Source organism: Dasypus novemcinctus, chromosome 12 (assembly GCF_030445035.2).
Source record: "Dasypus novemcinctus isolate mDasNov1 chromosome 12, mDasNov1.1.hap2, whole genome shotgun sequence".
NCBI classification, from domain to species: Eukaryota; Metazoa; Chordata; class Mammalia; order Cingulata; family Dasypodidae; genus Dasypus; species Dasypus novemcinctus.
This window is the reverse complement of record NC_080684.1, coordinates 7,441,677-7,581,808: the sequence shown is the minus strand read 5'-3', so window position 1 is coordinate 7,581,808 and position 140,132 is coordinate 7,441,677. Positions and strand designations below refer to the sequence as shown.

General features: G+C 37.3%; 1 protein-coding gene and 1 non-coding gene across 2 annotated transcripts; both read left to right on the top strand.

Moving 5' to 3' along the window:
* Positions 1-47,060: 47,060 nt before the first annotated feature.
* Positions 47,061-122,287, top strand: ABCD2 (ATP binding cassette subfamily D member 2). The gene is made up of 10 exons (XM_004471254.4): positions 47,061-48,187; positions 49,729-49,909; positions 58,119-58,240; positions 61,683-61,851; positions 62,549-62,643; positions 66,093-66,238; positions 89,132-89,277; positions 100,881-100,965; positions 114,162-114,287; positions 118,729-122,287. The coding sequence occupies exons 1-10, from the start codon at positions 47,255-47,257 to the stop codon at positions 118,946-118,948; spliced, it is 2,223 nt and encodes a 740-aa protein (XP_004471311.2). The 5' UTR covers positions 47,061-47,254; the 3' UTR covers positions 118,949-122,287.
* LOC111767294 (U6 spliceosomal RNA) lies at positions 73,928-74,034 on the top strand. Its single transcript, XR_002799147.1, has one exon. It is a non-coding gene; the product is annotated as a U6 spliceosomal RNA (small nuclear RNA).
* Positions 122,288-140,132: the final 17,845 nt, after the last annotated feature.

The window sequence follows — 140,132 nt, the reverse complement described above, 5'->3', positions numbered from 1 at the left end:
GCAATGTAAAATGATGCAACCACTTTGTTAAAGAGTATGGTGCTTCCTCAAAAAGTTAATCATAGAACTACTACATGACCTAGCAATCCCATTTCTAGTATATATCCAAAAGAACTGAAAGCAGGGACTCAGAAGATATTTGTACACCAATGTTTACTGCAGCAATATTCACAATAACTGAAATATTGAAGCAACTGAAATATCCATCACACGAATGGGTAAAAAAATATGGGATATACATACAAGGGAATATTACACAGCTTTAAAAAGAAGTGAAATTGGGATACATACTATCACATGGAAGAACCTTGAAGATGTCATGTTGAGTGTAAGCCAGACAGAAATGGATAGATATTGTACGATTCCATTAATATATTATAGCTAGACAATGGAAATTCAGAGATACAGAAAGTAAGAGTACAGGTTACTAGGGCCTAGGGAAAGGGGAATGGCGAGTTAATGCATAATGGATACAGAGTTTCTACCTGGGGTGATAGGATAGTTCTAGTAATGGATGGTAATGATAGGAAGTGTAATAACGGGAAGGTGGTAAGTCCCACTGAATGGTATGTTTGAGAGTGGTTGAGATGGGAAAGTTTATGTTGCATATGTTTTCACAACTTAAAAAAAAAAAGAGCTACTAAAAAGACAATGGTGGGAAGTGGACTTGGCCCAATGGATAGGCATCCGCCTACCACATGGGAGGTCCACGGTTCAAACCCCAGGCCTCTCTGACCCGTGTGCAGCTGGCCCACGCGCAGTGCTGATGTGCGCAAGGAGTGCCGTGCCACGCAGGAGTGTCCCCCGCATAGGGGAGCCTCACGCACAAGGAGTGCGCCCTGTAAGGAGAGCCACCCAGCACAAAAGAAAGTGCAGCCTGCCCAAGAATGGCACTGCACACACAGAGAGCTGACACAACAAAATGATGCAACAAAAAGAAACACAGACTCCCAGTGCCGCTGATAAGGATAGAAGTGGTCACAGAAGAACACACAGCGAATGGACAGAGAGAGCAGACAACTGGCGGGGAGGGGGGAGAAGGGGAGAGAAAGAAATGAAAAATAAATCTTAAAAAAAAAAAAAAAGACAATGGCATTTAAATGCAGTACATGATCCTGATAATGTTGATAATGGAGGACAAAAGGCCCAAAAGGACATTACTAGAAAACATGAAAAAATTGGAATATAGACTGTAAACTTTACATCAATGTTAAATGTTTTAAACTTGAAATTCTACTTAAGGTGTTCTTGATAACTCTACATAAATCAGTATCCTTGTTCTTAAAAAGTATATATAGAAATATTAAGTGTTTAAGGAGCATGATATATACATCCTACTCTCAAAGGTTTAGAAAATAAGTAAATAGAAAGACAAACAAGCAGATAAGTAAATGGATGGATGGGTAGGTGGATGGGTGAAGGAAATGATATGGCAAATGTGGCAAAATGTTAAAAAGTTGGTAGACGGGGGAATCTGGGTAGTGTGGTATGTTGGAGTTCTCTGTATGGGTTTCACATTATATTTGTACCTGCCTGTAAGTCTGAACTTACTTCAAAACAAAAAGCTTTAGATAAATAGATAAGATAGATAAAAATTTTAAAAGTCCTATGTGATAAGAAAAAATAAGCAATGTGAGAACTAATTTGCAACTAAAATAGCTTGTCTACATAGCCAAAATAATTTACTTTGTTATCCCTCCATGACACCTAGATGCTTGTTTGGTTTTTTTTAAGACAGACCTTCACATAATTATCATTTGTCACTCAATATTTTCTTCCTGGCTATGTGAACTTTAAATTATTTTTCCTTATCAAATTATATAATTTACCAAGTTCAAAGGCATTTGTTACTTAGCAACACTATGTACTAGACTCTACCCCAAGTTGTAAAAACATCTTCGCTTCATAATACAATGCCATAAGTGCAATTATAAAAGGTGCCAGGGAAGTGGATTTGGCCCAGTGGATATGGCATCAGTCTACCACATGGGAGGTCCAAGGTTCAAACCCAGGACCTCTTGACCCATGTGATGAGCTGGCCGGCACTCAAGGAGTGCCATGCCATGCAGCGGTGTCCGCCGCGTAGGGGAACCCCATGCGCAAGAAGCGCGCCCTATAAGGAGAGCCGCCCAGTGTGAAAAAAGTGCAGCCTGCCCAGGAATGGCACCACACACACACAGAGCGGATGCAGCAAGATGACGCAATAAAACGAGACACAGATTCCGGGTGCCGCTGACAAGAATACAAGCAGACACAGAAGATCACACAATGAATGGACACAGAAAGCAGACAAGTCGGGGGGGGGGGGGCGGGTTGGGAAGAGAAATAAATAAAAAATTAAAAATTAAAAATTAAAAAAGTGAGGTACCAAAGGTGAGAAAAGCCCAAAAAGGCAAAAAATTTAATGCAATAGGAAGTATCACATTCTACGACTCTAAAGCTTTCACATTAACATTTCAGTATACTGTATAATTGATTTTTAAGACTATTAAAACTGTACGAGACTGTAAGAGATTTGCTATCTATCAAGCAAAAAAGTAAATATCTTGTTCTTATGCAAAATTAGCCAAAGAGGGAAGTGGCTGTGGTTCAATCAGCTGGACTCCAATCTTCCATATGGGAGACCCTGGGTTTGTGTCCCAGGGTCTCCTTGTGAAGTCAGGCTTGCCCGCAAGCACTGTGGAGTGTGTCCTGGCCCACAAGTGCCACAGAGAACCAGCTCAGCAAGGTGACGCAACAAAAAGAGAGACAAGCAAAAACACAGAAGAGCGAGCAGCGAATGGACACAGAGAGCAGACTGCAAGCAAGCTGCAAGGGGGGAGGGTAAATAAATAAATAGCCAAAGATAAAAAACATCCTTTTTTTCAAATTTAGTTGAGTGACTTGTAAACCAAAATTGAACTAAAAATGTCTTGTAAATGATCACACTATCACAATAAAATAATAGGAGCCCCAGGTTGTAAAATTTTCCAATTGAAAAATGATTAAGTCAGTGGTGGATTTTATAATTGATGGTGTCTTGGAATTAAGAAAATGTAATTTTTTAGGGCATGGTACTGTGTGATAAACACCACGATTTATAAGACCATAGTGTAGTAGACAATGACAGAAATAATTAAAACTAAATGTGACAGGATTCTCACAAAAGGTCCTTAAGCTATGTAGAGGAGGGAGGACAGGGAGAACAGGGGAGATTTCTCAGAAAATGATTTCTAAGACAGCTGGATGAGTCACAGAGTTAGCCAAAGAGTGTAGAAATATAAAGTTCCAGGAATAAGGAAGAACAAGTATAAAAACCATCTGCAAAGGGAGTAAGCTTTTATTCTAGGGGACACAGCTGAAGAGGTTTGTCCCTCATATTCTAGCCACAACAGCCCTATTCTTTTTCCTAGAAAGAACAAATATATGAGACTAACTGATTTTCCTGTCAAGACAGGGATTAGTTTTTCGGTTCAGGCTCATATAGTAAAAATAACTAGAAGATAACTCAAAACTTGCAAAAAATAATCAAATTTTAACTTGAATACAGCCCAGTTAAGAAGGAGCAGTCAGAGAGAGAGAAATAAAATCTGGAGAACATGTCAAGGAGAGCAAGGGAAGAATTTAAGATGAAAGGAATGGCAAACTATGTTGTAGATGATGATAAATCTAAGTAAGTTGGATTGAAAAATGTCCTTTGAATTCATCAAACTGAAGTTCATAGTTGACATAGCAAGAGCTACAGACCAAACTAGACTGAGAAGTAAATGGAAAAGGATTCAAAAAGGGCTTTTTTAAAATTATTTTTTAATAGGAGAGACTTGAGTATGTTTGAATATCAAGGGAGAATGTAGAGCCTCCAGTAGTAGATAGGCAGTGCTTGAATACACAAGAGAAGAAGTAAGTGATACAGTGAGTCCCTGAGAAAGCAGAAGTAGACTGAATCTAAATCACACAGAAAGAGACCTTCCTTTGACAGAAAGAGGAAACTACTTTCATTGTTACAGAAGGGAAAGAAAAGATGAACAACTCAGATGATTTACAGAATTGGTGGCAGGAACCTGAGATAATTCTCAGCTGGGGGCTTCTGTATTCTCTGAAATAAGAGACAAGATCACCCTTGTGCGTATGAAGGGTATAGAGAATAGGGTTTGCGAGATAGAGTTAGGGAGACAAGGGAACATATGAAATAGTCTCTTCAAAGGGTAGGAAAGAGGCATGACTAGGATCAGTACTCTGGGGAAGGGCGATGTTGATCTTCCCCTTTCTTGTAAATAGTCAAAAGAATAATCCAAACAGAGTTAAAGAGAAACAGTATGGGAACAGATGACATTCATAACTTCTAAAAATATTCATTATTGAGTGCTTATGTTATTAATAGATACATTTCGAGAATTGGGAGAGTGGGGATAAACAAATTAACAACAACAACAAAAATACCAGATTTTGAAAAGATTAATGAATAAAAGCTGGAGGGTGGGAAGTTATTCAGATTCAGGGATAAGAGAATACAAATCGAGGAAGAGATACTTAATTTGAGACCCAAACATTAATAAATAAGTTATGCAAATATCTTGAGGGAATACAGCAAATAAAAGGAATAAGAGTGGGAGAAAGGTCAGTGTGGCTAAAATACAATGAACAATAGAGTGAATAGTAAGAAATAAGGTCAGAGAAGCTGGAGAGGGCAGATCCTTCAGGTCCTTGCAGGCTATGGTTAAATCAAAGTTTATTCTAAAAGCAATGGACAGCAATTAAGGCTTTTAAGCAGGGGAAGATAAGCTCTATTCCTTTTAAAAGATCATACCAGCTGCTGTGTGAAGAACAGACTACAAGGGAGCACAAATTCTGAGGATATAATGAGACAAAGAACCCAAATGAAACATGGAAAAGATAGTTAGAAAAGCACATCACTGAAATAGACACTTGAATGAAGACAGTCAGCAATGAGTCGTCATTTCACTGAATTAACAATTACCCTGTCTTTCATAATAATCATTCCCCTGCTTTTTTTTATAATTTTACTCATTTGAACATATCCTTAAGCAGTGTGCCCTAGGTATTTTTTCTATTTTGGAATTTTTGATAAATAGACTCTTACTGCTCAGGCCCTTGTGAATTGCTCCCTTTAACATATTTTTGAGACAACCACATTACATGTAGTTGATACATTTTTACTGCTATGCCATTATTTGGATATTCCACAGTTTGTTTAACCATTCTACTGCTAATGGAATTTGGACGCTCCTTTGTTGCCTCTCCTTTCTTTTTCCTTCCCTTCTCTTCTGTTTGCTGTTTACTAACAAAAATGACCCAATCTTATACATATCTCAAAGTGCACATATACAGGAGTTTCTCTAAGATATGTACTGAGCAGCTGAAAGGTATATACATGCTCAATTTTACTATGTGATGCAATAAATATAAGAACAAGCTCAAAAAAAAAAGGAAGTCAGAAATCTACTTACGGAACCATTACAGCGGTCTAGTCAAAAGATTTGAATTAGGATGCTAATAGTACAGGTGATGAGAAATGGTTGAATGTGGAATATATTTTGGAAGTAGAAAAACAGCAAGAATCAACAATGCCTCAAATCTCTGCCTGAACAAATGGGTGGGTAATCAAGCTACTACAAAGACAGAGAAGATGAAAGGAAGGCAGTCTGTGTGGTTTCACATAAATTTATTACTCTTAGAAAAAAATCCTTCAGTAGATAATTGTTCTCATAGGTTAGTAAAACTATCTTTACCTTTTGTTTTTTCTTTTCCTGCTTGATTAGAACCCTGGACCTGAAAAAGGAAGCATGATTAAAAATTATAATGATTAAAGAAATGGTCTCTAAAACAGGTGACATTTTAGCTAAATTGAAGACTTGGAATCAAAATCTAAAAGTGCAGTAATCCTGTGGTTTTCACCAGAATGGCAAAAGGGTCCGTGGAATAAAAAAGGTGAGGAAACCCATGTCCTTTTTTGTCATTTGTTTGTTTAAGTCTTTTGGCCATTTTTGGACTGGGTTATATGTCTTTTGGTTGTTGAGATGAAGAAGTATTTTTGTGTATTCTGGATATTAAACCCTTATTAGATAAAAAAGAAAAGAAAAGTGCTGTAATCATTGTAAAGTTTTCTGAACACTGGCATGGAAATGTTCTCAAAGTATTCATAACATGTTTAACAAAATTTTCTCAGGAAATCTAAGATCTAATAAAATATTCTATATCTTTGATAAATAATTAAGCATAAAATAAATTTGAATTACAAAGTTGAGAGGTAAAGCAAAATTAATGCATTTGGAAAGGTTGTATCACTGAAACATTCTTGTCCTGACAGTAAAATTCTTGGCCAACACTTCTATTTTCTTTGCCTTTCCTTGTATTCCAACATTCTACTGAAAATAACAGGGATTAGGAAGAAAGAAAAAATCTCCTTAGGATTTCAGGAAATGTCAAGTTTATAATTAGAGTAACTACAGTTATATTACTATATCAGCTATATGTGCTTGAAATCTTTTATCTTTTTTTAAAGAACATGGTCATTATGGTTGTCCTTTCATAGCTAAGATCCTTGTGCCAAACACAGCATTGAATCCCAATGATATGCAGTATTTAACGGTTACAAAATATGTGCTCTATTAATATTAGTGGACTGCTATTAAACATTCATGACAATATAAGAAGATATGTACAATATAGCTTTTAAATATGGATGAAATTATGGTCTCAAATTAAAGATTTGTCCAAGAATAAAACTGACAAAATATATCTTAGCTATATGAGATTATGTAGTAACAGTATAAAAATAATAGTCACTAATAATGCCTACCATATACTTTGTACCCATTCTAGATAATTTAGATACTTCACATGCATGAACTTGTTTAATCTACATAGCAACTCTGTAAGGTAGGTTTTGTTTTCATACCATTTTAATGATGAAGAAACTAAGGCACAGAGAGGTTATATAACTGCCTGTCACACTGCTAGTAAGTGGCAGAGCCAGGATTCAAATCTGGGAAGTCTGGTTTTAAGAGTTTTTAACCACTGTGTTATATTGCCTCTCAAATACTGCAACTCAAAGTACACAAGACCATTCATTTTTACCAATATCATAAACCACATGAACAGCTATTATTGAATATCCTCAGACTTTGCCACTTATTGAAGTTGTTCAATTGATATTTCCCAATGGGTATGTCTTAATGGACCACTTTGAGTTCATTAAAGAACCCCATCTATTCTGCTCCATGCAGTATCAAAAGTGAACCTCTGGGGGATGTGGGGAATGGGATATATGAGAACCTCCTATATTTTTTAACATAACATTTTGTGTGATCTATGTATCTCCCCACCCCCCTTCCTGTCCTCCTGTCCTGCTCCTTTTGGTGTCTGCGTTGTTTTCTCTTCTCATTTTCTCTCCTCCAGGATTCACCAGTTTCATTCCTGGAAACCTCTGATTGGAAGAGAGGTTCCCTGTCAATTGCACCACCTCAGTTCCTAGTTTCCATGGTGCTTCACCTTGACTCTCCCCTTGTCTCTCTTTTGATGCATCATCATCTTGCTGTGTGACTCACTTGCGCGGGGCACTGGCTCACCACACAGGGATTTGCGCGGGCACTCATGTAGGCACTGGCTCACCATGCAGGCACTCGTGTGAGCACTGGCTTGCTGTGCGGGCATGCTTTCTCTTCTTCTTTTTCACCAGGAGGCTCCAGGGATAGAACTAAGTCTCCTATATGGTAGGCGGAAGCTCTATCAGCTGAGCCACATCTGTTTCCCCTATGTATCTTTTAAAAGTATATTAAAAAAATATATTTTTTGAAAAGTGAACTGCTGGCATTTAAACTTCACAAAAGATCAGAGTTCATAGACTCATAAAAGAATAATCCTGGAGAGGACCTTAGAGATTATTCTCCATCATTTTAAAAAATATCAAAACAAGACACAAAAAGCAAAGTGATTTTCCAAAGTTCAAAAATATAAGGGCTCTGGCATAGCCAGTAATACCATCAAGCAAGGCAGATTATAACAGAATGACAGGAAGAAATATCAATTCTATAAGTAGTTCCTACCTTATAGAGGTCAGAAGAATTAGAGACAAGTCAAAGTCTAAATACAGTCCCTGCATATGTGTAAATGAAAGGATTTTATTCCAGGCTGATTGTCCATTACTCAGGACACTCTAATGGCTCTCATCAAATCCTACACACTACATGATCCCTTTCCTACATGTCTGAGAAAAGGTTAATAAGGAATTCAATACCAGTATCTAGATCAGCCTACTAATAACTAGGTATCAGCGGAAGTGAAAAAGGATTCTGATTATGTCAAAGATTTTTTCTTTAACAGAACATTTTAGATTATCAAAGCCATTAATGCTACTGAACAGTACTGTACATCCATACAATCTAAATGTATTGCCAAATATAGGTACTCTCAATTACCTACACTAAAAAGGAGATAGTATCAATCAGAATTCTTAATTGCAAACAATGAAAAGCATCTTTGGCTGATTTAAGCAGAAAATAAATTTCTTAAAAGGAAACTGGGTAGCCAACAGAGCTGCTGAGAAAGCAGGCTTGGCAATCAATTTGCAGGAACAAAGAAGTCTAGGCAGCAGAGGGATGACAGCCAAGTCATGCCAGTACCATTCTCAAGAGGAAACCACTGTGACACTCCTGGTCAGTGAACACCACGCTGGCACTCCTGGCATGACTGTCTCTGAGAATTCAACCCTGAAGCGCCCCATAACTAGAATAGATGGTCTTCAGTCCCTGTTTCTTGGAGTCATTAGTTCCTGACTCAGAATCCACCGCATGTGCTTCAAAGTATCTGAGTTTGGATACAGACTGGGTAGCAAGCATCTGATATTTTCAGCTTCTATAGAGAGAGGTGGTCTGTACTTATCACCAAAATTCATAAGGTGGGAAATACCCCCCACATATGGAGCACTGATGCTGGGCTGTCAAAGAATACAAATATCCACAAAGAGATGTTATATAATAAAATTAAAACAGTTGATGATCCAAAAGTTATTTTAATTTGGTTATGTCAGATATTAATTTTCCTAATAGTTCTGATGGTTTGCTTAGCCAATATTAAAAATAAGACAGTAAGCAAATATAGGACTGTACAACAGAGTAAACCCTGTTGTAAAAGAAGGACTATAGTTAATAGTACAATTATAAAAATGTTTTTTCATGGGTTATAGCAAATGTACCGAACTCATGTAAGGTACTAATAATTGGTAATAGACGTTATTGGAAACTATATTTTATGCATGATTTTCCTGTAAACCTACAACTTCTCTAATGAAAAATAAATAAAATATAAGACAGCAATGATGAAGAACAAAGCTCCCAAAATAGTGAAACTAGCTAGGATTTTATATCGACCAAAAAAAACTATAAAAAGAAATACCTGCATGTAATTAAAAGGCTTGCTTATCCAAATGCAAATCCCCAGAAGCCATTTGTTAAAAGCATTCTACATTAACTACGGCAATAATAAATACGTAACCAATTACTATGATTATATTTTAAAGTTATTCTTGATTTTATGCACATATACTCCAATGCATTTTACTACATGGATAGACAAGCTAAAACACAGCTCTGGTGATTATTCAGGGACATGCTCAAAATTCTCCAAAAAATTCCTAATACTACCAAATAAAAAAACAATATTTGGCCTCACATTCAACAACTTCCATAGCCTAGCCCCAACTTAGTTTTCAGTCTTGTTTTACATTCCTTGACTTTATGTACTCTAACACCCCAACCAAACTGAAGTGTATATTCTTCTATATATTATGTGCACTTCTCCCACCATAGTTTCATCTTCATAATTTTCAATACCTTCAAGATCCATTCCTCCTGAAATTTATATGCACTTTATAAAAAATAACCTTTAGAGATTTAAATTACCAGAGGATTGCTGTGGTGGGTAGGAGGCCATCATCATTTTAATATTCATTTGTTATTCTGTAAAATTGTTTTTTAAAGGTTAATAAAAAAAGATCATTTGTCAATGAAAGTTTGAATATTAGTTGTGAATAATAGATACATACTTAAAATCAATAGGTTGCAATCTCTTCCTAGAAAACTCTACTACTATTAATTCTAGGTACTGGAATATAGATATTTGCCACATTATTCTCCTTAAGAAAGAAAGAATGATGAAAAGGGGAGAGCAAAGAAAGGGAAGGGAAGGAAAGAAGGAAATGGAGGAAGTGAGGGAGGGAGGAGAGAGAGTATACCATGCTGAAAATAAAAGTGTATCAGGATATTTCTGCTTCTTGCTATTCTTTCTAATAAGGGACGATTTAAAGAAAAAATGATAAAGAAATACTTCCTTAAAAATAAAATTTCATAGGGGCAGTAAATCTCAGTTGAAACATTTAAAACAACAATTGCATTAACTTTTCACATGTGGTATACAGGAGATATTGAAATTATATTAGGGATTAAATATAATGTATGTCATATAAATGCCTTACATAGAAATTTTTCTCAAATTGCTCTTTTTTGCTTCTTAGTTCTGTTTTCTTAGCAGTTTGTAAATTAATTTACTTTCTTAGTGGCATGGTACCATGCAAAACAAACTGTTTACGAATGTTAAGCTTCTATAATATCTTAACTGTTATTAAAAGTAGAGAATGTAAAGGAAAACTAATAGAACAACCAACAAGTAAAAAACAATATTTTATGGATTGTATTACAATGAAATTGGCATTATGCTAAAACATCATAATCTAACATTGTTAGCTAACAAACTTATTAAGATTCAGGAGAGTAATTAGCCTAGAAAAAGTACTTACATTGGCTTTCCACAAAACAAAAGCAGGTCGATCTGATGTGTTTGGAATAGCAATGATATATATAGGAGTTTTATGCCTTTTAAAATAAATTCTTTCTTATAATAAAAGAAAAGAATTTTTAGAGTTGAGGAAAAATTTCTTGAGGAAAAAAAAAAGTTCAAACCAATAAAGCAGAAATCCATTTTATACTCAGAAAAACAAGTTGAAATAAATTCTGCTCAGAAACTGAATTGTTACAGCATTTTCACACAGAAAAAATTTCTCCACAGCTATAAGTTATACTCATAAATATGAACAGTCATTTCTTAAGTCACACTGTGGAGATTTTAGAGTATGAATGACACCCCAACATAGATGTACATTTCAGGCTATTCACATTATCATGAATTTAGGAAGAAAAATATATATTTAGTAATAGAACTGTGAGTACCATTTCTAAAATTTAGAAATACTCTTGAAACCTTTAACCTAATTCCATCAATTTATTGAACTAATATATGGGTGCAATTTGGCAACTAATTTTTCAGATAAAAACTTGGTAATTTTTCCACAAAAATTCCTGGTAGTCTTACGTTGCTTGATATAGATTTTTAAATTATCAAGCAACATTATAGTAGTCTTTCAAAATCCCTAAATTCCTAAATACTTCTTTATTTTAAAAATTTATTATTCACAAATAGAAAAAGGGTAAGCAATGAACTGAGACCATCATAAACCTCCGAGTTACGTTTCAGTATATAAATAACAGGTCTTTGTATTTTGTTCCTTTTTAAATGCTATGTACTCTCAGGATAATGGTAATAATGACAGTTATCATCATCATCCTGAAAAGTTTCAAGAGTGTTTTTAAATTTTAGCAACAATACTATGAAGATAATAGTTTTAGCAGCTAACATTTACCGAGCCAGGGACTGGTCAAAGAACATTAAGTCTTCATCATCAAAACTTCACTTGGAAGGTTCCTAAATTTCCATTCAACCATCTAGGTTAACCTTAGTACTGATTACCCATCACTATTTAAAAATAATAGGGAAGCGGCTGTGGCTCAATCAACTGGGCTCCTGTCTCCCATATGGGAGGCCCTGGGGTGGTGTCCCAGGGCCTCCTTGTGAAGGCAGGCTCGCCAGCAAGCACGCAGAGTGCTGACTCAGCAAGGCAATGCCACAAAAAGGGAGGCAAAGCAAAAACACAGAAGAGTGAGCAGCGAATGGACACAGAGAGCAGACAACAAGCAAGTTGCAAAGGGGTGGAATAAATAAAAATAAAGAGAGACACAGAAGAGTGCACAGCGAACGGACACAGAGAGTAGACAGCAAGCAAAAAGCTGCAAGGGGGAGAAATTTAAAATAACAATAATAATAATAACATTTATTGAATGCTTGTTATGTAGCCATAAAAACCAGCGATTTTTCATTTCTTGTCCAAGTAGGACATTTTTCTCTTTTTTGGGGAAAAAAAGAAACATTTTTGAGAAAAAAGGTACCTAAAAATTTATACACACATAATGATTAATAATAATTATGATGATCATAATTAGATAATTGGTAATTAATTAAATTAGTAATATATTTAATAGTTATGGTCCAAAATGTTTTATTATATTATCAGATCTCTATAATAGACTATTCTAAAGCTACTTTAAAATTATTTTTAAGAAATTAAAATTATATATCCAGGAACATTAAGCAAAAAAAAAAATGTCTTTATAGCAAGTTTTGAAAGGCTTTTAAAAAAAGTACAAGCAGAAAGTTATTCATGGCACAGCATATATGTATACAAATACTAAAGCTACATCTGTCTCTAATACTGGGCCACTGATATTTTCAGAGGAAAGTATTTTTTCAAAGTCTCATCATTTTTAACTTTTATTCATAAAATTGTCAGCAACTACAGCATTACTCACGATAGTCAAAGGGTGGAAACAATACAAATGTCTGTCAGTAGATAAATGGATAAATAAAATTTGGTACATCCACAAAATGGCACTCAGCCATAAAAAAACAAATGAAGTTCTGATGAATGGATGAACCTTGAAAATCTTATGCTAAATGAAATAAGTCAGGCATAAAAGGACTTAAATGAAATATCTAGAAAAAGGAAAGAAGATTTGAGGCAGAAAGAAGATTTGAGGTTACCAAGGGCTAGGGGAGGGAGGTCAGAGAGTTAGTACTGAAAAGGGTAAAGGGTTTCTGTTTGGGTGATAACAAAGTTTTAGTAATGGAAAGCTGCAATGGTAACACAGCAATGTAAAAGTAATTAATGCCACTGATGTACATTTTTAAATGGTTAAAATGGCGAATGTTATGGTATATATATATATGGTACCACAATTTTTAAAATTGCTATCAATCTCTAAATCATATTTGGCTACTAAATTTAAACTTGTTGAACTCTTAATCAACACTTCTCCATAAAATATATTATTCTTAATTGAGCAAATACTCTTTCTACAAAGATGTTAAGGTACCTGGTAAGCTTAAGCAATTTCTGCTATATTTAGGGTACTGCCAGTTCACTTTATTGTTAATCCAAATATTTTCACAAATACTGTCTTTGTTACTCCATTCAGAGTACCTTTCTTATTTTTCACAAGAGTTTATTAAACAAATAAGTAGTCTCTGATTCTTTTTACTGTCTCTCCAAATTAAATGCTGGAAAACTGTTAGGTTTCTTCAATTTCATTCAAACATAGTATAAAATATAAAATTAACCAACTGAAAAAGTCACTCTATCAAAAGGTTCTTCCCATCAATAGTAATATTCTAATATAGAATTTGAATATCAAAAATATTTCTCCAACTGAATCTTGTACAGAATTAAATCTTGAAAACTTCGTTTTCAATCATTATAACTCAGTAAAATATTTAAATGCTGAAAAATTTTTATCACTCCATTCATAGAACATGTTGAATATAGATTTGCTAATAAAATGCCATCAAAATTTAGAATGTTTACAAAAATATTCAATAACGTAGGACCCATAGATTTACAATGTAATCTTTCAAAGACTCAAGGTTTCTGAAATCAAATTAATGAAAGGCAGCAAAGAGAGAAAGCTTACAAGAACATGTCAAAGTATCCTTTCATATTCAACACCAGCTCCATCTCAAAAATATTATAGCTCAGTTCATAGTTTAAACATAAAATTATCTGAATATTTTGATTGGTGTATTAGTCAGCCAAAGGGGTGCTGATGCAAAAATATGGGGAGATCTGATTGGAAAAGGGCATGAGGGAAGGGTGATAGAAACATTCTCTGTCTTGATGGGGCTTATTAGGTTATATAGTATATATACATTTGTCAAAGTCATTGAATTATATACTAAATAAATATGCATTTGGTACGTAAGTTTTACCTTAATAATTTCCTAACACCCTGGCTAGCATATACATAATAATATAGAAAATGTACAAAATATCATATGAAATAGAGGGATATAAATTACAAGATACTTTATGAAAATAGCTATACAAAAAATCAAGATAACAACCAACTTCTGTGTACCATCAAGACTGGGAAGAGGTTAATCCAAGATTTTTAACAGTGTTTGTATATAGGTAATCAGATAACAGATTTTTTCTTCCTTTTACTTACCTATATTTTCTACTTAAAAAAAAAGAGCATGTAATTATATTTTAATGAAATTGTTTCAAGTGCTGTTATGGACTTATTTTCATCATTTCATTTCTTGTGTCATTAGAAAAAGGATTTGAAGAAGCAGGGAAGCTAAACTTGATAGTGTTTGGTAGGTAAGCCATTTTGAGGGCAGCGAGAGCTTCTTTGTCTTTTTGTCTTTTTATATAGACTTCTCAAAACACTCTTTTTTTTCTTTTTTACCATTTTGTTCAAATCTGCTTTTTGAAAAAAGAAACCTGCCAAGACAAACTTCCATGGGAATATCTACTGATTATAACAACAAATATGCATAGTTAAACTAATCCATAACTGCTAAAATCCCTCACCCATGGATAAAGAAAAGTTGTCTCCATAGAGGTGGATTGATTTTCATTTTTTAAATGATGGTAAGGATCAGTACTACCAGGAAACTAGAGTTCTACTCTTGTCAAGACAGATAAAACTTATGTGAATATGAAAATGCAAATAAAAACCATGATGAGATACTACTATATATGCATTGGAATAGCTAAAATGAAAATCACTGGTATTACCAAGTTTGGCAAGGATGCAGAGCAATTGGTACTCCCTTACCAGCTGATAGGAGTAAAGTGTTACAACCACAGCCACTGTGGAGGACTGTTGGGCAGTTCCTAAGGAAGTTGAATACAGACTGGCTGTGGGACCCAGGAATGCCATTGCCAGGTATATACCCAGAAGAACTGAAAACAGTGACACGAATAGATATCTGCACACTGATGTTTATAGCAGTGTTATTCATGAGAGCCAAAAGCTGGTAACAACCAGGCGTCCATCAACTGATGAACAGATAAACAAACTGTGGAGTATATACAAGACGGAATATTATGCAGTGGTAAGAAGAAATAAATAAGCTCTTTTTAAATGATAACTATATGTTATATTCTTATAAAAAAAGGTTAACTCTAAGTCTAATTAAGCTTTCAGTAAAAATTTCCAGTTTAGACTAAATATGGGGGATTGAGGAACAAGGTAAAGAATTCCATGAGGAAGCAATCAGACATACCTAGAATGGGAATCACTTTCCAGGGAAAGGAAGCTGATTTCTTCAACAAGTAAATGGCATAAAAATAGGGGTGGGGAAAAAAAAAGGAGAGACTCTATAGTTGAAAAGAATTAAGAGATACCACAACCAAATGCAATGTGTGAAAATTGTTTAGATCTTGATTTGAACAAAAAACCATAAAGAGATGTTTTTTGAGACAATCAGGGAAACTTTGAATATGAACTAGATATTGTATGAATTTAAAGATCCATTATTAATTTTATTAGGTATGATTGTGGTATCTTATTAGGTAAGAATTATTATGTCTCATATTCCAGAGATGTATACCAATGTATTTAGGGATAAAATGTCTTAATGTCTGGGACTTAATGAAAATACTTCAGAAATAAAAAAAGAATAGATAAATCAAATGTGGAAAAAGTCAGAACTGTGGAATCAATGTGATGGGATTATGGGATTTGTTTTGGTCTGCCAAAGGGGTGCTAATGCAAAATACCAGAAATGGGTTGGTTTTTATAAAGGGTATTTATATGGGGTAGGAGCTTACAGATACCAGCCCATTAAGCATAAGTTACTTCCCTCACCAAAGTCTATTTCCACGTGTTAGAGCAAGATGGCTGCCAACGTCTGTGAGGGTTCAGGCTTCCTGGGTTCCTCTGGACTCAGCTCCTCTGTTTTCTCCACAAGGTCAGCTGCAGACTATGAGGCTCTCTAGGCTTTGCTTCTCTCCACAAGGTCCATTGTAAACTATCAGGTAAACAGCTCTGTCTCTCTCCCTGGGGCTCCAGCTTCACCATCAAACTCCACCATCAAAACTCCAACATTAAAAGCCCTCAACTCTGTCCTTTGCTATCCCTTTTATCTGTGAGTCCCCAACCACCAAAGGGTGGGGACTCAACACCCTAATGATGTGCCCCAATCAAAGCCGCAATCATAACTCAATCACACCCAGGTACAGACCAGATTACAAACACAATCCAATATCTGTTTTTGGAATTCATAACCATATAGAACTGCAACAATTGGTAAAAAGCAACTATGAAATATGTGTATACAAAACCAACTCCAAATATATTTTCATACACAGGTTTCATAATTTAACAAAAACCATGGTTTACCCATGGCTGTACTCTATCAGATTTGTATTTATATTGCCACTGCAGAAATAATTTTATGTTAAATATACTTAATTGACTTTATAATTGCATTCATAATGTTTCACCATTCACAGAATGAAGTTGCAAGAACTTTACTATGATCCCATGAATTACATGAAGAACTATAAAAAATATTATTTCAATTAACTGATTTTCTACTTGTAGTACCTAATGATACTGAAATAAAACTGACATCATTTCACTGTTTATGAAGTTCTGCTAAAAAAGAGTACACACTTGCAGCTATCACTTTTTCTTTTTTCTTTTATTAGTTTTTTTTTTTTTTATTTAGAGAGGTTGTAGGTTGACAGAAAAATTATGTAAAAAATACAGCATTCCCATACAACTCCCTCATTACTAACACTTTATATCAGTTTGGTACCATTGCAATAATTAATGAAAGAATATTATAATTGTACTATTAGTAATAGTCCATAGTTTACATTAGGATATACATTTTATCCACATACCTGCCCCTAATAGTAACACACTGCATAGTCTGGTACATTTGCTATAATTCATGGAAGAACATTTTTATAATTGTACCCTTACTTGTAGTCCATCATTTACAGTAGGATTCACTGTGCCATAGAGTCCTATGTTTTATCTTTCAATTTTTATTCTAGTAACATACACAATCTAAAATTTCCCTCTTTTGACCACTCTCACTTGTATAATACAGTGCTACTACCTGTACTCAAAATATTGTGCTACAATTACCACCATCCATTTCCAAAACTTTACAATCAACACAAATAGAAATTTTGTACAAATTAAACAATAACTCCCATTTCCTATCTCAACCCAGTCCCTGGTAACCTATTTTCTAGATTCTAACTCTGAGTTTACTTAGGCTACGTATTTCATAGCAATAACATCATACAACAGTTTTCCTTTTGTGTCTGGTTTATTTCATTCGACATAATGCCTACAAGGTTCATCCACATTGTCATACAACAACATTCCTTTTTAAACTTCATTCCTTTTTAATGCTGAATAACATTCCATTGTATGTAATCACCACATCTTGTTTATCTAGTCATCGTTTGATGGGACACTTGAGTTACTTCCATATTTTGGCAAATGTGAATAATGCTGCTATGACCATCAGTGTGCAAAAATCTGCTTGAGTAGTTGCTTTCAACACTATTGGGTATATATCTAGAAGGTGCTGGATCATATGGCAATTCTATACTAAGCTTACAAAGGAACTGCTAACTGCATCATTTTATATTCCTACAAGCAATGAATAAATGTTCGTATTTCACCACATCCTCTTCATCACTTGTAATTTTTTTTTCTTAATAGTAGACATTCTAGTGGGTATGAAATGGTATCTCACTGTGGTTTTGATCTGCATTCCCTATTAGCTAATGATATTGAGCATTTTCTCATATTCTTTTTAGCAATTTGTATATCTGCTTTGAAGAAGTGTCTATTCAAGTCTTTTGCCCAATTTTTAATTGGGTTATCTTTTTATTGTTGAGTTGTAAGATTTCTTTAATAATCTGGATATTAAACCCTTGTCATATATGTGGTTTCCAAATACCGTCTCTCCACTGGATAGGCTGTCTTTTCATTTTCCTGAAAAAGTCCTTTGATGCACAAAAGTTTTTCATATTCATGAGTACCACTTATCTTCTATTTTTTCTTTTGTTGCTTGTGCTTTGGCTATAAAGTCTAAGAAATCATTGCCTACCACAAGATCTTGAAGATGCTTCCCTATATTTTCTTCTAGGAGTTTATAGTCCTAGTTCTTAAATTTAGGTCTTTTAATTAAATTTAACTCCATTGAGTTAATTGTTTTATAGGTATGAGCTAAGGGTCCTCTTTCTTTCTTGTACATATGGATATACAGTTCTCCCAATACCATTTGTTGAAGAGACTATTTTTTCCCAATGGAGTGAACAGGGCAGGCTTGTCAAAAATCATTAGGCTATAGATGTGAGGGTCTATTTCTGAGCTCTCAATTAGATTCCACCAGGCTATATAGCTTTCCTTGAGCCAGTATCATGTTGCTTTGACCACTATACCTTTGTAATAAGCTTTAATGTCAGGAAGTGTGAGTCCTTCAACTCCATTCTTCTTTTTCAAGATGATTTTCACTAGTCAAGGTCGATTACACTGCCAAATAATTTGGTAATTGACTTTTTCACTTTTGCAAAGATGTTTTGTTGCAATTTTGATTGAGAAAGCCCTGAATCTGCAAATCAATTTGCTTAATTCATTTATTAGCTATAGTAGTTCTATTGTACATTTTTCAGAACTTTATCTATTTAGGATCATGTCATCTGCTATATAACCAAAGTTTTATGCCTTTCTTTCCAATTACAATTATTTTTAATTCTTGCCTAACCGCTCTGGCTAGAAGTGACAATGGGCATCTTGTCTTGTTCCAGATCTTAGAGGGAAATACTCCAGTGTTTCACTGTTGTGTACAATGTTAGTTCTTTTTTGTTACTATTTGCTTGGAATATCTTTTTCCATCCTTTTACTTTCAACCTGTTTGTGTCTTTGGGTTAAGGTGAATCACTTGCAACATGTTTTTTAATCCATTCTCCCAACTTGTGTGTTTTGGTTGGTGAGTTTAATCCGTTAACAGTCAGTGTTATTACTGTAAAGGCAGTACTTACCTCAATCATTTTTTCTTTTGGCTTTTAAATGTCATATTTTTTTTTAATCTCTCTCTTTCCCTTTTTTGAAACCTCCTTTTCCATATAGAAAAGATCAGCTATATGGAAAAGGAGGTTTCAAAAAAAAGTCCATTTTGCATTTAGGTGGTTCAGCAAACAGAGCCTGGATTGAGTGTTACATAACTCTTGCCAACATTTCTGCCATGAACTTTCTTTTTGTTTTTTGCCCCGGGTTCCTTTTTGTATGAGGCACTCCTTAGTGACCTGTGTTCACACCAGGTCTCTGTGTACTTGGATCCCTGTGTCTGGACATGCGGGGGATTCCACCTTGCTGCTATGAGTGGAGCCACTGTCTGCCTCCACAGCAGGAGGGAACTAGGCCTTGTTGCCTGTGATTCCCGAGCTGTGTGGGATTGAATGAGGGGGGAGAGGTCCAGACCGCTGTGTCTGGGATGGAAATTCCTACCTGATCTTAGAGTCTTTCTCTTTTCCTTTGGTTCAGCATTTGTGGAATCCTTCTCCAATCTCTATCATCCTTCAGAAAACCAAGCAAGTAGGATTTGTCCTTTTTTTAATTGATTCTGAGGGGAGACTTTTCCAAGGGACATCTTATGTAGCCATGTTGATGATGTCATCCTTGCTTTTTCAATGTGCAAAAAAAATTTTGAAGTTAAAATAAGTGTAATTAATTTAGAAGTCATTTGATCAAAATGAAAAATCATATTTCATAGAGCGTCATGTAAATGCCTCTACTGTAGTTACATGTGTTAAACTGTTGTCTACAAGCATAATCTAACTACTAAATTTGGAAGTAAAATGTGACACTTTTTCAGTAGATTTGTATCTTCAGATTTTCATGGATTCAATGATATAACCATGGGTGATGCTAAATGCTGGCAAACATTTTTCAAACAAGTTGTAGTTTCATCATTAACTTTCTTAAAAAATTAAAAATTTGTACTTAATTTTTTACTAAACATTAATTTTTGTTTTATTTATGCTCCCTGCTGCCAAAAATATTACATAAGCATTATTGAACAATATGGAAAAAAAAATAATTGTTGAGTATTTTAGTTTGCTAAATGTTGCTGGGAGCAATACACCAGAAATGGGTTGGCTTTTATAATGGGAATTTATTAGGTTGAAAACTTACAGTTCTGAGGCTGTCAAATGTCCAAATCAAGGTATCATCAGAGATGCTGTCTCACCAAATTTTGACTGTGGGTTAACAGGCACATGGCAAGATCATTTGAAGATGCTTCTTCTCCAAGCTCAGTTGGAGATCCAAGATCAGGCACATGGCAGGGTATAATGGCGATGCCAACTCATCTCTCCTGGTCTCTGTGGCTTTTTCTCTGTGTTTCTGTGGGGTTTTAGTCCTCATTTTATAAAGGATTCTAATAAGAGGATTAAAACATACCTTGGGTCCCGCAATCTAATCAAAGGCCCTTAACTGGAGCAGCCTAATAAAAGGTCCCACCTACAATGAATTTATAGGCACAAGACTGAGTTCACTTTCAAGACAGGATTTTCTGGGGTCCACAAAAGACTCTAACCAGCAGTGACCAAACTCCTATAGCAACAACATTCATGCCATTCTTTGTGTGCTCTCTCATGGGTTGGATTGGTCTCTAATTTTAAATTCTTCATACTTCATAGTTGATCCCATTTGTGGCATGGTAGTTAGGGAAATCTCTCAGAATTTAGCATGCAATGGTAATCTAGCTGATATAGTTAGTGTCCAGCAGGACCAGAAGCGTTCATTACTTCTCCCATCCCACCAATTAAGTTATTTGTCCCTAGCTGCTAATGTCCCAGCACACTTCCTTTTATCGTCAAGCACCCTTCGTGATGTCTTTAACAGGGGGTATTATTCACTTTCCATCTGGAAAGGGTTGGGAAAGAAAGTGAGTTCTCACTGGATATCTTTCATATAAACCACATGATAAAGTGAGAACTTCCTTCACTGCACATGTGGCTCACACACTGCTAGAGACTATATCAGAAGATATAAATGGATGTTCACTGAATTTATCTGCATTTTAATGGACCTATTAACCAGACAAACTGAGATACTGTTCAGTGTACACTTAAGTATTAACCCCACTTAGCAGCTGAAGAAATAGATGCATTGAGACAGAAGCCAATTGACTGTACAGCTAACAAAGCTTAAAGTTCAGGGCCTCTCACAGGTTCTATATTTAATTTTGTATTACAATATTATATTCTTTTACCACAAAGAGAGTCACCCCACATTTGGATCTATACTACTAAATGATTGCTGGGGAAGTCATGGATATGCTCAGCAGGCATCCCCAGGCCCTCATTTACCCTCCTCCTTTACCTCTCTTTGTGTGTATATGCATGCAGATGTTTCTATATGCTTCCATTTTGTAGCCTGGGAGAGATGAAAGGTCTAATGGAATGATCTGACCATACCTTGATTCTGAAACTGGGAACAACAGCCTTAGATGCTTGCCAGGGAAGGGACTATGCACTAAAATTGCTTAATATATGCTTTCTGCTCAGTGGCAGGGCCCACTAACCACGGAGCACATAAAAATGCAGCCCTTGGGTAGCAGAGTCCCTTAGAGGACAGGAAACGGGGTACATGGAGCCGCTATTCAATGACTAACTAGAGCAGCTGGCATCCCTGGTAGATTGGCCCGACGGGACCTTTTCTCTTGCTTTTTGAACCTTTGTATTGTGTAGTAATAATGTGGTCATTTGTTGAGCAGCTCTGTTGTGTCTGAGCCTGTGTTCCCATGACATACCATACAACAAATCTCTCCAAAGAGTAAAATTGACACAGTTTATGAAACTGACAAAATTGAGTTAGGACTGCTGTAGATTAGATTTGGAAAATATATACTCATACCAGAAACTGGGGTAAAAAAATAGTGTTAAAATTTTTATCAGCAGAATCCTAACTGGTACTTCTATTTTGGAGTCTTTCACCTCTATATTCCAAACTACATATACCACTAACACCACAAATTAATAGTCATAAAACACCACCGTCACTGTGTTACTTTTGGATATAAATGGAACTTCAATGCCTAACAGATCAAATTTCAACTATTCTAGCTTTCAAGGCACTTGTTCTTCCAAACTCACCATCAGATAGACACATACATTTTAAATATTTAAATAGAGAACCTTATCTCTAATTACTTTTGTAATGTTATTTTCTTCTTGTTTTTCTCCAGTTGAAGCTTCCTTTGTCCTTGTTTTGAGTAGTCAAACTTCTTGCAAAAACTATTCTATGTTCATTTCTGTTTGGGGTGATGGAAAAGTTTTGGTAATGAATGGTAGCAATGGTAGCACACCAAAATGAATATAATTAACCCCAATGAATAATATATTTTAATGTGGTCAATAGGGGAAATTTTAGCTTATATATATATAACTGGAATAAAAATGTTATAAAAAATCATAGGTCTAGGGAAGTGGATGTGGCTCAAGCATTTGGGTACCCACCTATCACATGGGAGGTCCCGGGTTCATTCCTGGGCCTCCTAGAAAAGACAAGCAAGATAGCAAGCTGACGCAACAAGGAGACACAATGAGACACACAACAAAGCAGGGAGTGGAGGTGGCTCAAGCAATTGAACACCTCTCTCCCACATGAGAGGTCCCGGGTTCAGTTCCCAGTGCTGCCTAAAAAGAAGACAGGCAGACACAGAGAACACACAAGGAATGGACACAGAAAGCAGACAGCAAGCACAAATGAGAGCAGAGGAAGAAATAAAATCTTAAAAAAAAAATTGTAAGACTATACAAAACAGTGAGCCCCAATGTAAGCTATGGACTATACTTAATAGTATAATTATAACAATATTCTTTCAGCAATTGTAACAAAGGTACCACATTAATGCAAAGTGTTAATAATAAGGAAAAGTACATGTGGGAGGGGTATATATGGAAACTCTGTATTTTCTGCATGAATTTTCTGTAAACCCACAACTTCCCTAATAAAAAATTATTTTAAATTCCATGCTCTACCTTTGTTCACAGTAGTTATTTTTTTAAATCATATATTTTGGCCCTTGGTCTTAAATGCTTTCAAACTTAATGCCTTATCATATTTTTCTACCCCATTGGATTATATAAACCTCTTAGAATAAAAACAAATCTCAATTACTTTTTTACCCCCCCCCAACACAATGTTTGGCACATAGCGCTTGTGGCAGTTTGATGTTATTTATAAATTCCAAAAAGAGATATTATGTTTGTAAATTGGTCTGTTTCTCTGGGCATAATACCCTTTGATTGTATTAGACTCAGCTGAGTCATCTGATTAAATTATGCTATGATTAGGGCTTTGATTCAACCACATCATAGAGTGTGACTCAGCGTTGAAACACAGCTCCCTTGGGCTGATAAAACAGACTCTCACACAAATGTAGACACACAGGAGAAGAACAGGGAGGTATAGAGACAGCTCAATAGACAAAGAAGAGGCCCTGGGAAGAGAGATGAGCCTTATAGTCTACAGCTGACCTTGTAAAGAAACCAGAGTGCTGAGCCTGGAAAGAAATGAGCCCCTGGGAGAGGGATGGGCCTTGTGCCAGCCTACAGCTAAGATCAGAAGAAGCTGGGACCACAGAGCCTTAAGAAAGAGCGTTGAACTCTCACAGATGCGGCTGCGATCTTGCTTCAACACGCGGCAACAAAGTTCAGAAAGGAAGTAACCTCGAGTTGGATTCTTTAGGGCCTTGTGATTGTAAGTGTCTACCCTAAATAAATACCCTTTATAAAAGCCAATAGATTTCTGATACTTTGCATCAGCACCCCTTTGGTTGACTAATACAGCACTCAATAAATACCTGCTCTGGTGAACATTCTGACTTAAATTTACAAATGCTAACCTCTCCATCACCTAAAACTAACAGTACTTTACTTGTGCCTTTCTCATGCCACTGGCTATATTTTCCAATTTGAATTATAAAAATAAACTTCCATCCAACAAGGGGACTTTGTTCAACCAAGATGGCTGTGTTCCCCACAGAATCTTTGAATAACCAGTAAAAAACTGGCAAAGTCATCTTCATCAAAACTCCAGAAAACAGTTAAAGGGTTACTGTAGTTTAGTGAGGATCAAATCAAGAAAACAAAGCTTTAAAAATGCAGAAGAGAGGGAAACGGACTTTGGCCCAGCGGTTAGGGCGTCCGTCTACCATATTGGAGGTCCGCGGTTCAAACCCCGGGCCTCCTTGACCCGTGTGGAGCTGGCCATGCGCAGTGCTGATGCGCGCAAGGAGTGCCTTGCCACGCAAGGGTGTCCCCCGCGTGGGGGAGCCCCACGCGCAAGGAGTGCGCCCGTGAGGAAAGCCGCCCAGCGTGAAAAGAAAGTGCAGCCTGCCCAGGAATGGCGCCGCCCACACTTCCTGTGCCGCTGACGACAACAGAAGCGGACAAAGAAACAAAAGCAGACAAAGAAACAAGACGCAACAAATAGACACCAAGAACAGACAACCAGGGGAGGGGGGGGAATTAAATAAATAAATAAATCTTAAAAAAAATAAAAAATAAAAAAAATAAAAATGCAGAAGAGAAAGGATTGTAGGAAAGTGGCAGAGGAGAAAGCTCCAGGAAGCAGTCCTCCACCGTAATTAACTACTAAAGTAGCAGGAAAGGTCTGAATGAACTATTTTGGAACGGTGGCATCTAGTGGAGCACCATGTAGCATCTAGAGTAGAATTGTAGAAAGAGGCTGGTAAACTACAGCAAATCTTGGTGAATTTCACCCTCCATGAAGCAGCTACCATCCTCCACCCTCCAAATGCATGGAAAGCAGCAGTGGGGACTGGAGTCCGTGTTCCTGATGCAGCTTGTCAGGGCCAAGATGGGATATAAGAACCTAGTCCTTTTAAACCCAGGGGATGTGGGGACTGACAGCTCATCACAGCTTCAGATTGCTGGAGAGCCAACTCTGAAGGTAACCATTCCTCCAAATCCACTCAGAGAACAGTGGCAGAGGACTCTTTAAAAGACAGTACTTATTTTTTTCTCCTTCATTTCCTGGTTAGGAGCAAAATCAGCTCAGAAAAATCATAAATGGATAGATCCAATCTTCAAAAACAACAACAAAAAAACACAACTAGCAATCCCAGAGGAGTAGAACTAGATTTCCACAGTTATAACAACACTCAGAATATCCAATGCTCAACAAAAAATTATGCAACACACAGAAACAAGAAAGCATGGCTCATTCACAGGAAAAAAAATAATTTCTAGAAACTGTCCCTAAGGAAGTGCATACATTACAATTATTAGTCAAGGACTTTTCATAAATATGTACAATGAGCTAAAGGAATCCATATACAAAAATCTAAAAAAACACAAAAACTAGGGAAACATCTGAACAAAATAAACAGATGGAAATTACAAAAAAAAAAAAAAGAATAGAAAATAACTTTTGGAGGCACAAAGTACAATAACTGGAAGGAAAAACTCATTAGATGGATTCAACAGCAGATGTGAACAGGCAGAAGAAAAGATCAGAGAATCTGAAGAAAAGACATTGAAGTAATCCAGGGTGAAAAGCAGAAAGAAAAAATGATGAAGAGAAAGGAACAGAGCCTGAGGGACTTATGGGACAACATCAAGCATGGCAATATATGCATCATTGGCATTCCAGAAGGACTAAAGAGAAAGGGGCACAAAATGTATTTGCAGAACTAATGACCAAATAATTTCCAAATCTTAAGAATGACATGAATATAAACACCCAGGAAGCTCAATGAACTCCAAACAAGATACTCCAAAAGACTGACACCAAGACACATTATAGAGGAAATGTCAAAAAACAGGATTTTGAAAGCAGCAAGAGAGAAGAAACACATACAAAGGATTTCTAATAAGATTGTGACAGTTTGGGGCTTTTTGTGGATCCTAGCAAGAATCATGTTCTTGGAGTTAATCCATTTCTGTGGGTGTGGGATCCTTTGAGTGGATTAGATTCAATTGGGGGTGTCTTTGATTGGATTGCTTCAGTGAAGCATGACCCAGGGTGGGTCTTAGCCCTCTTGCTGGAGTCCCCTATAAATGGAGGACTGAAAGCAGACATACACAGGAAAAAAGTGGCAGAGACTCTGAAATAAGGCCACCAACTATCTGCAGGGCAGAGGCATAGAAAGAGGCCCCAAGAGCCTATGCCCTCAGAGTAGTTTGAGGCTAAAGAGGTGAGGCCCAGAGAAGAGGGAGAGACAAGCAGATGAGTGTGGCACCCTGCCTGTACCTGACTGCCTACAGTGGACCTAATGATGCCTTGATTTGGACAGTTTCACAGTCTCAAAACTGTAAGCTTTATTCTAATAAATTCCCAATATAAAAGCCAATGCATTTCTGGTATATTGCATTGGCAGCCTTTAGCAAACTAAAACAAAGACTAACAGTGATTTCTCATCAGATATCATAGAGGCCAGAAGACAGTGGGCTGACATATTTAAAGGTTTTCAAGAATAAAATTGTCAACCAAGAACTCTATATCCAAAAAAAAAAAAAAAACCCTTCGAAAATGAAGGAAAAATTAAGACATTTACAGATAAGCGTAAGTTCACTATCAGAAGGCATGCCCTAAGAAACAATAGAGGGAGACCTATAGGCTGAAATAAAAGGATAGATTATAACTTGGAGGCATAAGAAGAAACACAAACAAACCAAAAATTAAAAAATTAAATATAAAAATAAAAGAAGAAAAAAGAACATTGGTAAAGGTAACTATACAGATAAATATAAAAACTGGAATTGTTACATTTTAGGTTTGTTAACTGCTTGTCCCCCAATATGACAACAGACAAATGTATAAAAAATAAAGTCTATGTTAATGGGCATATGCTATATAAAGATTTTATCTGGTACAATAACAATACAAAGTGGAGGGTTGAGATTTCTAGGAGTAGAGAATTAGTATGCTCCTGAAACTAAATTGGTACTAGTCAAACAAGTTGTTTGTTTGTTTTTTAAGTTGTTAATAGTGATAATGAAGGTAGCCACCAAGAAAACGAACTAAAAATACAGCAAAATAGAAAGGAAACAAGGGGTACGCTACCAAAAAAAAAAAAAAAAAAACTATGAAATACAAAACAAAAGGCAGTAATGGAATTACAAAAGAACAAAAAACATATCAGACATACAGAAAACAATAGCTAAATGGAGGAAGTAAATCCTTCCTTCTCAGATACCACTTTAAATGTCAATGAATTAAATTCTTCTAAAAGGCAGAGATCGATCAATTGCATGAAAAAAGCATGATACATCTATAAGCTTTCTTGTTAACTCACTTTAAGTACCAAGACACAAAGAGGCTGAAAGTAAGAGTGGAAAAAATATCCCATGCAAACAGTAATCAACAGAGTCCGAGTGCCTCAATTATTTTGAGACAAAATAGGCTTTAAGGCAGGAGCTCTTAACAAGGGGTCCGTGGGCTTGAACTGAAATTAAAAAAAAAAACACAAAACATTAATCTTCTGGGGACATCTTGGTGTGGGTGTGATATATTTATTAAATAATACGCACTATAGTGTGGACTTAGTAAGGGGTCTGAAGTTTTCACAAGACTGGGAAGGGGGTCCATGGAACAAAAAGGTTAAGAACCCCTGCTTTAAGTCAAAAAAAGATGAGAGAAGACGAAGAAGGATATCATATATTGATAAATGGTTCAATCCAAAAAAAGATATGATGATTATAAACATAGATGCACCTCACAACAGAGCTCCAAACTGTATGAAGGACAAAATTGAAGGGAAAGACAGTGCTACAATAATAGTGGAAGAATACAGTACACCACTGTAGCAGTTTGATATGGTTATGAATTCCAAAAATAGATCCTGGATTATGTTTGTAATCTGGTCAGTACCTAGGCTGATTAAGCTATGATTAGGGCTTTAATTGGGCCACACCATTAGGGCATTGAGTCCCCACCCACCAAGGGGTGATAACAGACATGGCAAAGGACAGAGTTGAGGGTTTTTGATTTTGGGGTTTTGATGTTGGAGTTTCATGCTGAAACCTTAAGCTGGAGGGGTAAGGACTCACAGATAAAAGGCCTGGCAAAGGAAAGAGTTGAGGGTTTTTTTGATGTTGGAGTTTGATGCTGAAGCCTTAAGCTGGAGCCCCAGAAAGCAAGCTCACAGAGAGAAGAGAAGTAAGCCTCAGGAAGAAAGAAACCCTGAGCCCAGGAAGAAGCAAGCCTTGGAAAGAAAGGAACCCTGAACTCAGAGAGAAGCAAGACCCTGGAAGGGAGGAACCCAAGAAGCCTGAACCCTTGCAGATGTTGGCAGCCATCTTGCTCCAACACATGAAAATAGACTTTGGTGAGGGAAGTAACTTATGCTTTATGGCCTGGTATCTGTAAGCTCCTACCCAAATAAATACCCTTTATAAAAACCAACCCATTTCTGGGATTTTGTATCAGCACTCCTTTGGCTGGCTAATACAACAACTTTCAATAACTGACAGAATATGCAAATAGAAGATCAACAGCACTTTCAGCAATGGATAGAACATGCAAACAGATGATCAGTAAAGAATAGATAACTTGAATAACACTATTCACCAGTTAAACCTAATGGACTTATATATAACACTTAACTCCAAAAAGCAGAATACAGATTCTTCTCAAGTGCACATAGAACAAGATAGGCCACAAACCAAATCTTAATAAATTTAAAAATACTAAAATCATACAAAATATCTTACTGGACCACAAATGTAATAAAGTTAGAAATAACAGAAGCAAACTGGAAAATATACAAATACTGGAAATTAAATTATACACAATTAAACCAATGGGTCAAAGAAGAAATCACAAGTGAAATTAGGGAATATCTTGAGATAAGTAAAAATGAAAACAACATATTAAAACATATGAATGCAGTCAAGACAAGTGTTAGCAAGGAAAATCCACACAAAATGCCTGTATTAAAAAAGATCACGAAATCAATAACCTAACTTTACACCTAAGGAAACCACAATAATATGCACAAACTAAGCCCAAAGTTAGTAGAAGGTAGGAAATAGTGAATGTTAGAGCTGAGGTAAATGAATTAAAGAACAGAAAAACAGCAGAGAAAATTAATACAACTAAAAGTTGGTTTTTTTAAAGATTAATAAAATAAAAAGTCAGCTACATTGATAAAGACAAAGAGAGAGCACAAGTAACTAAAATCAGAAAGTGGGAACACTACTACTGACCTTGCAAAAATAAAAAGGATTGTAAGAAGATACTTTGAGTGCTCACTTTGGCAGCGTGTATATTCAAAAAAGAGGATACTTTGAACAACTGCACACTAACAAATTAGAAAACCTAGATGAAATGGGCAAATTCTTGGCAACATACATACAAATTGCCCAATTCGAAGCAAGTAAAAATAGGATATTTCAACATAAAAATAGATATTTCTATAAAAAGAAACTGAATCAGTAATCAAAAACCTCTTGTTTTAGTTTCCTAGGCTGATTAAGCAGATATCAGGAAATGGCACAGCTTAAAAAATGAGACTTACAGTTTTGAGACTATGAAAATGAGCAAATCATCAAGGCAAAGCTTTCCTCCCAAAGACAAGTTGCCAAAAATCCTTGACTCCTCTGTAACTGGCAGCAAGGAGGTGAAATACTTGTACATTGAATACTATAGAACATTGAAAGAAACTGAAAGAAGGCAAATAAATGGAAAAACCTTCCATATTCACAGACTGGAAGACTTAATATTAAGATATCAATAATATCTAAAGTAAAATAAATACAAAACCTATCAAAATTTGATCAGCCTTTTTTCAAAAACTTATCCTCAAATTCTTATGGAATCTAAAGGGGTCCTGAATAGGCAAAAAAATCTTGAAAGAATCATGAACTGGAGGACTCACACTTCATGACTACAAAACTTACTGCAAAGGTACAGTAATTAAAACACTGTGGTACAGGCAAAAGACAGACATATTGAGCAAAAGAATAAAACTGAGAGTCTGGAGATAAATACACATATCTATGGCCAGCTGATTTTCAACAAGGGTGCCAAGGCATTTAATGAGGATGTAATAGTCTCTTCTACAAAAGATGCTGAGACAACTAGAAATCCACAAGCAAAAGAATGTATGTGGAACCCAACCTCTCATCAGATACAAAAATTAACTTAAAATGGATAAAGTACCTAAATTTAAGAGCAAGTACTATAAAACTCTCACAAGAAAACATATTCTGGACCTAATAGTAGGCAATGAATTTTCAGATATTACACCAAAAGTACAAGCAACAAAAACAGAAAATAGATAAAACAGACTTCATCTAAATTAAATTTTTTGGAGAAGTGGATGTGGCTCAAGTGATAGGGCTTCCACCTACCATATGGGAGGACCTGGGTTCAATCTCTGGGTCCTCCTGGTAAAAAAAGAAAAAGAGAAACCATGCCTGCATGGTGAGCCAGTGCCCAAATGGCAAGCTGAGTGCCTGCATAGCAAGCCGAGTGCCCGTGAGTGCCCATGCAGCGAGCCAAGTGCCCGCATGGTGAGGTGAGTGCCCGCATGGTGAGCCAAGCACCCACACAGTAAGCCAAGTGCCCACGTGAGTGCATGCATGGCAAGCCAGTGCCTGCAAAGCAAGTCAGTGCCCGCACAAGTGAGTCATGCAGCAAGGTGATAAAGCAACAAAAGAGAGACGATGGGGAGAGTCAAGGTGAAGCACAGTAGAGACCAGGAACTGAGGTAGCGTAATTGACAGGGAACCTCTCTTCACATCAGAGGTCCCCAGGATTGAATCCATCCTAGAGGGGGAAAAAATGAGAAGAGAAGACAAAAAGAGAAAAAGATAGAGAAGATCACACAGCAAATGGACACAGACAGAAAAAATAGCAGCATGAGGGTAGGGGGAGTGTGGCCATTCCATTCCTAGGAATATACCACAAAGAACTGAAAGCAGGGAAGCACATACTGGGTGGCTGTATGTCACTGCCAATTTATTGGCTGGCATCCTGAGAAACTGAACTGGGAAACTCATTTTGGGCTTGCCCTCCCAGAACTTAACCTCAATAAAATGCAACTTGCCTGACAGCCAGAGTAGTTTAAGAAACAAATCGCAGCAGCCAGGGGAAAAGGAATACAAGTTCTAAATCATAAAATAGAGCATCTAAGAAGGAGTGAGTCTATTTCATAGGCAGTAAAGGGGACATGACAATTCCTGAAAATGGGGGAATTCCTAAAGCCATGAACAGCATGGTCCAGGGCAAAACACTGGCTCAGCAAAGGAGGAGGGGACCCTATATTTCACTTTCGCCTAGGGTGATCTTCTTGATAGGCATGCTCAACTCTAAAGAAAAGTAACATCCAACATAGAGCCAATTTACAGAGACTGTAAAAGGTATTTATTGAGTTTGTTTATCAGTTTTGTTGTTGTTGTTGTTTTAGCTTCCAGCACTCAAGATGATCTGTTTGCCAAGAAAATGATACTTTGTACATACCAGATAAAGACTTTAAAAAATGATCTTCAAGATGCTCAGAAGGTAATGGAAAACACTGAGAAACAACTAAAGTACATCAAGAAAATGGTGAATAATCAATAAGAGAATCTCAATAAAAACATAAGAAAAAATTTTTTTTCACATAGAAAACTTTTAAAGAAACATAACAGAAATACAGGAGTTGAGAATACAATAACTGAAATGAAAAATCTGCTATAGGAATTCAACAGCAGATTGCAGCCAGCAGAAGAAAAAGAAATCAACGAATTCAACAACAAAACAACTGAAGTGATTCAGGCTGAGAAACAGAAGGAAAAAAGAAGAAAAAAATTAAACAGGCCTAAGAAACTATGGGACTCGATCATACCAATATATACATTATGGGAATCCTGTAGGTAAAAGAAAAGAGAGAATGGGACAGAGAAATTCTCACAGATATAAGAGCAGAGAACTTGCCAATTTTAATGAAAGACAGGAATAAACTGTTCAAAAAGCCCAACGAACCCCAAACAGAAAAAACTCAAAGAAAACCATATCCAGCAACATTATAATCAAACTGAAAAATGCCAAAGTCAAAGGGAGACTTCTGAATGCTCCAAGAAAAAACAAATATATTATGTACAAGGGAGGTACAATAAGATCTAGTGCCAATTTCTGATAAGAAACCATGGAGGCAGAAAGGACGAAATGTTTAAAGTGCTGAAAGAAAACAACTGCCAACCAAGAATCTTATACTGAGAAATGAAGGTAAGATTAAGAAAGTCCCAGATAAGACTTGAGGGAATTCTTGAACAGTACACCTGCCCTACAAGCAATACTATAGGGAATCTTCAGATCTGAAAAAGGTAAAGCAAATGATCATAAAAAAAATAAAGAGCTCTGATAAATTTGACCATATGGGTAATTATTAATGCCAGTATTATTGTATTATATTTTTTGGTATGTAAACTCTATTTTTTTTTCTTTTACTTCTTACAGGTTCTAAAATGCAAATGTGTAAACAGTAATCTATAGTCTTAGACATATAATGTATAAAGATATCAAACAAAATAAGTAGAACAAAAACATAGAGGAACAGAAAGATAATTGTAAATGCTATTAAAGTTAAGTTGGAATCCAATCAAATGTGATTGTTACAGATTTAGGATGTTAAATTTAAGCCCCATGGTAAAAAAGAAAATATAGAAAAACATACACACAAAATGAGAAGGGACTCAAAATGGTAAAATACCAAAAATAAAATAAATATGAACAAAAGCATTAAGAGGAGAACTGAACTTGAAAAATGTATGACTTACAAGGACTAAAGAGCAAAATGGCAGAAGATAGTCCTGCATTATCAGTAGCTAGCTTAAAAGTGAATAAATTAAAACTCTCCAGTCAAAAGGCAGATTTTGGCAGCATGGATTAAAAAATAAAATATGAACCACTATACTATATGGTGTTTAAGAGAGACTCACCTTAAATTCAAAAGACATAAGTAGGTTCCAAGTGAAAGAATGGAAGAAAATATAGCATGCAAATAGTAACAAAAAGAAAGTGGTGGTAGCTATACAAATAGCAGATAAAACAGACTATAAGTCAAAAACTATTATAAGGAATGAAGAAGGACATGATACACTAAAAAGGGTGATCAATTCAACAAGAAGACAAAGCAATTACAAATATATTTGTACCTAATTACAGAACCTCAAAATATATTGAGCAAATATGAAAGATTTGAAAGATTTGAAGGGAAAAATAGACAATTCTACAGTAATAGTAGAGACTTCAATATACCATTTTCAATGAATGAATGAACATCTAGCCAAAAGATTATTTGGAAAATAAAAGAGTTAAACTATACTATAAACCAACTAGACCTAATAGAAATACATAAAACACTTCGCCCACAATAGCAGAACACACATTCTTCTCTAATGCATATGGGTCATTATCTACGATACATCACATGACAGCCACAAAACAAATCTCAATATATTAAAAAAAATTGAAATCACACAATGTATCTTCTCTCACCTCAGTGGAATGGAGCTAGAAATCAGTAACAGAGGAAGAAATGGAAAATTCACAGACCTGTGGAAAATAAACACAATCAATGGGTCAAAGAAGAAATCACAAGGGAAATTAAGAAACATCTTGAAGTGAATGAAATGAAAACACAACATACCAGAACTTATGAGATGAAGCAAAGGGAGTGCGGATAGGGAAATTTATAGCTATAAATGCATATATTAAATAAGAAAAAGATCTCAATCAGAGACCCAAACTCACAACTGGAGGAGTTAGGGAAAAAGCAAAATAAACCCAAAGCAAGAGAAGGAAGGAAATAAAGATTACAGTGGAAATAAATTTTATAGAGAATAAAAAAAGATAAAAATTTTAAAAAATCAAAAGGTGGTTCTTTGAAAAGATTTATTAAATTGACAAACCTTTATCTAGACTTACAGAGGAAATAAAAAAAAGAGAGGACACAAATAATGAAAATCAGAAATGAAAGCAGAAAACTAGATAATCCAGATGAAGTAGATAAATTCTTAGAAACATGCAAACTATCTATATTGCCTCAAGAAGAAAGAAAGAGAACTCAAAATGGTAACATACAATAACAAGTAAAGAGAAGGAATCAGTAATCAAAGCAACCAAAAGAGAAAAGTCCAGACCAGAAGGTTTACACTGGTAAGTTTTGCAAACCTTTAAAGGAGAATTAACACCAATTCTGCTCAAACTCTTTCAAAAAACTGAAGAGTCAAGAACATTTCCTAACTCATTTTATGAGGCCAACATCACACTAATACCAAAGCCAGGTAATGAAACCACAAGAAGATTATAGATAAATATCCCTTATGATTGTAGATGCAAAAATCCTCAGCAAAATACTAGCAAACCAAATCCAACAGCACAATAAGATAATTATATACCATGATCAATTGGGATTTATCCCAGGTATGCAAAGGTGCTTCAACATAAGGATATCAATTAATGTAATATATAATATTAATAGAACAAAGGCAGAAAAAACATATGATCACCTCAATTGATACACAAAAGGCACTTGACAAAATCCAACATTCCTTCTTGCAAAAAAAAAAAAAAACAACTTAGAAAACTAGGAGTAGACACTTCCTCAATATAACAGTAGGCATATATAAAAACTTTACCAATAACATCATACTTGATGGAGAAAGCTGAAATTTTTCCATCTAAGAGCAAGAACAAGACAAGAATGCCCAATATCACTACTGTTATTTAACATTATACTGAAGTTCTAGCCAGAGCAATTAGGCAAGAAAAAGAAAGAAAAGGCATCCAAACTGGAATTCGTAATATCTCTAATTGCAGATGAAATAGTCCTATATAGAGAAAATATTGAAAAATACACAATAGAGTTACCTAAGCTAATAAACAAATTCAACGAAGTTGCAGGGTACATGATCAATATGCAAAAATCAATAGTACTTCTATATACTATTTATGAACAATCTGAAGAGAAAATAAAGAAAAAAATTCATTTACAGTGACAAATATAAAACCAACTATCTAGGAATAAATTTAACCAAAGATATGAAGACTTGTACATACAAAATGACAAAACATTGCTAAAAGAAATCAAAGAAAATCTAAATAAATGGAAAGACATTCCATGTTCATGGATTGGAAGACTAAATTTTAAGATGTCAATTTTACCCAAAGCAATTTTCACAGTCAATGAAATTCCAATCAAAATTCCAACAGCCTTTTTTGCAAAATTGTTAAAGCCAGGGATTACATTTATATGGAAGGGAAAATTTAAAACCTTTGTGCATCAAAGGACTATATCACAAAAGTAAGAAAGCAACCTACACAATAGGAGAAAATATCTAAAAACACATAACCAATAACGGCTTAATATTCAGAATATATAAAAAACACTTACAACTCTACAACATAATGATAAAAACCCAGTTAAAATATGATAAAAGACTTGAACAGACACTTCTCCAAAGAAGATATACAAGTAGCCAAAAGATACATGAAAAGACACTCAATAACATTAGCAATCAGGAAAATACAAATCAAAATGACACAATTTCACATACACTAGAATGGCTTCTATTTAAATATATATACACACATAAACATATATAAAACAACAAGTGTTGGAGGGTGTATTAGTCAGCCAAAGGGGTGCTAATGCAAAATACCAGAAATTGGTTCATTTTTATAAATATTTATTTGGGGTGGGAGCTTACAGATACAAGGCCATAAAGCATAAGTTACTTCCCTCACTGAAGTCTATTTGGAGCAAGATGGCTGCCGACATCTACGAGGGTTCAGGTTTCCTGGGTTCATACGTTCCTGGGGTTTGTTTTTCTCTGGGCTCAAGGTTCCTTTCTTCCTGGGGCTGGCTTCTCTTTCCTCTGTGTGCTGACTTCCCAGAGCTCCAGCTTAAGTCCTCAGCATCAAACTCCAACATCAAAACTTCAACATCAGAAATGCTCAACTCAGTTCTTCGTCATGTCTTTTGTCTGTGAGTCACCACCAACCTAGGGGTGGGGACCCAACACCCTAATCATAACTCAAACGTGGCCAGGTACAGATCAGATTGCAAGCATAATCCAATATTTCTTTTTGGAATTCATCAATTATATCAAACTGCTACAGAGGGGATGTGGAAAAATAAGTCACTCATTCACTGTTGGAGAGAATATAAAATGCTGCAGGCACTGTGGAAGACAATTTAGCAGTTCCTTAGAAAAATGAAGTATAGAATTACCATATGGCCCTACGATCCAGCCTTTAGGTATATACCCAAAAGAACTGAAAACAGGGACTCAAACAGATACTTGCACACCAATGTACATAGCAATATTATTTACAACTTGCCAAAATATAGAAGCAACCCAAGCATCCATCAACCAATGAATGGCTAAACAAAATGTGATACATACATACAATGTAATTTATCATTTAGCCTTAAAAAGGAATGAACTTCTGATATATGTGACAACATGGATGAACCTTGAAGAAATCCTGTTGAGTGAAATAAGTCAGACATCAAAGGACAAATAGTGGCAGCGGACTTGGCCCAGTGGTTAGGGCATCCATCTATTACATGGGAGGTCCGCGGTTCAAACCCTGGACCTCCTTGACCTGTGTGGAGCTGGCCCATGCGCACTGCTGATGCGCACAAGGAGTGCCCTGCCACGCAGGGGTGCCCCCCGCGTAGCGGAGCTCCACGTGCAAGGACTGTGCCCCGGAAGGAGAGCCGCCCAGCCCGAAAGAAAGTACACCCTGCCCAGGAATGGTGCCGCACATACGGAGAGCTGACACAGCAGGATGACGCAACAAAAAGAAACACAGATTCCCGTGCCGCTGACAACAGCAGAAGCGGACAAAGAAGACGCAGCAAATAGACACAGAGAACAGACAACTGGGGTGGGGTGGGGAAGGGGAGAAAAATAAATAATTTTTTTAAAAAAGACAAATAGTGTATGATCTCACTGATATGAGATAATTAGAATATGAAAATGCAGAGTCAGAAAGTAAAATACAGGTTACCAGGGACTAGAGTGTGCATAAGGAATGGGGAGTTAATGATTAATTGTTAGAGTTTCCATTTGAGGTAATGGAATAGTTTTGGTAATGCATGGTGGTGATGGCAGCATGATATTGTGAATGTAATTAATACCACTGAATTATATATTTGAATGTGAGTGAAAGGGGAAATGTTAGGATTTATGTATATATATATTACTAGAATAAATATTTTTAAAAAACAAACGGCACAACACAGTGAACCCAAATATAAACTATGGATCTTAGTAGTATATTTATAATAATATCATTTCTTCAATTACAACAAAGCTACCACACTAATACAAGTGTTACTAATAGAGAAAACTGAGTATGTGAAGAGAGGTATATGGTAATCCTGTATTACCTGCATAATTTTCCTGTAAATCTATAACATCTCTACTAAAAATACATAAATAAATACTCCCCAAAATCCCATAACAAAATATTAGGAAATAAAATTTAGCAACATATAAAAAATGATAATACTACATCACTAAAGGATTTTATTCTAATAGTGCATGGTTGGTTTAATATTCAAACATCAGTCTGTGTAATTCACCATATTAACCAAATAAAGAAAAAAACTTTTTAAAAAGTCTCCCCTAGTTTAAAAAAAAATCTTTTTATATTTCCTGTATAGTGCTGTATTTATAGATATATAGTCAATATGCTTCTGAACAACACATTGTGTACAAATGAGTGATCACATCTTTGCATCTTCCTTCTCTTCTCTACTACTTCTGCTGTGGGCTATGGGTGGGAGGCTCTTAGTCTCTTCAGAGATAACCTAAAGTATCTGTGACTTGTGGGTGTGAGATGGTAAGAGGCTGCAGTCCTGCCCTTGGTGACCATGGCAAGGACTCTAGTCCCAGGAAACAGTTTAACAATGCAAGGTCTATAAACTTTAAGTATTCAGGGGAATTGCAAACTAAATATGTTAAAAGCTTATCTAGAATGCCTGAGGTCCATGCTAAAAGCTTACCTAAGATGTGGAAGATATATATGCTAATTCAAGCCTATTGAGAACTGAAACAAAAGGACCATTTGGCCTTTCCTCTCTGTATAAAAGGGACTCAAAAATCTTGTTCTGGGCTCGGGATTGAAACAGAAAGCTCCCCAGTCGGGCTGGCTGTCAATAAACCATTTTTCCTTCTCAAAATCATTCCTGAGTCCTGGCCTCTCTATACGCAAATAATTGAACCTCTCTCAAATTCTACAACACTTCAAAACTGAGGTATCTATGAATTTGGTGAAAATAGTTATTGATCAAGAAAAATACGAGAATCTTTTCCAAACTAAAAGCAAGCAAACAAACAAAAATAATGCTTATACCTGCCACTTGTCAAGTGTGTACATCACTTTGACTAGGAAAATAGGGGATATCAGTAGTTGTGACTTCTACCATAAGTACAAAATAAAAATGAGGATTGTTTAAGTCAGTGACTCCCAGAGCACTAGAAAAAGAAAAAAATTAATTGGTGGGACTGACAGAGGACTGGTAATTTTGTCAGAGAATGACTTGAAAAGGAGAATGCTTTAATATTAAGATAAGTAAGAATGTAATCTCAGAAAAAAAGAGAACAGTGCTTTGAATCGAAGAACATCACATTATCACTGATGTGTAAATTTCAGGGACAACAGCTTGGGAACCTCTCTTACAGCTATGTAAATTAGTTCCTGGCTCTGGGCAAATCTCTTAATCCTAAATAAGACATTGGCTTGTAACTAAATGTTATGATTTCTTGCAAAAATGTCTGAAACACCAACCAAAGTAAAACTAAGTAAGCAATTGAACAAAGAAAACACCGGAAGCTTCCTTCTTCCCCAGCCACTAGTTTTTTCCCTCACAAAAAGAAGTTGTAATGCTGCACCCACCAAATGATTCTATAGTTAAATTTAGTATACCAGTTTCCTGGAATAAATGACAAGAATACTTTGTTTCAATTTGGTGTACATATCAGGTTGCTACTATCAGAACATAAATTTGCTATAGCTTACTTCATTCACTTAATAGACACTTATAAATGTTTTGGTACCTTAACATAGACCCACCTACTATCTGCCAAATAATCCTTTCAAATTCTATACTTACCCTCCCTAACAATTTGATCAATTCTTTATCTCATTTCCTCACTGATTCTTTTTGGCACTTTGCTCTGTACATTATTGCTTAGTGCAATCTCCCCGTTTCTTGCTTCTCTAAATTTCCCTATATTTGTAACACTTTTACAACACTTGTCTTTCTACATAATGTAGCATAATGGTTCAGCACACATGGGCTGTGGAGTCAGGCTACTGGGTTCAAATTCCAACTCTGCCATTTACCAGCTGGGTGATTTTAGGCAACTCAAACTAATTAACCTCAGTTTCCCTATCTGTAAAATGGATAAAATATCTGTACCTTCTTCATAAGGTTCTCATTAGGAGTAAATGAGGGGAATGGATGTGGCTCAAGTAGTTGAGCACCTGCTTCCCACATAGGAGGTCCCAGGTTTGGTTCCTGGTACCTCCTAAAATCAAAGACAAACAAGCAAACGAGTGAAAAAGCCAACTCATGGGAGCCAATATGGCTCAGTGGCTGAGCACTGGCTTTCCACTTATGAGGTCCTGGGTTCAAGTCCCAGCCAAGGTACCTCAAAAAAAAAAAAAAAAGTGAGTTGACATATAAAAAGCATTTACAATAGCACTTCCTGCATATTAAGTGTTACTATTATTATTATCTGTTATTATAGCACTTTACCTAATTCTAATCTTTCTGCCTCTTTTTGTGAACCAGAATTCTACCATTTTCATTTCTGAATCCTCCTATATAGTTAACAGTGCCTTAAATGGGTAAGCATACAAACTATGCATTTGTTGAACTAGTTAATGTTTAATACCCTGGAGTTGTTCTGACAGAGCTTTGTAATTGTTCTCCGGAAACTTCACTTGTCTCTATTTTAGGCCGTAACAGTTCTTTAAATCAAAGAAATAGATTCCTTCCCCTAATCTCTGAGATTCTCCAGGGAAGGGTACCATGTTTATCCTGCGGTTTCTTAAAACCCTTGGTACCTAATATCTCCAGGTGCAGCAGTACCTCATTTTGAGAAGCACAATTCTAGACTAGTTTTTTCTAGTTTCCTAGGGTATATCACTTTTGCATCCTACTAAAAGCAACTAAAGTAATATTCGCTGAATAGCCAGAAGAGTTTGATATGTGATACAAAAATGGCACCTACATTTTAAGTGGTTAAACATTTGTAAAATAATTTCATATAAATAATCTCAACATTCACATTTTAAAGAATGTCAAATGCATAAGCATCAAAATATATCATGTAAATCCTGCTGATCTGTAAATGAATTTTCACTTTTCTCCAATGCACAAGCAAGTTTCTACAGAATTAACCCAAAATGATCGCCATAAATTTCTAAAACCCAATGCTAACATATTCTTCAGCAGGTTAAGTGCTCCTGCTACAATTATCGAGCACACTTACCACACCTGGTGAAACAAAAGCCACATTTCCTTTTTAAAAATTCTTTACAACTTACATGTGTTATATTCTAACCAAATCATCGTCCTTGGGTCTACTTGTGACAAAAATTGTATAAAACGCTTAGTATTTCAATCAAAACTATCTACTCAAGGATTTTTTATCTAAACGAAATCCGAGGTTCACATAATTTCCATCTTGGTGAACTTTAACTTCAATATCAATGAATAGGTTATAAAAACGAAAAATGACCAATCTAGCACCCTATATGATATAAATTGTAAATTCTCTTTAATTTATTAAAGGGGGGAAAACGCTCAATTTACCTCCCTTTAAAAAATACTATAATTTAGACTTCGGTGATACTGCTATCCTTCCATGGATTTAAGTGCAGCCCAGACTGGGCTCTTCGACAACACCCTCAATATTCATGCAGACTGTATGCTGACCCCGAAGAGCCCACCCCCATCAAGGCACAGACGAGAAGTAATTTGGTGTTTAGGTGTTTGAGGTCTCATTAGCAGAGGAGGAGGACAATAAAGGAGGGTTCAGGCGTCCTGAGGTCGACGCGAGGGGTGCGCGGTACGGAACCTCCCAACCAGCAGACCCCACAAGCGAGGTCTTCCGAAGGGCTGGGGGGAAGACACCGCGTGGCCTTCGTTCTATTAACAAAGAAAACTGGTACTAAGGTCTCGACCCTGACTCGGAGAAGCATTACGAGGCCCACGTCTACCAAGTCCTTTCCATCGAAGGCCGTGCCCTCCCCGCCAGGGCCACACGGCGCCATTGCGGGACTGAACGTCCGGCCACTCGAGGGCTAGCCTCAGGCCCCAGCAGCGCAACTCACCGGGCCCCCCCGACCCAGTTCATCGCCTCAAAACTCCGATCGACAAAAAAGCGAGGCCCCACGGCTGGGGCGTGGAGTCCCCAGAGCTCTGCGCAGGAGGTACTACCAGCCTCCCAGCAGCCTCCGCGGCCTCGCCAGTGCCTCGCAGGCCGCGCTCTTCCGGCCGGGGCCTACGAGGCGTAGATCCTTCCGCGCCAGGGCCTCCGCGAGCAGAACCTCGGCGGCCCAGCGACCCACCTCCCGACAGCCTCTACGGCTTTGGCGGCCTCCTTCCAGCCTATGGCGCAGACTCGCCCCAGCTAGGGCCTCCGCGGCAGCATCCTGGGCTGCCCGGCGACCCGCCTCCCGACAGCCCCTGCGGGCTTCGGCAGCCACCTTCCGGGCCAAGGGCCGGCTCTGCTGGGGCGGAGGGCCCGGAGGCGGGAAAGCGACGTGGTGGGAAGGCTGTCAGCCCGACTAGAGGAGGAACGCAGCAGTTTAACCGCTTCAGGCAAGACTACCAGTTAACTTTCAAACCAACTCCAGCGTCATTTGATCCAGTTCTGTATTCGTCTCTGGAATCTTTTCAGGCCAAAGACCAGATTTGGGGGCGAGAAAAAAAGGCCAGGACAAGATTACAGATACCAACCCGAAATATGATCTTTCCATTCTCATTTGTTACTCTGTATCACACTTCTTTAAATATCTTTCATTTACACTTTTAATATTCAGTAAGCAGTCGTTTGTACGAAATCATACACTGCAGTGATACACTACCTTTTACTTTTTATGAATTTCTGGGAGAGCTTGAAAAAAACTTGATTTCATTGTAAAGACCCAAAAGACTGAAGTTCTCGCACATACGCACAAATCTTAAAACAAAAACTGTGTTTTACAGTTCACTTCTGTACTGTGTATATCCACACAAAACATTTATCGAACAATCTAGTCTATGATATTTTAGTTAGAAACTAGAAATCTTGTCCAAATAAATGTAAAAAATACATTTTATTATTCAATTGCCATGGATTTTTCCCCCCAGAACTTAACCTGGGGAAGATCTCATTCAATAATATACATTTTCTATTAAGGTGTTGGGAAATTGCACCTAAAATAGAATTTTGTCCCAGGGCATCTTGTTTTACGGTATAAATCCTTATTTTTTTTTTTTAAGATTTATTTATTTATTTTATTTCTCTCTCCTTCCCCGCCCCCACCCCGGTTGTCTGTTCTCTGTGTCTATTTGCTGCATCTTCTTTGTCTACTTCTGCTGTTGCCAGCAGCACGAGAATCTGTGTCTCTTTTTGTTGCGTCATTTTGTTGTGTTAGCTCTCTGTGTGTGCAGCACCATTCCTGGGCAGCTGCACTTTTTTTGCACTGGACGGCTCTCCTTATGGGGCGCACTCCTTGCCCATGGGGCTCCCCTATGCGGGGACACCCCTGCGTGGCACGGCACTCCTTGCACATATCAGCACTGCGCATGGGCCAGCTCCACACGAGTCAAGGAGGCCCTGGGTTTGACCCGCGGACCTCCCATGTGGTAGACGGACGCCCTAACCACTGGGCCAAGTCTGCTTCCCAAATCCTGAATTTTATGACAGAAATTCACCAAAGAATATCTGTCATTGGTTTGAATTAGACTAGTTTAATTCAGCAGTTCACAGCAATTACCCTTCTACGTGGAGTGGCTGGAGGATTTTCTGTAATTAAACTATAGTCAAGGCAGGAGCAAAGACCAGAAGCAAATGGCCCTGTATATCAGCCTTTCCTACTTTCCAGTTTTAAAACATATACAAATTATCTAGAAGGGAAAAAGAATTTGCTGAAGGACTGAATGAAGAATCTGTGTGGCAGATGGGAGGCAGGAACATTCTTTGGCCTTTCTGTGTGTGAAGAAATGTAAGGAGAGGGTGGCCAATTTGTTGAGAAGAGTCGAGCTAGGAAGTGTGTAGAACCATCTCTTCTCCCTGATTAGAGCCCTTGCTTTCCTACCAGTCACAGAGAGGAGTGGTGATTTGGGCTATGGAAAGATTAGTTTTTGAAAAATATGTTCAGACAGGCTATTTACTGGTTTCTTCCTTCACAGCAAAAGATGTTTCCCTGTGAACTAGTTAATGAGTAATTATTTGTAACAGCTCTCATCTTCAATGGTGTTTATGCCTTGCATGAATAAAGCTAGCATAACTGATAAATAATAGAAGTCAAATACTGTGCTGTTTTAGGGCCAGTAGGGCAATAAGGTAGTCTCATGGGGCAGGAAAGAGTGTAAGAAACGAATAGCACACAGATAAAATACTGGTTAGCATTGGTTGAGAAAGAAATCCATCCAAAATTTTAAACCTTAGACAACTTTATTACTAAAAATTATGTACTTTTTGTTGATTTTATGTATGTGTATATATAGGTAGTTGTCTTCATTACAAAAATACTTCTTGCTGCTTTACATTTTATGAAGCATATAAATGTATGTGTTCTCTAACATATATGTAAATATATATATTTTCCAGTATATATAAAATCTAATTAACCCCACTCTTCCATGGATATTGGTAGTGTCCATGAGAGTATCACACTTAAGAGCAAAGTGATTTGAGTGTTATTGCTTATTTTTCATTTTATTTCATTTTCAAGTTCTTTTTTCTAAGACTATTTCCTCTTCTTTAAAAACAATAATATTTTCCCATATAAACGTATGTAAAGTTGAGAACCTTGAGTGGAAAATAGGCTGAATTATGTTTACTAATGCAACAGGTGATTTTTTTCATCTTTTTTTCTTTCCTCATTTGGAATGCAAACTAAGTTAAAATTCTTTTTGCTTTAATTGAATACTGCATATATATATATATATATATATGCACACATTAAAAAAAGGAAGTACCTGACATTAGTAATTCCTTACTAGATAGCATATGTTTTTTACTCTAACTGCCTATCTGATTTTCTCTCTCTTGAATTCTTCCTCTGCCTTACCTGAAGCCTCGAGCCTACTTTCAGATGCTGGTAAAAACCTTGCTTGGGAGCAGGGGACGTGGTGCGGGTGGGGGTGAAATTTAAATGGTTATGGTTAGGTTAGTACTTAGGTGGCTCTATATCAAATCAAATCTCACCTTGATCTTTTCCTCAGTTCCTCAGTTCTAGTAACTGGCCTAAAACCTTCCTTGTACCACAATTCTGGTAACAAAACTTCTATCTTGACCATTTTCCTCATACTCAATTCCCCATTAATACCCAGTTCCTCATTATCAGAAGTCCCTTGCCCCAGACATTAAAAGCTTGGTCCTATACCTTAGCTCCACTGTCAGTTGGTAAACTCACGTACCAACAAGCAAAGTACTTATTTGGATCTCTAAGGTTCTTTGCTTCTGGACCTCTCATCGCCTAGCTCCTCCCTTGATTTGGCTGCCTCTAGTTGCATGCAGTGATGTAAGCTTCTTGTTTTGACTGCCAGCTGGTGTCTGATTCATGCATCCCTCTATGTACCACATTCTACCCACCTGAAAGTCCTCCCATCATCTCCAGTAAGGTATAGCCTGGCTCTCCACCTGTCCTATCACAGTTAACCTTTCTGTGTTTAGGAGTCAGGAGATCTGACAGATTATCAAATTTGTAAATATAAGGAAACCCTTTTTTGCACACACCAAAAGCATGAGTTTAGGAATAAAGCATTTCTATGACATTACTATCTCTATACACAGATGCCAGATTTGCTGCTAATGGTGCCAGCTATCAAAGAGACTTCCATAAATTTGGCACTCACCTGTTAGTAAATCTGCTGAATTGGATGCAAACAGGCAAAGAGATGTGATGATCTGTGGAATTAATATAAGTACATGGAGAAGGAGGAGTTTTGAAAATTGAAGACTATTATGACTTATAGAAATGGGAATAGTTCTTTATTCATGGTAAACTCTGAATAATGAAGATCATTCAACACTGAGACACATTTTATATTCTAGCACAGAGGCTGGCAAACTTTTTCTGTAAAGGACCAGATAGTAAGTATTTGAAGCTCTGTTAGAACCACTCAACTCTGCTGCTGTGGCTTGAAAGCAGCCTTAGACAATAGGTAAGTGAATGGATATGGCTGTGTTTCAGTTAAAACTATTTATGGACACTAAAATAAGAATTTCAAATAATTTTCACAATCATTAAATATTCTTTTTTGATGTATGGTCAGTCAGTTGTTTTAAAATGTAAAAATCATTCTTAGTCATGGGCCATACAAAACTAGGTAATGGGCCAGATTTGGCTCATGGGTTGTAATTTGCCAACCTCTATTCTAGCTTTAATTCATAACTTTCCAGACGTCCAGTTAATTAGAAATATGTATGTTTATTGTGGGGAGTGAGGTGGGGTGAGCAAAAATGGTTTTCACATTTTCCAGTATGTACTCAGACTTGCCTAAGAAATACCCTTCACACATCTAAAAATACTCAGAATTTTGCTTGACTGTTGAGCAGTATAAGTCCTGAATTAGGGATGTAAAGGATTTTTGTAAGGCTCTTGATTTTTATCAAATAGCCAAAATGTAACTAGGAAGTAGCCAGGAGGTGATCTATAAGCCAAAACAAAAACAAAGAAACCTTGAAAAAGACAAGGTACTCTTAAAAATGAAGTAAGGTCCTGGAGAAGCTATCTCTACTATCTAATTCCAGCTGGCTTCCCAAATGGTTAAATTTTGTTTATGGATCAACATACTCAATGTGAAACCTACCTAAAGGACACAAGGGGATGGGAGAAGTGAAACACTGCTCTCATTTACTTAATAGTCACCTTGTGTATAAATAGGAGTGCATTAGCTCTCCGTTGCTAAAAATAACAGTTATGGGGCTGGAAATTTCTCTTATTATAAGTGCGTCTAAACCTAGAGATAGGATGGGGAAAAGGGAGGAGGGGTGGGGGTATAGCAAAGAATTATTTCCTATAGTACAGAAGACCCCTCTCCTATTTGCTTACAAGGAGTATCCTCAGTTAACATGTGTGATAAGTTCCTGGACTTTATGTGAAGTCACAGGCAATAGTATATATATACTATAAATAGTACAGGACGGAAGGACAGCTCCAAGTATCTGCCACCGCTTCCCCAGTGTCCTTCCTGCCCAGCGCCCCTTCCCTGACCCCTTTCCGATTCATTCCCCACCCTGTCTTATTTACGCCCATCTCGTGCCCCCTCCCTCCTCCCTGCAGCTCCTGGAGATCTCGCTCTCCGCCGGCTCTTCCGCGCGAGCTGTCTGCTGAGAGAGGCGATGCCTGTGCCGAAACTTCTGCGGGGGCTCGGCGACGCCGAGCATGCTCGGTAGCGGGGCCGCTGCCCTCGTTCGACCTCTCCGGAAATAGACCTTTAGCGCTCCGAACTCGTGTTTGAGGGTCTCGCCCGGCTTCCTCTCCGGTGGTTTTGCAGGGTCGAGCGGCGGCGAGGCGGCCCGCAGGTCCCCGGCCCCGGCCAATGAGGGCCGGGCGGGGAGGGGCCTGGGCCGCGCGGCGCGGCCTCCCGGGAGCATCGCCCGCGGCCGAGCCCGAGCCTGCCGCAGCCGTCACGGAGCGGGCCAGCACCGGCGGGGCGCGCTGCGGCGAGGGCCCGCGGGACCTGCCGGGACCTGCCGGGACCTGCCGGGACCTGCCGAGCCCTGCCGGGGCGCGGGGCGTGCGCCCCTGAAACCAGCGCCTCGGGAAGCCGGGGTGGGCGACGCGCGATGACACACCTGCTGGCTGCCGCCGCGGGCCGTGGGACGTGGACCCGGTCGAGCGCCGCCAGGAGGGCTGCGTGCCTGGCGGCCGCCGCGTACGCCCTCAGGACCCTCTACCCGGCCGTCGGCAGGCGGTTCCGGCGGGCTGGCCCGAGGCGAGAGGGCGCCTCCCCGGCTGCGGAGAGCCGAGGCGCGCTGCACTGCGCCGAGACCCCTCGCCGAAAGCCCTCGCCCGCAGTGAATGCGGCATTTTTCCAACAGCTCCGGCAACTTCGGAAAATTCTCTTCCCGAAACTTGTGACCACTGAAACGGGGTGGCTGTGCCTGCACTCCGTAGCTCTCATCTCAAGAACCTTTCTGTCTATCTATGTGGCCGGTCTGGATGGGAAAATTGTGAAAAGCATTGTAGAAAAGAAGCCTTGGTCTTTCATCATCAAGTTAGTCAAGTGGCTCATGATCGCCATCCCTGCCACTTTTGTCAACAGTGCGATCAGGTACCTGGAAGGCAAACTGGCTTTGGCCTTCAGGACTCGCCTGGTCGACCACGCTTATGAAACCTACTTCACCAACCAGACTTACTACAAAGTGATCAATATGGACGGGAGGCTGGCAAACCCAGACCAGTCCCTTACCGAGGATATTATGATGTTCTCCCAGTCTGTGGCTCACCTGTACTCCAACCTGACCAAGCCTATTTTAGATGTGATCCTGACCTCCTACACCCTCATCCAGACTGCCACGTCCAGAGGAGCCAGCCCCATCGGGCCCACCCTGCTGGCAGGGCTGGTGGTGTACGCTACCGCCAAGGTGTTGAAAGGCTGCTCTCCCAAATTCGGTAAACTGGTGGCCGAAGAGGCGCATAGGAGAGGCTATTTGCGGTATGTGCACTCCAGGATTATAGCCAATGTGGAAGAAATCGCCTTTTACAGAGGACATAAGGTAAGATCAAAATTAAGGCGATGGGTGAAATGTGAGACTGTTGGAGCTGCCACTGCAGTGCTAAGATGCCATCTGTTGGACTGTCGATGGGCTCCCTTCGTGAGCATTGTAGACTCCTAAGCCTGTGTTTAAAATACATGCTCCATTACCCTTTTAGACCACAAACTGTTAAAGAATCATAGAACACAAACTTTTTTTAAAGTTTCATAGGAATAGCATTTTCATCACCCTAAAAACACAGTCTCCTTTGCCTCAGTTACCCAGTTATCTCAGAATTATTTCCAAAGCCGTTTCTTAAAATGTAAACCTTAGCTTAGTAAGCGGTTCTAGAACATTAGAAGAAAATACATATTTGGGAACTAATATCCATTGAGATGGAAAATCCGGTATAGTATTTGTTTTTATTCCCTTGTTTTCCAAAAGGAGGAAAAGAAGGTGTTTTCATATGGAAGACAGTTTTGACAATGTTGCCTGTTTAGTCAGTCACAGAGGGTCTTCAGTCCTGAGAAGTGCAGAAGTCTCACGAAATGGCATTTCCTTTACTCTTCCTTCATGTTCAGCACCATAGAGTGACACAAGTAAAAGTGGCAGTGAAGTATTTTGTCTGGCTTTGAGGGAAAAGCTGAGGTTAGGGAGGAAATGAAGAGGAGGAAAAAGAGTTCAAGGTGTCATTTTTAAAATATAAAAGATTTTCAACATTAAGCAGGTTCCTGAAATAATTAACCTAATTACCTAAAATCACTGTCTACGAAAGTAACTTCAGAATATTAAATATGACAGAAATTTAAAGGCAGTGCATTTAAAATCTTAATACAAATGACTTGGCACATGAAACCTTAAGGTATTCTAAAGTTGAAGATGGTGTTCTAATCACCAAATAAAATTATTTAATTTTTGAAGCAGCAGTAGTTCCCAAACTTTTTTATAACAACAATACCAACTTGAAGAAGAAAAATCTAAGCAGATATAGAGCTTCTACACCCACTTGAATATTGGCCTCGGATGTTGTATTGTCCCATGTTGTATTATTATATTAATTTACCACTCTTCTTGAGTCTTTGATCTCAGTGGTGTAAATTATAGTATGTTGTAGGCTTCTTGCATAAAAGACAAAAATCCAGTAAACTGAGTCAGTTCAAAAGTGGTGTCTAATTATGCATATATGTATCGTGTTTATTTTCAGATATTTTTGCTGTAATCAAGAAGGTTCTAATATCATTTATGCATACTTTGAGGAATATATTTTAATTTTTATAACATAAATATCATTTTAAATTCATAATTATAAATCACCTATATGTTTCTATATGTTTTTTCTATAGTTGACAGTATATTCACTGAGTGGCAAAAGTCTAACCAGGCATGACCAAAACTAAATAGTACAGACTAGTTCTGATAGTAATCTGTATTTATTGATTGTTGGAATCATAAATAATACTCTACTAAGTAAAACGAAACTATCCTTAAAGAAAACTCTCAGATATTCACAATACTTATTTTTATACTTCATGCTGGATTTATATCTGTTTTCCCCTCTGTAGATAGAAATGAAGCAACTCCAGAAAAGTTACAGAGCTTTAGCGGATCAGATGAACCTCATCTTATCGAAACGTTTGTGGTACATCATGATTGAGCAGTTCCTGATGAAGTATGTTTGGAGCAGCAGTGGACTAATTATGGTGGCTGTGCCCATAATCACTGCAACAGGCTTTGCAGATGGCGGTAATGATGGTTATGCGCAACCTCAAATAGAAGTTTAAGATGATTTCTCCTGAAGGTGTTGTTGCTGGTTTTGTGTGAGTGGAACTGTGTATGTAGCCATTGTTTTGTAGTTGTTAATGATGGGAAGCAATGACAGGCTTCACAAAGTCCAGCCAGTAAGTCCCACAGTATACAGGAAGGAAACCTTTCCAGCTCTAAGATACTTGAGATGTCCGATGCATGTTTCTGGGAGTTGAACTTGAGCAATTTTAATTATATTGCCTCACATAGACTGATCCTCTAGTTTGCATTTAAACTCAAAACAAATTAATGCCTTCAAGAAGAGTACAGCACAAGTTCTTCCCATGTATCGTAGACAACCAAGCACTTCAGTTCTGCACATCCCAGGCATTTAGTATGTAAATATTATATAACTAAATTTTTCCTGCTTCTTACAAAAACATTTATCAAATTTGAATCATTTTTAACCTTGGATTGTTAATTTTAGTAAATTAATGTTTGTCAATCCTTCCTTATGGTAAGTGCTATATATACCAAATGTACTCTATACCTCAACTGTCAAATAGACAGTGTATTTAGACCACTGGGAAAATTTATTTTTATCTGCTTTATATTTTAATATTTACTAAATGAAAGTATCGTTTTAAAAGTTTACATTAAGAAAAGCATTGTTAGTAATATCTTTTTTTGGCCTAATCCTTTCAGAATGAAATAAAATAAATGACTTTTTCAATAGACTATTAGAACAAAAAAAGACACTTTAAAACCTGTGGTCTTAAGATTGCTTTTATCAAGAAATTTGGCAGCATTATCAGATATTCATAATGCATTTCTCTAAGCATATGGATATTTTAAAGCTTTCATTTATAGCATATATTAGAGACAACCCAACTGACAAGTTCTGTTAGTGCTTTGAAGAAAACCCTGGAGTATTCAATATAGAACAAAGAAAATGCAGCTATTAATGGTGACAAATTAACCCACAGGGACCAGTAAGAAGTAAACAGTGTATGCAGAGAATCTAATAAGCTTACTTCTGTAACTGAAGTAATAAAATATTTTAAAATAAACCCTACAAATCCTGAAAAATACCATATTAAATTAAATAAACAACATTAAAACTTTAAATCCTAATAATTTTGTTGATGCAAGTGAAACAAAGTATTTCTTAAAAATGTCTTTTCAAAAGCAAATTTTGTTACAGAGAAAAAACCATGTAAGAATCTCATAAAATCAAATACGAATTCAGATGACATTATTATGAAAGGTGATTCAATAGCTTCTGTAATTTCTAAAGTTGTTATTGAATGTATTTATTAAATATATATGACCTACAATGACTTAACACATGAAAATGCTGAGTTATCGTTTTACTCAGATAAAATTACTTCATTTTAATTACCAGTTAATGATATATCTTTGAAGCTTTAGGTTTTGGGATTACATGTCATATATTCTAATCTAGTCTTTATTCTTAATTTACATTTGCGCCTGGAGTTGTTCCTTATGTTAGAGATGAATTAAGAGTGTGCTACTATACCGTTTTAACGCAAAGAAAGAAAAAAAAAAGGGTAAAAGAGAGGAGGGGCAAATAGAAATGGAGAAGATGGGACAGGTGAAAGGAAGAGAATAAAGAAAGATGCAAGCCACTGTTCAAATCTTGGTTTTACTATTGGGAACGTTATGTAAACTGTATATGTGCCTTAGTTCCCCTATCTCAGTTATAAGGATAACAATATATGTCTTTCAGAGTTGTTATGAAATTAGATATTGAGTACTTTTTTTTTTCTTTATTAGAGAAGTTGCAGGCTTACAGAACAACTAAGCATAAAATACAGGATTCCTATATACTCTGCTTTTATATAGTACGGGACTAGTAAGAACTCAGGTAGAAGCAGTTGTTGATATTTATTATACTCATACCTGTGGCCACTGGAGTCAGATTGTTGGGTTCAAATGCTGACTCTTCTCCCTTCTGGTTTATGACCTTGGGAAAATGATGTAACTTTCTCGTGCCTCAATTTCCTCATCTCCAAAATGGGGAGAGTCATAGCAGGGTTGTTACGAGGATTAGAGCACCTCACATGTGTAAAGTGCTTAGACCAGTGCCTACTCGTGGCTAGCATGATTATTATTATTGTTAAAGGAGCAAGGCTTTTGTAAGTGAAAATGCAAATAAGAGGAAGAAGCTGTATAGATTTTGTTTTGGAGTAGAAAAACAATAGTTCAGTAGTAGTTTTGCTATTCCATCTACCTCCAAATTTAATTGAAATCTTATGGTAAGGACAGGGCTATGTTTATACTCAGGTTCACATTTAAAGACTGCATATGGAATCACACCATTTTCACATCAGAAGAGATGCTTACAAGTCATCTAGTCTCCTTGTGAAGGCCCGGGGAGGTCTAAGCTTTGCCTCAGGCCAGCAGATGGTAGTGGGAGCGCTAAAAATGGAAGACTCATTATGTACCTCCTATGCAGCACTTTTCCTGGTGTACCATGCTGCCTTCATGTTTCCTGTATTGAAACTGATTTTATAAGGGACTTCAGTCTGAGACAAAATAATCATGGGACCAAATGGTTGGAAAAGAGACATTGAAATAGTTAATTATATATAATTTCTAATATAGTATTATTATTTTTTAAAGATTTATTTTATTTATCCCCCCTCCCCTTTGTTTGTGCTCACTGTCTGCTCTCTGTCTGGTCATTGTGTGCTCTCTGTGTCTGCTTGTCTTCTTTTTAGGAGGCACAGGTAACCAAACCTAGGACCTCCCATGCCGAAGGGAGGCACCCAAGTGCTTGAGCCACTTCCGCTCCCTACTTACTGTATCTCTCATTGTGTTTCCTCGTTGTGTCTCTTTGTGTCATCTTGTGTCATCTTGTTGCGTCAGTTCCCTCTCTACTTCATCTTCTTTAGGAGACACCAGGAACTGAGCCTGGGGCATCCCATGTGGTAAGTGGACACTCAGCTGCTTGAGCTACATCCACTTCCCTATTTTTTAAAAGATATGATCTCTCTTTGCTTTTTATTGAGAACAACTAAAAATATGTGAACAAAAGTGACCTGAGAGCTATTATCTCAAGTTTTTAAGCATTTTCTTTCTTTTTTTTTTTGAAAGGAAGTACTGGGGATTTAACTCAGGACCTCATACATGGGAAGCAGGTGCTCAACCACTGGACTACATCTGCTCCCTTATCTCAACTTTCTAATGTTAGTAGGCTACCTTTTTTCTCTTTATGGCAGGAGCAGTTCTACACAAGCCCAAGCAAAGCTACGTATATCTCGCTCCTGCCACACCTTATCACAGCCATCTAGAAGGCAAGGAAGGGAGCAACTAAGCCACTGGCATTGCCGCTAGTGTCTGCATGTCAGTGCGCTATGAGTGTGAGGTGGTGTTTTAGTTTCCTCGCTGCTAAAACAAGTAACCATACAATAGGTTGACCTAAACGATGAAAAAAAATTTTTAATGATATCTGACTTTTTTTTCATTTTCACATTTTAATTTTATTATCTCTTTTTTTTTTTAAAGATACATGGATCAACAAAATGTTACATTAAAAAACATAAGAGGTTCCCATATACCCCACTCTCCACACCCCCCACTCCTCACATCAACAATTTCTTTCACTGGTATGGTACATTGATTGCATTTGATGAGTACATTTTGGAGCACTGCTACACAGCATGGATTTAGTTTATGTTGTAGTTCACACTCTCTCCCAGTCCACTCAGTGGGTTATGGCAGGATATATAATGTCCTGCATCTGTCCCTGCAATATCAGTCAGGACAACTCCAAGTCCCGAAAATGCGCCAATAAAATGATGGGAATTTATTGGCTCAAGGTTTTGAGGCTAGGAGAAGGGTAAAATCAGGCTTCAGCAAGGCTGTGCTTTTACCCAGAAGACTGTCATTCTGGGCCTGGCTGCCAGCTCTCCTTGGTCCTCGGCTTTTGTTTCACATGGCAAGGCACATGGCAGTGTCTGCTCCTTTCTCTTAAGGGTTCTGTGCACTTCCAGCTCCAGGCTGCTTCCAGTGACTTGCCTCTGTCTGACTTGTTTGTAAAGAACTCCGGTAGTCTGGATTAAAACCCAACCTGATTCACTTAGGCCATACCTTAGCTGAAGTAAAATCTTGAAGAGATCTTATTCACAATGGATCCACACCCACCAGCCTGCAGACTAATCTTGGGGTATGCAGTTCAGTCCACAGCAGGTGGCATATGAGAAATAGCAACTGAAAAACGTTGCTGGTGGAATGGAATTAAACCCTGCCTGCACCCTGGTAAAATGAAATTATATCATAGCTCTGGCCACATAATCATTTCTTATATTCCAATGCCAAATTATTGAAATTTCCTATTACATTGTAGTTCAATTTGGATATAATTTCCCTTCTGTTGGCCAATTAACCTAGCAACTATTAACAACGCATATGAATAGCTATACTTTTAAAAAATATAGCATACATGCCAACAAAAAAACAATCATTAGTGTACCACCCAATGAATTGTCCTAAAGTGAAAACATCCACGTAATCACCACTCAGAAACAGAGCCTTACTAGCACCCCAGAAGCTTCCATATCTAGAACTTCTAGATCGTAGTATATGCATATGTTCAGCCTTAGTAGATACTGCAAAACAGCTTTCCTAAGAAGTTCTACCAATTAACATTTCCACCAGTACTATATGAGGGTTCTAATTTGCTCCACTTCCTTATCAGCATTTGGTATTGTCAGTCTTTTTCATAACAGCCATCCTCATGTGTATTGTAGCACTTCATTTTGGTTTTAATTTGTACTTATCTGATGACTAATGTAAATAAGCACTTTTCATTTGTTTGGTGGCCATTTGGTCATCTTTTCTTGTGAAGTGCCTTTAAGTTTTTTGCTCGTCTTTAAATTGGCTTATCTGTTGTTTTTTTTCTTATTGATTTGTAAAAGTTCTTACATAGTCCAGATTCTCACGGGTGTCTCGTAGTACTTCATTATGGTTTTAATTTGCACTTATCTTGAATACATTCATCTTGAATCTTTTGTCATCTATATATGAAGATGACAAAAATATTTTCCAACTCTGTGTCTTGCCTATTCATTCCATAACAATGTCTAAGAGAAGTTTATAATTTTAACTTAGTTCAATTTATCAATCTCTTTCTTTGTGGTTAGTGGTTTTATGTCCTGTTTAAGTAATACTTGCCTAAAGCATCATAAAGATATTCTCCAATTTTATCTTCTAGAAACTTTATTGGATTTTCATTTCACATTCAGGTCTTCATTCCATTTAAAACTGATTTTTCCATTTCATGTGAGGTAGGTTAAGACCATATATTTTTGACGGGATTTGCCAATGTGACACATACAAAAAATAAAGGAAGGGAAATAGACTTGCATTATAATGCCAAAGGGAGAAAAAGTGCAAAGGAATAACCTTAGTTTTTAAATCCTTTATTACCTTTCAGTGAAGTAGCAATGGATATGATTATGTTTCGTTATATACTTATTACTATTTGAGTTCACATGTAGCAGTAAAATAAGCAGGTATAATGTTAAAGATTAAATCCTTAAATAAGGAATATTTGAAAAAATATGCTTTAAAAATTTGGTTAAGAAAATAAATTTGTTGACCCAGAATAAAAGTAGATGAATATTTTAGGTCATGGATTTATATCTCTGACACCAAGGAATCTGGCCTTGTCATGGAGGTCAGGCAGTTGGCTATTTGTATGCATAACAAAATAGTACTGACACTGCTCTCACAGTACCTGCTAAACAACAGCCAGTAGAATAAAAGTCACATGAAATCTGTGGGGAGCTATTTGTTATTTTATTGCTAAACACATGAAGAAAACCCAAAAGGCATTAATCTGCCAAAGCAACATGGAAATTACTATGCCGTATCTAACAACAGTCTATCTGCACTAGTAGTGTTTTCTTCCTCTTAACATAGGCTGTCAATGAAAGCTGCTCTCCAAACCCCTCTTAACCCTAATTTGTAAAATCCCATGTTTATTTTAGATCATCAGCCAGATTCTTTATGAACCAAAACTATTCTTAGTGCTTTAACTGATCTAGCCGTTCGCTATTTTGGTAGCTTGCTGAGAATTCATTCTTTGGTACATTTTTTTGGTAGATATCTAAATTTTATCATGTATTTAAAATATGTCTAAGAATATCTACATTCTATTCCCATTCTGTCTTTCACTCCCTACTTATTCCAGTGCACATCAGCCTTTTTTCCCCTTCTTTAATGCATACTCCCTAGAAGTAGTTTCCTAAAGCAGTGATTATCGATAGGGCTAGGAGACTAGAGGCCATACTATAGTATTGTAAAAGATCATGGTGATTCTGATTCTCAGTGAAATCAGTACCTGACACCAACCCATACTCTAGCCTGATCAGACTATTGTCATTCCATCAGAATTGCTTGACATTTCCTTCTTTGTGCCACTGTTTATGTTGTACTTATGACTTACAAAAATTGTATCTGCTCTTCAAGGTCTCCCTCAAAGTCTGCTCCTCCATGAAACATTTCCTGTCCCTTGCATCAAGAAATAATTTTTGCCTCCTTCAAATACCTCACTTTAGCCTTCACCATAGGCTGTTCTGTATAGTTGTTTTGGAACTTATCTTCTCTCTCCTACCAGACTGTAAGCTCCCTAAGGGAAGAATCTGTATCACATTTGTACTTATATGTCCCATAGCCCCTTGCCTAATTTCTTGCATACCTAAGTGTTCAGTAAATCTTTGCTGGGTAAATTTTACCTTATGTCATGTGCAGAGATCTTTAAAAATCAGCTATGAGTAAGTAAAGCTAAAAATATCTGGATGTCATAGCAGGGCAGAAGTTGTAGTTGTATATTTACATTGTCATAAAAGCAAAACCAATTTTTATGCCAATTTATTCACTAATCAATAGCATCTAATTTTAAACTTTGGAGATAATCTACAGAAGGACCAGTTAGAGAATCAAATTTATGGAAAGATTAAAGTAATAGACTGGAGAAGGTAATTTTGGGAATAAGACTAAAATTGAGTAGTTATGTGATAATAGTAATAATAACTAGAGAGAAAAAATAACTAACATTTAGAGTACTTAAAATGGACCATATATCAGGCTAATACGTCATTGAAACTCCACAATTACCCTTTGAGATAGGGTTGTTTAAGGCTGTACTATTATTTCCCTCATCTCACAGATGAGAAGAGGGGATTGGATAGGAGAAATGGCTCTCCCTTGGTCATAAAACCAGTAAAGTAGTAGAGCTTGCATATAAACCTACTCTGACTCCTGACTCTTAACCACAGTTCTACCTTGACAGTTATTTAGGATGTTCATCCTTCTGTCCATTCATCCATCCGCTCCACAGTAAGGAGGACTCCATAGTAGACAGTTATTTAGGATATCCATCCATTCATCCATCCATCCATCAGCTCCACAGTAAGAAGGACTTTATAGTAGACAGGTATGAAGGATGTCTATCCATCCATCATCCATCCATCCATCTATCCATCCATCTGCTCCATAGTAAAGAGGACTCTATAGTAGGCACTCTGCTCAATAAGGAATAAAGACTAATAAATACCATTTTGATCATCAAGGAACTTTATAGTCTTTTAGAAGAGATAAGTGTTTTCAGGAAAAGCTATGCTATAGAGTTAATTCTTAAAGGAGAAAGAGGTAGGCAATAAAAGTGAGGGACAGATACTAAAGTCGGAGGAACTCACATAAGCAAACCACAGAGGACTTATGAAGTGTGGCATGTTTGGGGTGTTGGAACATAGAGTAAAAGTGGGTTGAGACAGGTAGACGGGCTAGATTATGAGGGTCAGCTATTTCCCATTTCTATTAAAGAAACCACACCAAAAATATTTGCTTTTGTTCAAGTTAGTGGTATTTTATTTCCAGAGCAGCTGTGATAAGGGCAGAGAGTTAGACATGGAAAGAGTTGAAAAAATGCAAAATGAAAATAGTTTCAGTTCATACATTGAATTGTTCTAACTCTTCTCCTAGAAAAACATAATAAAACAAATGGGAGGTTTAAACAAGATCTGAGATAAACACGGTATTTTCAAAAATTTATTATATTTTAGGAAATTTTTGATTCTAATGAAAAATTAATGTGGTTGTTTTAGCCACAACTTACTTTGTATAAAATAAAACATTTAGTTACTTGGAAAAATTCAATAGTTTTGTAACTTGCTTTTAGATTTAGAGGATGGCCAGAAACAAGCTATGGTTAGCGAACGGACAGAAGCCTTTACCACTGCTCGAAATTTATTGGCCTCTGGAGCTGATGCTATTGAAAGGATTATGTCTTCATACAAAGAGGTATTGGCATTTTGTATTCTCAATTTGATTAAAATAAAATATATGGAAATGAAGAAAAAATGTAAATTACCAGATACACTTAGTATTTTGGAAGCATATCTTTATCAAAAATTGCTTAAAAGCATAATCAGGTAAATTAAGAACAGCAACTTCCAAGAATGTTGCTATTAATACTATGTTTAAGTTTTATACCAACAATTATTATTCCTTTTTTTGTCTATAGTATGACATTTGTTTTTAACTAAACTTCCTTTAGTTATAGACTCTGGAACCAAAGTGCCTAGATTTCAATTTTTGCCCTAATATTTACTTCTTTTTTTTTTTCCCTTGGTCAAGTTCCTTAACCCTGTCTGGTTCCTCATCTATAAAATGACTTTGTATAACTGACTTAGTAAGACTTTAAAGAGTTAATATATGTTTAATACTTAAAACAAGACTTAGTAAGCACTCAATAAATAATAGCTAACATTACTTACATACCTTGCAAACTTTCACTCATCATTCATGACAGTTCAAGCCTCACCAACTGCGTAGGAAACCTTTTTGCTATTCTACTTCCTCTCTGCCTTCTCTGCAGAGTTCTCTGTGGCACAGGCCATCTCTTGTTTTCCACATTATGATTGTCTGTCTCCTCCACCAGACCCTGAGCGCCTTGCGAGGATATTGCATTACCAATATCAATTTTAATGCTTGTAATATAGTACATGCCCAATAAATATTCATTGAAAGAATGGTATTAAGACTTGCAAATAGGGAAATGGACTTTGGCCCAGTGGTTAGGGCGTCCGTCTACTACATGGGAGGTCCGCGGTTCAAGCCCCGGGCCTCCTTGACCCGTGTGGAGCTGGCCATGCGCAGTGCTGATGCGCACAAGGAGTGCCCTGCCACGCAAGGGTGTCCCCCGCGTGGGGGAGCCCCACGCGCAAGGAGTGCGCCCGTGAGGAAAGCCGCCCAGCGTGAAAAGAAAGAGCAGCCTGCCCAGGAATGGCGCCGCCCACACTTCCCGTGCCGCTGACGACAACAGAAGCGGACAAAGAAACAAGACGCAGCAAATAGACACAGAGAACAGACAACCAGGGGAGGGGGGGAATTAAATAAATAAATAAATCTTTAAAAAAAAAAAAAAAGACTTGCAAATAGTACAGGGTTAAGACTGAAAACTACCGTATTTAATTCAGATGTTAATATTTACATGGATAGTAATTCTCACCTATATTAATTACTCTTGTGACTTTCATATCAATATAAATAACTATAGCACCATAATAAATTTTAGCTCTCTATTAAATCAGCCTTGAATCAACCACAAAAAAAGAGCTAAAAATTTTGTGATTTGCTGACAGAACTTTTCAATATAACAGTTTATTTATTCAATCAAGTTTTAAAAAATAAATAAATAAATAAAGGAAAGCGGACTTGGCCCAGTGGTTAGGGCGTCCGTCTACCACATGGGAGGTCCATGGTTCAAACCCCGGGCCTCCTTGACCCGTGTGGAGCTGGCCCATGCGCAGTGCAAGAAGTGCCGTGTCACCCAGGGGTGTCCCCGTGTAGGGGAGCCCCACGCACAAGGAGTGCGCCCCATAAGAAGAGCCACCCAGCACAAAAGAAAGTGCAGCCTGCCCAGGAATGGTGCCGTACACACGGAGAGCTGACACAGCAAGATGATGCAAGAAAAGAAACACATTCCCATGCCACTGATAAAGATAGAAGTGGTCACAGAAGAACAGACAGCAAATGGACACAGAGAGCAGACAACTGGCGGGGGTGGGGGCGGTGGGGAAGGGGAGAGAAATGAAAAATAAGTCTTAAAAAAAAAATAAAACCAATTGTTTAGGACCATGTAGTCAAAACAATTCAATTTTTAAAAAAAAAATTTCAAACAGTAGTTTTCACATTCTGGAAACACTGTCTTTGGGATAGGTTTTTAAAATATAATAAAATGTTTATTATATTAAGTGACAAGTCAAGATTTTGCTCATATTAAAACACTTTTCTAAGTCACAGAAATGATATGAATTAGTTTTCTAGGTGTTCTTCATTCAGCAAATAATTGCATTTTGCTTTATTTCGCCTGAATGTGCTTTGAATCGTAGAAAGTTCACTTCTAAGGAATTTTCTGTGGCAGCACAGGAAAGCACCATAACAGTCACCGCCTGCTCTGAAGGGACCAAGGTTCCTTTTCAAAGTGAGGAACCTAGAGCAAATCCCCTGCCTGGATTCTTCAAGTCATTTACCCACAGGCATGTTCTCAGCCTTTTTCAGGCGCTTCCTGCCTTCCCCACCCCCATCCCATTCTACCAACACATTGCCTCCTGCCTTTATTTATTTGGCCCCTACTTTTGGTTTTGGAATATATGAGGGATTTTTTCCTTTTCATATATATTTGTATTTACTCAGGTTTCGTTGAATCTGTATTTTATGAATTATTAGCTCTGTTTTCCTCTTGTTGGGAATTCAAGAAGCTCTTTTAGATAATGTTTTAGAAATTAACCTTCAAATAGCTATAACATTAAAATATAGAAATTGAATATTACTGTAATTACAGACCTTTCACTCAGTACAACTTGTGAGAGAGGGCTTTTTACTATAATACCTTCTCATTTTCTGTTACGTTTTGCATGCACAAAAACATCTTATGCAAATGTCATCATTGTTGTATTTTTATTAATTGTTTTGAGAGGCATACCTTGCTTATTGGTACCAGCGTCCTAGTATACATTTCTCTAAGGGAGTGGTCTTTGCGCTTTTCTTTTCACTTAGAAGGATGGTTTTGGAAGAAGTCGCCTCTCACGACCCCTTGATAACAGGTTGTTCTCTTAGTAGCGAAGCAGCAGGAGGCTCAGCTCAATTTGGCTTGAAAATAAGCTGGATTGTGTTATTTGGACTGAAAAGAGCTAGTGCTTTTCACCAAGCTCACTCTCAGTATTGGTATCTACTAGCAGAAGTTTTTTCTCTGGCCAAACACAGGAATTTTGGCAGTCAGTTTGGCCCCAGAACACTCATTTCATAATAACATATAAATACATTTTTAGAAAATAGAAAAAAGATGCCAAAGATAAAGGATCATTGTTTCACTAAACGAACTTAAGCTTTTCACAAAATTTTTATTTTCTGGAAATGAAATTTCTCATGTCAATGGATTAAATCAGAAATTTGACTCAGTAATATCTCAGGTCTTTCCATTTCATTTTGAACCCTGACTCTAGTGAATAAATTTTAAATCTATTTTTATAATTTCAATCAGACTTACATTGATGTGCTGCTGTATTGGTCCCTTTGTAAGTTTTATTACCATCCCTACTTTGTATCAGATATATTACGTTTTCCTCATGTTTAATAAAATAGAATCCTTGAGGTTAAATTGAGAAGCTTATATGATTACATATTTGTTTAATAATCTGTCTTCGATATTTAACCCTGTTGATCTCTTTGTTGGTTTTAGATCACTGAATTAGCAGGCTACACTGCTCGAGTGTACAATATGTTTTGGGTTTTTGATGAAGTGAAAAGAGGCATTTATAAAAGAACAACTGTTGTTCAAGAGACCGAAAGCCATAACAAGAATGAAGCTAAAATAGAATTACCCCTCAGTGACACCTTGGCAATCAAAGGTATTAAACACAAGTGTTCATATATTTTCCTCTATTTAATTGTTCATTTTATCAACAGAACCAATACTTATCATAAGTTAACTTTTAACAGTTATAAGGGAGCAACATTTAGTTACTTAAATAGTTATTCCTACAGTTAATATTACAATATGAGGGTTTATGAGTAATATCACCAAAATAAAAACATTGTTATGCTACCTTTATTTAGGAAAAATGTCCAGCATTATTATTGCTTTTAAAATTCAACTAATAAATAAAATTAGAACTAATATATTGTTCTTCATTATTGTATATTTTTAAGTTAAGTTTGGTTATCATAATTTTTAAAATTATATTATTCTAGATTTTAATTCCCTTTTTGCAGCACTGTGTTTTTCTGTAGTAAAAGTTAATTTAGGGAAATAAAGTAGTTATAAGGAGTATCCCTGGGTTGTGTAAGGTTGTTCTTGTTATGTTATTGACATTTGATTATTATAAAATAATATTTCTGAGAAAGATTTTGCAAATAGATGTCAGAATGTCCAAATTTACATAAAGCTTTGTTTTCCATAGAGTTATCTATGTTTATATTTGGTTCTGTGACTTACTACTGTGAAATTATCTGTGTAATGAATTCATCTCTTATGCCGCGTTGCATTTTAAGTTGTTTAATGATCAGTAGCATGTGATAACTTTGTCACTATTCCTTACCTTGTAGGGAAAGTTATTGATGTGGATCACGGAATTATTTGTGAAAATGTTCCCATAATTACACCAACGGGAGAGGTGGTGGCTTCCAGGCTGAACTTCAAAGTAAGATGATATTCAAGAATCTTCTGGTTGTTGACATCACACTAATACAAAACAACTCAGAATTCATGTACCTTATATTAAATACTTGGAGCAACATATGCAAAGGAGGGGAAAGCAAGAAAGGTAGGCACAGTGGCTCAATTATAGAAGCAGTTACCACCCCAGAGAGCAGAGAGAAAGAAAAACTTGATTTCTACAGCTTTATTGTCAGGTTGAAAATCAAACTTACAGTGCACTGAGAGCTAATACAAGGTAACTTTTGGTAACAGTTGTAAAGTTCCGTGGCAATTATTATCTGGAATAAAATTTAATATTTTTTCCTTTTAGGAATTATTTTAAAATACTTTTATTTTAATTTATTTATTAAAATATAGGGGTAGAGGTTATTAGCAAATTTAATTCTGTTAAGGCACACTAAACTTAATATCTATTTTAAATAATTGCATCTAATTTTAGGAAACATAATCAGAAGATTTAGCTTATAGCTCTGTTGAGAGTAAGAGTCATTCATTATTATCCTAATCTTATCCCTACAAAAACTAAGATGTGAAACTCTCTAGTAAACCTAAACCCTGGTTTAAAATATTGCAAAATTCAAACATACATTTTGGAATTCAAATACAAAATAATTTGCTGACCAGCATTACTGACTGTAGTGAAGACAATTGAGGTTAGTTCAAGGACATGACTGGACTTGGTAACTGAAATACAAACATGACAACACGCGTGCTAATACCTTTAGCATAGTCCTCAGTTTAGGCTTAATAGGTGCAGTTCCAAACGTCTAAGGGTGCTGGAAGTTAAAAGGACTAAATGAGGTGCACTGAAAAGGGGAAAATGCTGTGTCAGTAAATTTAAGAGAAATTGTATTTTAACTTTGGTCAGGCCTTATTTTTTCATTCATAGATATTTAGAGCCAATCTATAGGCCTTAAATGGTGATTTGATTATCAGGGTCTGAACATGAGTGCTAACAGATATTAGTGATTTACTATGTCTTGAATGGATTAAAAAAATGATTTGAAGGGGCATATATGAAAATTCAATTATTTATTAATAGTTTAGCAATTTGTAATTTATGGATTTTTGCATAATGTTTTGATCAGGCTAGTTTTACAAAATTAATTCTTGTTTTTCCATTAATTAAATAGCATAAGAATCTTGAATTCTGCTACCTGCTAGCTCTGTTTTGTGGCTACATCAGACCCTTTCTTTAGAAGAATTCTTTCCCATTCAGAGCTCAGTTTATATTTTTATAAAATGAATAAAATAATCTAGTAAAATGGTCTTATAAATTTTGAAGTTCTATAATATACATCTATAATAATGTTTTTTGATAATTATTTTTTTTTCTAACTAGGCAAGTTGCATTTAAATTCTCAGTTCCCCAAAAGATAATTGGAAGTTGTTTTCTCGCCGTGGATTGAAAAATAAATAGGTTCCTAGAGGAAAATGTTCTCATCTTTTTATAGAAATTTAAAAGCCATTTGGAAAGTATATATGCTTCTACAAAAGAAAATTCCTTTAATCCTCTGTCTAGTAAAAGGGCACAAGCAAGTCACAAAATCATTTCTTTCTAGGTTCTCCCCAGGATTTTCTCTGAACTTTAATCTATCAAAATAGCATTTCAGGTGGGGTGGGTGTAGCTCAGTGTTTGGGCATGCACATCACATGTATGAGATCCAGGGTCAATCCCCAGTACCTCCTAAAAAAAAGTACCATTTCAGTTTGCCTACATTTAGGAAGAAAAAAATATCTGTGGTCAGAGTTCACAGACTCGGGCTTGCTCCTGACTTACGTCCTTTGTTAGCTGCCCACCACCGCCTGGATGCTCTTGCCGCACATTTGACTGGCTGCTGCTTGACACCCAGCCTAACTGAAATGTGACCTCCACTAAGAGGACTTTCCTGACCGCCCAATCCATGAGGCCCCCAAGCTTCACCAACTTTCTCTGACACATCTCCCTGTTCTGCTGTCACAAAAGCATTTTTCAATAGCTGATTTTTTATTGCGTGTTCTTTGCTCTCTCTCTCCACCATTGGAAGCTAAACTCCTTGAGAACAGGGTCCATGTCTTTCTTGGATAGCCCTATATCCCTCTGCCTGAAAGAGTTTCGGGCACATGGCAGGTATTCAACCAGCGTTTGCTGACCAAGGATCTAGTTATGTAGGTATACTGTGAGTCTGTATCATACTCTGGTGTTACGTGTTCTTATTACCTCCATCCCCAGTTCCTTTATCTGACCTCCATCCTGACCAGGCTTTCTTCCTTCACTCTTCCTTCCCTTCCCCTTTCTTCCTCCCTCTCTACCTTCCTACCACAAAAGGATTTGAGCTCATTTATACATAGCCCAAGAGTCATCAAGGAGAGACAGCAAGTGGTCCTTGCCGTGATACAATGCTGATAATACAGTGCTCTTTCATCCTTGTATTTTCAGTATGATGTTTTCTCTCATTGATCCTTAGATGTTTGTCTCCATATATACAGAGCTCTCTCTACAGAAATCCTATAGATTCATGCCTTCCTTTCTTTCATATTATATTAATTTTTATGTCACTTATCATATCATTTTCCTTAGTAAGAGTAGATCAAATTTTTCTAATGGTGTTCTTTTTCCTTGTTCTTCACAATCCCTTGGAAATACCCTAATAAAACAGCTTCTCAGTCCTGTTAGGTAGAAGGGGAACTCATGAAATTTAACTGTTTAGATTTAAAAGATAAATAAACTAGAAGATTCTAAAGGGAAACACCTAACAGATAATGGGTAAATAGTTTGCTTTATTAATGAATATTATAAACATACCTTTTAATTTAGTCATTAGACATAAGACTAAACTACAATCCTCTTGCTTTCTTCTGTCTTGTTTGGTAAATGTATTCTCTCCATTCATAAATAAAGCAGAATTAGAATCATCTTCTTCCTGATTATGGGCTTTTATGATTTCTGTAACATATCAGACTGCTGAATTTCAAAGGTAACAAACCTAACTGGCTTTTAGGATTCCTGTGCCTTGTAGGTAGTGAATAACTACAACTGACTTTCTATTGTATTTCAATTCAATATAAATTTCATCAAATATTGATATAAATGACATTTTAATATATTTTAATTTAAAATTTTATGGTTTGTCTCATTTCCCATGTGGTTATATTTTTCTTATGCCTACAGTAGCTGATAACAACACCTCACTTAAATTTTGATAAGCCAGTGCTCATTCCTAGAAGATTTGTTTTCTTTGGAATTGAATTATTTTATGGTGCTGTTAGCTTCAGAGCATAGTCAAAAGTCACATTTGATGTTCTTAGCCTTGATATATTTTCCTTTGATTCCTTGCCCATCCTAGGTTATCATGTATTTGAAAGTTTTTTTTTTTAACAAATCACTTTAAATTGCTGCCAAATGAAGTCATTTTTTAATACTGCAGCTTGTAATTTTATACCTTACTCTAGGTACAAGAAGGAATGCATCTACTGATCACTGGTCCCAATGGTTGTGGGAAAAGTTCTCTCTTCAGAATTTTAAGTGGGCTGTGGCCTGTGTATGAAGGAGTCCTCTATAAACCACCTCCCCAACATATGTTCTATATTCCACAAAGGTAGGTAACTTCTGTATGTACCACAGGAAGCAGTTTCCTCTTGTTATTGAATTTTCCAGATTCCTTTGGCTCTTCACTTTGTACTTTTTAAAGGACTTTTTTCCATGAGAGAATCTATTAAGAAATAGAAATTCTGTCATCTAAAAAAGTTTCATTACTCCTCTAAATATAACAGCCTCCAGGACAGGAGCACTTCTTTTCATTTTCATCCCTTTCTGGAGGTAATGAATACTCAAAGACTGCAGGTGTTGGTCTCAAGAAATAGCAAACTGTTCTGAAGAATAATTAGATTGCCTTAGATGTCAGATTCTCTCTTCTCACAGAAAAAAATAGTACTTGGAAAGTTTACCTTTTTGTCAGTTGTATCGCATGATTCATAATTTCTGAAATTATTTGTTTAAGAGCTTCTACAAAATAGCCTTTATTAATGTTGTACTTTGTGATTAATCAGGGATTTGAAATTATCTTAATTAGGGTGGTTTCACTCTCAGAATGAGTGTAAAATCAGCATGAAAATATTTTAAAAGAACATTGTTCCTTCAGAAGTCTTTAGCCATCTCTCCTCATAACAGTTTAGAAACACAAATCTGTACTCTTGAGAATTTGGAATATTTGTTGTGGAAGACAGAAAATGAAGTCTGAAGAAAAGATGTGCCCCCACTCATCTGGCCGAGTCCTCCTCTTGGCAGGGCTCTGCTTGAAGTAAACAGCGTGGAGCTCTCCCCTGTGAGACCCAGGCAGAGGAGGCTCTGTGGATTTTTATAAGACCCTTTGTCGTAGTAGAAAACTACCTGGAACCTAAAAGGATAAAGAACCACATCAGCAGTTTAAGAAAATATCAGGCATGAGCAGTGTCACAGATATTTGTGTTTAACACAAAATAGATAACAACTTATGATACCAGAAACACTTTCTCTTTCTGTCTGTGCTTAAAAGTCTTTTGAGAAAGCTCTGATTCTGAAAGTTTGTTTCAGAACATTAACTAATCAAGCAGAACTTGATTTTAATTTTTATTTAGATTATAAGGCATGAACTCATGAGGAAAATATTCAGTGTTCTATTAAATTTTACTGTCCTAATGTAAATAAAAGTACATACATTTTATGCTGTTAGCTACTTTAGATTTTAAATATAATATGAAAGATGTAATTCTTGAATATGACTATGATCTGAGCAATAAAAGAACTTTCAACTTTCTAGGGCACTGAAAAAAAGTGCATCAATTCCAGTTTTTGTTCCTCAGAGAGACCTATGTTATTTTGCAACAAACAAATTACTGCAAAATTTTCTTCGTTATGAAATTTACTGTTGCTTGAGCAAGAATGTCAGCTACAACCTAGTTTAAGGAAAAAATGAAAATAAGTTATTTTCTTTTGACACTAAAAATGCTTTCAATAATTACTGTTAAAAATCATTTTACCATAATTATATGCAGTCTAGAAACACAAGCATTTATATTTCTGTTTAAATTTTTCTAGGACTGTTTTTTTTTTTAATAAAAAGCATCAAATTTATTTAAATGTACATATAAACTAAATGTAGTATTTATTTCTTTTATTCTAAAATCTGCTAACCAGATAGAAAACAATCTTATAAGTACTCATGATTTGAAAGAAATCTGCTATACAACCTGTTTCAAAACATATGACATTAGGTAATCTTAAGCATTTCTTCTTATGGTATTCTCATCAATGACTTTGTAATGTCATATTTAATTACTAATATATAAGAATAGAATTTAGGTTAACTTCTAGTTTGGCAAGAAAAGCTGAAAGTCCAGTATAGAATTGAAACTTACATAGTTATTTATTATTATTATTATTGTGTGAATTCCATAAGTCACAAGCAGACTTTTACAAAAATCTCCCTGTATTCTCTCTTCATGATTGAACGACTTTTTTTTTTTTTTTTTTTAAAGATTTATTTATTTATTTAATTTCCCCCCCTCCCCTGGTTGTCTGTTCTTGGTGTCTATTTGCTGCGTCTTGTTTCTTTGTCCGCTTCTGTTGTCGTCATCTTGCTGCATCAGCAGCATGTGTGCGGTGCCGTTCCTGGGCAGGCTGCACTTTCTTTTGTGCTGGGCGGCTCTCCTTATGGGGTGCACTCCTTGCGCGTGGGGCTCCCCTATGTGGGGACACCCCTTCGTGTCATGGCACTCCTTGCGTGTATCAGCACTGGGAATGGGCCAGATGCACACAGATCAAGGAGGCGTGGGGTTTGAACCGCGGACCTCCCATGTGGTCGATGGATGCCCCAACCACTGGGCCAAGTCCACTTCCCTCTTTAGTCAATTTTTGATACAGATTCTCTATCTTCCCAACTACCTAAAGGTAGATTTGTGATCCCCTGTGCTTGTTTTCACTAACCTACTAATCTCTGGCCCATTAGTCACTTACTGATCCCTTTCTGAGTTTCTGTCTTTAACCATTAAAGCTCCCCAAACCATGCTTTTTATTTAGTTAATCTACTAATAAAAGCAAATGTTACAATATGCTAACATTCACCAAAAATGAGAAACTCAAACACTTGGTAGAATTGAGAGAACAGAGAAGGAGGAAAAGAGGGATAGAGGAAAAAGGAAGAAAAGAAAAGAAGAAGTAAAGGAAGGAGGGAGCAATAGATGGTCAGGAAGACAGAGGTAATAGGTGTCAAAAGACAAAATGCAGTAAAATGTTGGGTCTCTTCACACTAATTTTTTTTCCCTCCAGAGCATTATTTGTATAAGTCTAATTAACTCTCTCCTCAGCAACAGTCTCCAGCTGGGGACCAACGCACCGTGGGTTTCTGTTCCCCTGGCTCCTCTTCTCGCTACCTTTCCTTGGTAAAAGTACCTTGGGACAGGATGTAAAGGTGGTCTTCTTACTCCTCAGACCTAGGCGCCCAAATACTTAGGCTAACACTTTCCCTTGTCCAATAGAGCCAGACTTCCCCCTGGTACAGATTTCTGTCTGTGACTTTGGAGTCTGAGAAATGAAAGGCTAAATATTCGATGGAAATTCTGGAAAGATAGAGGTTTAGAGAGATATAAGACTCACCTCTCTCCTAGAAGAATAGCTACAGGGTAGGCAGAAACAGCCTGGAAAAAATGCACTAGGGCTTAGGACACCAGGGGAAGGCTCGACACCACCCAGAAGCAGGAGGAGCAAAGAAAAGGAAAAGGACCTCAATGGTACAACTCAGGAAAAGCTGCAGCTGCAGCTGCCGGCACCCAGACCCCCAGCCTGAGCACTTTAAATTCTCCAGCCTCCAGCTGCCAGTTACAGAGTGGGGTCACAGTGGTCCACCTCCCCAGGAAAGGGGGGGAGAGAAAGAGGCAGCCTAAGGCTGATTCAGCTTCTGGCCAACAAATGTGGTCTGCTGTGTCCCACAAGTGCTTCCAGCCAAGCGGGGCTGTACCACGTTTGTCGTGAGAGCCGGCGGGGAACTAAAGAGATCCGACCCGCTGACACACCCTCCCTACTGCCCCAGACTGGTTGTCGACCTCACACAGATGAGTGGAATTATTCCTTACCCGGGAAAAGTGAAGGGGCTGCCAGCAGAATAAGGAGAGCAGGAACTGAGAACGTTTGATTTGTGAGGCTCTTAATAGCCCTGAGGAAGGATCCCTTGCCACATTGTTCTGGTCAGGGTTACAGCAAACACATTTCAACCAGGGTTTGAGCTGAGAGGTGTGCTCAAGTGTGCCATTTGCTGGCAGACCAAAGAAGTACAGGCAAGGAAAATAGAAGTAAATAAAGGAGACTTTTTCAGGCCTTTATAGCCTCTTAGTGCAAGGCCCTTGGAAGCTGCTTTGCAGTCCATTACTAGGACCATGGCCTGGATTTGAGCAACTAAATGGGGACAATCCTGAAGAGCTAGACTAGATTGAACCAAGAATCAAAGAACAGCAGTAACACACAGCCTCCTGTCACTAAATCCCTATGCAGGAGAGAGAAATTGAACATCAGAGTAAACTCACCATCATTATCAGATGACTACACACCAACAAAAAAAATTACAAGCCATACTAAGAAAAAGGAAGATAAGGCTCAAGAAAAAGAATATATCAAAGCACCATATTAGACACAGGATTTGGGACAACAAATCATCAACATTCATTAAATCTCCTAAATCACATCAAAGAGTTGAAAGACAATATGGCCAAAGAGATAAAGAACATCAGGAAGACACTGGGCAAGCACAAAAAAGAATTTGAAAACCTAAATAGAAAAATAACAGTGCTTAGGGGGATTAAAGATAAAATAGGTGAGATTAAAAAGCCATTAGAGGCATGTAACAGACTCAAAATCATAGAAAGATGTTCTAAAGACAGAACAGCTGAAATTGAAGAGAATAGAGAGAAGAAGGAATGGAAGAATTGGACAAGGGCTCAAGGGGTTGAATAACGTGAAGTGCAACAACATACGTGTCATGCAGGTTCCAGAAGAAGAGAAAGGAAAAGGGGCAGAAAGAGGATTTGAGGAATTAATGGCTAAAAATTTCACAATGAAAGGAATGATTTTACATGTCCAAGAAGTACATCATACCCCAATCGGAATAAACTTGAATAGATCTACTCCAAGACACATACTACTCAGAATACAAAACATCAAAGACAGGAGAAAATTGTGACACAGCAAGGAAGAAGCAAACCATCACATACAAGGGACACCCAGTTAGACATAGTGCAGATTTCTCATCAGTAACCATGTAGGCAAGAAGATGGTGTATATATAATTAGAATACAGAAAGAGAAAAATTGCCAGGCAAGAATTCTTTATCAAGCAAAACTCCCCTTCAAATATGAAGGTGATATAAAAATATTCACAAATAAACAAACTAAGAGAGCTCATAAAAAAGAATCCCTCTTTGCAAGAAGTACTAAAGGAAGCCCTACAGCCCAGAGGCTTGGAGGAGAGTAGAGAATGGAAGGCTATCAGAAAGAATAACCAAAAGGGTTAAATGACAGATGAAAATAAGATATGACATACGAAAGTTAAAGGATAAAATTGTGAAAGTAAATAATGCATTTACAATAATATCGTTGAATATGAATGGATTAAACTACCCCATAGAAAGAGGCTGACAGCATAGATAAAAAGACATGAGCCATCCATATGCTATCTACAAGAGATTCACCTTAGATCCAGGGAAACAAACCAGCTGAAAGTGAAACGTTGGGGGAAAAATGTCTATACAAACAGTAATCAAAAAAGAGCAGGGATAGCTTTGCTAATATCAGACAAAATGGACTTTATATGCAAAAAATTTATAAGAGACACATAAGGCCATTATATATTAATAAAAGGGACAAACCACCAGGAAGAAATAACAGTCATAAATATCTATGCATCTAACCCGGGTGCCCCAAAATACACAAAGTAAGCTCTGACAAAACTGAAGGAAGAAATAGTCATCTCTACAATAGTAGTTGGAGACTTCAACACACCACTCACATCAATAGATTGAACAACTAAACAGAAGATCAACAAGGAAACAGAGAACTTGAACAATGTGATAAACGAGCTAGACCTAACAGCCATATACAGAACGTTGCATCCGAAATCAGTGGCTTATACATTCTTCTCAAGTGCTCATGGATGTTTCTCCATATTGACCACATGTTGAGTCACAAAGCAGGTCTCAATACATATAAAAAGATTAAAATTATACAGAGTACCTTCTCAGATCATAATGGAATGAAGCTGGAAATCAATAATAGATGGGAAAAGGGAAAGTTTGCAAGTGTCTGGAGTCTAAACTCCTAAAAAATCAGTGGGTCAAAGAAGAAATTATAAGAAATTAATAAATATCTCGAGATGAATGAAAATGAGGACACAACTTATCAAAACTTGTGGGATTCAGTGAAAACAATGCTTAAGGATAATTTATAGCCCTAAACACCTGTATTTAAAAAGAAGAGAGAGCTAAATTCAAAGACTAACTGAACATCTGGAGGATTTAGAAAAAGAACAGCAAACCAATCCCAAAGCAAGCAGCAGGAAAGACATAATAAATTAGAGCAGAAGTAAATGAAATTGAGAACAGAAAAACAATAGAATCAACAAAACCAAAATCTGGTTTCTTTGAGAAGAGCAATGAAATTGACAATCCCTTAACTAGACTGACAAAGTAAAAAAAGAAGTGGCAAAATCAGAAATGAAAGGGGAAGTATTACGACTGACCCCACGGAAATAAAAAGGAACTTAAGAGGATATTATGAGAAACTCTGTGCCAGCAATTAGACAACCTAGATGAAATGGAAAAATTTCTAGAAATGCACAACCTACTTTGACTCTACAAGAAATATAGGAACTCGATAAACCAATCACATTTTAAAGAGATTAAATCAGTCATCAAATATCTCTGAACAGAGAAAAGTCCAGGGCAAGATGGCTTCACAGGTGAACTCTACCAAGCATTTAGAGAATAATTAGTACCAATCGTATTTAAACTCTTCGAAAAAATTGAAAAGGAGGAAAAATTACCCAACACTTTCTATCACCCTAATACCAAAGCCAGTTAAAAATATATTAAGGAAAGGATATTGCAGACCAATCTCTTTAATGAACATAAATGTAAAAATTCTAAACAAGATACTTAACAAATAGAATCCAATAGCATTTTAAAAGAATTATACATCATAATCAAGTGGAATTTATGCCTGGTTTGCAAGAGTGGTTCAATGCCAGAAAATCAGTTAGCATAATACACCATATTAACAACTTGAAGGAAAAAAAATCCACATGATTATCTCAAATGATGCAGAAAAGGCATTTGACAAAACCCAGCATCCTTTCTTGATAAAAACGCTTCACAAGTTAGGAATAGAAGGAAAATTTCTCAATATGATAAAGTGTATGAATGAAAAACCCACAGCCAACTTTGTACTCAATAGGGAAAGGTTGAAAGCTTTCCAAGATCGGGAAGACAAAGATGCCCACTGTCACCAATGTTATTCTACATTGTGCTAAAGTTCTAGCTGGAGCAATTAGACAATAAAATAAAATGCATCCAAATAGAAGAACTGTCACTATTAACAGATTACATGATCCTATAGTTAGAAAATTCCAAAATGTCTATGACAAAGCTCCTTGAGCTAATAAATCAGTTCAGCAAAGTGGCAAGATACAAGATCAACATGCAAAAATCAGTAATGTTTCTGTACACTGGAACTGAACAATCTGAGAAAGAAATCAGGAAAAGAATTTTATTTACAACAGCAAAAAACAAAAATAAGAAACAAAAAGACCTAGGAATCAATTTTTTTTTTTTTTTTTTAGGAATCAATTTAAACAAAGATGTAAAGGAATGTAGTTTTCAGAAAACTACAAACACTGATGAAAGAAAATCAAAGAAGACCTAAACAAATGGAAAGACATTCTTTTTCATGGATTAGAAGGCTAAATATCATGATTATGTAAATCCTTTCCCAAACTGATTTATTGATTTAATGCAATACCACTCAAAATTCCAACAGTCAACTTTTAGAAAAATAGAAAAGTCTACTTTGTTATATTTATAAGTTATAAATTCTGAATTTATAAATTCTGATTTATAAATAACATTTTATTTACCAGCTTAATATTTATTTACTGAGTACTTCATTCACAGGATATTATCTTCAAGCACCATGTTGCTTAATTTCCTAGACTATAAATACCGTTTAATAAACTAGCTATGAATCACATTTAAGAATTAAGTATGACAGTGCTCACTTTGGCAGGACATATGCAAAAGTTTGGACAATACAGAAAAGATTAACATGGCCACTGTGCTAGAATGACATACCCATTCGTGAAGCATTTCTTGTTTTTCTGTATTTTATGCATGCTTCTTCTGTAAAGCTATAATTTCTCTAATAAAAATAAATACAGCAATGTGGATTATGGTAGTGGCGGCACAGCATTAAGAATATAATTAACACCACTGAAATGTATATCTGAAGGTGAGTAAAATGGGAAATTTTAGGTTGTATGTGTGTTACCAGAGTAATGTTCTTTAAAAAAAATCTGGAATTTGGTTGTAAGGAAGAGTGATAGTGTTACTAATTAGATTTGCAGCAAATTAAATATAGATAACTTTATCTTCTTGTCTGTGTTATGCTTTGCATAAACTATGCTAAACAGATTACTTAAAATAATTTAATTGGAGTTAAAGGATTAGAGGCTTTATTTAGCATTATACAGCATTTCAGGGCCTGGGTTAGAATTCACTAAGTCTTTGGGGACAGGCCATTTATATTCACAGTCTCTCATTTTTAGATTATTAATGATTAATGAAATCATCATATTATAAACACTGCCTGGTGATAGGGGGAAAAAATGTGTTTGACCTTAAATATTTTCTTGGATAATCATAAAAATAAAAACTTCTAGCATTCTTCCAACTTTCTGTGAAATAACAAAATATCATTCTTTATAATTTGCATGTACCTTTTAAAATTTTCTATATTCTTCAATTATTTTTCATAATAAAAACCTTTGTCATGAAATTCCAGCTTTTTGGAAGAGGCAGTATGTGTTCCATAGTTTTTTATGGTATTTCTGCCCGTCCTTTATTGATAGAGCCTATGTGTTTTGTAAAATGAAGTAAATAAAAGTAGCTTTTATTCCAAAAATGTTATGACCTCTTAAGATACCAGGGCATCTTGAATAAGGGCTGAGCATCTCTGGCCTACAATTTTTTAAAAATTTACAATATGTCAACAGTTACTGTGTGCTAGTCTTGTTTTTTCTTTATGACAACATGTAAGGTTGGTGTTTTTATCACTATTTTATAGATGAGGAAACTTAGGTTGAAGTCACAGACTGATAAATGTTGTCGCCAGCATTTTACTCAGGTGTGTCAGACTCTAAAGTCATTTTGTTTTGGTTATTGCTTGCAGCTGGTGAAAGCTCTCTGAACAGTTACTACTCCCTTGCATGGCCTTGCAAATAAGTCTTGGTAGGTAAGGTTATTTGCTTGGTGTGCTGAATCTGTACTTATATCAAGCTATTTGAAAGTCAAGTAGGAATATCCAAGCCAATTTAAAATTCAAATTTTTTCACAGGTTCTTGGCTATCATTCACATAAGTTAAAGTAAAATATATTCTTGTATAAAAGGGAAATTCCTTGAAGTTTTCAATTGTGTTCAGTCACTTTCGATTTAAATTGCTCCCTACTCGTTCCCATTTTTCTAAAAATAAATTGAGTATTCCCTTAATTTAAAATCAAACTTGTTTGCAGAGGTATAGAATAAGCAAATCTTAATTTTCAGGCTGCATTATGGCATTAAAAAAAGTCAGTGTTTACTCTTTTTGTAATCAGAAGAGATTGTCTCTTGCAATAGAGCAAAGACTGTATTTTGTCATAGGAACTTCAGCACAATGGGCAGAACATTTCTAAAATGCCACTAACACCAGCAATGGCACTGCACCTTCAGATAGAGGCCAAATGAATTTTGTGGCTATTTTAAAATCTGAACTTCCTTTTGGATTGTATTTGTATGAATGCCTTTCATATCCCAGGATCTCCTCTTTGGAGGGATAGGGGAACTCTATGTTAATAACAATACTGTTGATTCCACATATATAAAACCTGATAATGACAAAGAACCAGGAAGCACATGAGACCAGGAGGGAGGTGAGAAGGCTTAATTTCCTCTTTTCTCCATGGAAGGACAGAAGGGTGCTGTTATGATCGGTAAACTATTTTCAGTGAGATCCGTACTTTTCTTCTTCATGCCTCAGATCTCAGATTAAAGATTGAGGATGTGGCATGGAAAAGAATCCAAGTAAGAATCTGCTGTTTGTTTGCTTTTCTGGGTCTCTAGCTTTTAGACCTTTTTGATTTTTTTTTTTAAGATTTATTTTTTATTTATTTATCTGCCGCCGCCCCCCCCCCCACCTTGCTTGCTCTCTGCTCTCTGTGTCTATTCACTACGCATTCTTCTGTGTCTGCTTGTCTTCCTTTGTTGCGTCATCTCGCTGTACCAGCTCTCCATGGGTGCAGGCTGTCAGCTCTCCGTGGGTGCGGGCCAGCTTTGCCTTCACAAGGAGACCCTAGAAAGCAAACCCAGGGCCTCCCATATGGTAGACGGGAGCCCAATCTATTGAGCCACATCTGCTTCCCTGGACCTTTTGATTTTTAATAAGCCTCTAGATGGCAAAACGTGGAAACTATTGAGGACAAGTAGTGTGTTCATTTAAGTAAAGGGCAGGTTCACTAGGCCATGCCTGCTTGGAGTGTGGATTTGGAAGGGACCCTAGAACATCACTGGAATGAAGGAGGATCATAATGCCACTTAGCCCAGACCTCCTCACAGATCTCCATACCTAAGAGATCATGTGTGTGCTGGCCTGCCAGATACCTGAGCCTGTGAAGGGAGGAGGTGATAAAACAGACTTTGCCCACGCTTGGTCATCAATGCTGGCATTCCCAGTACATCTATAGAGTGCCTATTGGCATGTTGTAATTGTTCAGTAAATGTCTAACAGGTAATTGAACAAGTAAGTAAGTGACTTGGTTTCTACTACCAAATCAATCTGGTCTCTTACTCATACTAATATGAGCAATCTGACTACTTATTTTGTTGCTTACACTATGTATTACATATCTCCTTCTGATGTGGTTAAATATCTGTCATTTAGATGTCTTTTTTAAGGAAATTAGTTTGTCCATGAAGAAAGTTCAGTAGCATTGATGTATCTAATTACCTTATTGCCCTCTTTTTTTGTTTCTCTCTACCCCTTCTGACTATTAGACTAAAAACAAGTGAACATTGCATAAATATCTTTGAGCAATTGACTGACAGAATTGTTAATTGTATATTTTGGTAACTCCTGAATATTGATTGATACAGTTTGATTTTTTTTAAAAAGACCTCCTTTTAGTTTGAAGAGATCTACAACTTCATTTTTTTTTATACCTTCCTATTGCTTGGAAAAATATTAAAAATACTTTTATCATATTCAACTCTTCTATGGACTACTTTATAAAAATAACAATGGGAAAAACCCTCCTTTTTATTTAAAGGTTTTCCATGTGTTATGGGTCAATTACAATTACAAGACTAAATCATGAAATTGCCTTTTTTGTGGGTACGAAAGTCAAATACTAGGAATTTCATATAGCAACCTGATGTAATGATAAATACTCAACAAAGTTGACTTTTAGGGAAGTCTCCATTCTTACCAGCTTTGCAATACTTTGAGTCTTTCACTAGCATTATTCTTTTTACCTAGAAGTAAACACAGTCCCTGCTCTCAAGAGGCTGTGCTTATCTTTGTTTTGGCACCTAGAAATATATAATCCTAAAAATATAATTTTGGTAATAGTAAATATCTCTTTTCAATGGAATATTTCTTATTTTTCATGCATATTTATTTTAACAATATTAGGACTGACATGCATTTAGAACCCAAATTCATTTCTTGGAATGCATGAAAAAACTGGTGGCATGATTATTCTCAACATATGCATTTATATGAATTATTAATAGCTATATATTATGGCTTTCAAATTGTTAACTTATTATATAACAGCACAGCAGTACCTAGTTGTACATTATTCTTAACACATCTCATGCCTTAAACACATTTAAGATTGCTGTGAAATTTTTATCAATATTGTACCCAATTAAATTCTAGATTACTAAGAAAAAACATGTCATTTTCTCTGCATGTACACCTGTCATGTTATATTTTCTCTTAGGGTTTGAATTTTCTCATTTATTCTCCGTGATCATTCAGAGACTCCAAGCACAGAGACAGAGCTAACACTTTGCAATGTTTCTCTTCTTCCGTCTACCTTTGTTTCTATTAAAGAAAAGAATATAGTATAACAGAGAAGTATAAGATTATAAAGTTTTATAAAAGCCAATAACATTTATAAAAACAAACAAATTGACATATACGTAAATGTTAATACAAAAGTCGGGAATACTATAAAAATTATAAAAGTGCCCTTAGATATTTGAAACATAATACAACTATAAAAAACCAAAACTTTAGAATGGATTTAATCTTGATCACAAAAAATTTTACTCTAATTTCAATATTATAATTGACCATTTTTAAGATAGATGCATTTAAAAGAATTCCAGATTCCAAAGAAAAAAATTATAGTAATAAGCTAGTGATAATTATTTAAATTTTACTATGATAGCTGTAGATCTATCCCAGTACCTTTTCTGCAACATATAGAACTACTTCTAGGTTTTATTCAGAGGAAGTAAATTAAAATTAATTAGTGTTTATTTTTTGAAAGCTACAAACTGTGAGCAGTCCTATCATTTCTTTTGTTGCCTGTCCTCGACATGTTGCATGATCCCTTTCTGATGAGCCACAGCAAGTAATCTAATAACTTTCTGACATGGTAATTGATCTACCTGAAATATTTAGAAGATAATCCGAATAGGTCTATATATCTGGAAAGGAAAGTTTAGTAAAGCGTACTCTAAGTGCTTATCAATTATGTATAACTTTGGTAGGGCAACAGAAACTTGAGCTAGCTTAAAATGTCAAATTCCAGACCTTTGAGCTGGAAAGAGAGTCATATGCAAAAAATTATATCCATATTGGATATAGGGTCCCGCATTTCCTCTCAAATTGATTCAGCACCATCCAGACTTTTCTTAACATAGCCTTTCTAGAGACTTCAGTGGTACATCTAACTTTAAAATAACATTTAGAAGTTATTATATTAGTAAATCTAATTAAAAGCCCTTAGTTGCTATGTATCTTATTAAATGCATATTAAATATGTTATTTTTAACATTGAACGTGACCATAAAACAATAATTGAGAGAAAACTGAACTTTAATACAGCCATAATTAATGAATTCATCCTAATGAATATATAATTTTATGAAATAAATTTTTATATTTCCATCAACATTCCCATTCAGTTAATACACTTTGAGTAACAATAGCTCAAATAACATATTAAATGGGGACATTTGCAGTTCTTTTAGCATTAGAAGGTTTAAAATTTAGCATTTAATTTAAATATTCTCAATAAGTAGCTAAAAATCCTGTTTTCTTTTTTGTTTTGTTTTGTTTTACTTCAGGAGTACATAATCAAAACATTCTTGGATTTAATAGATTCAATAAGAAATTAAGCATTGTAAAAAATAATGTAATTATTTTGCTTTGCTTTATAATTAAGAACTCTTAGGAGATAAAGTTCCATATCTGTTCATTATAGACGTGTGGCAGATTTCAAAAGAAGTCTAAAAAACATAAATAACATCAAATTAATCTTTTAAAGACATCACTAAGTTTTGCTCCTCCAAATTCTTCTTATAAAGTTCTATGCATTTTGACACCTTTGAGGGCCCATAAATTGATCCAGTGAACTAAGTGGTGCTCCAGTTACTAAAAGAACTACTTCTAGATAAGCTTGAGGTACTTTCTTGAATGCTTAATACACTCTATTTAACTAGGTACTTTTTATTTATTAATCATGTTGAGAATAACAAAAATTTACTATGTGACTCTCTCAGCTAAGTAGAAAATCTTTTGCCTCTATTCTTTTTAAGATGTTGCTTTTCACCTATGTAGAGAACTTATGTATAACTGATCTTTTAGTTTCAATAACAATCATTTACTGAGTGCCTACTTTATGCATGTACATACATCTAGTGCCTACCATATGCTCTGATGAAATTACTTCATTTAGCATCATAAAATCCACTGGTTCATTTAGTCCTCATAACAAATGCAATAAAGTAAGTAACTTTACAAATCATGTACCTCTAGCTAAGAATTAGTGTCACATTACTTGTAAATGGGGAGATGAAGATTCCAGCTCAGATTCATCTATCCAAAGCCTGTTACCACAGCCATGCCTCTATACCATTCCGTGAAATATAAACTTATAATTTATATAAACATATAAATATTGCCAGTGAATCAATATTGCCAGCATGGTAGAAATGCTTCAAAAACACTTATGAAATGAATGGTCAGCTGTATTTTAATCATTGTATTCTCAGTTGTATAATATGTCATGGTTTTTTGGTGGATTTAGTTATGTCTTTTTTTAATGCTAAGATGGTAGCATCTGTTCCTGATTTACCTTAATTTGGAGTTGGCACCACTTTGGAAGGTAGAAAAAAATACTGTCTCCTGAGGTTTCCATCAATTTCCTCTTCTGAGTGGTTGCAAAGTACCTTTTGAAAAACTGCTCGTTGGTCCAGATGGCCAATTTCCGTTTTACTTTATTATTATTACTAGGCACTAATTTGAGATACTGTAACATTATATAAATGCTTAAGACAGTGTATATAAATGTATAACAATGTGCTATAAATCTATTTTTTTTTTAATATGTTAGACTGGAGAGAGAAAGATAAAGAGCAAAAGGGAAAGACAGATATAGTAAAAGAAAGGTGACCAGAAATGGTGTAGCCACTTTGGAAAAGTCTTTTTTTCTCAAAAACTCCACTCCTTAGTATAAGCCCAAGAAAACTGAAAGCATATGTTCCCATAAAATCTTGTACATGAATGTTCATAGTATCATTATTCATAATAGCTAAAAAGTGGAATTAATCCAAATGTCCACCAACTGAATGAATAAATGAAACCATTTATTTTAGCCATACAATGGGATATTATTCACCTATAAAATGTAATGAACGACTATGGCACGATCCAGCGTAGATGAGCCTTGAATATATTATGCTAAGGGAAAGAAGGCAGTCACAAGACCACATAGCGTATAATCACATTGATAGGATACATCCAGAATGGGCAAATCCAGAGAGACGATGTTGACTAGTGGTTGCCAGGGGCGTGGGAGTGGGGTGACTTTTGGAGGTGATAAAAATGTTCTGGAATTAGATAGTGGCATTGCTTGCACAGTTGTGTGAATATGCTATAAAACCCTGAGTTGTACTTTTTAAAAGGATGAAATTTGTGATACGGGTTTTATGTCTCAATTAAAAAAAATAGGACCAAAGATATTTCTTACATGTGTGAAAGACCCCACTGAAAAAAATTATTTATGATTAGTTAAATATAAACATTTTGCTTTTCGAATAATAGTTATACCTGCTATAAAATAACCTTGTATTATCTATTCTTCAGTTAAATTATTTGTATATTATAAGAAAATAGGCAATTGATCTACAAAACATATTTTGTATAAAAGCATGGTTTACAAAACCTAATATCTCTCAATATGTGTGTATATGTGTATATAGTACATGTATGTAATGCTTACCCACCCACACATGCACACACACATATACAAATATTCCTATTCTTTATTCGTTTTTTTTCCTATGATCTTTTTATTTTTTTTAAATGTTACATTCAAAAAATTTAAGAGGTTCCCATATGCCCCTCCACCACCACTCCCCCCCATCCCGTTCCTCCCACATCAACAACCTCTTTCATTATTGTGGTGCCTTCATTGCATTTGGTGAATACATTTTGGAGCATTGCTGTGCCACATGGATTATAGTTTACATTGTAGTTTACACTCTCCCCCAGTCCATTCAGTGGGTTATGGCAGGATATATAATGTCCAGCATCTGAAATATTATTTAGGACAATTCCAAGTCCCAAAAATACCCCCACATCACATCTCTTTTTCCCTCTCCCTTCCCTCAGCAACTACTGTGGCCACTTTCCCCACATGAATGCTACAATTTCTTCCATTGCTAGAGTCACAATAGTTCCATAGTAGAATATCAGTAAGTCCACACTAATCCATATTTTATTCCTTCATCCTGTGAACCCTGGGATGGTGATGCCCATTCCACCTCTTTATCAAGAGGGGGCTTAGATTCCATATGGATGATGGATTTATTAGTTTTTTTTTTTTTTAACATTATTTTAAAAGAAGTTTTACATTACAGAAAAGTTACATTGAAAATATAGGGCATTCCCATATACCTTATCCCCTCCCCTCTCACATTTTCCCCTATTAATAACATCTTTCATTAGTGTGGTATATTTGTTACAATTGATGAACAAGTATTGAAGCATTGCCACTAACCAAGGTCTGTAGTTTACATTGTGGTTTACACTTTGCACCATACAATTTTATAGGTTTTGACAAAATAAATAATGGCCTGTAACCATCATTTCAGTGTCATGCAGAACAATTCCAGTGTCTCTCAAATGCCCCATGTTATACCTATTCTTCCCTCTCCCGCCCCTAAGAACCTCTGGTGACCACTATCTTTATATCAATTGTACAGGTTGTTTCATTACTAGAATAATTTTAATAATAAGTCTTCTTTGGTCCATAATTGCATTCTCTCTGTATGTTTGTTCATTCTTTAGTCTTGAGGATTTGGGGGTGGTGATGCCCACTCTGCTTCCATTTGAGAGGGTGCTTTAGATCCCATGGGGCAGATTGATGGAACTTTCTTGCTTGCAGTTGCAGATACTCTCTGTTTTTTGGGATGGGCATTGTCCATTGTCATCCTTTTGTTAATTATCCTGGGTGAGTCCAATGAACTGGAGAGTGGGTGTTGGCTCTAACGCTGCTGAGATTCTGGGCTCAACCAGCATATGAACAGCCAGAAGATTTAAGTCTCTGGGGCATATATTTAATGGGCATAGTGCTAATTACAGGTTCAAATAAAAGGGGCAGAAGAACCATGTGTAGGAAAATTATAAATGAGTCTGTTACATTGGTGAGATAGGTTAACATAGATTCCAAGGTAAGGCCCACTGACAGGGCGCCAAATTCCTGAGGTTGTCTGCCTTTCCTATAATGTTCAGATGTCTCTAGAGCCCTCAGAAACGCTTCTGCTTGGGGCATTGTTTACTGAGGCAGTCAGTAAGATCCTCCTGATATGTGTATAAGCATAACCTCTGGAAAGACTTCCCAACTCACTTTGAATTCGCTTAGCTATAAACACTCATTTGTATTTAATATTTCCCCCTTTTGGTCAAGGTCTTTTTCCAAATGCTTCGCTAGCTGGTGCTTAGAAATAATTCCTTGGTGCCAGGTAGGCCCATTCCCAGGAGTCATGTCCCTCATGGGGGGAAGGCAGTGAGACTATATGCTGAGTTCAGCTTAGAGAGGGGCCACATTTGAACAAGGAGGTTTTCAGGAAGTCACTCTTAGGCAATATATATTTCTAGGCTAAACTTCAATTTTACAAGAATGAGGTTCATAAGTATAAACATAATATCAAGGGCTTGGCGTATTGGTCTGTCCTTTTTAATTATGTACTCTAGAGATTCTTGCCACTCTATTAGAGAATGTAGACGTATACTCTGGGAAGAGAATTTAATCTTTTGTTGGTTATTGTGTGGGCCTCCATCCACTGAGATAACACCTCATGACTACATGCCCTATATTCCAGACAGGCATGGCCTGGGTGCATCCTTCCCCACACATCCCCCCAACACTGACATCCTGCACCAGTGATCCTCCTCTGCCATAGCTCTAATTTTTCTGTAGTCTGAAATCTCCCCCCCAAAAAAGCCAAAAAATTTTCTTGAGAGCTGGCACAGCAAGATGATGCAACAGAAAGAGACACAGAGGAGACATAATAAGAGACGCAGCAGATCAGGGAGCTGAAGTGGTGCAAGAAATGATCATCTCTCTCCCACTCCAGAAGGTCCCGGGATTGGCTACCAGAGCTGCTAATGAGAATACTACAAGCAGACACAGAAGAACACACAGTGAATGGACACAGAGAGCAGACAGTGGAGGGAGGGGGGAGAAATAAGTAAATAAATCTTTAAAAAAAAAAACTAAAATATGTGAAAGACTTGTACACAGAAAACTATATAATAATGTTGTTAAAGGAAATCGAAGATCTAAATAAATAGAAGAGGGAAACGGACTTTGGCCCAGTGGTTAGGGCGTCCGTCTACCACATGGGAGGTCCGCGGTTCAAGCCCCGGGCCTCCTTGACCCGTGTGGAGTTGGCCCATGCGCAGTGCTGATGCGCGCAAGGAGTGCCGTGCCCCACAGGGGTGTCCCCCGCGTAGGGGAGCCCCACGTGCAAGGAGTGCACCCATAAGGAGAGCCGCCCAGCGTGAAGGAGGGAGCAGCCTGCCGAGGAATGGCGCCGCCCACACTTCCCGTGCCGCTGACGACAACAGAAGCGGACAAAGAAACAAGACAACAAGACGCAGCAAAAAGACACAGAAAACAGACAACCGGGGGAGGGGAGGGGAATTAAATAAATAAAATAAAAAATTTAAAAAAAAAATAAAATAAAATAAATAAATAAATAAATAAATAGAAGAATATTACATGTTCATGGATTGGAAGACTAAATATCAATTAAATATCTGCCCTACCCAATAGAGTTACCAGATTTAATGCAATCCTAATAAAAATCACCACAGCATTTTTTACTGAACTGGGAAAGCCAATTATGAAATTAATTTGGAAGGGCAAGGGGCCCTAAACAGCCAAAAACATATTGTAAAAGAAAAATAAAATTGGAGGAATCACGCTACCTAACTTTAAAGCATACTGCAAAGCTACAGAGATCAAAACTGCATGGTGTTGGCACAAGGATAGACATACCAATGGAACTGAACTGAGTTTTGATATAGATCATCACTTAATCAACTGTTATTGGACAAGTCTACCAAACCCACTCAAATGGGAAAGAATGACCTGTTCATCAATCGATGCTGGGAGAACTGGATATCCATAGCCAAAGGACAGAGAAGTGATCACCATCTCAGACCCTCTACAAAAATTAACTCAAGGTGGATCAAAACCTGAATATAAGAGCCAAGACCATAAAGCTCCTAGAAGGTAATGTAGGGAAGCATCTTCAAGAACTTGTAGTAGGAAATGGTTTCATAAACCTTATACCTAAAGCTCGAGAAATGAAAGAAAAAAATAGATAAATAAGACCTTCTCAACCTTAAAAATTTTGCTCTTCAAAGGAGTTTGTCAAGAAAATGAAAAGGCAGTCAACTCAATGGGAAAAAATATTTGGGAAACACTTATCTGATAAGGGTCTAATATCCAGCTTATATAAAGAAATCCTACATCTTGAAAATAAAAAGACAAACAACCTGTTTTAAAAATGAGCTAGAGATTTGAATAGATACTTTTCCAAAGAGGAAATACAAAGGGCTAAAAAGCACATGAAAATATGCTCAACATCACTGGGTATTAAGGAAATGCAAATCAAAATTACAATGAGATACCATCTTACACCCATTAGACTGGTGGCTGTTAAAAGAACAGAGCTACAAGTGTGGGAGAGGATGTGGAGGAGGGGGAACCCTCATCCACTGCTGGTGGGAATGTAGAATGGTGCAGCCATTCTGCAGGACGGTTTGGCGGTTCAAAGGAAGCTAACTATAGAATTGCCATTGACCCAGCAGTCCCACTGCTGGGTATATATCCAAAAGAATTGAAAGCAGGGACGCAGACCGGTACGTGCTCACCAGTGTTCACGGCGGCATTATTCACTATCGGCGTAAGTTGTGAGCACCCCCAGGGTCCCTCAGCAGAAGAATGGATAAGCAAATTGTGGTATACACACACAATGGAATATTACTCAGCTGTAAGGAGGAATGCAGTATTAACACCCCGGATAACCTGGATCAGTCTTGAAGACCTTAAGTTGAGTGATGTAAAACTGATAAAAGAAAGCTGACTAGTATGTCAGGCCCTCAGTATTGAAGCATTGGAACTTAGTGGTTACTCTGTGTTCCAGGGGGAAGGAGAGGGAAGAATAGATGGAACATAGGGTATTTTTAGGGCATTGGAATTGTTCTGCACGATCTAGCAATAACAGATACAGGCCACTTTAAATTTCATCAAAACCTATGAAAGTGTACAATCCAAAATATAAACCATAATGTAAACCATTGACCATGGTTAGTGGCAATGCTTCATTCAGTTGTAATAAAAGTACTATACTCATGTAGGATGTTATTAATAAGGGGAAGATGTTAGAAGGGGAGGGGGTGTACTGTACGGGAATCCTCTATTTTCTATGTGACTTTCCTATAACCTAAAGCTTTGAAAATAAAGTGAAGAAAAGAAGGCACTAGGGAAACACATTCTTTTTTTAAAAAAGATTTATTTTTTATTTATTTCTCTCCCCTTCTCCCCCTCCCCACCCCCCCAGTGTCTGCTCTCTGTGTCCATTCTCTGTGTGTTCTTCTGTGTGTGCTTGTATTCTTGTCAGCAGCACTGGGACTCTGTGTCTCTTTTTATTGCATCATCTTGCTGCATCACCTCTCCGTGTGTGTGGTGCCACTTCTGGGCAGGCTGTGCTTTTTTTGTGTGGGGCACACTCCTTGCGCGCGGGGCTCCCCTACATGGGGAACACCCCTGCGTGGCAGGGCACTCCTTGTGCGCATCAGCACTGCACATGGGCCAGCTCCATACGGGTCAGGAGGCCCTGGGTTTGAACCCTGGACCTCCTATATCATTGGAGGACACTCTATCAGTTGAGCCAAATCCCCTTCCGCTACATATTCTTTTTTAATTAGGTCGTAGTAATCATATGTATTCTCCACTATATGCTTTGGGTTGTATTTCCAAAATCCAAGGGTATTCTAACAACTACATTGCAGTGATCAACGTCAGGAAATTTAACATTGATACAATACTAGTATCAAAGTTTACAGTCCAATTTCAAACATTGCCAATTATCCCAGTACTGCTCTTTATAGTAACTTGTTTTTCCCAGTACAGCCCACACTTGCATTTGGTTGTCATGGCTCTTTATTCCTGTAATCTGGAAGAGATCCTCAGCCCTTCTTTCTGCCGTATTTTTGACAGGTGCAGCATTGCTGTTTATTGGAAAGTCCCTCAGTTTGGGTTTGTTTAATAGTTTCACCATAGTGTGTTTCAGATTATGGATTTTTTGCAGAAATATTACCTTAATGATATTGTGTCCTTCTCAAAGGATAATATCAGGATGTATCAGATGTCAGTTTGTCCCATTATTGATAACGTTAACTTTAATCATATGGTTAAGGTGGTGTCCACCAGATTTCTCCACTATAAAGGTACTTTTCCCCTTTGCAAATAATAAATAATCTGTACAAAGATACTCTGAGAATGTGTAAATAAACTCTTCCCCAGCATCTTTTCATTGTGAGTTTAGTGTCTATTGACAAATTTAGCCTAATCAGTTATTACTAATCCAAAGGAGCCCTGCTTCCTTTTAAAAGGGAACAGTATTTAGAAATCAAGAGCAGGGTATTAAGTGCCATTGCTTTTGGGCCCTTTCAGTGGACAGTTTAGGAAATACGTTTTTTTGGTAAACAAAACAAAACAAATTCATACTGATACTCATTCAAATTCAGTATCAGAGAGATTTTTTCCCCCTTGTCTTGCTACATTCCGTGTTTGTATCTCCCTTCTCCCACAGTGAGAACCTTGGCTCCTAAATTATCAAAATATTTACTTATTTGGCCAATTCTACAATATACATAAAAGAGTTTCAGAATTGCTAGACCTATCTCATTACCAACAACAAACTTACTAAATAAGGTTCAAGATTTCTTTGTGGTTCTTTTGTTTACTATCTGCAGTTATGTAGTCAAAGAATTATATTCATAAATTACTTGGATTAGTTCTCTTTTTTTTGTTTCTTTTCTGTGTGATTATGTTATCTATTTGATCTTTTGATATACTACTTAATTCATTTGTTTATGTTTATATTCAATTTCAGGGTTTCTCCCTTTATTCTTGCTCATACAATTTTATATTTTGAATTCTTAACATTTTAACTTGGTACCAAAAATCAAACTATACTAAAATACTTAAAGATGTCATTCCCTCCCCTAGCCATTTCACTTTGTTTCTCCCATTTCCTGTGGATAATCCAGTGTCATTCGTTTTAGTTTTATGCTGTTTCCTTTTGTAAATATAGGCAGATATATTTATATTTTCTTGCATTACTTTCTTTTTACATAGACAATAGTATACTGTATATCAGTGGTTTTCACTGGAGGACAATTCTGTTCCCCATGAGACATTTGTCAATACATGGAGACATTTTTTGGTTGTCACCACTGGACAGGGTACTACTGTCATCTAGTTAGTAGGTTCTGCTAAACATATTACATCCGCAGAATAGCCCTTGACGACAAAGAATTATCCAGTTCAATATGTCAGCTGTTGGGTGGCCAATGTTGAGAAGCCCTGATACACATCTACTCCTGCACTTTACTTTTCGGTTTAATTTGTCATGGAAGTCACGCTTTAATAGTTCATAGAGATCTTCATTCTTTCATTCTTTTTTACAGCTGCATAGCAGATGAACCATAGTTTATTCAGTCACTCTCCTATGCATTTAGATTGTTTTCAGTATTTTGCAATTGCAAATAATATTGCAATAGAGAACTCTATGCATGGTTTTAGAAGTATATCTTCAGGGTAAATTCCGAGAACTAGTTTTAAGGGTAACTAATATGTTGTCTTACCAAAACCCCTCTGAAGGTGTTATAACATTTTATATTTTCACTCTCATATATGAGCATCTGTTTCCCCATAGACCTGGCTGAGTGAGTTGCCAAGCTTTTGAATTTTTGCCCATCTGATAAGTAAGGAACTGCATAGTTTTAATTTGCTTTTCTCTTATGAATGGCTTTTTTGTAAGTTTTTGTTTGTTTGCATCGATGGGTAAAACCCCCAAATTTTAAATATTTAACCCAAATAATTTTAGATGAACTACAGAAGCAATGTTTATCAAATATAGTGAAAGAAAGTATGGATTTCTACTTAAAATGCTAAACTTTTTTTTTAATAGAAATTTTTCCTGTGGCCATGTCTCAGTTTTTTATGTGAGCCTAACAGGGTATAATCCTACAGTGCCTTAGAGAGAAATATTCAATACCAGTTAACAAATGTAATTTTAGAAATGTGGTATTTAAAGTCTGCTTTGAAGTTTTTAGGTCACCAGGTCATCACACTAGCGAGCCACAGTGGCTTTCACAGGGTTCTCGTGGACTTGCTGTTTTACAGGCCGTATATGTCTCTTGGAAGTCTTCGTGATCAAGTCATTTATCCGGATTCCGTGGATGATATGCATGATAGAGGCTATACTGACCAAGACCTGGAATGCATCCTACACAACGTCCACCTCTATCACATAGTTCAAAGAGAAGGAGGTAACGCCAATCCATCTTTTTTTATGCATTTAACTTCTTTTTTAAAAATAGACTTGGGTAAATATTGGGTCTGTGGTTTCATTTGAATATAAGCTCTTATTTGAACATAAGCACACAGTAAAGTTGAATTTTATGGGTTTTATTTCTTTTTCATCCTTGACATCCCCTTTTTGGTTTGTATCATATTTCATGCAGTACACTAGACTTTTATCAAGTCTCCACACCACTGCAGCTAGCATTTGAAAAAGAGGACGTTTTTTTTTTCATATTTGAATATACAAGTATCCCTGAGGCAATTGTCAGTTTAAATGAATATAAAGTTTGTGTCTGAGTCACCTATCAAGCTCTCATCTTACATTTAACCAAATAATTGGAGAAGTAGGTGTTGCAGAATGTATTTCTTGTTTTCCGACCCACAGCATTACCAATACATACCTTTTCTTTCCTGAGCAGCAAATAATTAGATGATGTACAGAAACTTCTGTATTGTTGTTTTTTAGCATAATACATTTTCAAAAGAGTAGAAATAACACTTAATATGCATATGCATTTTTAAAAATAAATCTTCTCGTAGTAACACAAATATTTGATAGCTCATATAATTTGATAGCCTAGGAAAATAACAGAAATATAAAACGAGAATTCCAGGTTTCATTTTCCATGGATTTCGTGATCTGTTTCTCATGACAGTTGTATATTCAGAAGGAGCCCACGTAATTGGAAGTGTGGGCTTTGGCGTCAGAGAGGACCGAAATTGAATCCTAGCTAGCACTGTTCTCTGTATCTTCAAATTGTAAAATCAGGATAAATATGTACCTTATAACATAAGGCATTTGTGAAGATTAAAGAAGTCTATATGTAAAGGATTTGGTACAGTGGCACATTGTCAATACATAAGAATAGTAGTTAATGGAAATATTAGTAGTTGTAAGATGATACTATGCTATTTTACCTGTGTATGATGGTACTTGATATTTACACAGCGATTTCATGTGTTTATTTAATTTGATCCTTATAAGCAAATGAGGCAGGCCAGCGAGGTGGTGTTTGTAATTACTACTAATAGGGAATGCAGCTTATCTTTTTGTATCATATGGTTAACCCCTTACCATTTTCAAAACACTGGCAAAAACTGACAGAGTGGATGCTGCATGTTTATCTTGGGTAAGAATTTGGGGTTTGAAATCTAACAATCCAAAACGAAATTTATAATAAACATGGACTATTTTATCATTAAGAAGTCATTCAGGAGTTCTAAAACTATTTTGAAAAATGTTTCAACCTTAATATTGTAACAGTAATTGTGATGGTTTTTTGAGTGCTTACTATGTGGAATATACAGTATTAAGCAATTTACATGTATTATCTCATTTTCTACTCTTAACAGTCCAAAGAAAAGGTATTTGTTGCTTAGTTAAAAGATAGAATTAAAAACTACATTCCATTCCATCAAACAGGTTACAAAATAGGAAGAGTGTAAAGGGTTAACTAAAACAGTTTTGGCTTTTCTTGGAAGCAGGAAAATTACCCTTCTTATCTGGTTCACTCTCACTAAATCAGCATCAGAAACAATATTATGACTCAGAATTCTGATTTATGTGTTCTATGATCATGTAATATTGCCTACTAAAACTTTTGGGTTTGGTAAAACAAGGGACATGATTTATTAGAATATTTTAAGTTAAAGATTCCATTAACCCAAATATTTTTCTCATATTCCTGTTTTTGGGGGGTAGGGGAAGAACAACAATAGTAACAAAAAAGATCTTTCAAAGCCCAGAATATTTCTCCACTGTTTATAATTTTGAACCCATTTTTCAGATCTTTAATTACATTTCATAAATGCAATAAAATTCGGTCATAGAGGAAGTTTTGTTTCAGCAGTTTTCCCTAGAAGCAAGCACCTTAAATCCGATGGCATTGTGAGATTTTTTACCAATTTAAAAGTTATAAGGACATGTTTCTAAATCAATAGACAATTCCTAGACATTTGCACAAGGAAATATTAATAGTAGTCTTCTCTGGGAAGTGGGATTGGAGGTTTGATTGGGAAATAGGGGAATTTTCCTTTCATTCCAGATACTTTTGTATTGACAACTTTTAAAACATTGTATTAGTTTCATTATATTTCTTATTTAATTTTGGTACAGGTAATACTTTCACATAATTCAAAAATAAAAAAATATTTTAAAAATGTCCTCTTAGTAATAGGGTGGTATATAAGAACCCTGTCTATTATCCAAGCTTATTTATTTAAACCTACAGCTTCTCTAATTAAAAAAAAAAAGTATTAAGACAAGGAACTGACAATTTTTTTAAAATGTACTCTGAAAAAAACATCTTTATTCTGTTGGTTTCTTCCCATCCAGTATTCCTCAATAGGTTACTAATGATTTTAGTTTCTTGTTTATACTTTTAGTTTTTTTATGCAATGCATTTTGTAATGATAATTTTAAAGGAAGAAGACAATAAGAAATATATATATATATTTTTAAAGATTTATTTTGTTTATTTCCCTCTCCTTCCCCCCCCCCCCCCACCAAGTTGTCTGTTCTCTGTGTCCATTTGCTGTGTGCTGTTGTTTTTGTCTGCTTCTGTTGTTGTCAGCGGCATGGGAATCTGTGTTTCTTTTTGTTGCGTCATCTTGCTGCGTCAGCTCTCCATGTGGGTGGCACAATTCCTGGGCAGGCTGCACTTTCTTTCGTCCTGGGCGGCTCTCCTTAAGGGGCGCACTTCTTGCTTGTGGGGCTCCCCTACGCAGGAGACACCTCTGTGTGGCAGGGCACTCCTTGCGCGCATCAGCACCGCGCATGGGCCAGCTCCACACAGGTCAAGGAGGCCTGGGGTTTGAACTGCGGACCTCCCATGTGGTAGGTGGACGCCCTAACCACTGGGCCAAGTCCACTTCCCAAGAAATATATTTAAAAGATTCATTTTATGTTTAACCATTAGTGTATATTATTCTGTGAAATGGATATATACTTTTGCTTTGAACTTTTGGTTGTCAAAAGTCCACATTTTCATTCTGACCAAAAGAAGAATCAAATAATTATTCTGATAATTTGACTTTTCATATACCAAGTTCACGTAAAATCATGAAGACTCGATTTCCTATTTTCTTTCCCTTTGACCAAGTTTATTTACAAGTTTCATAATGTTGAAAATTCAGCTGAAGAAGAAAAGAGGGCAAAGAGCATGGAGTTTTCCCAAATGGGAGAGTTAAGCCCTGAATACTTAAGATTTGGAAGTGCTGCTTTAAGTGCTTGTCATGTTTTGGCATTCAGTTTCCTTTTTGAAAGTCAGGCTTTAACTATTTTCATCTGTTTTTTTATTTTCCTACCCCAGAAAAAGATGTGATACGACCTTCTTTCTAATTGGCCTATGGTTTTGTTTTTCAATAATTTTTTTCTGATTCCAAAAGTCAGATCTGCTTATCATAAAAATGTGTAAATTAGAAAGTTAATGTCTGATAATTCCACCCCCGGAGATATGTGTGTGTTTATTTACAGAAGTGTGATCATAATATAATATGGCAACTTGGTTTTTCATATTTTAAAAATTATCTTTACCATATGTCCATATCAGTATGAATAGATCTAATTTTTTTAAAATGGAAGACTTGCTTTTTGAATTAATATCCAACAGAAAGTCAGTAGTTAAAATAATGTAGGAGGTCATAGATAAATTATAAAAGCATCAGATAAAGTAGATTTAAATCCTAGCTATGAAACCTAGCTGTATAAATAAAGACGTCACAAATTTCAGTTTGCTCACTTGTAGAATGCAAGTAATAATATTTATTTCATAAGGTTGTGGAATATATAATGACACAACTCACATAAAGTCTTAGACACATGAAAGCCATTAAGAGGTAGTTCCTGTCTTACCTCATGTCAGCTTGGCAATTGACTTATGCAAATTTGTTGGTCATTTCCCCCACCTATCTACCCTTTGGGGATACTGAAAATAAATTTTTCTAGGTGTCTGTATTTAGAATCCTTAGAATATGATTTGTCAGTATAAGGTATTATTACCATTAAGAGACTATCAAGGGGCAGAAAGTGGGAGATGGCAGAGTGGGAAGCCCCAGGAATCAGCCCCTCCACCAGAACAGCTATGATACAGGCGGGAGTTAACTGAATCAACTATTGAAACTCCAGAGTCCACTAGATCATTGACTAGCACCCAGGGAAGAACAGGAGGAAGAAGCCGGTAAATTCCAGAAAACTGTCCTCTCCATGGACAGTTACCACTGCCCAGCCGATACTCTGAGGGCAAGCGGCTATAGTGTCCAGCCCCTAGTGTAGTGAGCTGGTGCCAGAGAGTGATGTAAAAATCCACTTCCCCAAGACCCAGGGGCGGGGCACTGGCTGGTTGGTGATCACTGCTTTTTATCAGCTGCTTGGGATCACTGAGGACCCTGCTCTGAGGGCAGCCATCGTTACCCCACCCTGGACAAAGGCAGCAGAGGAGACATAAAGAGTGTATGCTTCCTCAGAGCTGCAGAGGACAGCTGAAAGGCTGTATTTACTGGGAAGGGGCTAAGTGAAGAAAGCATAGCATTAGGGAACCCTGGGAGAAGACCCAGGCACCTTTCCTGAATCCTCCTTTGTTCCTTCCCCTGGGGAATTTGAAAGTTTGGAGGCAGCTGGCACTCTTTTGTGGGTCCCTGAGCTTGTTCCTTTTGAGAAAGACTGCTGGGGAAACCTCATGGTCCCCCTCCCAGAGTGTGCCCTCTAGGCAAAAGCAGCTTGAGACAATGAAGGCAGCTAAGAAAAAAAATGAGGTGGAAGGCCTGGGAAAAAGGCTTGCCTGCTTTAAGCCCTGCAGTGGAACATCCTGGAAGAAGGGGAGGATCTGTTTCCTGGGAAGTAGAGGGAACAGTAAAAACACCTGTAAACGGGAGCTCCCAAGGCCATTAGTAAGCACTCTAGGATAAGATGCAGGGGCCCAGAGTGGACAGGGAGGATTCTGACTTCCTGATAGGAGGGCAGAGCTCTCAGGGACAGCACCAGTCAATGCAAAACCAATTTGCGAACATGGTGAGAGGTGGGTTTTTTTTGTAGTTTTACTTGGTTTTGTTAGTTCCTGACACTCAAGAAAATCTCTGTCATATCACCTGCTGGTTATAAAATGGAGAAACAAACATCTCATGAAATAAATCCCAGAGTTAACTTTTAAAATATACCATGTGCAACAAAAGATTACAAGACAAACAAAGAAACAGGAAATGACGCTCATACAAAAACAAAGATAAAAAGCCAGAAAACACCTATGAAGAAGACTGGACTGTGGAACACTGGACAAAGATTTTTAAAAATGATCTTTAATATACTCAAGGAAATGAAGGAAAATACCAAAAAAGAACTATAAGCTATCAGGAAAACAGTCAATATGCTTAAGGAGATGAAAGAAAATACAAGGAGAGAACTAAAGGATATCAGGAAAACAATGACTGAGTAATGAAAGGATTGCATTACAAAGAATGAAATTTTAAAAAGGAGCCAAACAGAACTATTGGAATTGAGACCTTAACAACTAAAGTGGAAAATGCCCAGAAGGGTTTCAACAGTAGATTGGATCTGGCAGAAGAAAGAATCAATGAACTCAAGGACAAGACAATTGAAATGAGTCCAGCTGAGAAGCAGGAAGAAAAAAGAATTATAAAAAGCTAAAATACCCTAAGTGACCTCTGATATACAATCAAGCTCACTAATATATGCATTATGAGAGCCCCAGGAGGAAAAGAAAGGGACAGAAGAAATTTTCAAAGAAACAGTAACAGAAAACTTTCCAAATGTAACAAAAGACATGAATATGCACACCCAAGAAGCCCAGAGAACAACAAACAGGATGATCATAAAGAAGTATAAGCTCTATCATGTATTGCTCAGAATGTCAAATGCAAGGGAGAGTTCTGAAGTTGCAAGAGAAAAGCAATGTGTTTCATACAAGAGAGTCACAGTTAGATTAAGTGCCATAGTCTCATCAGAAGCAATGCAGGCAAAAGGGAGTGTGTTGAAATACTTAAAGTGCTGAAAGAAAATAATTACCAACCAAGAATCTTTAAAAAATGAGGGAGAAATAAAGTCATTTCCAAATAAACAAAAGCTAAAGAAGTTTGGCACCAGTAGACTTGCCCTAATAGGGATACTAAAGGGAAAGGAAGGACACTAGACAGTGGATCAAAGCAGTTTAAAGAAATAAACACCTCTGGTAAAGGTAACCATTTGGGTAGCTATAAATTCCAGTAATATGGTGTTGTATTTTTTTATATGTAACTCCATTTCTTACTTCCTACAGGTGCTAAAATGCAAATTCATAAAAATGATAAATTTATGGTTTTAGACATACAGTGTTCAAAGATACCATTTGGAACAAGGTCAAAAAAAGGTTGGTAGACAGAGATGTATAGGAACAGTGTAGGTGTATAGTATTGAAGATAAGTTGGAATCAAATATGATTGTTATATATTAAGGATGTTAAATTTTAACCCCATGGTAACCACAAAGAAAGTACATGAAAAATATATCCAGATAGAAATGAGATGGGCCTTAATATGGTACAATAAGAAAAATTGAATAAGTATGAAAATGGACATTAATGGAAGAACTGAGGAACAGAAATTGTATAAGACTTACAAAGACAATGGCAGAAGAAAGTGCTACAATATCAGTGTTAACTTTAAATGTAGATGGATTAAACTTTCCAATAAAAAAGCAGAGATTGGCAGAATGGATAAAAAAGCATGACCCAACTATATGATCTTTACAAAAAAACTTATCCTAAATTCAAAGGCATAGGTAGGTTGAAAGTGAAAGGATGGCAAAAACTATACCATGCAGGTAGTAACCAAAAGAGAGCTGGGGTAGCTATGCTAATATCAGATAAAACAGACTAAGTAAAAAACTGTTATGAGGTTCAAAGATAGTCATTATATACTGATAAAGGGGTCATTGCAACAAGAAATAAAAAATTATAAGTATATATGCACCTAACAGCAGAGCCCCAAAATATATGAAGCAAATACTGACAGATTTGAAAGGAGAAATAAACAGGTCTACATTAATAGTGGGAGGCTTTAGTATACCACTTTCAATAATAGATACAACTTTTACTGATAGACAAAAAAATCAATAAGGAAATACAAGACTTGAATGATGCTATAAACCAACTAGACCTAACAGACATATATAGATCACTTCACCCATCAGCAACAATGCACATCTTCTGGAGTGCACATGGGTCATTCTACAGTACAGACCATGTGTTAGGTCACAAAACAAGCCTCAATTCAAAAATATTGAAATCATACTATGTATTTTCTCTGACCACATGGAATGAAGCTAGAAATCAATAACAGAAGGAAAAATAGAAAATTCACAAATATGTGAAAATGAAACATCACACTCTAAAACAACCAGGGGGTTAAAGAGAAAATCAGAAATGAAATCTATGTAATCTAAATATATATTTTTTTTTTTATTAAAAACTTTAAAAAAAAAAACCTTATGGGATGAAGCAAAGATAGTTTTGAGAGGGAAATTTATAGTTCTAAATGCTTGTATTAAAGAGAAGCAGATGTAGCTCAAGTGATTGAGCACCTGCTTCCCCCCATGTACGAGGTCCTGAGTTTGTTCATCAGTGCCTCAAAAAAAAAAAAAAAAAAAAAAAGAGGAGGAAAAGAAGGAGGAGGAAGAGAATTTCAAATCAGAGACCTAAACTCAAAACCGGAAGGACTAGGGGGAAAAAAAAAAAGAGCAAACTAAATCCAAAGCAAGCAGAAGGAAATGACAAAGATAAGAGTGGAGACAAATGAAATAGAAATTTAAAAAACAATAGAACCAACAAAACCAAAAGTTGGTTCTTTGAAAAGTAAATAAAACTGACAAAACTTTGACTAGGTTAACAAAGAAAAAGAGAGGATACCTACTGAATCACAAATGAAAAGGGAGACATTACTTCTGACCTCACTGAAATAAAAAGGAGTATAACACAAAAATAACCTACATAGACAAAAGAAGAAATAGAAGATCTCAACTAATCAATAACTAGTAAAGAGAGTAGATCAGTTGTCACAACCTCCCAACAAAGAAAAGTCCAGGACCAGATGGCTTGATGAGAATTTTACCAAACATTCAAAGAAGAATTAAAACCAGTTTTGCTCAAATGCCTCCAAAAAATTTAAAGAGAAAGGAGTGCTCCCTAATTCATTCCATTAGACCAACATTACCCTCATATCAAAGCCAGGTAAAGATACCACAAGTAAAGAAAATTACAGACCAGTATCTCATGAATATAAATGCAAAAGTCCTTAACAAAATACCAGCAAACCAAATCCAACAACATATTAAAGTATTTTACACTGTAATCAAGTGGCATATATCCCAGATATGCAAATTTAGTTCAACATAAGAAAATAAATGAATGTAATACACTACATTAACAGAATGAAGAGTAAAAACACATGGTCATCCAAGTTGACACAAAAAGGCATTTGACAAAACTCAGCTCTCCTTTGTGATAAAAATTCTCAGAACACTAGGAATAGAAAAAAATTTCCTCAACATGATAAAGGGCTTATATGAAGAACCCTCAGCTAAATCGTACCCAATGGTGAAAGACAGAGATTTCCCTTTATGATCATGAACAAGATAAGGACACCCATAGTCACCACTATAATTCAACATTATACTGGAAGTTCTAGCTAGAGCAATTAGGCAAGAAAAAAAAATAAAAGCTACCCAAATTGGAAAGGAAGAAGTAAAACTTTCCCTACTTGTACATGGCATAATTCTATATACAGAAGATTCTGAAAAAACCACATCAAAGCTCTTAGAACTAATAAATGAATTCAGCGAAGTCACAAGGTACAAGATCAAAACCCTAACATCAGTAGTGTTTATATACACAAGGATTGAACGATTGGAAGAAGAGTCAAGAAAAAAAATTCCATTCACAATAGCAACTAAAAGAATCAAATGTCTGGGAATTAATTTAACCAAGGATATACAGAAAACTACAAAACATAGCTAAAGGAAATCAAAGGAGACTTACATAAATGGAGACATTCCAGGTTCATATATTGTGAGACTAAATATTAAGATGTCAGTTCTACCCCAAAGCAATTTACTAATGCAGCACAATTCCAAACCCTTTCTCTGCAGAAATGGAAAAGCTAGTCATCAAATTTATATGGAAGAGTAAGAGGCCGTAATATCCAAAGCCATCTTGAAAACAAAGAAGGAAATTGGAGGACTCATACTTCTGGATCTTGAAATTTAGTACAAAGTCACAGTAATAAAAACAGCATGCTACTGGCACAAGGGCATAATTTTATTCCATTATAGACCAATAGAATAAAATTGAGAGTTCAGAAACCAACCATCACATTTATGGTCAAATGATATTTGATAAGGGGGTAAAGACCACTCAGTTGGGAAAAATAGTCTTTTCAACAAATAGTGTTGGGAAGATTGGATCTCCATTTGCAAATGAAAGGATTTGCCTAATAAAAAAATCAACCAAAAATGGATCAAAGACTTAAATATTTAAGAGCCAGAATGGTCAAACTTCTGGAAGAAAACATAGGGAAGCATCTTGAGGATATTGTGTTACAGCAATGGTTTCTTAGACTTTATGTCCAAAGCAAATGCTTTAATTTTAAGAAAAAATTAAAAACATCAAAATTAAATATTTTTGTACCTCAAAGGACTTTATCATGAAAGTAAAATGGTGGCCTACACAATGGAAGAAAATATTTGGAAACTACATATCTGATAAAGGTTTAATATCCAGAATACTTAAGAAATCCTTAAACTTAACAACATAAAGACAAATAACCAATTTTAAAATGGGCAAAAGAATGGAATAGTCATCTTTCTAAAGAAGATATACAAATCGCCAAAAAGCACATAGAAGATGCTCAAAATCATTAGCCATTAAAAAGATGCAACTCACAACCACAATGAGATACCATTTCATATCCACCAGAATGGTTGCTATTTAAAAAGCAGAAAATTTCAAGTGTTGGAAAGATTGCTGAGAAATAGGAATAATCTTTTATTACTGGTGGCAATATAAAATGGTACAGCCACTGGGGAAAACAGTTTGGTGATTTCTCAGAATAAGTATAGAGTTACCATATGAGCTAATGTTTTCTTTTCCTAGGCTGCTGTAGCAAATAACATGAAATGGGTTTGCTTAAACAATTAGGAATTTATTCAGTAACAATTTTGAAGTTAGGCACGTGTCCAAATGAAGTCATCAAGGCAATGCTTTCTTCCCAGGCTGCCTTCAACCCTGACTCCTCTGTCACATGGCAAGGCACATGGCGGCATCTGCTGATTTCTCCCTTCTCTTCCAGGTTTCAGTGATTTCAGTTTCTTGCTTCTCTCTCTCTCTCTTTCTCCCGCTCTCTCGCTCTCTGTCTCGCGCTCTCTCTCTCTCTCTTTCTCTCTGTCTCTGTCTCTGTCTCTCTCTCTCCATTCCATTTATACGGACTCCGGTAATAGGATTAAGACCCATCCTGAATTAGGAAGGTCGCTTCTTAACTGAAGTAGCCTCATCTGAAGGTCCTACTTATAATGGGTTTACACCCACAGAAAGGGGTTAGCTTTAAGAACATGTTTTTCTAGGGTAAATACAGTTCCAAAGCAGCTCAGCTGGTAATCCCACTTCTAGGTATATACCCAAAAGAATTGTAAGGAGGGACTCAAAAAGATATTTGTGTATCTTTGTTCCTAGCAGCGTTATTCACAATTACCAAAGTTGGAAGCAATGTGAATGTCCATCAGTCAGTAAATGGATATGCAAATGTTGTCTATAAACATGATGGAATATTATTCAGCCTTAAAAAGGAGTGAAGTCCTGATACATGCAACAACAGGAATGAACCATAAGACATCATGCTGAGTGAAATAAGCCAGATACAAAAGTACAAACATTGTATGATCTCACTGGTTTGAAATAATTAGAATATATCAAAGTCATGCAGTCAGAATCTAGAATATAGATTATCACAGGATGGGGTGGGGATAAGGAATAGGGAGTTAAGGCTTAAAATGTATAGAGTTTCTATTTGGAATTTTGGAAAAGTTTTGGAAATGGATGGTAGCAATGGTAATACAATGATGTGAACATAATTAACAACACTGAATTATTTACTTGCATGGGATTTAAAGGGAAAATTTTAGGTTGTATTATTATATATTTTACTAGAATACAAATTTTAAAAATCCATGGAACTGCATAACACAAACAGAGGACCATAACTTGAACTATGGACCATAGTTAATAGTACAATTATAAAAATATGCTTTCATCTATTGTAACAAATAGATGCAGGGTAGGGTGATATATGGAAAGTCTGTAATTTATGCATTATTCTTCTGTAAACCTACAACTTTTCTAATTAAAAAAGAGAGTATCAAGTGTAAAACAAAATGCATATGCATGAGGCTCTCTAGTTTATCCAAGTAAATTTTCTGTAAAATACCATTTTCTCTGTGTTAATAATCTAAACTTGCCAAGAACCACTTATCCAGGGAAGAAACAGTAACTCACAAATGATTCATAAAATTAAAATATTTTATTTTTTTAAGGATGGGATGCTGTTATGGACTGGAAAGATGTCCTGTCAGGAGGGGAAAAGCAACGAATGGGCATGGCTCGCATGTTTTATCATAAGTAAGTATGCTATTCTCAGGTAACTACTATTTCATTTTCCCTCTATGAAAGATGAATTTTCTAAAAGGTTTTTGCTTATATTTATGGGTTAATGATGTTACCTTAATTCTCAGTTTTCTAGAGGTGTTTTTGCTGCTAACCATGGTACACTTTACACTTTGTACCACTCAATTTTATAAGTTTTGACAAAAAGTATAATGGCTTGTATCCATCATTGAAACAAAATACAGGACAATTCCAGTGTCCCCAAAATGCCCTATGTAACACATATTCTTCCCTCTCCCTCCCCTCAGAACCTCTGGTGACCACTGTCTTTTTATCAATGTTACAAGTTCTTCCATTACTAGAATAATAATTAGTCTACTTTGATCCATAGTTGCATTCCCCTTATGTTTGTTCATTCCTCAATCTTGAGGATTTGGGGATGGTGGTGCCCACTCTGCTTCCAGTTGAGAGACCCCATGGGGCAGATGGATGGAACTCTCTTGCCTGCAGTTGTAGATACTCTCTGGATTTTGGGATGGGTATTGTCCATCATCGGGGGGGAGGCAGTGAGCTTATATGCTAAGTTTGGCTTAGAGAGAGGCCACATTTGAGCATCAAGGAAATTTTCAGGAGGTAACTCTTAGGCAATATTTACTGGTAGGCTAAGTTTCAATTTTACAAGAACAGGGTTCCTAAGTACAAGCATTAATATGAATGGGATGGCGTAAAATCTGTCCTCTTTCTCTAGGCACTGCCTATGTACTCTTGAGATTCTTCTCACCTATTAGAGAATGTAGCAGGACTCCCCAGGAAAGGATTTAATGTTTTGTTGGTTGTTGTGTGGGTCTCCACCCACTGAGATAACACACCCCATGACCACATGGCAACATTCATATTCCATAAAGGCATGCCCCTGGTACAGCCTTCCCCACACAGACACCCTGCATCAGTGACCCTCCCCTGTCGGAGTTGTAACTTTTCTGTAATCCAAACCCTCCCCGAAAACAAAGCCAATTTTTTTTTTCATTTTGCCTTTCATCACTATAAGATCTATTATCTTTTATGTAAATTGACAATTTCCTCTGTATGTTTACCCAGTATCTTATTTTCCTCACTTTATTTTCAAAGAAGCTTTAGGTTACAGAAAGGTCACATAGAAAATATGGAGGATTCCCTTACAGTCCACCTCCTCCCCTTCTAACATTTTCCCCCTTATTTATAACATCCTACATGAGCATAGTACATTTATTGCAACTGAGTAATGAATATTGAAGCATCGCCACTAACCATGGTCAGTGGTTTATATTATTGTTTATACTTTGCACCATACAATTTTATAGGTTTTGACAAAATGTATAATGGCCTGTATCTATCATTGTAAGATCATGCAGAATAATTCTAATGCCCTAATAATGCCCTGCGTTCCACCTCTTCTTCCCCCTCCTTCCCCCTGGAACATAGAGTAACAACTAAGTTTCAATTTTTTGAGAATAAGGTTCATAGTTACATGCTTTAACACTGAAGGCTTGACATACTGGTCAGTTTTCTTTTATTAGGCACTGCCTATGTACTCAAGAGATTCCTGCCCCTCTATTTGATAATGTAGCAGGAATCCCTAGGATGAAAGTTTAATAAAATTTTGTTGTTTATTGCGTGGTTCTCCATCCACTGAGATAACACACTATGACAAGAAGAACACTTTCATATTCCGTAGAAGCATGCCCCAGGTACACCCTTTCTCACATATCCTCCCACCAATGCCCTGCACCAGTGACCCTCCCCTGCCATATTTGCCAAAAGAACACTCCCTCCATTGTAGTTTCAACCACAGACTTACAAATCCCCAGAGTCACTTGTTCCTTCTTCCAGTCCTTCCCCCAGTTCCATGGATAGCCCAACCCTCTCACCCTGCTAACCCCACTCACATCCCTGCACCACCATCACCCCATTCACTGCCAAACCACCCTCTTCCACCTTGTGATAGGTTGTGCCCAGATTGATGATCGGCTCAACACGCTCTATTCCCTTTCTCTCTCCTGATAGCCTATCTTCCAGATTCTATCTTTGTGAGTCTGCTCAATATGCTTATATTATATCCAAGAGGTCATGCAATATGTGTCCTTTTGTGGCTGGCTTACTTCACTCAACATAAGGTTCTCTAGATTCATCCCTGTTGTTACATGTGTCAATACTTCATTTCTTCTTACAGCTGAGTATTATTCCATTATATGTAAATACCACATTTTGCATATCCATTCATCTGTTCATGGACACTTTGGTTGCCAAATTCACATTTGGCAATAGTGAATAATGCCATTATGAATATTGGTGTGCCTATATTCCTGTTCATGTCCCTGCTTTCAATTCTTCTGGGTATATACCTAGTAGTGGGACTGCTGGATCCTATGCAGTTCTGTAGTTAGCTTCCTGAGGAACTGTCAAACCATCTTGCACAAAGGCTGCACCATTCTACATTCCCACCAGCAGTGGATAAGTGTTCTCTCTCCTCCACATCCACTCCAACACTTGTAGTCTGTTTTTTTTAATTGCCATCAGTCTAATGGGAATAAGATGGTATCTCATTGTAGTTTTGATTTGCATTTCTCTAATAGCTAGTGGTGTTGAGCATCTTCCCTTTGTATTTCCACTTTGGAAAAGTGTCTATTCAAATCTCTCACTCATTTTTTAAATGGATCATTTGTCTTTTTACTTTCAAGATATAGAATTTCTTTATATATGCTGGGTATTAGACCCTTACCAGATAAGTGGTTCCCAAATATTTTCTCCCATTGAGTTGGCTGCCTTTTCACTTTCTTGACAAAGTCCTTTGAAGCACAAATGTTTTAAATTTTAAGGAGGTTCCATTTATCTGTTTTTTTCTTCATTGCTTGAGCTTTGAATGTAAAGTCTATGAAACCATTTCCTACTATAATTATTTGTAGATGCTTCCCTACATTATCTTCTAGGAGCTTTATGGTCTTGGCTGTTATATTTAGGTCTTGTATCTACCTTGAGTTAATTTTTTTTTAATAGGGCATGAGATAGTGATTCTCTTTCATTCTTTTGGATATACAGTTCTCCAGCACCACTTGTTGAAGAGACCATTCTGTCCCCATTGAGTGGGCTTGGTGGCCTTGTCAAATAACAGTTGACTGACTATGCAAATATCTATATGAAAACACTCAATTCGTTTCCATTGGTCAGTATGTCTATCTTTGTGCCAGTACCATGCAATTTTGACCACTTTAGCTTTGTAGTATGCTTTAAAGTCAGTTAGTATGATGCCTCCAATTTTGTTTTTCTGTTTCAATACATTTTTGGCTATTCAGGGACCCTTGCCCTTCCAAATAAATTTAATAATTCCTAAATGTTGCTATTGTAAACAGTAGTTATTTCTTGATTTCCTCATCAGATTGCTCATTATTAGTGGACAGAAATGCTACAGATTTTTTCATGTTGATCTTATATCCTGCCACTTTACCAAACTCATTTATCAGATGTAAAAGCTTTCTTATAAATTCATGGGGGGCTTTCTATGTATAGGTCATCTGCAAATAGTGAAAATTTTACTTCTTCATTTCCAATTTGGTGGCCTATTTTTTCTTTTTCTTGCCTAAGTTCTTGAGCTAGTACTTATAGCACAATGTTAAATAAGAGTGGTGACAGTGGGCATCCTTGTCTTGTTCTAGATCTTTGAGGGAAAGCCTTTTGTCTTTCACCATTATGTATTATGTTAGCTGTGGAATTTTCATATATACTGTCTATCATGTTGAAGAAGTTTCCTCCTATTCCTGTCTTTTGAAGTGTTTGTTATCAAGAAATGATGCCATATCTTGTCAAATGCTTTTTCTACATCAAAGAGATGATTGATCCTGTGATTTTTTTTCTTTCTATTTGTTAATGTGGTTTATTACATTATTGATTTTCTTATGTTGAACCATCCTTGAATACCAGCAATAAAACCCACTTGATCATGGTGTGTAATTCATTTGATGTGTTGTTGAGTATGATTAGAAAGTATTTTGTTGGAGATTTTAGCATCTAAATTCATTAGAGAGATTGGTCTGTAGTTTTCTTGTAGTGTCTTTATGTGGCTTTGGTATTAGGGTGATGTTGGCATCAAAGAATGAGTTAGTTAATGTTCCCTCTACTTCTACTTTTTGGAATAGGTTAAACAGGATTGATGTTTGTCATTTCTGGAATGATTGGTAGAATTCACCTGTGAAGCCGTTTAGTCCTGGGCTTGTCTTGGTTGAGAGGTTTTTGATGACTAATTCAGTCTCGTTTGATTGGTGTGTTGAATTCATCAATTTCCTTTTATTTCTTTTAAAGATTTATTTATTTCTCTCTCCTTCCCCCCTGTTGTCTGCTCTCTATATGTCCATTCACTGTGTGTTCTTCTGTGTCTGCTTGTGCTTGCATTCTTGTCATGCGACACTGGGAAACTGTGTTGCTTTTTTTGTTGCGTCATCTTGCTGCATCAGCTCTCCATGTGTGTGGCACCACTCTTGGGTGGGCTGCACTTTTTTCATGTGGGGCAGCTCTCCTTGTGGGGCACACGTTTTTATCAATATAGGTTGCTGTGTGTTTGTCGAAATTGGTTCCTTTATCTAAGTTATCCATCTTGTTGGCACACAATTTTTCAAAGTATCCTTTTATTTCTCTTATCACTCTTTATTTCCTTGGGATCAGAGGTGATATCCCATCTCTCATTTTTTATTTATTTACATCTTCTCTCTTTTTTTCATTGTTAGTTTAGCTAAGGGTTTGTCAATTTTATTAATTTTTTCAAAAAACCAACTTTTGGTTTAGTTTATTTGTTCTAGTTCTTTTTTAATTCTCAATTTCATTTAGTTCTGCTTTAATCTTTGATATTTCCTTCTTTCTGTTTTGGGAGTAGTTTGTTGTTCTTTTTCTAGTTCCTCCAGGTGTGCAGTTGGATCTTTGGTTTTAACTCTTTCTACTTTTTTAATATAAGCATTTATGGCTATAAATTTACCTTTCAGCACTACTTTTGCCGCATCCCATAGGTTGGGATATGTTGTGTTCTCATTTTCATTTATTTCAAGGTAGGTAGTGATTTCTTTTGCAATTTTCTCCTTGGCCCACTGGTTGTTTAAGAGTGTATTGTTTAACTTCAATATCTTTGTGCCTTTTCTGGTTCTTGCCCCCTATTAATTTCCAGCTTTATTTCATTGTGATCAGAGAATTTACTTTGTATGATTTCAATATTTCTAAATTCATTGGGACTTGTTCTGTGACCTAGCATGTGTGCTATCCTGGTGAATGATCTATGTGCACTCAAGAAGAATGTATATCTTGCTTTATTTGGGGGTAATGTTCTGTATATGTCTATTAGGTCTAGATCCTCTAAGGTATTATTTAAAGTCTCTACTTCTTTACTGACCCTCTGTCAACATCTTCTGTCTAATGGGTGATAATGCTGTATTAGAGTCTACCACTGTGATTGTAGAGGAATCTATTTCTCTCCTTGTTTTTCCATTGTTTGCCTCATGTATTTTGGAGCACTCTAGTTAGGTGCATAAATATTTATGATTGCTCTATCTTCTTGATAGATTACCCTTTTATTAGTATATATTATCCTTCTTTGTCTCCTACAATAATTTTGCATTTAAAGTCCGTTTTGTCCAATATTGATAGAGGTACTTCCACCCTTTCTTGGTTATTGTTTGCATGCTAAATTGTTTTCCAGCCTTTCACTTGAAACCTTCTTGCATCCCTGGGTCTAAGGTGAGTTTCTTGTAGACAGCATATGGATAGGTCATATTTCCTTATCCATTCTGCCAAGCTGTGTCTTTTGATTGCAGAGTTTAATCCATTAATATTCAATGTTATTACTGTCAAGGCAATACCTGTATTAGCCATTTTTTCTTTAGGTTTATATATGTCATAGATTGGTTTTATTTCTCATTTTATCTTTTTAGGTAAGTATAATGATCTTCCTTTACACTCTCCTCCAACCTCTGTCCTGTTTTTTCCTTTAAACCTGCAGAACTCCCTTTATTTCTTGAAGGACAGCTCTCTTGTTGGCAAATTCTCTTAATTTCTGTTTATCTGTGAATGTTTGGAACTCTCCCTCAGTTTTGAATGCCAGCTTTGCTGGATCCAGAATTCTTGGCTAGCAGTTTTAACTTTTACCACCTTAACTATGTCATATCATTGCCTTCTCACCTCTGTGCCTTCAGATGAGAAATCAGCAGTTAATCTTATTGAGATTCTCTTGTATGTAATGGTTCTCTTTTCTCTTGCTGCCTTGAGTATTTTCTCTTTGTATTGAGTGTTTGACAAATTGATAGGTATGTGTCTTGGGGTAAGCCTGTTAGGATTCGTACTGTTTGGAACATGCTATACTTGCTGGACATGTGCAACCATGGTCCTCAAAAGCATTGGGAAATTTTCAGCCATTATTTCCTCCAACACTCCTTCTGCCCCTTTCCCTTCTCTTCTCCCTCTGGGATGCCTAAAATGCATACAGTTGTGCATTTTGTGTTGTCATTCAAGTCCCTAAGGCCCTGCTGGATTTTTTCTGTCTCTTTTATCTATCTGTTCTACTATCTGTCTGATTTCAGATGTATTATCTTCCACATCACTGATTCTTTCTCTGCCTGTTCAAATATGATATGTGCTTCCAGTATATTTTTGCTTTCTTGCATTGTGCCATTCATCACTATCATATCCATTATCTTTTTATGTATGTTTACAATTTCTTCACTATGTTCTCCCAGTGTCATCTTAATATCCTTAATCTCTCCCTGCACTTCCTTAAGTTGATTCATGATATTTGTTCAGACATCCTTGATTATTTGTGCCACATTCTGTGTCTCCTTATGTTTTTTAGTTTGTTCATTAAACTCAGCCATGTTTTACTGTTTTTTTAGTATGCCTTGTAATTTTTTGCTCATGTCTGTGCATCTGTTTTTGTTGGTGGAATTATTCAGTTGGTTAGCTTTTCTTTTTACTCCAGGGTTTTATTTCATTTTGTGTTGTGTTAATGGTCCTCTTTGACACCTGGTTCCACTTAACCTATATCCTTCCTGCAGTTTTGGAGGAAGAGTGCAGCCTACCATTCCCTACTCCACTATCTTGGGTCACTTACTATTTCATTTTTGTAGCCAGAAGACCTTTAGATAGGATTGTACTGTCCTCATCCTTAGTTTGTAAATGTATTACTGGAAAACTAATGCAGACAGCTCATAATTTTTTAATTTCTTAAATTATATTTTTATGTGACAGAAATCTCTAAGCATCTTTATTCTATTTATTGTATGTTGAGTAACTTTAGATGAAATAATATATAAGGGGCTGAATTAAAATTTTATCTATCGTAAGCCTTAAAGTGGAATTAATGTTATTTTATTTTAAACTGTGAAGATGATATAACCGCGGCTATACTGGTGTGATCACAGTAGAGCAGGTAGACATTAAGGTAATACTTCTGAATTAAAACATTAAATTCAAAGTAACTCAGCTTCTTAACCACTCATTTCCTTATTACAGCATAGTACCCTCCTCCTCAAAAATCAGAAGCATAATACCGTGGAAAAAGGAACCAACCAGCTTGATTCCTAATGGACTCAGAAAAATTGAGATGCAGGAAATAATTGCCCTTGAAAAGTTTCTCTCTCTTTGTGACTAGATCCATAGCTTTTGAGTTCAAGGACACTAAGCCATTCTGATTTGTCCTCTCTCCTGTTGGTCTTATTTCTTCTCCGAAAATATGTATTTTAAAAATTCATGCCTCATTGGGTACCTGAGTTGTGTAGAGCAAGAGATTATCAGGAACAACGTCACTACTTGCTTTTACTACTTACATCTTGGGCATAGAGGACCAAAATATTAATATATGTACATGAATGCACAGACGAGCTATAAGCTGGGGCAGATGCAATATTCCCGATGAGCTGCATGATAGCCAAAACACTTTTGTAAAGAAGTTTAAAAAGCTGAGAAAGAAAGCAAAATAAAATGAAATTATCAATAAGCTTTATTAAACATTTAACATATACTTGGTCCACATTGAGCTACTAATTGTCCCTTGATTTTTTAAGAAAAAAATTTTATTTTGGAAAATAATTTTCATATCTTATGGAAAAAGCAACTTCATCAAAGAAGAGGCAGTTGTGAAATGAACCTTGGTAGCAGTTTGATATGGTTATGAATTCCAAAAATAGATATTGGATTATGTTTGTAATCTGATCTGTACCTGGGCATGATTAAGTTATGATTAGGGCTTTGAGTCCCCACCCATCAAGGGGTGGGGACTCACAGATAAAAGTCATGGCAAAGGACAGAGTTGAGGGTTTCTGATATTGGAGTTTGATGCTGAAGCCTTAAGCTGGAGCCCCAGGAAGTCAGCATGCAGAGGAAAGAGAAGCCAGCCCCGGTAAGAGGGACCTGAGCCAGGAGAAGAACACAGAGGAATAGAGACAGCTCTTTAGACACAGCAGAAACCCCAGGGAGAGAGAGAGAGCCATTCACCTGATAGTCTACAGCTGACCTTGTGGAGAGAAGCAAAGTCTAGAGAGCCTCATAGTCTACAGCTGACTTTGTGGAAAAAACAGAGGAGCTGAGCCCAGAGGGACCCAGGAAGCCTGAACCCTCAAGACGTTGGCAGCCATCTTGTTCCAACACATGAAAATAGACTTTGGTGAGGGAAGTAACTTATGCTTTATGGCCTGGTATCTGTAAGCTCCTACCCCAAATAAGTACCCTTTATGAAAACCAACCAATTTCTGGTATTTTGCATTAGCACCCCTTTGGGTGACCAAAACAAATCCCATAATCCCATCACATTGATTCCACAGTTCTGACTTTTTCCACATTTGATTTATCTATTCTTTTTTTATTTCTGAAGTATTTTCATTAAGTCCCAGACATTAAGACATTTTATCCCTAAATACATTGGTATACATCTCTGGAATATGAGACATAATAATTCTTACCTAATAAGATACCACAATCATACCTAATAAAATTAATAATGGATCTTTAAATTCATACAATATCTAGTTCATATTCAAAGTTTCCCTGATTGTCTCAAAAAACATCTCTTTATGGTTTTTTGTTCAAATCAAGATCTAAACAATTTTCACACATTGCATTTGGTTGTGGTATCTCTTAATTCTTTTCAACTATAGAGTCTCTCCTTTTTTTTTCCCCACCCCTATTTTTATGCCATTTACTTGTTGAAGAAATCAGCTTCCTTTCCCTGGAAAGTGATTCCCATTCTAGGTATGTCTGATTGCTTCCTCATGGAATTCTTTACCTTGTTCCTCAATCCCCCATATTTAGTCTAAACTGGAAATTTTTACTGAAAGCTTAATTAGACTTAGAGTTAACCTTTTTTTATAAGAATATAACATATAGTTATCATTTAAAAAGAGCTTATTTATTTCTTCTTACCACTGCATAATATTCCGTCTTGTATATACTCCACAGTTTGTTTATCTGTTCATCAGTTGATGGACGCCTGGTTGTTACCAGCTTTTGGCTCTCATGAATAACACTGCTATAAACATCAGTGTGCAGATATCTATTCGTGTCACTGTTTTCAGTTCTTCTGGGTATATACCTGGCAATGGCATTCCTGGGTCCCACAGCCAGTCTGTATTCAACTTCCTTAGGAACTGCCCAACAGTCCTCCACAGTGGCTGTGGTTGTAACACTTTACTCCTATCAGCTGGTAAGGGAGTACCAATTGCTCTGCATCCTTGCCAAACTTGGTAATACCAGTGATTTTCATTTTAGCTATTCCAATGCATATATAGTAGTATCTCATCATGGTTTTTATTTGCATTTTCATATTCACATAAGTTTTATCTGTCTTGACAAGAGTAGAACTCTAGTTTCCTGGTAGTACTGATCCTTACCATCATTTAAAAAATGAAAATCAATCCATCTCTATGGAGACAACTTTTCTTTATCCGTGGGTGAGGGATTTTAGCAGTTATGGATTAGTTTAACTATGCATATTTGTTGTTATAATCAGTAGATATTCCCATGGAAGTTTGTCTTGGCAGGTTTCTTTTTTCAAAAAGCAGATTTGAACAAAATGGTAAAAAAGAAAAAAAAAGAGTGTTTTGAGAAGTCTATATAAAAAGACAAAAAGACAAAGAAGCTCTCGCTGCCCTCAAAATGGCTTACCTACCAAACACTATCAAGTTTAGCTTCCCTGCTTCTTCAAATCCTTTTTCTAATGACACAAGAAATGAAATGATGAAAATAAGTCCATAACAGCACTTGAAACAATTTCATTAAAATATAATTACATGCTCTTTTTTTTTAAGTAGAAAATATAGGTAAGTAAAAGGAAGAAAAAATCTGTTATCTGATTACCTATATACAAACACTGTTAAAAATCTTGGATTAACCTCTTCCCAGTCTTGATGGTACACAGAAGTTGGTTGTTATCTTGATTTTTAATATAGCTATTTTCATAAAGTATCTTGTAATTTATATCCCTCTATTTCATATGATATTTTGTACATTTTCTATATTATTATGTATATGCTAGCCAGGGTGTTAGGAAATTATTAAGGTAAAACTTACGTACCAAATGCATATTTATTTAGTATATAATTCAATGACTTTGACAAATGTATATATGCTATATAACCTAATAAGCCCCATCAAGACAGAGAATGTTTCTATCACCCTTCCTTCATGCCCTTTTCCAATCAGATCTCCCCATAGGCAATTTCTCTTCTAATTTCTAGAACCATAAATTAGAAATTTTTCTGAGAAAAATTTAATTGTGTTAAAAACTTGTTATTTGTAATAGTATACCTAGTTAGTTTAATAATATGGCAAGCTAGAAATATAAACCAAATTTTGCTAACTTAGAATTTTGAGAAAGAATGCCTCTTTTACAAATGATGTGGTAAGATTTAAGAGTAAACTTTACAGCTTGAGAGTTATCACCCTTAATCTGTTTGAGTTTTATCCAATAAACATTCAGTAATCTGATCACCAGCAGTTAGTGAAATATAATATGGTGGATTGTAAAATGTGACCAAACCCACTGTGTCAGTATGCTAATAATGTAAATATTCTAATAAAGAACAAGAGTCATCAATAAAAGATGTCAAAACAAAGATTTCAAGTACTATAATTTGAAATAACTGATATTTGTGTATTTAATATATTCTGGATATAATGTGAGACTGAGGTAAAGATAAAGTCACAGGCAGGTAGATCTTTATAAATCAGCGAAAAGAAAATTTAGTGAGCCATAGGAAAATCAGTAAAGACAAGCAAATGGTTGGAAAACATATTGAGAAAAGATAAAAGCAATTAGAAATATTAAACCCAGTGAAGGAAAAGTTTAATGAGAAACTGCCTCCCCTCATCTTGAAAGGATTAACAACAAGGCTTGGATTATAATGTGAAAGACCTGAGCTAACTAAAATGGAGAACTTTGGCATGGAGTATTAAGTATTTCAATAGGATACCTTTTTTGAAAGGGGTTTAATTTTAATATTTAAAGAAAGATCAGAAAAATCATATCTTAAGGGGGCTGAATTAGGACCTTCACATAGCCCAATCTACTGATGATGCAAAAAAGGAGAAAAGAAGAAAATCTGGGAAACAGTATTACCCAGTGTTTTATTTAATGATATCAGTTCTAGATTCCAGCTATTGCTTAACGTCTTTAAGCACGCGCGCGCGCGCACACACACACACGAGTCCTGCCAAAGAAACATAAGCATGTGATCTATCATACATCTGCTAGACTAGGGGTTGCTATGACAACAGTGTAAGATACATTTTTTTCTCATTTTAAAACGGTGTCTCTGTTTATCTCAAAATACTCTGAAAAATAAAAAATGTATAATAAATAACTTAGTTACTGAAAAGAACTGTAAACAAAAAGAAATTTGCACTCCAAACCTCTCTATATTATACTTCCATTTCCTCTTCTTCTTTTACACTTAAAAATCCACAAATCAACTCTGAGACAAAGAACAGCAACCAAAAGGCAAGGAGCAAAACTGTTTCCATTGACGTCGCCGTGGGGATCACGCCGCGCTCCTTTAGTTCTTTGCATGGAGAGCAGTGAGCACAGTCAAATGCGGTATTCGAGTCGCCTTTGACTCAAGTATCTATCAATCCTCACTACACAGCCTGGAATAGGTAACAGGATTCTATTAATAAGCAAATCCATCCTGGAAAAGCAACTTACAGTGCCAAATAATTATTTATGCTCAGGGAGAAACAACTGATTTCATTTTTCCCTTGTATTTATCTTCATTTTTAAAAGTTCAAATATCTTCATGGAGGAAATTGTCCTGGGAAATATTCAAGACTTATCTTCAACCCTGAAATAAACAGTAAGTGACAGTTCAGGAGTTGACCTTTGGTCCCATAAACAAAGCTAAGTCATGTTGCTGAATACCAAATATATAATTAAGGTCCTGACAGGCTAAATTGAAGAATGGGGTAGGAAAAAGAAAGATAAGAGCAGGAGGGTGTGATGAAAAGGAGGAGGGATAGAGAAAAAGAAATGACGGCATGGGATAGGGTGCCTCTGATAACAGACACTTCCAGAGTAAAAACTGAGCTAGAAAACAAGGAGTGCAGCAGAAAAATATTCACCACTTTTCCCTAAAAATGTGATTCCGAAGCGTGTTCTCAGTGTTACAAGATTGAATACCTGCTCTAAATTCATAAGATTAGGCCCACTCCCTCTCACAGAGTCCTGTAGCAATGAAATTTCATTACTAGTGCTTGGGTACTCCTATTGCTGATAAAATAATCTTCTCATTAAATCTTTGCTAACAGGGCTGTGGCCTGATAGGTAATTAGGTACTGTAATGTATTTTCCATGTGGTTAGTCAGAACCTCGTCACCAAGAATGAACCTGCCTTCTGCCGGAATTTGCACTCAGTGGCCTGCCCCCTCTTTCCTATGCCTCACATTTATGATTCACCCATCTACATAACAATAAAGCTTATTTTATTGTAAGCAGTTATCAGAAAATCTAGCCAGGCACTTTAAATTTAAGAGGTATGTGTTATTCTAATCCAAAAGGGAGGAGACTATTTTTTTGTTTTATCACTTATCACCTGTAATAATGACATGCTCTCCTTCTCCTTTAAGGGTTTTAAGATTGCAACTCATATTGTCCAACAGAGAAATATATCATTCAAACACAAAAATCATTCATATACTTGTGTTTATTTTTTTTCAAGGCCAAAATACGCATTGCTGGATGAATGTACCAGTGCTGTCAGCATTGATGTTGAAGGAAAGATATTTCAGGCTGCGAAAGAGGCTGGGATTTCCTTACTGTCTATAACACACAGGCCTTCTCTTTGGTAAGTGTTTCCAGTACTAGCTAATTTACAATAGTCTGTCTTTCCTATGTTTCTTAAAGAAAAACTGCTAAACTTTTCACAGTAGAGCAAATGGTATCTCACCTGTTTTCCACCCGTATTTCTTTTAAGTTACACACCAAATAGGCTAAATATCCCAAACCTAATATCATGAAGTTAATGTATTGTTTAAAAATTTAGCATAATTTTTCACTGATTTTTTTTAAACTGAAAGTATTCAGAATAACAAATCCATAGCATCTACTAAGAAAGAATGTGTTTGTATATATTTGCATCATTCTTTCAGTACTTTGTCTGAAATTCAGGAAGAACAAATGCCACAACTTGATAATCTCCCAAGTGATGAGTTTGGAGAAAAACAGAATAAAAGCTTGTTTTAAATTTTGTTTTTGGAAAAAATGAGCCAAAATATTTTATAAATAATAATCCGTATAACCTAATGGATTTTCACTTTTGAAATATGATACTATTTTTACTGTTCCACTTTTTACATTGATCCATCATCATAGTAATAGTTAAAAAGGCAGATTTAGTATCCATTTTGTATTACAGGCTCATCTGATGTAAGCTTTACAACAACCCTATGGGGTATAGTTAGTCTAATTATACACATTTTACATTAAGAAACTGAGAACTAGAAAAGTTAAGTAACTTCCTATGATCACACACTCTGTGCTACAGTACACTGTTCTACTTTAAAAACTCAAAATGCATCTCCTCAAAACCATCAAGAAAACTTTTTCATGCACACTCCGTTCCATTTCCTTTCTCTACTCGTGTATTCTATTTCATTAACAAGGTCTTGTTTGCTTTTGGTGTATTCGTAACTGTTGCTGAGCCTTCTTGCTTTGCCCTCTTATTTCTCAGGGAACTCGCAAACCTCCTTTCCCTCGTCTGCAGCGATCTGTGACTGGTGGCTGATAAATCCCAAGTGTAAAGCTTTCCTCATGTACATGGCTTTAAACTTAGACTGGAATGCAAACTTTGCATTAATCCTTGAAGCCTCTCTGGACCTTTCACCTTATAGAGAACACGTACTTTGTAATTATAGGAAATCTGAATATTTGGTTCAGATGGTTCTTTGTTGTTCGAAATGTTTTGACTCTTCTGCTTGAATTCCATTTCTTTTGAGAAGATACTCTATTCTCATATTCCATCCCAACATTCAGATATTTTAGAATTTCCACCCTCTGTTAGTTGGCCTGAAAACAGAGCATTTCACAAAGTGGCCCTTTGTATGAACTCTGTGTTCTATCTCTCTGTCTTGAAGAAATTAAGTGGCATCTTGGGTCATAGGGCGCTGACTTGCTAATCTCGCCCCAGCTTGGTTCTAGTCCAGTTGAGATAGGGTCTGGATCAATGACTGTGATTTCTCTGATTCTTCCCTGGCCAACAAGACCTGCATCTTTGAGACAATTATGACATTTGCCTGTAAATCCTCTGCATCCGACATGACGTAGAACCAGGCCAAGAGAACTCGTGAGCCCCTCCTAGAGTGGGCCAGTCATTTCCAGACAGGCTCCCTGATCGATCACATGTTGGGTATTAGAAACATGGAGTTATCTCTTACTCCTGGTATTCTTCTGACTTCTCTCAATAGGTTTATTTTGCTACCCTGTTATTCAGTTCCTTAATCAGGTTATCTAGAGAGGTATTTAAACTGTTGTTTTCTCAACTGAAGAAATATTTTTTAAGCAAATAACAGAATTTCATTACTATATCTTGAAACAAGAAATGACACATTTTTATTACAGCTGCCCATAGTATATTTTTCCATAAAATTTAAAATCATATTATTTCTGCTATGTGAATTTGTTTAGCCATTTTAGAGTGTAGGAATCTATCATTTCTGATTATCTTTTCCCTTCAATAAAATTCTTATTCTCCCTGAAAAAGTTTCAGAAGTGGGGAGAGATGTATTATATTTTTCCCTTTGACAAAAAAAAAATGGGTAACGATTGGTTGTAAAGATTAAAATCAGTACCAATATATGGAGAAGTAAAAAAAAAAATGTTGTAGAACCTTATTAGGTTATTTGCTTCTTGGGTAAAATCATGGCTTGATAATTGTCACTCTCCTATGCTTTACCCTGTTTGTGAAGGAAGGCTATAGTAGATGATCTCCAATAAGCCTCAGTTAAAATAATTTTCCTTTATGCCTCTGTTAAACTCTGAAATATTATTCTGGCTTGTAATATAGAATACACCTTTGGATCTCAGAACATGAACTACTACATTGTTTCCTCTTCCCATATAGAAATCAGATAATGTTGTAAGAGCAGAGTGACGAGCCTTCCCTTCATTGTACGTTGAAGGTGGAGTGTGACCAAGATCTCAGCCACTCATTCTAAAGTGCTCCTGGTTATAGATCCAAGGCTAGTTAAGCCCAGGAAGAAGTGAAAATGAAATAAAATGGATTTTTTACCTTTAATTTTTCCTTCTCATTGTGTGAACATCCTTCTTTTGTTTTTCCAATACTTTTATTTATTTTAGCTTTCTTATTTTAATAGCAGCATTTTTATATTCTTCCCATGTCAAATAAATGCATTGTTTTCAATTTAATTTTGGGAAGGTGTCATCTTGTTTTGGTCAAATTTTTGGAAGTCTCATGGACCTAAACATAATTAGATAGAGTATGTGGAAAAGACTTTCTCTTTCCCATGTTATAAAACACATGAACATCAACCTTCAGTTTGAATGTTTTTACTCTTTTAAGCATAGTTTAACCAAATTTAGATTTCACATCCATTTCCTTTTTTTTTTTAAGACTTATTTATTTCTCTCCCCTTCCCCCCCCCCCCAGTTGTCTGTTCTCTGTGTCTATTTTGCTGCATCTTCTTTGTCCGCTTCTATTGTCAGCGGCGTGGGAATCTGTGTTTCTTTTTGTCGTGTAATCTTGTTGTGTCAACTCTCTGTGTGTGCGGTGCTGTTCCTGGGGCAGGCTGCACTTCCTTTCGCACTGGGCGGCTCTCCTTACGGGGCGCACTCCTTGCACGTGGGGCACCCCTACGTGGGAACACCCCTGTGTGGCACAGCACTCCTTGTGCGCATCAGCACTGCGCGTGGGCCAGCTCCACACGGGTCAAGGAGGCCCGGGGTTTGAACTGCAGACCTCCCATGTGGTAGACAGACGCCCTAACCACTGGGCCAAGTCCACCGCCTCACATCCATTTTATACATTGATGAATGGACAAAGAAAATGTGGCATTTCCATACAATGTAACATTATTCAGCCATAAAAAGATAGAAAGTACCTTGAAGACATTGTGCTAAGTGAAAGACTCCAGTCCCCGAAGACCACATATTGTATGGTTCCACTCACACAAAAGATCCAGAATAGACAAATCCAGGGGCAGAAAGTGGCTTAGTGGGTGCCTTGCGCTCAGGGGAGCAAAGAACGGGGTGTGCAGGGCGCCTTTGGTTCGGAATGGTAAAAATGTTCTGAAATTAGATAGTGGTGATGGGTACACAGCTTTGTGAATATGCCAATAACCACAGAATTGTATACTTTAAGAGACTGAATGTTATGGCATGTGAATTATATCTCAGTTTTTTTTAAAAAGAACTTGGAACTGCTAGAAAAAGGCTTAATGATCATGGTAAATAATGTAGGTGAGAGCTTGAAAGGAAGAGAGGTGGGAGAAAACCTGTAAGTCAAAAAGCTGAGGAAACGTAAGAGCAAGGGCGGGTTCCGCGGGGTAGCACAGTTAGGGTGGCTTAGCCGTGCGGAATCAGTGCTGCGGCTTCACTCTCTCCACGTTCCCCACGGGTCCCAGGGACTGGTGCCTGAGCCCAGCCTCCCTTAGGAAAAGACAAGCCGCCTCTGTGCCTCCCTGAGGCTCCTAATCATGGACCTAGCCATGACCAAAGAGATTACATTGTAAATGCCATGGAAGTTTCCTTTAAAAACGTGTGTGTGTTCATTTATTTTTAATTGAGAGCATCTTACTTCTATAGACAACATTCCCAAAAGGCGGTATATAAATGAATTGCTTTTACATTTCCTTTATTTTCCTTAGGTTTTTTTTTTTTCTTTTCTGTATCACCTTTCTAATTTTTACACTCTTCTCTCAGCTTCCTTTCCTTACTCCCTTGTTGTGTAAGCTTTGTTACTTATTCTGGAGTCATACCTGGTAATGAGATGAACTAAATAGGTGCAACAGCACGTCTTCCTCTGCAATTCAGATACATCCAGAATATGAAGTAAATTTCATCTCATCTACATGGATTCTCTATGGATCGATTAATGAGTTCGGGGTTCAAAAAAAATCACAGTATTTAACCTCTTGATGGATCCTTGCAAATCACATGTAAAATGGGCAGCTTAAAATTCGCCTTTGGTTATCAATTAGTATGATAAACCCATCACTGAAATGGCTTTTAACAACTACTACTAGTGATATTATTTTATTTTTATTTTGCAGGAAGTATCATACTCATTTATTACAGTTTGATGGTGAAGGCGGTTGGCGCTTTGAACAATTGGATACTGCCATCCGTTTAACACTGAGTGAAGAAAAACAAAAGCTAGAAGCTCAGCTAGCTGGAGTTCCCAAAATGCAGCAGAGACTCCATGAACTATGTAAAATTTTGGGAGAAGACTCAGTGCTGAAAACAATCAAAAATGAAGATGAAGCATCCTAAATTTGATTTTACATGTTTTAGAAGTTAATTTTAGATAAAGGCCATAAGGAGCTCAGAGACACTGTTATATAATGCATGCATTGTGTTAAACTAAGCACAGAAAAGAGGCAGCAAGAAATGTTTTATAAGATTTTAGCATCAAGTATACAATCAGACTTTTCAGAAGAAAATAAACAAATGCATTATGTAAAGATTAGTCATTAAGGCTTTATTAATTACTACCGAAAGCCTAATGCACCTGCATAACAGGATTTTCTAGGTGAATTCATGATGAACACCAGATCTCCTGTGTGTCTAAGACGTATCTGACGCTCTTAATGTGGAGTACCTCTTGGGGAGAGAACAATTTAAGAGCAGTGCTTGGATTGATACCAGGTCCATAAAATTAGAAGTTGGAGTGACATTTCAGTCCATTTATAGTTAATATTAGATTTAATAACTAGAATTCATGTTCATCATTGCTAGTGGCCAATTAAACTAGAGAAAACAGCCTGCAGTTTGACAAATAATTTCCATATGACAAAAACATTACCTTAATGGCAGTGGTTGAAAGAACGAAGCATGGCTATACATGTATAAAATGCCATATTATTTCATTTTAGACTTTGAGCATCTTAATGCAAGCACATAATATTAATTTTAATGAAACTCTTATGTATTTGTTAATAAGCCCTTATATTTTAAAAATAATTGCCAATACAGAAAAGGCGTGTCCAAACAATGTTTATCTCAGCCTGTTACTTTACTTGGCAGCAGTGTCTATTGCAACTTCTGTCCAAAAATATTCTGCTTGTTTTTGTGCTCAAAGGCAGACACATTAAAATTTTTTTTTTTCAAAATTGCAGTACTGAAATAGAAAAACAGGGAATTTCAAAATCACCGTAATAATGACATGTTGGAATAGCTCCTTATAATTTAAAATCTTCATTTACATTCTCTCATTTTGATCTTCCTGGCAATCTTTTGAAGCAGATATTATTGTTCCTAGTATGCTTTTGAGAAATTTGACACCCAGACTTGCCCCAAATTGTGATTTAGAGAGGGGCAGGTCCAGGGATCAAAGGCAGGTCTCCTGACTCCTTGGCTCAGTGTATTTCCTCTACTATCCTTTAAATCTAACTGAACTGCAAGAGTTAGGTGAGATTTTGAAAAGAAAATAATTTAGATAATGATGGCTTTTATGTTATCTGGTTATTTGTTTACAAGAAACTAATTAAGTGCAAAGTGGAAAGGGCTTTGGTCCATGGTTAAAAATGAGCCAGGAAAGTTAGCAAATCTTCCGGCAGCTTGGCACTCATACTCAGCACTGATGTTCCTCTAGCAACAGTCAGAAGGGCAATGAACTGTGCGTTAGGTGAATTGAATGTTTATTGAATACAATCAGAAAAGACTGTAAAGTATCCACACGAACTGGATCTTATGAATTTGTATGACCTGGAATCGGAAGTACAAAAGCCAGGACTGGCACTTTAATTTCCTGCTGCCTGTGCCACCAGGAAAACTGTGAATGATTGTTTTCTAGTGGCGTTGGGCTTTATTTGCATATTTAGACACAGCCATGGTATGTGCTGAGACAGTGATTCTTAGATTCTTTTGGTGTTTGAGGACCTGAAGTCATTCACGATGACTGTTGTGGAACATGATAACATTTGTCATTTCCAGTTCTGCTGTGCTAGCTAGGACATCTGTAATCACTGATAAATGTAACCTTTTCATGTAAGTAATGCGATATAAAATCATAATCAGCACCTGTTCAGGTTTCCCCCTTAGTATTGTTAGCTGCTCATGTATTCACCTTGTCAGTTACTACTAGTTCCCATTTTAAAAATGAAGCTGCTGTTAAAGGTTTAAGAAAAATCATGGACCCAAAACTTGAATTTGAAAAATATTATCCATCTGTCTTAACTTCTACATGAGCAGTCATTTGCTCACTTTATACATTACTGATGTAAGGGGGAAAACCTGAGGCAAGGGTATTAGTTAACTTTCAATGATATAATAAGAAAATGGAAAGTCTTCAGTTAAAACATGTGCATAGTTTTCAAGCCATAATTTTCAAAATTAAAAAGTTCAGGACCTGATATTTTATCTTTTTAGGCTTTCATGCCCTTTGATGAAAAGGATGCCAAAAATGTCAGGTTTTTAATTAAGCCCTTATTTAGTATATCATATCAATGAGCTACAGTAAGACTCATTTATTATATACAGAATTCAAGAATATTCAAAATTCTGTATTAAAAACTATATACACAGTAATTTAAATATTAGATGTTAAAGTTCTAAGAGAAACAAATTTTCCATGAGCATTTTTGTACCTACTTATTTTCTGAGTTATATTCCAGGACCAATATCCTCTGACTTGAGGGGAAAAAATCTGTATTTGATTTTATATTTATGTAGCATTTAACTGTTTCCAAAATCATCCAATGGGTATACCATTATTTTACAATTTTTACAGTGGACTTTATAAAATGTAAAAAGATTGAGAAACTAAGTAGCCATATTTAAGTAAAGCAAAGAATAGATGGGGAAAGGAGAAGGAAGGGATGTTTCCATTTTCAAACTACTTTTACTTTTGTTATTTGCACACTTTTTTTTCATTCTCTTCGTCAAACTGTAAATTTATGGAGCTTGATTTTAAAATGTACATCATTTTTTGTTAAACTTTGAAATTAACCTGCATTATGTGAAAATGTTGCATTAAATTTCTACAGCATATAGTGTTATGCCAAGCATGAGTCTAAAATAGTGTGTTCTTGTAAACAAGATAATGTGTAAAAATCCCCCTAGAATAATCACAGGAATGATTTATATTGAAACTCAACCCAGTCTTATACTTGTTTAGCATAAGAATGATTTTCCCTTCACAGTAATTTGGTTTTCATGTCAAACTTTGGTATGCCAGCAAAGGTATAATTGAAGATGTTAGTTTTTTATTTGTGGCTTTAGTTCCAAGTATAATTTATATTTGGCAGTAGGTTTAGCATATTATAATCTCTGATTCCGTAAACCTAGGAAAATCTGTTACACAATGGAACCCAAATCCAGAAAAAGTTACACACCTCTGAAATGTACAGAAGATGGTAAAGGCGATTAAATCGTTGTTATAGATGATGCCCTTGAAATAATTACTTAAAGGGCAAAAATTATTCTCATTTAGAAGTATAAATTACTTTCACATAAGCCAGGGTATTTGCAGTCCTGCTGATATACATTTAGGTATGTCTTACATTTAAGTATGTCAAATATGTTTTGGAGTTGTATATTCTAATGTTTGCACATGAGAACTTTCAGGTGAATATATAAAATATTTTTTATTAAAAACAAATCCCTTCTTCATTATCGGTGCCTTTCTTGATTACCAAGGACAGAGCTATTTTACAGTTGCATTGTGAAATTTTCAAAATCAAGCATCTACTTCTTATAAGCCAGAGTTGTGTTAATGAAAGTGAATGAGAAAAAGATGTCCTTAATGGTGAAAATCACTATGTAGCTAAATCAGAATGTGGCTTTGTGTGAATACATTGTAATATAGTCTTCGTCCAATTTGCAGTTACTTGAGCTCAAGATTCCTTGTGAATTCTTTAATCAAGAAGAAAACTCGATTAATCAAAGGAATTACAAATTATTCCAGTGGTGAGAAATGCCCTGCTATTATACTTTAAATGACTGTGTTGGATAGAAGTCTATACATACAAACTGTGTGGCACACACCTTGTTTAGTACTATGCACAATAGTCACCAAATAGCCACTTAGATGTACATTTTTCTTTATTAGTGCAACACGCTTATTTATTAAGTTCCTACCTATGCCAGGCACCTGTGCTAGGTTTTAGGAATAAATAAAATAAGTTCCCAAGGAGCTTACAGTCCTTTGACAATTAAATGAGCACCCTCAAACAGAGAAAAAGTAAAAGCTATTGTTTATTATTTACCAAGAAGGCAAAAAACATTGCATATGAACTCATTAAATCTTCACAAAATTTAATAGAAAAGGAAAGTGAGGTATAGGTAGGTTAAATAACTCAACCAACCTCACTTAGCTACCAAGCTGAAATGTGAACCTAATACTATTTTATTACAAAGCCTATACAACTCCATTGTCTTCCTTTTCATTATTAGTTAAGGCCTTTTTTGGTTGTTGTTAGTATTGTTTTAAACTCCAGAGTTTTAAGCGTTTTTTCTTGTGTTGCCCACCCTTGCACAACCGGGATGAAACCCGCTTGATCATGGTGTTTCGTCTAGGTTGTTGAATATGTTGGCATACAGTTGTTCATAGTCTTCTCTTATGATCCTTCATATTTCTGTGGGGTCAGTAATAATGCCCCCCCCCCCCCCCCCCGCATTTCTGATTTTATTTATTTGCATCTTCTCTCTTCTTTGTCAGTCTAGCTAAAGGTTTGTCAATTTGATTGCTCTTCTCAAAGAACCAACTTTTGGTTTTGTTCATTCTATTGTTTTTTTATTCTCCATTTCATTTATTTCTGCTGTAACCTTTGTTATTTCTTTCCTGCTGCTTGCTTTGAGTTTAGTTTGCTGTTATTTTTCTAGTTCTTCAAGGTGTGCAGTTAAGTCTTTGCTTTTAGCTTGTTCTTTTTTAGTATAAGCATTGGCCTTCACTGCATCTCATAAGTCTTTATATATTGTGTTCTCATTTTCATGTGTCTCAAGAAATTTATTGATTTCCCTTGCAATTTCTTCTTTGACCCAGATTGTTTAAGAATATGTTCTTTAACTTTCATGTATTTGTGGACTTTCCTGTTCTCTGCCTATTATTGATTTCCAGCTTCATTCCATTATGGTTTTTATGATTTCAATCTTTTTGAATTTATGGAGACTTGTTTTGTGGCCCAACATATGGTCTGTCCTGGATAAAGAGTCATGTACACTTGAGAAGAGCTCATATCCTGCTGTTTTGGGGTGTAATGTTCTATATATGTCTGTTAGGTCTGGCTCATTTATCATATTACTCAAGTTCTTTGTTTCTTTATTCAACTGTTTAGATGCTTTTTTTATAGATAAGAGTGGTATACTGAAATCTCCAACTATTATTGTAGAGGTGTCTATTTCTTCAGTTTTGTCAGTGTTTGCCTCATGAATTTTGGGGCACCATGGTTAGGTACATAAATATTTATGATTGTTATTTCTTCTTGGTGGAGTGCCCCTTTTATTAATACATAGATCCTTCTTTGTCTCTAGTAACAGCTTTTGACTTAACGTCTATTTTTCCAATATTAGTATAGCTATCCCAACTCTTTCATGGTTACTATTTGCATGGAATATCTTTTTCCCTCCTTTCACTTTCAACCTACTTGCATGTTTGGGTCTAAGCTGAGTCTCTTATAGACAACGTATCACTGGGTCAGTGCTTTTTGTTTTTTTTAAAGCTCTTCTGTGTCTTTTGATTGGGGAATTTAATCCCTTAACATTCAGTGTAATTACTTTAAAGGCAGTACTTACTTCAGCCATTTTGTCCTTTGGTTTTTAAGTTACATCTTTTTTGCCCCTCTTTCCCTTTATTGCAAACTCCTTTTCTGTATAGTTGATATTTTGTGATGTATCTGATTAATGCCTTCCTCATTTCTGTTTCTGTGTATAGTTTTCATTATTTTCTTTGTGGTCACCCAGGGGTTTGTAGTACACATCCTACATCTGTAACCTACTAATTTGAAAAGATACCAACCTGGCTTCAGTAGCATACATGTTCTCTGCTCTAATATCCCTCTGTTTTCCCTCTTTATGTTGTTTTTGTCCCACTTACCAGTTCATATTTTGCATGTCCATATCAGGAAATATGCCTCCTTATTCAATTGTATTCTGACTCTTATAGGAATTAAACAGTAGAGTTTATACTGAGGAAACAATATATTGTTTTTTGTTTTTTTTTTTAATTTTTCTTTATTTTTAAAAAATGTTACATTCAATATATTGTGTTTTGCATTTACCCTTTTAGTTATCCCTGATGATCTTCATTTCTTCACACTACCCCAAGCCACTCTCTCTTCTTTTCCTTTCAACCTGTAGAACTCCTTTAGTAGTTCTCATAGGGCAGGTCTCCTGTGCATGAACTCTCTGTTTCTGTTTATCTGTGAATATTTTTAACTGGACCTCATCCTTACAAGGAGAGTTTTGTCAGATGATTTGAGAGAATATTGACTAGCAGTTTTTCTCTTTCTGTACCTTAATTATGTCATACCACTGCCTTCTCACTTCCATAGTTTCTGATGAGAAATCTCCAGGAGAAAACTTCCTTTTCTTTCTTCCTTCTCCAGGAAGCTTGATCTGTTATGTTTGTTTTTGTGAGAATTTTCTGCCTGGCTCATATGATTTTTAAATTCTCTCCCTCATGTAGTGCCCTGTTTTCCTTACTCTTTTCAGTCCTGGGATGATCCTGTCTCACAGCAATTCAGTTTAGCCAACCCCCCACCCCCATCTTTCCTCAGTATGAGGCTTTTATGCCTCCAGTTTCTTCCCCAATTGGCTCTCCCACCCCAGGTAGCCAGCGGGGTCAATCCAGAAAGGTGGATCACTCCAGAAAAATCTGCTTTGTGTTTAGGTGGTCAAGTCAATAGAAACTGGATTAAATGAGTGCAGCACTTTCTAGCCACAGTTTTACCAGGGTCTCTTTCTCTCTCTCTCTCTTTTCCCCTCCTCAGTGCCCTGTGTTCCACCCTGGATTTTTGTGGGCTTGGGTTTCTGCGCCTGGATATGCATGAGGTTCTATTGCCACTGTCCCCAGTGCAAGGTGGGAGGGATCTGGGCTGCTGCCTCTGCGCAACTCTCAGACTGCGCAGGACTGAGCGAGGAAGAGGGAGTGACCGGGCAGAACTTCCTACCTGATATTTTCCTTGTTCTTTGATTCAGCATTTGTGGAGTCCTTCTCCCAGTCACTACTGTCCTCCAGATTTGTAAGCAAGTGAGTTTTATCCCTTTACTTGCTGAACCTCTGGGGAGGTTTTTCGAGGGATGTCTTAGGTCACCATGTTAGTGAAGTCCCTCCTCATGGTCTCTTGTCCATGTTTGCACAGCTAAGAAATTTCAGAGTCAGAACTGGAACCCAAGTGTATCAGTCTCCAATGCCAGTGCAACACCATAACGTCTTTAATTAGAAGCATTTGAGAGGCTGAAAGGCTTGCTTCCTCCCAGGCCAGTAGCTGCTCTGGCTGGCCAACGATCACTGGACTCCTTAACTTTCCAATCACATGGTGATGTCCTTGCCTTGTGTGTTTTTGTGTGATTTAATAGCTATAAAACAGATTATGCAGCAATGATGCAATGAAATATTGTTACTCATTACGTAATATGGATTTGGCTATATCATTAATTTATCCCTATAAATTGATTACCATATGTATATCAATATATTTTACTATATTTAAGTTTTATATGTTAAACTTAATTACCAAAATTGAAACTAGCATAAAATGTATAAAACTACAGAATTGTCTCAGGACTCACATAACGTATAGGAAAAAGAAGTCCTACGATGGCGTGACATCTTATTGGGAATTTAATATAATGGACCTTCTCAACATGCAGTTGTTAGTAATTCCAGAGTGACAAAGACTAAGAAGTAAGTGTCAAAATCCCTTGGTTAGGCTACAGGCCCTGTGGTTGCACAATGCAGAACAAGTTTTCAAGATCTGTTTAGGTGGGGTTTAGATAAATGAGGTTCATGTAGTCAAAGTAGACACATATATTTTCTGTAACAAAATATGCTCTTAATAAGGGACATGGGAAGTGGACTTGGCCCAGTGGTTAGAGCTTCCGTCTACCACATGGGAGGTCTGTGGTTCAGACCCCGGGCCTCCTTGACCCGTGTGGAGCTGGCCCATGCGCAGTGCTGATGCGCGCAAGGAGTGCCGTGCCACGCAGGGGTGTCCCCCGCGTAGGGGAGCCCCACACACAAGGAGTGCACCCCGTAAGGAGAGCTGCCTAGTGCGACACAAACTGCAGCCTGCCCAGGAATGGCGCCGCACACACGGAGAGCTGACACAAGATGACGCAACAAAAAGAAACACAGATTCCTGTGCCGCTGACAACAACAGAAGCAGATAAAGAAGACACAGCAAATAGACACAGAGAACAGACAACCAGGGTGGGGGGAGGGGAGAGAAATAAATAAATAAAAATAAATCTTTAAAAAAAAAAAAGACACATTTCTCCAGGCAACCTAAAATGGCACATCACACAGACACACAAACACACAATCCCTTAGAAGTTTAATACAAAAATAGTATAAATATTTTGAGGAGTTAAGTAGCTGAAGAATTTTAAAAAATTCTTTGTATTCATGGTATTCAAAACCCAAAATGATCTGTACTTAATCTGTTTCCTCTGCTTCCAAACAGCACTCTCTTCTTGCCCCTTCCTCCAGCCCTTTGCTCCTCATCCCCTTGTTTAGACATGGCAGGTGTTCCTTTTTTACTTTCCCTCTAATTTACTCTATCTGCTTAGTCCGGAGGTCCTTACCATATTCATTTGTCAAACCCTATCTAGATTTCAGGACTTTTTCATTCTTTCCAGTTGTATATAACTGTATATTTAGTTCTCCCAACCCCCCATTGTTTGCACTCACTGTGTGCTCTCTGAATCCATTCTTTGTGTGCTTGTCTTCTTTTTAGGGGGCACTGGGAACCGAACCTGGGGCCTCCCATGGGAGAGGGAGGCACTCAATCACTTGAGCCACCTCTGCTCCCTGCTTGTTTGTCTCTCATTGTGTTTCCTCATTGGGTCTCTTTGTTGCATCATCTCATTGCATCATCTTGTTGCACCAGCCCATCGAGTCAGCTCACTGTCCTGCTCATCTTCTTTAGGAGGCTCCAGGAACCGAACCCTGGACCTCCCATGTGGTAGGCAGGTGCCCAACTGCTTGAGCCACATCCACTTCCCCCAGTTTTATTTTTTATATAAATTGTCTCCATTTTTCTTCTTCACTCGTATGTTAACTGATTTTCCCTACCTACTACGTCTGTCCTCTTTAGACTATAAACTCTGTGGGTTAGGACTATCGCTTCTTTTATTTACTGTCCTATGCACTGCTCCTGAAACAATTTATGGCTTGTAGATGACATTGAAATATATATATATACATATCAATAGGTATGTAAATGAATGAGTGAAAGAATGAATAAAAATCAAGTGAAAGAATATGAATGAAAATGAGAGTGAAACTGTAAGAATGAATGAAATTACTAAAGGAGAGCTATAACAAAAAAGGGTACTTTCTCCTACCCATGCTTAGAGATTAAAACTGCACTGCTAGCTAAAACAATAACTTGCAGTTGTTTCCTCTTCTGTTGAACAGAACATCTTAGGGATTGTATACTATTTGTTTCATCCACTTTTTTCCCACCTCTCCAGAAAAAAATTAAAAAGCAATCCACTGTTTTTAATCTCCAGCGGGATGCTGATTATAAAAGTTTCATGAATATTTCTTCTAATTTCCAATTCAAGAGAAATGACATATCACCCACCTTTATGTTTTCTCATTCTCCCTGAGAACCCACAAACAGCTCTGTCCTCTTCTCTGAGTAGCTTATCAGCTTAAATGAGGTGGACCATGTCCAGGAATTTAAATATTTTATACTCTAATTATCATCAATGACTGTAAAGAGGTTTTTCCTCAAATTAGAGTCATAAATAGAATTTGACTTTCTTTCATGTGTGTATAAAATTCGGTACCAATGGAATAACCCCACCTGAAAACCACCACATTCCTAATGATAAGAACAAAAGGGTCAGTTGAAGCGGAATGCGAATTTCAACCAATAAGAGCGTAATAGAGCCCCGTGGAAATGAAGCACCTCTTCCCTCCTCACCTGAGCCTCAGGTAGGCGAAGGTGGGCAGGTTAGAAACACTGGCTTGGACGAGGCCCCTTGTGGGGGTCCTGCCTCTGCCGCCTCCCTGCTGAGAAGGTACTTAAACTTCCCGTCTAAGCTTTCTTTAAAATGGAGATGAGAATTGTACTTAGTTCATAGGGTGCTGTGAGGAGTGAATGTATTCATCCTTATAAAGTGCGAAGGAGAGAACTTGGCATATTACAGTTAGCTATGGTCATTATTACTATACATCTATTGGTAAATATTATTTAAATAAACATGTAATCAGCATCCCTCAAGGAATTGTTTTTGATTGCGTTATGGAGGGGAAGGTGCTTTCGGGTTGTGAAAGGCCCAAATGACAGTTGCTAGAGGGGAAAACTAGCTCAGTGCCTGAGGAACGGTAAATATGCAGTACATATTTCTTGAACAAATTAATGATTAAATGAATAAATAAATGAGGTATCAGTAGATGAAAAAGAAGAAAGGCACATGCCAAAGATAAAGCTTCCTTCTTTGCAATCCTGCCAGGCACCCAACGCTAGCAGGCCCATCGCTGGAGTCGCCTGGTTTGCTGTCTTTGTAGGACGCACCACGGATCGCTAGAGTGAGGAGCTGCATCTAACTGGTGCGCCCCAAAAGCGGAAACGCGAAGCTCCCCTCGGTTCCGTTCCCCCAGCCCCAAGTAAGCGGGCCTCCCTGCACCATGTCGGTGTGCCCCCGGCATGCTTATTTCTTCATGCAATTCCCACAAGGAGAGCAGCCGGGAAAAGGGGAAAGGCACTGAGGGACCAAGGACGTGGAGAGAGAGACGGGGAGAAGGCGGGGGAGGCCGCGCGGCGCGCCGCTGCCCGACGTGGACGCCTGCTCCCTGCCGCGCCGGCTGCTCCCGTGCCTGCCAGGTGCACGTCCTCGTTCCCAGGGAGCTGAGAGCAGGCGCCCGCCCAGGGCCCTCGTTCCTCACGGGGGAGGTGGAGAATCGGGATCCACACGGCTGTGCCCAGCCCGCAGCCCGCGCCGCCGCCGCCGTCCCGGCCACACGAGCCTCGCGGCCTCGGGCCTGCGGGTGGCTCTCCAGCGCCGCGCGCCCCGTAAGCCAGACGGGCCCTTCTGAAGGGCCCCCAGCCCCGCTCAGCAGCCGGCAGACTCCTGGCGTTCTCCCCCGCCCCAGCTCTCCCGGCCTCCGGAGCCCCCGCCCCAGCACTGCGCCCCCGCAGGTCACCTGCTGCCTCTCCTGACCGCCGAGCACGACCATTTACCCTCGTCCATTCCACCCTCGACCGCCGCTGCTCCCCGAGGCCAGTCCCCCTGGAAGTCAGCCGACTCCCCCTCATTCCTCACGTCCATTCCTAACTCACCACCCGGGTCCGGTCGTTCTGCTTTCTAAATCATAGCTCTTGAGTAAGTGCCCTCCTTCACCATCATTTCCACGGTCTGAAGAACTATCCATTTCTCTCGCCCCGACTACTGCCATTGCTTTCTCGCTGATGTCTCTTATCCATGTGATCCTCCACCAATGTATTCTTTTTTTTTTTTAATTTAAAGATTTATTTTATTTGTGTGCATCTGCTTTGTCTGCTTATTGGGTGCTGGTCTTTTTTTTGGGGGGGGGCGGGGAGGCACCGGGAACCGAACCTGGGACCTCTGATGTGGGAGGTGGGTGCCTAATCGTATGAGTCACCTCCACTCCCTGCTATCTCTCATTATGTATTCCTCCTGTCTCTTGTTGCGTCATCTCGTTGTGTCAGCTCACCACACCCTACCCTCGAGTCAGCGCTCTGTCTCGCTGGTCTTCTTTGGGAGGCACTGGGAGCTGAGCCTGGGACCTCCCACGTGGCAGGCAGGAACTCAATTGCTTGAGCCATATCCACTTCCCAATCTATTCTTTAAAAACAATACAGGGAAGCAGACTTGGCCCACTGGTTAGGGCGTCCACCTACCACATGGGAGGTCCGCGGTTCAAACCCCGGGCCTCCTTGACCCATGTGGAGCTATCCCATGCGCAATGCTGATGCGCGCAAGGAGTGCCCTGCCACGCAGGGGTGTCCCCGTGCAGGGGTGTCCCCGCATAGGGGAGCCCCACGCGCAAGGAGTGCACCCCAGCCCGAAAGAAAGTGCAGCCTGCCCAGGAATGGCACTACCCACACGGAGAGCTGATGCAACAAGATGATGCAACAAAAAAGAAGAGGAACACATAGCAAATAGACACAGAGAACAGACAACCAGGGTGGGAATGGGGGGAAGGGGAGAGAAATAAATAAAATAAAATAAATATTTTAAAAAAATTAAAACAATACAAAATTTTTTAAAAACTCTGAAGTTTTTTTTCACATGTGGTATTACATATCGCCTTGGTTTGCCGGGCTGCTATGACAAATACCACATAGGGGTTAGCTTAAGCAACAAGAATTTATTGGTTCCTGATTTCAGAGAGAAACAGAAAGTCCAAGAGCAAAACATCAGCAAGGCCATACTTTCTCCTGCAATCTGTAGCACTCTGGCGCTTTGCCCGCATGCCCTGATCTTTGCAGTTCCTTGGCATGCATGTCTGCCTCCTGTCACACAGTGATGTCCTTGATCTCCTCATTGCGTCTGCTTGTCCAATCCCCACTGACTTCCAGCTTCTGACTCCGCTCTGGCTTTCTCTGATTAACGACATCCCAATTTCTTCTGCATAGGAAGGGCTCCAGGGATACAAACTAAGATCCACACTGATTCATTTGGGCCACCCTTAATCGAAAATAACATCTTCCAAAGGCCCTATTTAAAAGGGTTTCCACCTACAGGAATGAGAATTAGGATTACAAAGGTTCTTGGTTGGGGTACGCAGTTAAATCTATCGCACACATACACAGGAAAGTGCACTGCACGTTATCACCAACCCAGCGCCTGTTTAGCTGCCTCCCCAGTTAAGGAATACAGCCTTCCCAGTCCTGCAGAAACCGCTTCCCCCTTCCAATCACTGTCCGCTCTCCCCTCCATCTGAATCTAAAGCCAGTATATACACTTACAGCCCCCTGTCCGTTTTCCCTAATAACCTGTACAAATATGGTCATAGTGCATGGACTGTTCCGTTGGGCATCTTCACTCACTATTATGTGTGTGTAGTTATCCATCATCGATTCTCATGGCCACAGGGTTTTCTGTGATAAGTTTCTAGCATCTAAATTTTTCTCAAAACTATCAGAGCAACGAGGTTTTTAAATGAAAGAATAACAGAAGTAGTAAATAAAATGAGAACTACAAAGCCCCTCCCCAGACACAGGAACTATGGATATATGTGTGAAGAGTAATTTAGTGAGTATCACGTATACCCCCTGGGTGGCATATTTTACATGGACTTTTTGTTTCTTTTTTTTAAAAATCATTAATCTATACTTTTAACAGTATTTGGGTATTAAAGCAATTTTTCAATTATGGCATCAGATCTTCTATTAAATGGGTAGCTATGAATACTTCTTTGCATATTTTGTGTGTATTTCGGATTGAACGTGTGCTCAAAAATTGCTTTCAAAGAAAAACGAAGTAGGAGGAATCACACTTCCTGACTTCAAAACATACTACAAAGCTACAGTAGTGAAAACAGCATGGTACTGGCATAAGGAGAGACACACAGACCAATGGAATCGAATTGAAAGTTCAGATATAGAACCTCATGTATATAGCCATATAATATTCGATAAAGCCACCAAACCCTCTCAACTGGGAGAGAATGGCCTATTCAACAAATGGTGCCTGGAGAACTGGATAGCCATATGTAGAAGAATGAAAAAGGATTACCATCTCACACCTTACACAAAGATCAACTCAAGATGGATCAAAGACCTAAATATAAGAGCCAAGACCATAAAGACCTTAGAAAGCAGTGTAGGGAAACATCTACAGGACCTTGTAATAGGAAATGGCTTCATGAATATCACACCAAAAGCACGAGCAGCAAAAGAACAAATAGATAAATGGGACTACCTCAGAATTAAAGCCTTCTGCACCTCAAAGGAGTTTGTCAAGAAAGTAAAAAGGGAACCCACACAATGGGAGAAAATATTTGGCAACCATATATCTGATAAGAGACTTATAACTTGCATATATAAAGAACTCATATATCTTGAAAACAAAAAGATAAACAACCCATTTAAAAAATGGGAAAAAGACTTAAACAGACACTTCTCCAAAGAAGAAATACAAATGGCTAAAAAGCACATGAAAAAATGCTCCAAATCTCTAGCTATCAGGGAAATGCAAATCAAAACTACAATGAGATACCATCTTACTCCCATAAGATTGGCAGCTATGAAAAAAACAGAAGAATACAAATGCTGGAGAGGATGTGAAGAAAGGGGAACACTCATCCATTGCTGGTGGGAATGCAGAAGGATCCAACCATTCTGGAGGACAGTTTGGCGGTTTCTCAAAAAATTATCCATAGATTTGCCATATGACCCAGCAATACCACTGCTGGGTATATACCCATCAGAACTGAAAACAAGGACACAAACCGATATATGTACACCAATGTTCATAGCAGCATTGTTCACTATCGCCAAAAGTTGGAATCAATCCAAATGCCCATCAACAGACGAGTGGATCAATAAAATGTGGTATATACACACAATGGAATACTACTCAGCTGTAAGAACCAATACACTACAATCGCACGTGATAACATGGATGAACCTTGAGAATCTTATGTTGAGTGAAGCAACCCAGGCATTGAAGGACAAATACTATATGACCTCAATGATATGAAATAAGTTAACTGCCTCAGAGAGCTAGAGTCTGGAAAAGTGGCTTACAGGAAATCGGGGGGTGGAGGAAGGATGTGAGTTAATGTCTGCAGGGGTGGAATCTGTGATGAGCTGGCAGTAAGTATGAGCACAAAGAAGGGACAAAATGGGGGCAAGGGGTTACCTTCGGGTGGGGTTTTCTGGGTTTGAGGGGGGCTGGGGATGGGAAGAGGGGTAATATTGTCCAAGAAATAGGTGGGAGGGAGGGGCAACATACAAATATGGGAGAGTGTTAGAAGTTCATTGAGAACTAAATGTTGAGTAAAACGTATCAAAGTATAAGTAGGAGGGTTACCTGGTTAGGATGCTCAGGGGGTATGGTCTGATGCGTGACGGACTCCGGAGGGAATAGCTGAAGGCTCATTTTGCCAAGGTGGGTTCTACCATTGGGTGGGGTGGACCCATATCCTGGGGAAGACTAATGCCGTCGAATAGAGAGAACTGTATCTCTCGTGAGAAAGGACGGCTCCCAGGGTATTAGATTGGCAGGCGTTGTGGGCCCTAAGGGGAGGGGAAAATGGATGTGGAATGGATGGAACAAAGGTAAATAAGGGGGCAAAAGAGGAGTTATGTGAGAGTACACGGGGATGAATATAAACCAGCTAATATTACACCAAAAACATATAGGGGACGACAGACTAATAATGAAAACCATAAGACAAAACATAGGATAACTAAAAAATTTAGAAAACTGTACAGCCTAAAATATGGACCACATAGTAAGCACAAATGTCACCTTGTTTGAAAACTATAGTGTTGGAATCTGTACATCAGTTTCAGGAAATATGATATGAATAAGTTAAAAGATTATTGCTGTGCAAGGGAAAAGGTTTTATGGTGGATCTGGGGAAATACTGTATATTGTATATATGAATTTCAGTGATCTAAGACTCTTCTGAAGCCGACATTATGTTGGGATTCACTTTACGGGAAGTTTTGGATCACAGAGTGGTTCAACAATGGCAGCGGAGGAATACTGATATGGAATGTTATTGACAGGATATATATGGTTGACAGGGAGTTATACAGGGCATATGCCCAGGGTATATGGTAATGTCTATATATACTCATAGTGGAAACAAAAACAACAGCTGGGGGGGTACTGGGCTCCTGGCCGGGGGGTCACTATTGTGGGCCCTGGGAGAGCAGCGGCAATCCTCCAGGTGCAATGGCAAGAACCAGGAAGGAAGGAGGGCCCAACAGTGGGCTCGTGATACTAATGGTTACACTTTTGAGCCTATACACCTGCAATAAGAACAAGGCCTAGAGTAGCATTGTGCCTGGGGGTTTCCTCCTGACAGCCTGCATGTTACTCAAATGTGGCCACTCTCACAGCCAAACTCAGCGTGTAGATGCGATGCATTCCCCCCAGCATGGGACATGACACCCGGGGATGAGCCTCCCTGGCACCAAGGGATCACTACCACATACCAGCTGAAGAAGCAACTAGAAAATGACCTTGAATTAAAGATTCAATGTGGAACAGCAGAATATACCTGTCTACATATAATAACATGACTTCGGGAAGCTGTTTGACCTAATGTAAGGGGGAAATGGAAAGGAGAAATGAGATTATAAGGCTGTGAGTCTCTAAAAAAGAGTCTGGAGGTTGTCAGAAGGAATACCCCTATGTACAACTGAACAGAGTCTAAGAGACAGATAAGGTAGATACAACCCCAGGTATTGGTTCTTTTGAGGGATAAAGAGACCCACGGGTTCTATGGTCATGGCAGAAGGGGTTCACTGCCATGACAGATAGCCCTTCTTTGGACCTGGTGTTTCTGCGTGATGGAATTGGACTCAGAGGGGATCTCTTTTCACAAGACTTGCATGCTACTTTATTGGAATTGTAGTCCGTGCTGGGTTTAAGATATATGTAGGGGATTTGAATCTCTGGACTGATAATATGACACCCAGGCCCAGAGCCTCAACAGACTTCAGCTCCTACACTTTGATTTATTGGACTTACTCCACTCAGCTAACATGGAGTTGAAGAAGGTCAACCACCACAACATGGAGCCTAGAGTGTCTACAACTGGAAGCGGGAGGAGGGCATCCAGTATCCATGTGGAATCTAAGCCCTCACTTGACATAGATGTGCAATGGACACAACCAATCCAATGTCCACAGAGAAAATGTGGAATGGGTGTGGGAACGGTAGCCATGGTGGCTGCTGGGTGTGGGGAACGGGAGGAAGAGATGAGATGTGGAGGCGTTTTCGGGACGAGGAGATGTCCTGGGTGGTGCTTCACGGACAATTACGGGACATTATAGATCCCCCCAGGGCCCACTGGATGGAACGTGAGAGAGTCTGGGCTATGATGTGGACCATTGACTATGGGGTGCAGCGATGCTCAGAGATGAACTTACCAGGTGCAATGGATGTGTCATGATGATGGGAGAGAGTGTTGCTGTGGGGGGAGTGGGGGGCGGGGGCGGTGGGGTTGAATGGGACCTCATATTTTTCATAATGTAATTAAAAAGAATAAATAAATAATTAAAAAAATAAAAAATAAAAAGCTTTAAAAAAATCTGAAAAAAAAATTGCTTTCAGGCCTCGAGTTGCTTGGATGTCTAGGTGTGGACTAATTTAAGTTTGCTAAATGTCAAGCAAAATAAAAGTTAAAATATATCTGAGATGTTTCACACATTTTACTTGAATGTGTAGGCTTTAAATTAATTGAAGTGAATTTTAAAAATCTACGAATACACCTTTGTTCCTAAAAGAGGTTTATTTGCCGTCAATATGCCTTCCCTCTGCCCTCTCATTAAAAAAAGAGGTCTAAAGTGAGGAAAGTTTCAAAACCATTTTATTTCTTAACAGCAGATTTGTGTGTTAGCAGGAGAGCAGTAGTTAGAAATGTATAACAGTTACCTGCGTAACATATAATGCCGTCATCTTTAAAGTCAGCCTTTGGATTAGACGTTTCTCATGCTTCTTCAGGGTTCTATGATTATGTGGTCCTCCTTTATCCCGTGCTCTGATCCAAAGCAGTTAAGGTGAGTGGGATTGCATCTTATCCTGTAGCCCCCTAGTGGCTAGAACTTTAAAAGGGTGTACTATTTAAGGGAAAAAAAGAATCACAAGTGTTCCTGAGGAAAAAAAAATTTGTTTTGTGTAGTAAACGGGTCAGAAGAGACAGAAAATAAGTGAACTAGACACTGAGAGGAAAATTAAATGACTGGTTAGTGTTAGCATGAACTAGGTAGATGAGGAAGAGATTAGGAGTCAGTATTTTCTGGGCAGACATTGTACTAATCCCTTTTCATATGTTGTCTCGCTTAAGCTCCCAAAATTCTATAAAGAAGTTACAATCTCTATTTTACAGGCAAAGAAATTGCCCAAATCATAGAATAAGAAACTACAGAGGTGGGATTTGATTCCAAAGCCCATGCCTTTACTATAGCATGCAACAAGTAGAGGTAGGTACCGTGAAGATAATGAGCTCATTGGAAGTTTTCCTTTATTCCTTATAGGGTTGCAGCCTCCTGTTGGCTCAACAACTGGATTAGCAGGGTCATGCTGGATGTGCACCACCCCACTGCACACCTAACCACCTACTTGGGATTCTTGTGTAACTGGAAGTGAGGGGTGGAGCTCAGTGATGACTCCAGGTCCATAGCTCCTACCGTGATGCATCAGCTCAAATGGGTGGAGGGGGAAAAACTAGCAACACTGTGACAATTTAGGCTAAAGGACTGGTTTCTCTATCCCCCCTGCTGCAAAGCATGCTATTCACATGCAGCCATTCTTCTTCACCGTGGGTAGCCAGACACCTTAATTCCTTAGATATCCCTACTTCTCCTGGTTAGGTGGCATGAAATACTGTATCTATACCCAAAGGCTAGGGATTGGCTGTTTGTAAAACTTTATACTGGTTCCAGGCAATATCTCAGGACACGGAATAGTTTGAAGGATACTTGTCAGGCAGTAAGACAAGACGTGCACCAGAAAGTACCTGTTAGTTGAGTACTGTTTGTCAATTATTATTTTTGAAGCAATTAAAAGAAGTTTTGTCTGAATGAAATTCTAGCACACATAAAATGCAAAGTTCCCTGTAAGTAGACCTCACTACAGTAAAACCTCTACATGAACGTCGGAATTTAAAAACTGAATAGGTTGGCTTTTTCTTTCAAAATATTAGGTTCGAAAAAGTTATTGGAGGGCTCTCCTTTGACTATGCCTTCATTAGCATTCTTATTGGTAAATTAATCTCTTTCAAAGCCTATCAGCTGTTCTGCCTCTTGAAGCTATTTGTATACTTCTCTTATCTCTTTACAAAACGGTCATTTCTTTTGAGGAAATAGCTTGCTTTGCTCCTCATGTTAATTTATTTTTAACAGTAAAAGTAAATAACACTTAATAATAAATTGATAGACTGATACAGCAAATACAGCAAAATGTTAAATTGGTGGGCCTGGGTGTCTGAAGGGGAGGGCAGAATGTTGGAATTTTCTGTATGGGTTTTGTATTAGTTTTGCAACTGTCCTATAAGCTTGAAACTTTAAAAATGAAAAGTTTAAGAAAGAAACTTTCATGACCCACACATACACACACACAAAAGTAAATCATACTTACATCATGTCAAAAAGTCTAGGTGGGGAAGTGGATGTGGCTCAAGCAGTTGGGCTCCCGTCTGCCATATAGGAGGTCCAGGGTTCGATGCCCAGGCCTCCTGGTGAGGGCGAGCTGGCCTGTGTGATGAGCTGGGCCATGCGGAGTGCTGGCCTGCATGGAGTGCTGGCCTGCGCAGAGTACCGCCCTGCTCAGGAGTGCTGGCCCACACGGAGAGCTGGCACGGCAAGATGACAACAAAAAGACACACGGAGAAGAGACAGTAAGAGACACAGCAGATCAGGTTGCTGAGGTGGCACGAGAGAATGATCGCCTCTCTCCCACTCTGGAAGGTCACAGGATGGGATCCCGGACCTGCCTAACAAGAGTATAAGCAGACACAGAAGAACACACAGCAAATGGACAGAGAGCAGACAAGCAGACACAGCGGGGGGAGGGGGGAGAGTGTCAAGGTGTACAATCTCCTTTCTTCAAGCTTATCCCACATCCCATGATATATCCCATGTGAATGGTGAGTACTTTTCCACACCCTTCTGTCTTTTCATGACAACATATATAGGATTTATTTCCTTTTTATTACATATTTCATATGTATTTCTGTAACTTTAAAAGTTTTCCTTAATATATTACGGATATTTGCACTTAAAACATTTATTGCTGACCTGTTCCTTTTAGTAGGAGCATGTCGTTCCATAGTATGGATGTATTGTCGCTTCATTGATAAGTATTTTGCTCCTGCTTTTTTAGTACCGCTGATATCACTGCAGTAAATTGCCTCATGCACATGGCCTTCCATACTGGTGCCTGTGTTCTCTGTGGTGTATTCTCAAATGTGGGATGGAAGAATTAATAGATACTGCCAGATCACTTTCCAAAAAGAAAGGTAGCGGCATTCCTTCCAGGGACATGTAAGAGGGTCTGTTTCCCTACTTAGTCCCCAGTCGTGAATATTATTTGTCTTCTTATGTTTACCAGGCTGACTGGTGAAAAAGAGCACCTGTTTTTTTAAAAAGTCCAATAAAAAGAATTTATTGAGAAATGGGGGAAAAGCACAGAGCTTGCTGAGAAAGGGGAGAGAAGGATGGAAATACACACCGCGATTGGGTGCGGGCTCCTCCAGGCAGAGGGGGGCTCCGGCTTGTGTGGTCGCCTGTTTAGCTCTTAATCACTCCTCCCCCTGCTAATGCCGAGGGAGGGGCCCCAGCTGTTTGCTCTTCTGATTGATTACCCCACCCCAGGGGGCCCAATGATGATGGGATTTTTTTTAATTCGCATTTTCCTGACAACTACTGATGTTGACCATCTTTTCAGGGGTCAGATGTCACGTACCCATTTTAAAGCTCTGCTACCTAACAGCGTCCTCTTTACCCCAAGGCCTGCCATCCTCCTGCCCCCTTTCAAAGTGCAGGTGAACAACACCCAGCGACACGCTCGTTTTGTTGCTAGACCTCTTCACCTCTAGCAATATTCGCCTTCGCCCAGGCGAGCCACCCACTTCCAGAGCTGCAGGTTAACCTGGAGTCACAGGGAACTGCTTCCCCTCTGAACTTAAATGCCGCTATCTCCTTCTGACTGCAGCCTTCTTTCCACTCTTCTGGTTTTCCTTCTTAGATACTCGCCCAATACCTGTTCATCTACCTGATTGAGGTTTCTAGTTCCTCCTACTTTCTATAAGGATTTCATCTCACAAGCAAGAAACAATTTTCCAAAAATGAGGCAAAGTTTGGAAAGCAGTGCTTCCTAATCTTCTTTGGAATTATGTCATGTCCAGTGATTCTTAATCTGGGGAGTCCTAGGGGTATTTGGGAATGTGTAGGGTGTTGTGTGTTGACACAAAAGCCAACGGGAGGTGAGCAGGGGTAGCTCAGTGGTTTGAGCGTCTGCTTCCCATATACGAGGTCCTGGGCTCAATCCCTTGCACCTCCTAAAAAAACAAAACTACGGGTCACTAGTGACACTTAATGGGCAGGCGTCCTTCCAGGGAGTCTCCATTTCCTTAGAA

What these genes read in the sequence shown, in the direction of transcription:
- ABCD2 (XM_004471254.4), top strand. Translation starts at nt 47,255, where the DNA reads ATGACACACCTGCTGGCTGCCGCCGCGGGCCGTGGGACGTGGACCCGG. An exon ending in AACAGGCTTTGCAGATGGCG is followed by an intron (nt 49,910 to 58,118) that starts GTAATGATGGTT and finishes ACTTGCTTTTAG; the next exon opens with ATTTAGAGGATGGCCAGAAA. An exon ending in CTTCCAGGCTGAACTTCAAA is followed by an intron (nt 62,644 to 66,092) that starts GTAAGATGATAT and finishes ACCTTACTCTAG; the next exon opens with GTACAAGAAGGAATGCATCT.